A 101,659-nucleotide genomic window follows, 5' to 3' on the forward strand; every position below is an offset into this window, starting at 1 on the left:
GACTGGGTCATGGGGGGGCTTGCTCCAGCGGACGAATATTCTGAAGGGCAGGGAGCAGGCTAATAAGGAATTCCAGGCAAACTCTGGAAAGCAGAGTGGCTCTTGAAGAAATATGTGTGGACTGACTTTTTTGTGGACAGTAGATGAAACAGTTAAAGAGAACGCGAGTGCCCTTGTGAAGGTGAGAACCAGGATGGGTTCTAATTCAAGAGACATGAGGAGGCACTGAACGTGGGAGAAGAGACATGGAGCATTTGGGTGGAGGCTGGCCCAGTGTGGCTGTTCTAAAGTCAAGGCCACGGTCCTGCCTGCTGCAGAACACCACTAGATGGGTATGTCAGGTGCCAAAACACTGATTGGTGGGAGTCCTGACGGGCTTGACATTTTTAAGAAGGAATCTAAAAAAAGAAAGGCCATATATTATCACCACGCTTTATGAAGTTAACATTTTAACCTCGAGTTTTATTTTTACCATTATTTAGTCTCTGAATGCTGTGGAGCAATAAAATCCTTGTTCAGTGTTCTGTGACATTAAGCGACCGTGTCAAGGGTTTATAGGAGAAAAACCCACTGATAGCTCTGTCACTTGCTGACGGCATGCCTGTTAGTCTCAGTCTATGCTTTTCCATCTCTGATATTTAAGTGGAATTATAATCATACTTCAAGACTTCATTTTGAATATAGTGTATTTAAAATTGGTACAATTGGTAGATGATAAAGTATGGAATTTCTTTAAAATTCCTTTGCAGAGGGACGCCTGGCCGGCTCAGTAGGTAGACCATGTGACTCTGATCTCAGGGTTGTGAGTTCAAGCCTCACGCTGGGTGTAGAGCCTCCTTTAAACAAAAATCAAAAACAAAAACAACTTTGAGGAAAAAACCTCATAGTTGGATACTATATTCTGTCTAAAGAAATAATATCTGGATACTATGGTAGAAGTTTTAAGTATAACTAATTGTTCTGTACTGCGTATGTTCTTACTACAGATAACACAGGTTAAGAAGTGCGCACTAGGTCCACTGGGGGGTGGGGTGCAATGTGACATCGATTCCCGGAGAGGGGACAATCTGACACAGAAAAAGCAAATCCCCTCGGGTCTTTCAGAAATGTGTTACATTTCATTTAAATGTAACACTTTAGGGAAAAAGAAAGCAAAGGTATGACACAGGGGAATTAAATTCGTGAAAACTTAGATAATTTATTTCTGTACTTTCCTCATAATTTGCTAAAAATAGTTTCATTTGAGATGCAGAGTTCTAAGATATAGTAAATGTGTTTAATTCAGATGAATAAATAGAAACATTCTGATTTAAATATGAATACATGAGAAATAAAACCATCTCTGAAAAATATAGGCTGAGAAGAATTTTAAATAGATTAAGACCAAAAGAGGCATGAACGTTAGTTTTAGTTTGCTAGCATAAAGTACGTTTGCCACTGTCTTCCAGGGATTCTGCGAGAGGACGCGGGGTCATCCTCGGTGGCCCTCGGTGCCACGCCCGCGAACGCTGTGGCTCCACTCCAGGTAAGCCCGAAGCCCCTGGAGTGGCTCTGTGGCCTCCTAGAAGTTCCTGACATTCTCCAAATCGCACTGTGCTCCCACCCTGAAACCGCTGTGGCACCTGCCAAGTGAGAGGGCTTGCCACAAGGGCTTGCCACAAGCGCACAGGAAAGACCCGGGTGAGGTGGGAAACAAGGCTGTAAGTTCATGTAGGACGAAAAGTCATTTTCATCATTGGAGTAAAATAACCAACCGAACATTTTGCATGGTGAACTGTGCCACACGTACAGAGAAGGGCACCAGACAGCTGTGTGACCCGTGCCTAGGTGCATGTGGGGGCTTGGCTGACAGCCCAGGGACGCTGGCTGCCGGGTGGCAAGCCCTCCCTCCCCGCGGGGCTGTCCTGCTGTTCCGGGAACCGACTTCCTCACCTCCTGCGACAGCTTCGCAGCCCGCGTAGGGTTCTCCTCCAGAACGCAGGTACGGAGACCTTGCTGTGGGCCTCAGAGCTGGTTTGTGAATGTCACCCACATGGAGCACAGTGTGTCCAGCTGTCTTTCTGCTCAGTAGTCCATTATACAAATATGGTGGAGCTCGTGTCCCCGTTCCATTGTGCAGAAAACTCTGGGCATGTGTCTGGCTCCAGTCAGGAAATCAGGAGCTGTATCTGTTGTTTTGTTTTATTTTATTTTATTTTAAGGACTTATTAAAGAGAGAGAAAGAGAGCGAGCACATGTGCACAGGCGGTGGGGAGGGCAGAGGCAGAGGGAGACAGAGAACCTTAAGCAGACTCCATGCCCCATGTGGAGCCCCACAATGGGCTCAATGTCACGACCCTGGGATCATGACCTGAGCCAAAGTCAAGAGTTGGACATTTAACCAACTGAGCCAGCTGGGCACACCATGTACCGGTTATTTCAACAGACACTTTATTTTATTAATTTATCTTAAATAGCCTGATTTAAGTGTAATTGATTGATATACCATGGATGCACTTATTTAATGTATATGATCTGACACACACGGCTGGGAAGCCACGCCAATGAAACAGATGTACTCTTCACCTCCAGAAGCTTCCTGATGCCTCTTTTTTGTTGTGGTGGTAAAAACAGTAACATGAGAAGCCCTCTTCACAATTTTTAGGTGCACAATACAGTATCATTAACTACAGGCAAGGTGCTATGCGGCAAATCTCTAGAACTTACTCACTTTGCAAAACTGAAGCTTTACGCCATTGACTGACATCTCCCCATTCCTCTTCCCCTGCCGAGCTCTGGCGACCATATCCCACTGTGCACTTCTGCGAGTGTGACCGTCGCAGATTCCTCCTCTAAGTGGAATCATGCAGTATTTGTTCTTCTGTGATGGGCTTATTCTACTCCGCATGTCCTCTGGGTTCATCCCTGTGGTAAAGTCATTTTACAACAGAGACTTGATTAAACAGGCATCAGAAGACTAAGGCAAAAAGCAAAGAGCGAGGCAACACCGAGGTAGAAACTGCAAGGAGAAGTTACCACCTCTGGGGCTTGTGAGACAAATGGACGGGGATGAGGTTCAGAACCCAGAAGCCTGGAAGCCAGGCTGGTTCACAGTCACCAAGTGCAGAAGGGAGCTGCAGACTGGGCCAGTGGCCCTGGGAGGCAGAGCTCTGCGGGTGATTCTAGAATCGTTGTGCCCCCGGCAGAGCAAACACCTGAAGTTAGAGATGGTTGACGCTAATTCCTGGGGACCACTCTGGTCCCCCCACCATGGTAGTCAGCACAGAGCTGGGGCACACACCATGGGCAAATGACATTTTGGCCTGGGATTGTCTCTCAGTAGACCCAGTGATCCCTGCGTCTAACCTGTGGTGAGGTCCACTGTCACTGAGTGCATGATGGGAATAAACACACTCAAAAACTGTATGAGCCATGCATGACCCCCATGGCCTGGGGCAGCTCCTTGTAGGAAAGTCTCATAGGTGGGATTCCAAGAGATCCCGAAGATCCCTGCCACCTGCTGCACAAACGCTAGAAAATCCCCTCCCCTGAGTCTGGGCAGGATGAGTGGGAAAGAGAGGGACCATCAGCTCCCTTGGCTAAGTCATTAATCAGCTGACTCTGAGTGAATGAGAAGGGAGATTGCCCTCAGTGGACCTGACCTAATCAAGCAAACCCTTTCCAAGAAGTTCGTGTCTGAGAGACATTCCCCTTGACCTTGAAGATGCAGCCCCTATGAGTTTGACAGCTGCAAGGAAAGGAATTCTGCTATATATAACTAGAAGTTTTTATTTTTTTAACTTAAATTCAATTAGCCAACATCTAGCACATCATTAGTTTCTGATGTAGTTAGTGTTCAATGATTCATTAGTTGTGTATAACTGGGAGTTTGTATTTCTTGGTCCCCTTCACCCATTTCATCCATCCCACCACACATCTCCCTTCTGGCAACCACCAGTTTTTTCTCTGTATTTATTCAGAGATATTTATATTCACATGTTCTTTATCCCTTCATTTATTGGTGGACATTTGTGTTGTTTCCATGTCCTGGCTATCGTAAATAATGTTGCAATAAACAGAGGAGTGCAGATACCTTTTCAAATCAGTACTTTCATTTTCTTTGGGTAAATACCCAGCAGTGGAATAACTTGATCATATGGTACCTCTATTTTTAAATTTTGGAGAAAGCTCCATATTGCTTTACATAGTGGCTGCACCAGTCTGCATTCCCACCCACAGTGGATCCAGGTTCCCTTCTCTCCATATCCTTGTCCACACTTATTTTTTGCCTTTTTGATAATAACCATTCTGACAGGTGTGAGGTGGGAGCTCACTGTGATTTTGACTTGCATTTCCCTGATGATGAGAGATGTTGAGCATTTTTCATGTGTCTGTTGGCCATCTGTGTGTCTTCTTTGAAAAAAAAAAATGTCTATTCAGGTCCTCTGCCCATTTTAAAGTCAGATTATTTGGCTTTTTGGTGTTGAGTTGTATGAGTTCTTTATATATTTTGGATATTAACCTTTACTGGATATAATATTTGCAAGTGTCTTCTCCCATTTAGTAGGTTGTCTTTTCATTTTGTTGATAGTTACTTTTGTTGTGCAAGTTTTTAAAAATTTTGGTGTATTCCCAATAGTTTATGCTTGCTTTGTTTCTCTTCCCTGAGGAGACACGTCCATAAATATGTTGCAGAGGTGATGTCCAAGAGATTACTGCCTATATTTTCTTAGGGTTTTTATGGTTTCAGGTCTCACATTTAGGTCTTTAACCCATCTTGAGTTTATTTTTGTGTATTGTCTAAGAAAGTGGTCCAGTTTCATTCTTTTGCACGTAGCCGTCCAGTTTTCCCAATCCCATCTGTACCGTCCTTTTCTTACTGAGTGGTCTTGGCACCTTGTTGAAAATCAGTTGATCGTATAAGTGAGGGTTAATTTCTGGGCATTCCACTGGTATATATAACTGTCTGTATGTCAGTACCACATTTAGCTTTCTAAGTGTAAGACACCCCACCACCACCAAACTGTTCTTCTTTTCAATACTGTTTGGGCCATTTGGATCCCTTGAGAGTCCATATGCATTTTGGGATAAATTTTCCTATTTCTGCAAACGTGTCTCTGAGATTTTGATAAGAACTGCACTGAACCTATGGCTCGTTTTGGGTAATATGGACATCTTAACAATATTAATTCTTCTAATATATGAACAGGATGTTATTCCATTTATTGGTGCCCTCTGGGTTTCCTTCTCCAATGTTCTGTAGCTTACAGTGTACAGATTATTTGCCTCTATGGTTAAGTTTATTCCTAAGCATTTTTTTTTCCTTTTCCATGCTATTACAAATGGGGCTTTCTTCATGTATGATCATGTCATCTGTGAATAAATATCCACATGTCCTCTTCCCATATAAATTTTAGAATAATATTGTTTATATCTGTAACAAAGCCTTATAGTACTAGCATTTTGAGAGAAGCAGCATTAAACCTGCATTTAATCTAGAGAGAACTGGCATCGTTCCTACATTGAGTCTTCCCATTCATGGGCTCAGTATGCCTCTCCTCTCACTCAGATATTCTTGGACTTCTCTCAACAGCATTTTGTTGTTTTGAGCACATAAGTTTTGGACATGTTTTGTGAGATTTGTAGCTAAGTTTTGTTGTTGTTGTTGTTGTTGTTGTTTTAGCAATTGTAGATGGTACTATACTTTTAGCTTCAATTTACATGTATTTGTCTTTAGTATTGTCGAAGTACAGTTGATTTTTGTATGTTGATCTTGTAACTTGAGAACTTACAAAGCTCATTAATTTCTAGGACGTTTTTGTTTGTGTGTATAGATTTCTTGGAATTTTCTATGATCATTTCATCCGAAAATTGGTACAGTTTTATTTCTTCCTTCCCAATCTGTATGGCTTTTGTTTCCTTTTCTTGCCCTACTGCCCTGCCTAGAACTTCCACTGCTATCACAGAAGAATGGACATCGCTTGTGCTCACATTAAGGGAAAACAACTCAATCTTTTTAACCTGTAATTAAAACGCAGTTGACATATTGTATTAGTTTTAGGTGTACAATAGAGTGAGTCAGCCGTTACATACATTATGAAACACCCACCCTGAATGGTGTCATTGCCACGTGTCACCACACAAACTTATTACAATATTATTGACTATATTCTTCATGCTGTATTTTTCATCCCTGGCATTTATTTTATAACCGGAAGTCTGTACCTCTCAATCCCATTCACATATTTTGCCCTTCTCCCCTCCCCCATCACCTGGCAACCATTAGTTTGTTCTCATATCTGAGTCTGTTTCTCTTTTTTTATTGTCTTTTGTTTGCTCATTTGTTAGTTTTTTTTTTTAGATTCAACATTCAAATGAAATCGTATAGTATTTGTCTTTCTCCATCTGACTTATTTCACTGAGCATAATACCTTCTAGGTCCATCCATGTTCTATCAAATAGCAAGATTTCATCTCTTTTATGTCCGAGCAGTCTACTGTTGTGTGTATATATACCACATCTTTCTTGTCTACCCATCTGTTATGACTACTCAGGTTCCTTCCATGTCTTGACTGTTGTAAATAATGCTTGCAATAAACATAGGGTGCATGTATCCTTTTGAAGTCATGTTTTTATTGTTCTTGGATAAATACCCAGAAGTGGAATTACTGGATCATATGCCATTTCTATTCTTACTTTTTTGGGGAACTTCCTTACTGTTTCCGTAGTTGATGCACCAGTTTACATTCCCACCAACAGTGCATAAAGCTTCCCTTTTCACCACATTCTCCCTAACACTTGCTATTTCCTGTCTTTTTGATACTAGCCATTCTGAGTGGAGTGAGATGAGATCTCATCATGGTTTTTATCTGCCTTTCCCTGATGATGAGTCATGAGCATCTTTTCATGTGTCTGTTGACCATCTGGATGGTCTCTTGGGAAAACATCTGTCCAGATTCAGTGCTCATTTTTAAATTTTTATTTGTTTTTCTGATGTTGTGCTATATCCACTCTTTGTATATTTTGGTTATTAAGCACTTATCAGATATATAATTTGCAAATATCCTCTCTCATTCAAAAGGTTGCCTTTTTGTTTGTTGATGGGGCAAAACTTTCTGAGTTTGACGTAGTCCCAATAGTTTATTTTTGCTTTTGTTTCCCTTGTTGAGGAGGCATATCTAGAAAAATATTGCTAAGGCTGATGGGCAAGGGTTTAGTGCTTATGTTTGCTTCTAGGAGTTTTATGGTTTCAGGTCTCACATTTAGGTCTTTAATACATTTTGAGTTTATTTTTGTGTGTGGTGTAACAAAGTGGTCCAGTTCCTTCTTTTGCATGTGGCCGTCCAGTTTTCCCAACACTCATTGAAGAGACTGTCTTTTCACCACTGTATATTCTTGCCTCCTTTGCCATAGATTAATTAACTATATGGTCATGGGTCTATTTCTGCACTCTCACTTCTATGCCATGGATCTCTGTGTTTGTTTTCGTGCCAGTACCATGCTGTTTTGGTTACTGTAGCTTGGTGGTATAGTTTGAAATCTAGAATTATACCTCTAGCTTTGTTCTTCTTTCTCAAGATTGTTTTGACTATTCACAGTAATTTGACTTCAGAAATCTGGAGCATACATACATTTGCCTTGAACGTTGAAGGACACTTAACTCGCACATTTTAATTAGATAACATACTTGTTTGGGGGAAAAGATAGGTATTTACTTCTTGATGAATCATTAATGTCTAAGAACTTCACGTCTCCAATTTAGAGATTCTAAGAATACAGACTCCTAAATGCAATGGGTGATTACCAGGGTTTTAGACAACGGAGTATCCTCAGGACACAGGAGTAGCTCGGGTCCTCCAGAGTCACCTGCGGGGACTGACATGGCCTCTGAGGGGGTCCTCACATGGACAGACCCCTATGCACCATGGGCCAGTGCTTTCCTTTCTCTACCGGAACAGGATATTCTTTAGGCCTATGTCACTCTTGAGCTTGACGTTGGCAGCCCAGAGACTGGCTCCACTCCCCATTTTGTTTTGTTCTTGTTCTACACAATGAATTTTCTATCTGTATTTAAAAATGAAATTTTTAATAAAAATACAAATTACCAACTTCAATAATCTGACTATTGTGGATAATGCTGCTATAAACATCGGGGTGCATGTATTTCTTTCAATTAGTATTTTTGTCTTCTTTGGGTAAATGCCTAGTAGTGCAGTTTCTGGGACATGGGGTGGTTCTCTTTCTAACCTTCTGAGGAGCCCCCATACTGTTCTTCGGAGCGGCTGCATCAGTTTGCCTTCCCACCAGCGGTGCAAGAAGGTTCCTCTCTCTCCACATTCTCACCAACACCTCTTGTTTCTTGTGTTAATTTTAGCCATTCCGACAGGTGTGAGGTGATATCTCATTGTGGTTTTGATCTGCATTTCCCTGATGGTGAGGGATATTGGGCATCTTTCACGTGTCTCTTGGCCATCTGTGTGTGTTCTTTGGAAGGATATCTATTCGTGTCTTCTGCCCATTTCTAATTGGATTATTCACTTTTTGGGTACTCAGTTTTGTATGTTCTTTATATATTTTGGACACTAGTCCTTTCTGAGGTGTGTCACTTGCGAATACCTTCTCCTGTTCCACAGATCACCCTTTAGTCTGCTGATTGTTCCTTTCACTGTACATAAGCTTTTTATCTTGATGAGGCCCTGTGGTTTATTTTTGCTTTTGTTTCCCTTCCCTCAGGAGACACGTTCAGAAAGAAGTCGCTACAACCAATATCAAAGAGGTAACCGCCAGTGTTCTCTTCTAGGATTTTTACAGTTTCAGGTCTCACATTCAGGTCTTTCACCCATTCTGAATTTATTTTTGTGTGTGGTGTAAGGCAGCGGACCCGTTCCATCCTCTTGCAGGCAGCCATCCAGTTTTCCCAACACCGAGGGGAGGTGGGTGGAGGGATGCAGGAAGAGGTGATGGGGAGTAAGGAGTGCACCTGTTGTGATGAGCACTGGGTGTTGTGTGGAAGTGTTGAGTCACTAAATTGTATATTGGAAATGAGTATCACACTGCATGTTAACTGATAGGAATTTAGAAATGTAGATGATCAGTTTCCTTATTTTAAAAAATTAAGATCTACTCAACTTGGCAGCAGCAGGTTAAAAGTGGGAGCAGATGCCTCTGTAGGATGAGGTATGAGATTCTCCATTAGGCCACATCACTAGGGTCCCTCTCATGGTGTACCCAATGCAGAGGCTGGGCATCTGCCATCCTGTGTTCATCGTATGTACCGTCTACACTGTCTTACTAATGTTACTTGACTTCTCTGGGAGTAATATGAGTATCTGATGCAGAGGCTAACTTAACGGGAGCATGTGCCATGAAGAAGGGGCCAAGGGGTCAAAAGACTCAGGCTTGTGGGTCAGGAACTTCAGTAGTGAGCCCTGTGACCTCAGACGAGTTACTCCACTTCTCCAGCGTTGGTAATCCTTTGTAAAGTCAAGGGATTGGGCTGTTCGGCATTTTTCAAATCATACACTGCTGTTCACAAGAAACTAATAGGTAGCCCATAAAACAAAACAAAACAAAACAAAATTTTCTTCTAAAATGCATTTTTAAATACAGGCTTACAAAAACATAAGTATGCAAAATAAGCTTATTGTTCGGACTTTATCCTGCCAACTTTATCTTGCAGCTTCCCTAATTTATATCTGTAGGTTTTAACTATGTAAGAATTAACATTTCTAAATCCGCACCTTTGATCCCCCTAGTCCTGTCTCCACTCCTACTTCCAGATGTCAAACCATCAACCCAGCCACTCAAGAAGAAACCTCCGTAACATATTTGGCTCATTATTTCCCCAGATGTATCTATACCATCAGTTAATTCTGTCTCACTATCAGTTACCCAGCTGTGTAAAAAACGACCCCAAAACTTCGTAGCTTAAGAAAACAAACACTTCGTTAGCTCACAGTTCCACAGGTCAGCAGTTTGGGCCAGATGCAACTGCATGGCTCTTCTCTTGGTCTTAGGGAATGCACTCCAGTGGCAGCATTAGCTGGGGAGTTGGCTAGTGTCTGGTGGTGCCCAAGCTATGACAGCCTGTATCTGCTACATATGGCCCAATCATCTGGGAGGCCAGCTTTGGCTTCTTCCCATGGCAGTCTAAGGGCATCAAGAAGGGGCAAACACGACGGAGAAGGCACATTCCAAGTCCTTGTTTGCATCGCAATTGACAATGTCTTGTTGTTCACAACATGTCAGCTGGCCAAGTCCAGAGTCAGAGAGGGGCCACAGAAGAGTGTGGATAGATGAGAGGCCACTGGAGACCACTGCTGTGACCCTATTTCCCCAAACCCAAAGCAAATCCCAAATCTCTCTGCACTTTCCGTACCCACTGGCTCATCCGGAATCCAAGACCCTCTCATCTCTCACTTGGAAATTATAATAGATTCCTACTAAATTGTCTGTCCAGTTTTTCTCTCAGATCCCCGTAACACGTTTTCCAAGGACAACAGATAGATTATTTAAAATGTAAACAAGGTGGTCTCGTTCCCTGTCAAGAACCCCTCAAGGATTTATCATTTAATTGAGAATGTGATGCAGATGAATTCCTTGGGCAGAAACATCACAGCTTTGTTTCCATTTATCTGTGCTGTTCATCTTCCTTTCACTCAGCTGTTGTCAGGGATGCCGTTTTTCAGTTTCGCAGAGAAATCGAGCTCTTCCCAATGATGCATCTTTCAGTTATCATTCACGCACGCCACCCACAATGTTCTTCCCTCAGCCATTGCATGACTTGGCTCCCTCTTGGATCTCATTAAAGTGGGATCCTTCAATGACTGTCTTTCAAATCTGGTCTGTTTCTTATGAAGCTCTCTGTGGGTCACAGTTTTTTGTGTGTGGGTTCCTTTTCCGCTTACCCGTTAGCTGTTAGACAGTAGTCTCTGGGCACATGAGGACAGGGTTTTGACTTTGTATTCTCACTGTTTAGCTTGTCATGCTTATACATAGTAGAAACTCAAGAAATCTCTGTACAATGATCTCTCCAAACTCAAAGCAGCATTATCCACATGGCTAAAAAGTGGAAATGTCCCAGATGCCCATAAGCTGATGAATGTTGAATGGACACAATATGGTACACCCATAAGGGGAATCTTGTTCCATAATAAAAAGGAATGAAGTAGTGATACATGCCACAGTATGGACAGACCTGAAGCATGACACTAGTGAAAGATGCCAGACCACAGCAAAACCAGAAACAAGACCCTATATCTTGTAGGATTCCATTCACATGAAATTTCCAGAATAGGCAAATCTGTGGAAACAGAAAGTGGATTAGTGTTTGCCAGAGGCTGGGTAGTGCAAGTGCTGGGAGACAGGGAAAAGCTACTCATTTACATGGAACTTCTTTTTGGTGGAAAACACTCTAAAATCATATAACCGGTGGAAATGCACAACTCTGCTAATCTACTAAAAAATTAAATGTGCACTTTATGTGGATTTTATTATATGTGAATTATATCCCTTCAAAATTGATTTTTAAAAACCAATTCTTAAAGAATGAAATAAAATCAGATGCAATAATGTTCACATTGATTCTGATTGGGGGGGGCATGGGAGGGGAACAGCTATTTCAAAACTTCTTCAATCTCTGTGCATTCTCTTTTTCATTTAAGAGGTAAAACTGTAAAAGAGTTGTGAAACCAGAAACGGGAGGAGCCAGCTTCAAACTCCTTTGGTAAAGATGTTTTAGTTAAAGAAAAGTTACAAAATCATGGAATTTTAAAACTTGAATTCATCCTAAAGAATATTCCATCATAAAGTGCAATGTTCTGGAATATATTTTAATTAGCTATGCACGTTTGCGTACACACACACACACACACACACACACACACATTCTGACTTTATTTTGTCTGTGCAAGCACCAGGCAAGACCCAGCCAGCCATTTCCAAGTCCTGACATAGGTGTGGAAATTGGCTCTTTCTTTCATTGTGAAAATGTATCTTGGCTGTCAAAGAACTAAGCATTATTTATTTTAACCTGCCTGAAACTTAAAACCATTTGAATTTGCAAACTGAATGTGCTCTAATTCCCTTCTTAGTCAAATAAGGAAAGTCAGCCAGTATGTTTGACACTGACCTAAGATGAAACAGCTGAAAAACCAAACTCCGGTCTGCAGACTTAATTTTCCTTGCTCTTCCTCCTGAATTTTATTACCATTAACTTGTCATTTCCGACCTCTAACGTGTTGTAATAATACCCTCCTCTGGAGTGTGCTTCCACTGAAAACTTTTTGCAACTGTGAAAAAGGAATTATCATGATGGTTCGTCCATTAATGTCACATTTTTGTTGATACCTGATGCTGTTGAAGCTACTCTTTTTTTTTTTAAAGATTTTATTTATTTGACAGACAGAGATCACAAGTAGACAGAGAGGCAGGCAGAGAGAGAGAGAGGGAAGCAGGCTCCCCGCCGAGCAGAGAGCCGATGCGGGACTCGATCCCAGGACCCCGAGATCATGACCCGAGCCGAAGGCAGCGTCTTAACCCACTGAGCCACCCAGGCGCCCCTGTTGAAGCTACTCTTAAACAACATCCAGCGTCTTGCCATTCAAGAAAAATAGCCACCAATCCACACAATTCCTTTCAGAAAACTCTTTTCCTAAGAAGTGTGATAATTTTATTTCCCACTGCCCATATTCTTTTATGTGTTCTATCTTATGCTTAGGAATTTAGAAAACATGTACATAAACAAAACAAAACAAACCACACACACACACACACACACACACACACACACCCGCGTATATATATATATATCTATATATATATATAATATAAATATAAAAAATCCCTCTGAGATAAAACTCTGCTTTAGCTTTAGCTAGTAACCTTGGATTGGACAATTCTGCTAATAGTTTGTTACATGACTACGTGGCAATCAAAGGAGACAGTAAGATACCCGAGCTCTTCAAGCTGTGTTGGATCCCCACACTTCCCCAATTTAAGGATCCTCCATGCCCACAGGACAACCCATTCTGCTGGCATGAGCCTTGCCTCCCTCCTTGACTCATGGGTCCTAACAACAAGCGCTCCTTCAGCTAGCAATCTGACTTCCTCCATTGCCTTCAAACAGCCAACCTGAATGAGAGTCAGGCATGTAAGATACAATGTAACTTAACAATGAGATCACTTAAATATTGAATTTGGAATATGAATATAAAGATATTTGAATGCAAAACTAAACAGGGGTTTATCTAGATAAAGAACTGATTACCTGGCTTTGGTCCACAATTCTTCTTATTGGAAGGAAGACAAATGGTGATTTATGAAGTAATATTTGATATGCCAAGCAACTTACAAATCATGTTCTATTTAGTCTTCACATTAAATGTATGAGGGATGTGTTGCTCCATCTGTGAACCAGATGAAGACTTAGAGGATCGAGAAGTTGTAATAATTTATTGAGATCATATAATTTGTGAGATACAGAATTACATTTTAAGATATAGCTGATCATGTCATTTCTATAATAGCAAATTATTCTCCTAGAGTTCTTCAAACTTAGAGAAATACATAGAAATTCAGTTGAGATCATCCCACAGTAATTTATTGAGGACAGATGATAATACAGATCTTTTGAAAATTTAAAAGATCGTTAAGGCAAAGAAAATTGGTAAACTGCATTTTTTTTCCTAGAACAAAATGCTTTTCTTGTCCTCAGAGCTAGGCATAGAGTTCAAAAGCAAGTGTATTGTCTGTCTCTTTGCTTCTCAGAGAAGCATGAAAGCCTTCCAAAATTTAAGGCAAAATACCAGAAAACCTGATGTTACAAGATGTCTTGGCTCCAAAGTTTTGTTATTGCCATTTTGATGCAATTCATGTGTTGACCTTGCTGCTTCCATATTTAAGACAAGCATACAAAACTTCAATCAAAATTATCTCAAAATTGTCTCATTAAAATATTCACCTAATTAGTACTGTCTTCCTTGATGCTATAGATAAAAATCTTTCCAATTTCTAAACTTTTTTTTCACTAAATGTATCTTCAGTGGTTCCAATTCCTTAATACTTCAGAAAAAAACTTGATTTACTATTCAAAGTTTACTAAGTCTATCTTATGTCAATGTGTACTTTGTTTTGCACACAGTCGTTAACTAAATGCAACTGTCCAAGATCTTAAACATTACAACTTTGTCAAAAATATTTTTGTTATCTGTCCATATTTTACCAAATAAAACTTCTTACCATGTAAAGTTTTACCTGCTGTCAATATTTTTGTGCAGATTCTTTTTACCAAGTGTATTTTTTATTTTATTATTGCTGTTTTCAGTATTTCCAAGCTATATGATTCTTCAAAAATATTTTTACTTATAACTATCAGTTTGGGGTTTTGTTGATTACTTCAGTCATAATATTTACTAAGAAATGGATAAAAGTTTTGGATATAATTATCATAATGTTTTCATGATAGACATTTTGAACTTTCAAAAAAATTATCATTTGGCTTAATAAGAGAAAAAAAATTCCTGGATTCATTTGAGAAAAAAATTCTTAGAGCTTTAGTAATTACAAAATAAGAATGCTAATTTCAAGAAATTACAAACACCAGTATCATTTGGTCTATTGTGAAAGACTAATCATTCAATTAAATAAAATAATAGATATTAATTTCACTTGACCTTAGCAGAGATATAAGTCCTATATATTATTTCTAAATCATGTATTTTTTATTATGGCCAAATATACATAACACATACCATTTTACCATTTACCATAACAGCTGCCATTTTAAACTTTTTTTTTTAAGTAGATGCCACACCCAGCATAGAGCCCAACACAGGACTTGAACTCACAGCCCTGAGATCAAGACCTGAACTGAGTTCAAGAGTTGGACACTAAACTGACTGAGCCATCCAGGCATGCTTTTAACCATTTTTAATTGTACAATTTAGAAGCATTAACTTTTATAATGTTAATCACCATGATCCGTGTCCAGAACTTTCTCATCATTCAGGACACTCTACACCCATTAAGCAGCAACTTGCCATTTCCCCCTTCCCTCAGCCCCAGCTAACCTTTTTCCTACTTTTTGTCTCTATACACATAATTATTCTTGGTACATCACATAAGCAGATTCGTGTAATATTTGTTCTTTTGTGTTTGGCTCATTACACTTAGTGTAATGTCTTTGAGATTCACATACAGAGCATGTGTCAAGATTTTATTCTTTTTTAAGACTGAATAATATTCCATCATATGTAGACACCGTATTTGTTCATGCATTCCTCTGTTGATGGACACTTGTGTTGTTTTCAGCTCTTGGCTACTGTGAATAGTAATACTGCTGTGAATGTTGGTGTACAAGTATCTGTCTGAGTCATTACTTTCAGTTTGGGGAGGGGGATGGTGAAAACCTAGAAGTGGAATTACTAGATCATATCATCCAGCTTTCTGAAGAACTAACAATTTCACACAGCAGCTGTGCCATTTAAAAGTGCATATAGATTTTTGGTCCTCCATGTCCTTACCAATGCTTGTTGTTTTCAGCTTTTTTGATAATAGACACCCTACTGAGTGTGAAGCTTTGTCTTGCATTTCTCCAAAAATGAGTAATTTGAGCCTTTTTCATGTGCTTTTTGGCTATTTGTGTATCTTTACTGGTGAAGTGTCTGTTCAAGTCCTTGCCCATTTTTTTTTTTTACTTGTGGCCTTTGTTTTTTCTATTCTTGAGTATTAACCCCTTATCAAATATATCATTTGAAAATATTTTCTCCCATTCTATGTTATTTTTCCCATGCTTGCTAATGTCTTTGATGCACAATGTTTTTAAATTTGATGAAGTTGAATTAATTTCGAATTAATTTTCTCTTCTTGCCCATACCTTTGGTGTCCTCCTCCATGAAATACCAAATCCAGTGTCATGAAGACTTTTCCCTACATTTTCCTTTATGACTTTTATAATGTTAGCCTTTAAATATAGGTCTTTGAAACATTCCAAACTAATGTCTGTATATGGTATTAGGTCAGAACCCAAACTCATCCTTTACCATGTAGATATCCAGTTTTCCCAGGACCATTTGCTCAAAAGACTGTTTTCTCCCCCATTGAATGGTTTTGGCACCTTGCTAAAAATAATTTCACAATACATGTATGAGTTTATTTCTGGGATCTCTAGTCCATTCATTTGTATTTCCATCTTTATTCCAATACCATGTTGCTGTGATTACTGCGGGCGTAGACTATATTTCAAAATCAGGAAATGGGAGTCCTCCAGTTTTGTTCTTCTTTTTCAGGATGTTTTGGCATTTCAGGTTTCCTTGATTTTCAGCAAAGTGACTTTTGTATTTGCTCATGTATTTACCTTTACCAGAGATCTTTACATCTTCCTATGGGTTCTACTTGCTGTCTAAAGTTGTTTTATTTCCATCTGAAGGATATACTATTTTTTGTGGGAGAGGTCTGCGCTCAGGAATTTTATCAGATTTTGTTTATCCGGAAGTGCCTAATTTCTTTAATTTTTCCCTCAAAAATGAAGGACAGTTTTGCTGGTTATAAAATTCTCAGTGGACAGCATTCTTCTTTCAGCTCTCTGAACATGCCATCCCACAGCCTTCAGACCTCCAAAGTTTCTGGTGCAAAATTGCCTGGCAATCTTCCTGAGGATTGCTTGTATGTGATGACTCATTTCTCTCTTGCTGCTTTCAAGATCCTCTCTTTGCCTTTGTTTTTTGATAACTTCATTTGTGTGTTTCAGTGTGACTATCTTTGGGTTTGTTCAACATGGAGTTTGCTGAACTTCTTAGGCTTATATTATTTATGTCTTTAATCCAATTTGGAAAATTTTTTAGATCATTTCTTCAAATGCTCTTTCTATCCCTTTCTCTCTCTTGTCTTTTCCTAGGACTCCCATAATTCTTATGCTGGCTTGCTTTGGGACTGTCCCACACATCATTGATTCTCTGTTTATTTTTCTGTGTTATTTTTCACCCTACTGAAAGTTTAAGGTACTCTCAGATCTTTTCTGAGCATACATCTTTTCTGGGCATGGACATGGTTTTCTAATTTCTCCCCTTATATGTGGTTGCTTTTGAATATCCTAATCTCCAGAAGAGTCACATGCCAGCTTCTCTGGACCTTAGATGATCTATTCTATATCTCCACTTGTAATCTCTTGCTCCAGGCATCTGTGAGTATAGCTCTCCTAGCTTTTACAAACAGTTCCCATTACTTTTCCTGCTTGTGTTCCAAGTTATGCAAGATGGAAACGAATGCCTTATATCAGTCTTTTGGGAATTTTCAGATTACAGCAGATGTACACAATAACTTGGGGGAAAAAAGTCTTCCTCTAATTGGATGTGAAAACTGGGAAGCAGGTTGCTACCAGCTTAAGACCGAGACTAATACCAGGTCAGGCAGGGGATGGGGTTAAGATGACTATTGCTTGGTTTCTGTAAACTTTTACTGTTTTCAGAGCTCTTACGAATTGATTCATATAGCTTCTGGTGTGTGCATGTGTGTGTGTGCGTGTGTGTGTGTGTGATTTGTAGAAATCAGTCCTTGGGATTTTCTACTTTGCCAATTTGCTGATATCATTGCCATATTTTTTAAAACCTAAGAAAGGTTTACAGATAAAATATCTCTTTGCATACTTTTTTCTGCCCCATTTTAATTCCCTTCTATCTGGACTCTGATTGCACACATACTGGGAACTTTGGGTAGGTCCCACGTGTCTCTCCTGTTCTTTTTCTATTCTTGGTTTTCTCTATGTTATACTGTGGACATTTTCTATTGACCAGTTCAGTAATCTTATTCCATCCAATCTGTTCTTAAACCTATCCATTCTGTTCTTAATTTCACATACATATTTTTTAGTTATAAGCTATGGCTTTTGCTTTTATATAATGTCTAATTCTCTGGTAAAAATTCTCATTCATTTTTATGTCTATCTTTCTCTTTTTTTCTTCAACATATTAATCACAATTATTACAAGGTCTGCTAAGGTTATTTTCTGGATTCTCTGTCAGACTTGTTTTTTAGAGTTTTATAATCTTGTTTGTTTATTTCTTGTTGGTTTTAGCCATACTGTATTACCTCCTTGCATGTCTCCTTGCATTTTTAACTGCATGAAACATATTTCAGACAAAAGAACCTTTGAGGGTCCAGATGGTATGTTCCACCACTTGTCCATCTCCCCCATTAGGCAAAAACAGTAAGTGGTTGGTAACTTCTATCTAATCACTAAATTTCAGTTTAGGTAAGATTTAGTTTCCCTCTCCTTCATCTCTCCTTTTCAAGTGGGGCCCTCAGTAGCTTCTAACTGAAAGATTCATAGGTCTTCCAACAACATAGCCTTAAAGTGGATATTGTAGAATTAGAAAATACAATATCTAAAGTCAAAACACAGAATGTGAGTTTAAAAGACCCACTTTTGTCCTCTAAAGATTTTCAGCTCAGTCTTTAGTCTATCAGCCAACAGCTTCAACATTTGACAAGTGGAATTCCATCTGATTTTAAACTAGATATATAGAGAGCTAGAAAGAGCATCACTCTCATCCTTAAAATAAGAAAAAAGCTATAAAGCTGAAAGTTGACTAATTTCTATGAGACCATGAAAGAACCGAAGTCATAGCTACAGAGACAGGTGCCTGCAGGAAGAACAGCCCCAGAGCATTTGCTTCCCTGAGACAGAAGTAACCAAATGTCATACAAACAGGTGAAATATCAAACAAGAAAAATTTTTAACAAGTTGTTGAAGCATGGACTTTACTGAGAGTATGTAGCCCCTGGAGACCACTACTCTAAAGGAGGGATTTCACCCTCTTGCAGGTTTTTCCTTTAGGAACCCCACCTAACAACCGCAGGGAAGATGGGGAGAATACTAAGAAAGGTAATGGCTGAGGGAAAAGCAGCCTCTGCCAAAGCTCCACCCAGACCCACCCCCCTTATTTTCCCTAAAACACAAAGGCCTTAGCCTACAGAAGAAAGATCAATTAAATCATAGTCTGGGTCCTGGGAAAAGGAAATAGAGACCACCACTGAAAATCTACCTTCCCCCATACCTTCCCAAGTGGATAAGAGCCCCAACCTGCAGAAGGCACAGTGGCAAATCCACAGGCTGGGGGTGCATAATGGAAACCCATTCAACATGAAGGAGGGAAAAATGAAGCTCTATTTCTGGAACAAGGGTAGGAACAATAGTGACATCCATATTCTTAAGACTTTAATCTCCTAAAAAAGAAAAAAAAATCCTTAAAAAAATGTGATTGCCTGAAATTGAGGTTTAATTAGAAAATCAGAGAATTTCACCATCACCCAAATTTCATCCCCCTGCAGCATACTAACTAGCCTGGAATAAAAATATCAATGGATATACAGAAAGCACCATAGTATTGGTCTTTCGGGAAGTTCAAATTAAAAACACGATGAGATACCACAATCAGCATTGCTAAAATGAAAACAATAAATGTTTTGCGTGAACCTTTATAATTGCCATTCACAGCTGACAAAGAATGTAAACAGCCAAGATGTCCTGGAGCAGATGAAAGGATAAACACGCTATACACCTGTGTACTGGGCTGCTACTCAGAAAAAAGACACGGTGAGCTGCTGAGTCACAAAACTGCATGGCTGAATTCTACATGCATTTTGTTAAGTGTTAAAATCTCTCCCAATTTTTCTGTCCCCCAACAGATGCTCTCTGATAAAAGCACAGAATATGTTCGAACAAAACACAGCTGTACTCCTCAGTATCAAATCATCACTCTCTGCAGAACTTCCTCAGGTCTCCTTCATCTCCCGGTCCTCCTCACCTTCATCAGGCCGGGGGACTTGGGGGAATGCCTGCTTCCTAAGGATTGTGAGGTTAGTGGGCATTTAACTGCCTTTCAGGAGATTTTGGAATATGCCTTTTACTGTCTGGTGTAGAAATCAGCAAACGCTTTCTGGGGTCCCCTATACTCTCCAATTTTATGATTCCAGCTCATGCGACTACTAAAATTTTTGTTAGTTTTACTTTCTCTTTCTGCAGCCCAGCTTTTGCTGACAACAGGGGAAATAACAATTGCTTGTTATTAGGTCTTTCCCAAAGTTTGCCGTCCTTGAAATTTTAGCTCACTCGGTACTGCTGTTTCCACCTGTATCTCAGTGTACCTTAGTGAAGGTCTGCCATGAGTAAGTCTCTCACCTGGGAACATACATGTCTATCCTAATAATTTTCAAGAAAAGCTAAATTTTAAATCAAAGCACAATCTGTGTTTTGATTACAATATTAAGTTTCCACATTTCCCCAGTGATTCATAGCTATGATTTCTTTTTACAGATTTATATTATTAGAGAGAGAGAAAGTGTGTGCACAAGTGGGAGGAGGGGCAGAGGGAGAGGGAGAGACAGAATCATTAAGCAGACTCCATGCTGAGCACGGAGGGCCAGGCAGGGCTCCATCCCAGGACACTGAGACTATGACCTGAGCCAAAATCAAGAGTCAGATGCTCTACCAACTGAGCCACCCAGGTGTCCCTGTAGCTATCAATTTTTTTTTTAATAACTAAGGAAATTCTCCCTCATTCTCAAATATTTCTGAGGTTATGCTTAATTTTGACTGTTCCTTATTAAAATGGGTCTCTTATGCCTTATCTCCTTGGCCTCCCACGCTTCTCTCACATTGAAGAACTTCTGTCCTGGGCACAGGCAGGAGGAGAGTTTGAGAGTGTCATAGCCAACTCCTCCTGATTGTGATTTCAACGCCACTGCCCTACCAAACCCCTTGGGATATTTTCAGCCTGAACTTCTGGTTTTATAAGCAAATTATTATTACGTTCCTATGACTTGTGAACCACAAAAGCATAGCTGCTTTCATTTTCTTAGAAATACATAGAAATTTTAAAATGTGAAAAGAACTCCCAAATTTATTGAGTTTTCTGTTTGTATTATTTTACTAGAGTAAGTTCTATGCACCATGAGTAACAGCTTGGAAAAGTTACGTATTCCGGGTAGCAAGTTATATGCATGTTCATGGCTATACATGAAAATGCAGATTGCACAAAATGCATACTGAAATGTAAAGAAAATAATTTTTTAAAAATCGATAATAACATTTTTGAAAAATTGATTATTCAGCACCATAGTGCCTTAGAGTCATCAATTCATTCATTCATATAATTATTTATTGAATGCTTTATTCAGAACCTCACTTGATACCGTACTATTCAGAGGACCCAATTAATGGAGATTATAGTTGGTGGAAAAAGTGATTAGCAGCCATTTATTAATGAATTTTGAAAATAGCATTGAGAGTTCTCTGAACTAGTTAAAGAATCCAAAATTGGGGAGCAGCAGGGTGACTCAGTCGGTTAAGTGTCTGACCCTTGATCTCAGCTCAGGTCTTGACCTCAGGGTGGTGAGTTCAAACCCCATCTTGGGCTCTATCGGGTGTGGATTCTGCTTAAAAAAAAAAAAAAAAAAAGAATTAAAAATTGGACTGAGTCAGGAAAAAAAGAGGATGTTAAAGATGTAATATGAGGGGCTCACATCTCGAATTATTTATATTAAAGTCTAGCGAAAATAAGCCAAAAACAGTTTATCTATTTAATGTATCATACACATGGATTAACAAACAACTGCTTGGTGAAAAGCGACTATTCTAAATAACGAGAAGGGGATCAATAATGCCAATATCTTTTCTGTACTCACATTTGTCATGCTAGGAAGTACAGAAAAAATATGTCTTCGTATTTACTGCAAGAAAGACCATAAATCTTGAGCAAAGGGGCGCACGACGTCTCTTGTGCGCGTCACTTGAACCTGCGGCAGGCGCGAGGCTGCCTGTGCGCTGGGGAATGGCCCGGCTGGAATGAGCGAGCCGGCCTCAGGGCACGAGGGAGCCCAGCGGACTCTCCAACGCAGCAAGCGCGCGGGAGGCGGGCTGTGTCCCCATGGACTCGGTCCCTTACCCTCTGTGCTCTCGTGTGACACCAGCACCTCCGCCATCAGCTGGAGCAGACCGCCTGCGGGCCTGGCCCCTGCACGGGGCGGGTGACGGGGCGGTCCCACCCCTGGGCAGTCTCTCCCCACCAACAAGTAGGACGTACTCAGGTCAGGACACGAATATTGACTCAGGAAAACCTACCAGGTGGGATCTGGAATCCGAAGATGGGTCCAAGTTTCAGTCCTGCGGGTGGCCGATGCTGGTACTTTGGCCACAGTGGAGTCTGGGACCGGTAAACTGTTATATGGCAAACACTGAAACATGTGCCCCATTCAGTCCCAGGTGGGGACCTGGTCCCATCCGTCTGATTCGACTTTTTCCTAAAAGATCAAGAACTCTGAAGTAATATGGAATTTTCTCGTCTATAATTTTTTTTTCTTTTTTAAAAAAAGATTTTATTTATTTATTTGAGAGAGAGAGAGAGAGAATGGTAGGGGAGAAGCAGACTCCCTGTGGAGCTGGGAGCCCGACGCAGGACTGGATTCGAGGACTCCAGGATCATGGCCTAAGCTGAAGGTAGTGCTTAACCAACTGAGCCACCCGAGTGCCCAAACTTATTTTTTCTCTATAAGTTAATGACATAATTTATTTCCCAAACGTCTATAATTTTTAAAACTTTGTTTCTGATTCTAAAAGTTATTATTCATGGTTATAGGAAAATATTTGGGAAATACAAAATGATTTAAGCAGAAACATATGTCCTTCAAAACCCCAACTCCCATAAATGAGGAGTTAAAGTCTTAGTACTTTTACTTCCAAAGTACTTCAACTTCATTTCTTTACCATGTTAGCATAGCTTTCTATATTGGACATATTTGTAATTAACACCACCGAAATCTGAATGTGACTGCATTTAGAAAGTGGGAATGGGGATTCAATTTTGTTCAGGCAAGCCTCTGTGTTAGCTGAAGGAACTAAGGGGGTGCCCAGGGGACCATCTGCCCCCACCCTCACTTGGTTGAGCATCTGGGTCAGGGACAGTCTCTTGGAGCACAGTGAGGATGCCTAGCTGTGTCCACAGTGAGCAGGAAAGGGTGTGGCAACATCTCGTACCTGCACTCCGGGGTGCCACTCTGGGTTTCCCTGGGGAGGACGCTTTCTGCCACCCACCTGGAGTTGCTGATCCCCCTGCCTCAGCTGCCTATTGAAGGGAACCCCACCGGGTGGGCCGCAGCACATTTTTCTAATTAGATTTCCTGACTGCTCTACAAATGTTGAGTCAACAAGCGTAGTCTTAAAATTCCTCTACTTAGAAATTGAGATCGTGACCACTCATGGTTCTGACCTGTGCCTGGCAGAGTCCTTTCCTTTCCTATCTGCTTCCTCACCCCCACCACTGTTCCTGCCACTGAGGAGGCTTCCCTCCCCACGGATGCAGCTCCCTGTCCCAGGGATGGCTCCCTCCTCCTGGAGGACACCCTCTCCATCGTCAACTAACATCCAAGGACACTCAGTATGGTGTGTCTTAGATGTCTGAGAAGACACATTCAATTTAATATCTTTATCTTAGAGGAAAACATAAAAATATATCTTATGATTGGGTCAGGCAATGACTTCTTAGATATGACACACAAAAGAAGTGAAAAAAAAATAAGTAAATTGGCCTTCATCAAAATTAAAAACCTTTGTGCTGCTATCAAATAATTTGTACTATTAAATAAAGTAGAGACAAACCACAGAATGGGAGAAAATATTTACAAAGCATCTATCTGATAAGAGATTTCTCTCCAGAATAGGTAAGGATCTCATACAATCATATAAAAAAATGGGCAGAAGATATGAACAGACACTTCTCCAATGAAGACATACAAACGGCTATCAGACACATGAAAAAATGTTCATCATCACTAGCCATCATGGAGATTCAAATTAAAACCACATTGAGATACCACCTTACACCAGTTAGAATGGCCAAAATTAGCAAGACAGGAAACAACATGTGTTGGAGGGGATGTGGAGAAAGGGGAACCCTCTTGCACTGTTGGTGGGAATGCAAGTTGGTGCAGCCACTTTGGAAAACAGTGTGGAGATTCCTCAAGAAATTAAAAATAGAGCTTCCCTATGACCCTGCCATTGCACTACTGGGTATTTATCCCAAAGATATAGATGTAGTGAAAAGAAGGGCCATCTGTACTCCAATGTTTATAGCAGCAATGGCCACGGTCGCCAAACTGTGGAAAGAACCAAGATGCCCTTCAACGGACGAATGGATAAGGAAGATGTGGTCCCTATACACTATGGAGTATTATGCCTCCATCAGAAAGGATGAATACCCAACTTTTGTAGCAACACGGACGGGACTGGAAGAGATTATGCTGAGTGAAATCAGTCAAGCAGAGAGAGTCAATTATCATATGGTTTCACTTATTTGTGGAGCATAAGAAATAGCATGGAGGACAAGGGGAGATGGAGAGAAGGGAGTTGAGGGAAATTGGAAGGGGAGGTGAACCATGAGAGACTATGGACTCTGAAAAACAATCTGAGGGTCTTGAAGGGGCGGGGGCTGGGAGGTTGGGGGAACCAGGTGGTGGGTATTGGAGAGGGCACGGATTGCATGGAGCACTGGGTGTGGTGCAAAAACAATGAATACTGTTACGCTGAAAAGAAATAAAAAATTCAAAAAAAAAAAAAAGATCTCATACAAGTCAATAATAAGATAACTAAACCAATGGGAAGTGGGCAAAGAATGTGTATAGACTTCTCTCCAAGGAAAACATACAAATGGTAACTGGCACACACACACACAAAATGTGCAAAATCATTAGTCATTAGGGAAAGGCAAACCAAAACCATAATGAGATACCACTTGAGACACACTAGGACAGATGAAATAAAAAGACATGCAGGTGTTGGTGAAGATATGAAGGAATGAGATCCCTCATACGTTGCTGGCAGGAATATAAAATGATGCATCTTTTTTTCAAAACAGTTTGTTCCTCAGGATGTTAAACATAGATTTATCACAGGATCCAGCAGCCCCACTGGTAAACGTGTCCCCAAGAGGAGTGAGAACAGAGGTCCGCAGGAAAACCTGCACACGAATGTTCACATCAGCATTGTCTATAAGGGCCCCAAAGTGGAAACGATCCAATGTCCATCAACTGATGAAGGCATACAGAAAATATGGTATACTGTCCAATGAAATATTTGGTGTAAGAAGTACTGATGTATCCTACCACGTGGGCGGGTCCTGGAAAATACTATGCCGAAGGAGAGAATCCAGTGAAAAAAAGACCATATGTTCTACGATTCCACTTGCACTGAGTTTCCAGAAGAGGAAAATGTCTAGAGACAGAAAGTGTGTTAATAATATTACTAAGTAGTAATAGTGAGCACAGGACGGAGGGAAGCATAGAGGAGATGGTGTGCCTGCCAGTGAGTGTAAATTTCCTTGGGAAAGGAATGAGAATGTTCTCAAATTAGAGTGTCGTGGAGGTTTTGCACCCTGTAACTATACTTGAAGAACACTGTGCACTTTAAATGTGTGAATTTTATGGTATGCTAATTTGATCTATTACAGTTTTAATCTGGCTTTCCCCACCAGAAACTAATATTTAGAAGAGCTGCCCTTTCCATCTGTTACTTTAGCAAATCAAGTCTCAAGACGTCTGTGGTCCTCAGGAACAATTCATTAAAGAATTACCACACCCTGCCCCAGCACTCTCAGCAATAAGTTATCTTTTGGAGAGCCATGGACTTATGATTAAATCCATAAAAATTTAAGGAGATAAAATAAGAATAATAAAGGGAGATCAATAGTTCTACAATTATCAGCAGAGCTGCAGCATTATTATATTCAAGACATCTACACCTTTAATGAACTTCTGATAAGAAACTATGGATTAATAGTCCACAGTAACTTCAGCTGAGTTGCAGAAGAAAATCTGATTTATAATTGTGTCACTTTTGCCTGTTTTGCAGAATTCTATTCTAGACTGAAGTACCCTATAAAAAGATACACCTGTAATCAACCACCATTGAGAAGAAACATGAAAGAAGCAACCTCATTTACATAACAACATCAATAACAAAAAATCAAAAGATATGACAAGAATTTTTTGAAGTAATGTACAAAGCCTACGTGAGGAAAACTTCTGTTCGACACAGGGTAAGTCTTCTTCATTCTATTTATTCAATTTCTTTTTAGTAATGATACCTAATGCTTTGAAATTTCAAGTGATATTTAATAACCTTAAAGAAGGATGTACAATTTCCATCTGTAACAAACATGACCTAAGTTAAGATGCACAGCTCTCAAAGTACATTTCAATAAATATATTCCCTTCCTGGACTGTCCACTGTGAGGGACTCACTGAATTTTAGACCAAAGTGTATCAGAAGTGACAGTACAATTTAAAAGTCATGCGTTACTTAATAGATATTTTATGAAGACTATTTCTTTTCATCTCCGTAAGAGCTCTAAAAGAAGACAGTATTTCCACTATACGAGCAAGAAAGCTACTTCCAAGATTTGGAAGCTCTGCTCTTGGGTGATGAACTCAGATCTGCCTGTTCCAAAGTCTCTATTCTTCCCACTTTCCACTGTCGGTTGGTGCATTAATCTAATAAATAGTACAGAAAATATGAAAGGGGAGTGCTTTGCTTCTAGGCTCTTTCGACCCTGAAGAAGATTTTCTGTTTTCTTTAGATTCTTACTACTTAATCTCTCAGATCTGAATTATAAATGCAGACTTCTTATCTTCACTATGAAGTTATAGACAGTTTGTGAGCAAAATCAGTAATTCTACATTGTATCTTTTGAAGTACCTAGAACTAGGACGACAGAAGAATAGACCTGACAGATGCACAGAGAAGTCTTTCAAGGAATATGGGTAGAAGGGAAAAGGAATCAATAATAATTTGACTAGGAAAATCTGTCTTAAACAACAGATTTTGTGCAGATATACTCAGTGTAATTGAAATGTCAGTTATTCCTAAGTTAATCTATACATTTAAAGCGATCCCCGTTAAAACACCAGCAGGTTTTCATCTCCCGTTTTTGTTTCAGTGAGTGTTGAGATCCTTTAGTCAAGCCAATTCCGAAGTTCCCATGGGGAAATAGACCAAAAAAACTTTTCATAAGACTCTGAACAACAGAGTGACATTGCCTACCAGGTAGTAAACATTTGCCCCCCTGTCCCTCCTACAAAATGCCTTCATCCTATCCCAACGTCCCCCAAAGTCCTAACCCATTGCGGCATCACCTGTAAGTTCCAAATCTCATCCTCTAAATCATCCACATCAGGCATGAGTATGACTCTGAGTAGAGGTCATGCTCAGAAAGACTCCATCCGTGGACCTGTGAAAAGAGAAAATAGCTATCTTCTTCCAGAATAGCATGGTGAGGCAGGTACGGGATAGACATTCCCATTTCCATAGAGGGAAACTGAAAGGAATAGAGGGTCACCAAGTGAGTCCAAACTCAGAAGAACAAGTTCCATTAAGGCTTGGAAGATCTGCTGAGGCTTGGTGCCCTGTCCCCAGGGCTCTTGGGTTGGTCCTGCTGACCTGGCCCTGAGCCTCTATGACCTTGGTCTCCATGTCCACATGTGTTTCTTGGAGTCATTCATCCTTGTTCCTGAAGGACAGCCAGTGTTTTCCCGCAGGTAGCTCTGGAAGCCCACTTCCTGCTTCTAGAATCTCACAAGTTTTGGACAGCCTCCCTTCATTTCTTCCTGTCTCTGTTCCTTCAGGAGAAGCTGGTGGTGTTTCTGCTGATGCAACACTCCATAAAACTGTGCTGGTCTGTGGTGTACATCATGGGGACCCATGCTGTCAGGTCCCTCCTGCCAAACCCCATCTCTGTTCCTGGCTCTGCTGAAATGTTTGAGTGGATCCATTGGGGCCCCGTCTCATCTCTTCAGCAAGAAGGTTGCCCAGCCTCACCCTTGGCCCTCTCTCCTGAGCGTACTTCATCAGCCACGGATGGTCTTATTTTCCCAAGGGATTGGCTTGGGGCCTCCCAGTCAAGCGCTAGTCTGTCTTTGCTGAGCAAGCCCTCCTCAATTTATCTCCTTCCTCACACATTGCTACAAGCCGAGTGGAGCCTTGCTTGGAAATCTCTTCAGTTATCCTCAGGATCTCCTCAGCTAAATCTCAGCTAAATCTCTCCATATTTGCCACTCATAAATTCTGTGTTCCACCGAACAAAAGAACACAGTTCAGTTGAGTTTTCTGCCACTTTGTAACAAAGAAGACCTTTTCTCCAATTTCAAATAACATGTTCCTCCTTTCCTTTTAAGACCTCACCAGAAGCACCTTTAACATTTCTATTTCTGCCAAGATTCTGGTCATCAACAACTTGATGTTCACAATGAGAAACTTTCTCTGCCGTGCTTCTTCCCGAGTTGTCACCAGAATCCCCCTTAACATCCATTTTTCCTTCCCAGTTCCAAAGCCACTTTCCTTGGGCGCTGCCATAACAAACTGTCACAAACTTGGTGCCTGAACAGAAGTGTTAAGGTTGTGACAGGGTTAGGGCAGGCTGTTCCTTCTGGAGGCTCTGAGGCAATCATTTGTTCCACACTGTCTCCTGGTTTCTGGGGGCTGCCAGCAACCCTTGACCTTTCTTGAACTGTTGATATATCGCTTCCATCTCTGCCCCTGTCTCCACATGGCATTCTCCTTTGTGTTTCTGTGTGTCCTTTTCTGCCTCCTACAAGGGCAATCTCATCTGATTTAGTTCCTGTGCTAATCTAATGGGATCTCATCTTGATTTTTTACTGTACTAATATGCTGTCCAGACCCTACTGCCAATAAAGTTACATTCCGAGGTTCTGAGAGGATAGGAATTTTGAGGGACACTCTTCAACCCACTATAGTAAATTAGACTTCAAACAAACTGTTAGTAAACAAACAAAAAAAAAACCAACCAAACAAACAAACAAACAAACAAAAAACTTGTCCAGAGCTTGCCCATACAAGATAGCACTAGGGCTTGTTTCTCCTGCTGGAATTTTCTGAGTGAGCTCCTCTAGCCTGATTTGGCCAGATGAAAAGTCGTGTTATCCACAGAGTGATTTAGACTGATCCTTCCCTTCTGTCAGGTAAATTACGATTTTGTCTCCGGCTCCCAGCATTAAATTTTCCTTTTGCTTTGGCTGACTTCTGGAGTGATAACGCCGCAGTGCTGAACACATCGATGCTGCTGTGTACATCAGGCTGTATGGCCCCCTTGAGGGGTTGCTGGGACTTTCTTGGGAATCATAACAGCCAATCTCATTCACTTTTTCACACCATGTTTACTACTATTTTCTAGACTCCAGCTACTTCTACCAATTTGCTGCATTTCCATCCACATAGAAAGTCTATTTCTCCCTCTCTTAGTCTCTGTGGCATACAGGAAACCTGTATCCCACTCTTCCCTTTTGTAGCACTGATGTGACTGGACGTTCCCTGAAGCAGACTTCCAGCCCTCCTGCCTCTTCCTCCTTAGATCCGCCAGTTATGAAGACATCCGTCTTATGGCAGACCTTATTATGAGGTCCAGTGCAACACTTGCAGCTTCCATAAAGCTGGTTTAAAAATAACTGTATCTCTCTCTGTTTCATGAGATAAGCAGCTGATTGTCTTAAGGATTCCAATACCATAGGTTGCATCTTACTCCATTGTGCTGTTACTAATGTTAATGTTACTTACAGTGGTGTTTGTTTTCTGATACAAAATCAGTTTTAAGAAACTTCTTATAGTTAGGGGTATAGAAGCAATTTTGAGGGTCAACTTCCTTATATCTGTCTTTCCTCAAATGCCTGGACATGTAACATACATACCAAAATGCAGCCATGGGGCGCCTGGGTGGCTCAGTCGGTGAAGCGTCCAACTCTTGATTTCAGGTCAGGTTATGATCTCATGCTCATGAGACTGAGCCCTGTGCCCAGGCCTGAGCTGGGCATGGAGCCTGCTTAAGATTCTCTCTCCCTTTGCCCCTTTGCCCCTCTGCCCCTCCCCGCTTCCTCTTTCTCCCTTCCTCTCTTAAAAAAAAAAAAATGCAGCCACAAATGTCATATACTACACTGATCTACTTCCAGACTCAGAGCTCTGTTCTTTTTTCCCAACCAGATCTGTTTCCATCTTGTCCAGAGCCACATGACTATCAATGAAGCGTCTAGGCAGGACTCCCTGAAGACGGTGGGTGCTGCAACCTTACTTCCATGAGAGAAATGTCAGTGGTGTTTGATGCATCAACAAAGTATGTGTGCATTCCACTTTGATGCAGTTTGAGAGAAGACATGAGAATGGGTGACTCGGTGCAGCACCCAACGGAGTAAAACATAACAGTTTAAGGTAACCACTACTACTACTTGGTTACCGCTCTACAGTAGTTGTAGGTCAAGGACATATTTGAGAATTGTAGCAAAAATGAGTGGTTTTGGTTTTGAACTGCTAGAACGATTGTCGGAAAGACTCCTGTAATCATATCATGAGGCTCCAGCCCCACCGTGTCCACCTTCCTTTGTCCTTTTATCTGAAGGGGAAAATAAGTTTCTAATAAAAAAAAAAAAAAACATCAATTGTTTTGGAGCTACTATTTCTTGCAGTGGAATGCAGATCCTAATTAATTCACCGCCATTTTTCGCTTCTCTTCCAAGAATAGCTCTTAAGCTTGCATAGTAATTACTGAAAATGTCAATATAATTTCACTGTAATTCTTCCTGAGATGTATATAGATAAAACCAATCAACATTACATTGTATAAGTGTATGCAATTTCATTTAAAACAGTCATGCGAAGCCATATATTCTATATTCTCATATAAAACATCAATAAAACACGTTCCTTGTAAATAAAAGACAAAAAATATATTAAAACTAAATAAATATTTATCAGGGGTGGGAGGTGGATGAAATTGGTAAACTGTTCTCATTTTTCAATTTAAATAAATGGAATTTAAAGATAAATTTAAATAAATTTAAATTTAAATAAAGGAGATTTTTGCCTTAAAATTGTTTCTACCTGTAACTTTTAAATAGCTTTAGTTGGGCTAAATTTGAATAGTAGAAAACTTGGAAATGTCCTGATTAAGTGCTTTTTGGTTTGACTCTAATTAAGTATTCATTTGCTTGTGATTTTCACATATGGGCAGGTATGGATTTATTAATTGCAAAAACGCTGTTGAACTGGTGCATCTGAAAATGTTCAGGGAAGACCCATAGTTCGAAGGAAGAAGGACTTTTCCAAGCTGTGGGCTTCATTTTGTCCTTTCAAAGGACAATCACCCTGCTGTTTTGGGGTTTTCTCCCCCTATGTATGTGGTCATCTCACATCAAGTTAGAAAGATACTGCACAGTGATGGTGACAATATACTCATGTGTGTGTGAATAAAGGGACAGTGCCGGTGGAGCTAGGTCCCACAGCTGAAAGGCTAAGCTATTCTCCTCTCTTTCTCTCTGTGTTGTCGCTGCATGGAGAAGAAGGGCATTTCAGTGCATTTGGACACATGTTGCACAATGAAAACACAAACTAAATGCTTCTTAGAATAGTCAGATTATTTAAAATATGGACCATAAAAATATAAATGAAAGTAAAGTAAAATACATTTGAAATGGAATACAACAAAGTAAAATGTGGACCATAGACACATAACGACACATGACGACTTGCAGAGGGAACATGCATCTTCTTTAGCGATTACACCCACGAGTGTGAGTGAAGGAGCACAGAGCAGAATTGAGGAGATGAAACCCAGAATTATTTTTTTCAGCCTTTCTCTCTCCACAGCCCCCTCCCCGAAAGAATCCAAAGCAGACTTAATGCACAAAAACCCTCCTATGAATAAAGGTGGTTCCTACCTAATGACAAAATGTCCAATTCACCAGGAAGATCCAACTATGAACGTGTCCACACCTAACACAGTCTCGAAATGCATAAAGCAAAAGTTAACAGAGCTAGGAGCAGAAATGGACAAATGAGGAGACCAACCACCACCACCGCAAAACAGGCAAGGGATAAGCTTCGAATCCTGACAATTCTAACTGAGATATTGTGGAAAAGAAGTGTTCTCAGAAGAGGAAGGGTATTTGAAAGCCAAATGGGAAAACATATTAAAAGATGCAGAGAATCTGGCATGGCGGAGAGGTAAGGCCAAGGGCTGATCAGAGGGAAATTTAAAGAGTATTAGCAAGGGAACCTTGACTCAGAGGGGATGGACTTTGGCATGTGGCTAGGGAAAATATCCTTAAGGACTGCAGGAAACAGACCCAGGATAAAGTGAGGACATTCATTGTGCAGTGTGTCTGTCCTAAAAGTTTTTAGTAAAGATTGAGACCAAAATCCAGGGCAGGAGAGAAACAGTCCTTCCCAAGAGATTGCACTGACAGGAGGAAACCCAGCAACACATACATTCTGAAAGGTTCCAAACAAAAAGAGTGGGAATTCGTTGGCTGGGACTACATAGGACAAAAGTGGGAGAGGCAGAGTTAAGGGGAGTGGTTTATGGCCCTTAGAACAAAGCAAAGGAGAAGGAGAAGAATTCCATCCTGAGACTTAGGACTTTCTGAAACATGAAAGTTTCCAACTGTGTGAAGAAAAAGAAAATACAGAGCTGGAAAACACAATGTGCAGGAGAATGGGAGGGCCAATTGGGTGACGTGAGAACAAAGATCATTTGAGTATTCCATAAAGAAGAAATTGATGTTCAGTGTTTGGGAACATGTAGTTGACATCAGATTCTTAGGGGATTTTGAAAATGTTATGGGAGAGGCACCTGGGTGGCTGAGTGGGTTAAAGCCTTTTGCCTTCCGCTCAGGTCATGATCCCAGGGTCCTGGGATTGAGCCCCACATTGGGCTCTCTGCTCAGCAGGGAGCCTGCTTCCTCCTCTCTCTGCCTGCCTCTCTACCTACTTGTAATCTCTGTCTGTCAAATAAATAAATAAATAAATAAAAAGAAATGTTAGGGGGGAAAACCCTCTGGAACCAACTTATTTCATTCAACCTCATTTATGCAGACTCTACTCAAACGGCCGACTTGGTTTTGCAGTGCACACCAGTGGATAGTGGTACCTCCCTGTCTGAGACAGGAGTCAGACATGTAAATACTTCGGGACAATAAAATGTTACATGATCTGTGAAAAAATATACACACAGTCCTGCCAGTGAGGAGAGGTAAGTTTATGTGATGGCACAAAAATTCCAAAGGTCTTCGTCGTTAAAGAATGAAAGTTATGGGGTGCCTGGGTGGCTCAGTGGCTTAAAGCCTCTGCCTTTGGCTCAGGTCATGATCTCAGAGTCGTGGGATCGAGCCCCGCATGGGGCTCTCTGCTCAGCAGGGAGCCTGCTTCCCCCTCTCTGCCTGCCTCTCTGCCTCCTTGTGATCTCTCTCTCTGTCAAATGAATAAATAAAATCTTTAAAAAAAAAAAGAAGAATGAAAGTTATTTCTTATTCATTTGTCAAATGCAAGCCGGCAAGGACAAGCAGGCAAGATGTCATTCAACTGGTAAGAAAAGATTTAATGTCCAGTGATTTTGTTGTTGTTGTTGTCTGTCATTGAGAAGGGTGGCATTTGTCTAAAAAAATCACTCTGAGAGCTTTGCCCTGTACTGTATGGAGGTGTGTAACAGCAGCCCAACAGCAGTAAATCGTGTGCTTCAACATGAAATTGGCTTGAATATTTAGATGAAGAGAAGAGTTTGTTTTTAAACTTGAAGGGAACACATCCTACCAACAAAAAGAAGGGAGGGGGCGCAATGGACATTTGTTACAACCATAATCTCGGTATTAGAAATATGTCAAGTAATAATCTGTTCTAAAAAGATACCGAGATCCAACTGTGCTGTCCTGAAACAATAAAAAAGCGATTTTTCTCTTTTCTCTGCCTCCTTCTGCAAGTGTGCTTCATTACTACACGTCTGGGTGGCATGGCCCTTTTGTTCCTTCATGGAAGTGGCCATCTCAGGTTGCTATTTTGTGCAGGAGATGAATCACATGGGAGCCGGGAGGGGAAGCATTTTAGTCCCATTTTAACTTCCTCAGGAAGAACTCTTCCCCAGGTCATCCGACCTGGGGTCAGGTGTCACTTTATAGTGTGGCACCTGCTGTGAAGATCAGGGGGATGGAAGGGGTTGCCAAAAATTCACGGATGAAGGGGGTAAAAAGTTTCTCCCAGAAAGGGAACTGAGACAGCTAGAATAATAAATATCCAGGTGAGGGGCAGGGGGCACAGTGCCACCAGCCAGAAGAGAAGGTGAACTGCCATGGCATTACCAGGTCCTTGGAATGTTCCCAGCAGTAAGCCAGAGGGGGTGGGGAAGGGTAGAGGGTGGGGGTAACAGGTCACTGTTAGACCGAGGGGCTCCTCCTCCTCTCCTGGGGGAGCTTGAGACCCAATTTAATGAGTGCTCCTTGTGTCAGCAGGACAGGGACACCTTCTCTCCCAACGCCCGTATTTACTCTCCTCTTCCTCCTGCTCCTCAACAGACACATTGACCTGAACTTTGCCCAATGCTTCCCACTGTGTACTGTGGTTTCCTGCACCTTTAACTTTCTTAGTTTTCTATATTTAGAAGATATTTTCTTGCCTCCTGAAATCACAGATGATCCCTGGGTTTATATCTAAATAAGTCAGAAAGAAGATTTTCATCAACTCAGGAATGTTCTTCTTGGCACCCAACACTCTCGTGGCTTATTCTGAAATCTGAAGAAAGTGACGGTATCCAGCCTTTTTCTCACAGGAAGCTAAGGAATCTGCCACGGAAAGAAATTCTGCTATTTAGCGTGACTGTTCCTCTTTCAATTGTTTTCAGAACTTTGGTGTCACTGGTGTGTTCTCCCTGTGTGACCCCCATTCTAGCAGAGGATTAGTCATGAACAATGAAAAGAAGCAGGCAGGAAGCTTGGAGGAGATGCACAAGAATACATAAAGAAAGCAACATATTTGCATTATTGGTTTTTTCCCACTTTGTTTTTTTACATTCACTATTTAAAGTATACTTCTTACAGAGAGAAGGGCAGCAAAACACAACCACTTTTTACAGCTAATTTGCAAATGGAAAGTGTTAATTTGAGGCTCTCAAAGTTTCTAATTAACCTGTAAAATTCCTTCTGCTATTGGGGTCTGAATTTTTATTTCTTTTTTTGTTGTTGTTGTTGTATCTCTAATTATAGACTGTAAGCTAAAGGTTTTTTTTTTTTTTAATTTCAAGAGCATTATAAAAGAAAACCACCAAAGTTTTAAAAATATAAATGGCATCCTAAGATTCGGTTGATGCAAATACTATTAGATAATTTGGTTTCACTGTGAAATGAAAACTTCTAACGAAAATGACTGAGCCTTTACTTTATGGATTGGAATTTAGGGAAAATAATCTCAAATATTGATAAGATTTACCTAATCATGGGCATAATTCCAGCGGTTGGTAATGATATACAAATTTCTTATTTTTATCCAAGTAGCACAAGAAAATGGCAAAAAGTGCGGGTTAGCACTCTATTTTTATGAAAAGATTCATTTATTTATTTGAGAGAGAGAGAGAGAGAGAGAGGAGAGGAAGCATAGGGGGAGGGGCAGAGGGAAAGGGCAAGAGAATCCCGAGCGGACTCCCCACTAAGCACAGAGTATAATGCAGGGCTGGATCCTATGACCTGAGATCCTGACCTGAGCATAAATCAAGAGCTGGATGCTTGATGGACTGAGCCCCCCAGGCACTCCCTCCATCTTTTGAATATACATCCAGGACTGGCTTTTAGGATCACAGTCTTGCATAATAGGTAAGAAGCTGAAATAATGGCCGAGTCGGAAATTAAGGCAATAGCAATTCATTGACTAACTCTCATATATCAAGCACGTAGACACCCCTTGTCACAGCACTGCTGACCCTTACTACTTCATTATTTACCACATTCATACGTACCGAGCTAATACAGCATCCAGAGCCGGTAGATGTATCTACATCCTGAAGTCACCCAATTTTAGCGTACAAGTCAGTAATGCCTAGTCACTCTGGAGTGCCGTCACTATGACCACCATCCCGTTTGAGAGCATAAAGAGGCTCTCGATCCTGTGCTGTTGGCTTCATTCCCACTCCAAGCCTAAGTGAGGGCTAATGTTCTTCCTGTCTCTACAGGCTTGCCTTTTATGGACACTTTATATAAATGGAATTTCACAATCTGTACTTTTAAAAATGTACTTAGCCTGATATGTTTTGAGGTTCATCTCCATTGTAGGATGCATGGGCACTTAGATTATTTCTACTTTTTGGCTCTTCCGAATCATGCTGCCATGAACATTCATGCACGCATCTCTGTACAGACACATATTTTCATTTATCTTGGATGGATATTCAGGAAAGTAATTGCTGGGTGATCTAGTAAATTCACATCTTCATTTTCAAATAAGTGACAGATTGTTTTCCACGGTGGCTGCAACTTTTTGTGTTCCCATGAGCAATGAATGAGGGTTCCAATTTCTCCACAGCCTCTCCAACACTCATTCTTGACTTATATTTTTTCACTTAATTTTTAAAAATTTTACTTATTTATTTGATAGAGAGAAAGAAAGTACAAGCGGAGGAGCAGAAGGAAGAGGGAGAAGCAGACTCTTCTCTGAGCAGAGAGCCCAACGTGGGGCTCGATCCCAGGACCCAGGATCATGACCTGAGAAGGCAGATGCTTCACCCACTGAGCCACCCAGGCGCCCCTGTCTTTTTTGCTGCAGTCATCCTTGCGATTATGAAGTGGCATCACATTGTGGTTTTTATTTTCATTTCTCTGATGGGTAATAATATTGAGAATTCTGCCCTGGGCTCCTTGGCCATTCTATATATATGTGCACTGATGAAATGTCTATTCAAAATTTTAGCTTATATTTTATCGCCTTTTTGTCTTCTGATAATTGAGCTGTAAGCCTTTAGAATCTATTTGGGATGCAAGTAATTTGTCATACATATGTTTTCAACATCTTTTCTTCCCATCTGGGACTTGTTTTTCACTTAATAATGGTGTTCTTGAAGTTCAAAATGTTTTCACTTTTATGAATGCGAATTTGTCTTTAAACATGTGTGTTCCTGGGGTTGTAGTAAGACTGTCTAACCTAAGTCCCTACTCTGCTGAAAGTGGAAACTGAGGTTTCATGGGGCCCAGGAGATGCTCGAGGGCACGCATGTGTTCATGGGCAAGATGTTGTCCCTATGCCATCTCTCCTCTGTGCTCACTGCTGCCAGGGTGGAATTCATGGGAGCCCACAGGGGGACCTCTGGCCCTGGCCTTGTGATTTCCACGGCGGTGGACATATTTTGAGTGACTCAAGCCCAGGAAGAAGGAACAGACCTGTCTTCCCAGAAAACACCTCTAGCTTCTACTGTACAATGTGAAATAAATGTTCTATGAGCAAATACATCCTATAAGAAAGTTTCTGATGATGCCTTCATCACCCTAAAGTAAAACGAACAATGCTCTTCTCTGATTTTAAGATCTAAAAAGTATAAATGTAAGTAAAAAAATTGGCCTTTAAGCCTTTTTAAAAAATCTTCTATAAGAACAAATTCTAGGGGTGCCTGGCTCAGTCAGTTGAGCGTCGGGCTCTTGATTTTGACTCAGATCATGATCTCAGGGTCGTGAGATGGAGCTCCTCGTTGGGCTCTGTGTGGGGATGGAGTCTGCTTCTCTCTCTTGCTCTCTCTTTCCCCCACTCATGCATGTGGTCTCTCTCTCTAAAATAAATAAATAAATCTTTAAAACTATTCTATAGGAAAACCATGGGACTAACTGTTGAGTTTAAAGTAATCAAAAATTTCAACTGCATTCCCCAAATTAGAAAAACTATTATAATGTGCCAATAATTAAGGTCAGTCCCAGTGTATGTCGGTTTAATGTTAAAACTAACTAAGGAGACTTTATGAAGAATACGTGGAGGAGACTAGTTCATGTTGTGCATTTAGGGAGCATTTCAAAAATGTCCTTGTGGCAGGCGGCCTCGAAGGTGACCCCAATGACCCCTACATGCTTGTATCCCCACCCCCTGTAGTCCCCCCACCTCCTGGACATGGGCTAGGCTGACTGACCTGCTTCTAACAAATACAAAGCAGAAGCGCGCACACAGCACTGCCAAGGTAGGTGTCAACATGACATCGGCATCCCCGGCCCTCCCTCTCTTGAGCACTTGCTCTGGAAGAAGCCAGCGGCCATGTTGTGAGCTGCCCCACAGACATGCCCCGTAAGTAAGGCCCTGTTGTCTCTGGCCCACAGCCAGAAAGCACCTGGGGCCAGGGAGTGCCAGCCACCAGTCCTGGGAGTGATCAGGTCTCTCAAGGGATCCTCATCTCTGAACCCACAGGAAAAAGTCGTATCCTTTAAGTCAGTATGACTTTTGGATAAACCACATATTCAAATTAAGTGGAGTTCAGTGAAACCAGGAGCAGGTGAGAGGACTTTAAGCATCTCATCATGATCCAAGTACGCTACAGGTAAGTTCTAATGAGAAGTGCTGTCAGCAGCAGCTGTCACTCCACCAATCTCTGTGGGGGTGGGTGAGCTAGGATCCTGCCGTGACGACACTAGACTTGAGGCAACCCCTGGCATCTTACTTATTGGAGGGCTGCACAAGGATATCTCGTTCATTCAAACTGCACATTTGTAATTCTTGACAGACAGACAGTTAGAGGTAAGGGTTTCATTTATATTCTTATGACCAGCAGTCGTGTAGCATAGGGCACAACTTAAGATCGAGCAATTAGAGGGAGTGAGATTTCTTGTAACTTATCGCTCTTCAGTTATGTTATCAGGAATGAATCTAATGACTCCACATGATGAGCATCACAATAACGAGGACGGAAATAAACAGGGCATCTTATGAAGCAGCGTTTCTCAAGCGCCACATCTTTTTTTAGAAAACCAAAATCCCTCTCTCCACCCCCAAACTATTGGACCGTAGAGAAAAAAAAAAAATCCCCATTTTTTTCAAGAATGACATTTGGCTACCAGGACATCATCAGGATAGATCAGGGTGCTGACTGAGAGGCCAGTTTCAAAGGGAAGAATTCTGTCTTTGTAGTATAAACAGTGAGGTCATGCATCTAGCAAAACAAAAACACTCCAGTAAATCGGGTTTTTAAAATAGTTTCTTTTTACATCATTATGAAAGATTTTCTGAAAGAAGAGGTAGAAGGAGTTTGGATGGGACATTTATGACTCATGTATTTTTGTTTTGTTTCGTTTTGTTTTACAGTGGGTTCAATACCTCTCAGAGCACACATGTTCTCTACAATCAGGCAGGTCTGGGAACAGCCTCCCCTGGCTCCTCTTTTGAAATGTGGTATTGTCGGAGTCTCGCCAGTTCCCAGATCGTAGAGGAGCTGAGGTGAAGGGCGTGAGGATGAGGGCTGGCCCATCCATGACTTGGGTTCACGGACGAGAAGCGCAGAGCCTGTGTGAAGGGGTGAGGGCCCAGGGGCCATTCTGATGGATCAGGACTTGGAGGAGCCCGAGTGAGAAGTTCTCGGGAGAAGGGAAGGATTGAAACAAATTTTCCCTTCCTCCCCCAGTGAGGGTGTGTGTTTCTCTTCCTATTTCTTCACGTTTCTGAAAACATTTTGAGTTGTCTGTTTTTCATTTCTGCTGCAAGAGCAAATTTTCTATCAAATAAAAATGTGAACTGAGAAAATTAATAACCAAGAGAGAAGGGGTGAGGTGGGAAGAGGTCTACACAGAATGACCTGCCAGGCTCAGCCTGACCTTCCATCTTGGTGTCTCACAATTTGGTCGTGAGGGAGGCTCCGGGGCCTCTAGGGCATTTTGCTGTCCTCTCCAACTGCAGACATCTTTAATCATCTTTCCCTTCTTCTCTGTACTCCAGTCCTCCCCGTGTTACAGTCAGAGATGGCCCCATTTCCCCTGGATTTCTAGGGTGGAGTCATCTGGCTGTTTCCTTTTACTCATGCCCTTTATTCAGCTGTCCTGTTTGCCCTTAACTCCCCATACCCTGACCCCTACAGAAGCAGAGACCATGCAGGACGACATCAGGAGGAGCTTGGTGAGGACCAGGCCTGGGAAATAACTCTGGATCGAAGGAGGAGGTTTTGAGTAACACTTCAGAGAGGGACCCCTGGAAAGGGCCACGAGGAGGGAGGTGTCAATGCCCTGTAAAGTACTATCATTCTGGCTATTCAACGTGAATATCTACAATCCGCACAGCTGGGTTATGAAAAAGGAGCATATTGTACAAACACATCGAGAGAATTGCTTTACTGCATTTCTACTATAGGTATAAAAATTGTATTTAAAATTCTATGAACACAATTATATATTTTAATTTTCTTTTCAGTAATGTGTATTTTATCTCCTTAAAAGTACTTTTTCTGGGGGCACCTGGGTGGCTCAGTTGGTTAAGCATCTGGCTCTTGGTTTCAGCTCGGGTCATGCTCTCAGGGTCGTGGGATTGTGCCCCGAGTCGGGCTCTGTGCTCAGAGGGGAGTCTGCTTGAAGACTCTCTCTCCCTCTCCCTCTGACACTCCAGCTCATGCTCTGTCTCTCTTTCAAATAAAGAAATCTTAAAACAAAACTGAACAAAACAAAACCTTTTCTGGCTACTGTACGTATGCCCAAGGTTGTTAACCCAGAAACCACTGGCCTGAAGCCGCACACATTTGGTCTGATGCACCGCTGCTTTCAGCTCTTGTGGGCTCCGTTCACCCATCTATTGGTCAGGGTCACAGATTCTCAGAGGCTTTGCCACGACATCCCAGGGGCCCGGAGTAGCCACATCATGGCATGAGATCCATATGATTGGAGAAACCACAGTCCAACTCCAGAAAAAGAGTCACGGGGCATGTATCAAGGCAGAAATCGAATTTTATGTTTGCATTTTAGGTTTAGGAACAATCAGAAGTACTTGTATTTGCACTGGCTTGTTGTCACCAGGGTAGCAGGCAGGCAGCAGAGAAACACTATCTCAAAAGCTAAAAATCTCACTAAATCCTTAAGATGTTATGAAATAAATCTTTGATTCTGGTGCACAAAGCAGTCCCTGGAATGTTTCCTGTGCCCTGTGTAATACTCTCTAGCAGATAGGGCTTACTTTTTGGTGTTATTACTTACGTTCCTTTCCCCCAGTTTTTGGTTGACTTTATTATTTTGCTTTATTTTTAAAGCTTACAAAATGAGGGGTGTAAGTTATGCAGAAGACATAAGGGATAAAAATAAAGGAACACCCACGCGTAACCCCTCTGCCTAAGAAAGAAAACTCACCCATGTCTTTGCAGACCTTTATTGGTCTATCTCTACTCCCATCCTGTTGGTTATCCCCATTGCTCCTCCTCATTGTTTGATGGGAATATACAGCCGAATAAGCTATTGCTTTGATGTGTAGATCTTGAACTTCAAATAGAGGGAATCATTTACTGCGTGTATTCTTTGGCTTGCTTTCTGGCTCAGTATCATGTTGATAATATTAACTCTCATAAACTTTCATTGTGGTCTATGGTCATTGCTTTATTATATCTCATCATAAAATTATATTAAGCAAATGTATCCATTCTAGATGATTGGATTTGGTCTTTCCCCCATTTTTCATATTACAGTGAAAACAGCTATGCATCTTCTTAGGATCTTGGAGATGAGGCTGAAATTTCTTTAGAGTGTATACAGTAAGAATGGCTGTGTCCAAAATTTGACACATCTTCACAGCTACGAAGCTACGACAAACTGTTTTCTGAGGTGACTGCATCCTCATGAGCAGTTAAAAGGCTCTGGAGGTCCATGTTGCTAGGTAGAGTTGATGGTGTCACTCTTTTTAATTGTGTCCAAATTGGTGGTTGGGAAATGGGATCTCTCTATGTTTTAATCTTCATTCCCTTCATTACTAAGGCAGCAAACAAAGAAAAATAATTTTATTTAGGCAAACCAAGGAGGAAAAGATGGGAGGGGGCTACCTCGGATGAAGGATCGAAGCAGGGGTCTCCTGTGGAGGGTCATGTATGTAGACATGAGAGATGAGATGGGCTGTGTCAGGTAACCAGCTGTGGGCAGGGGGCTGCAGACAGAGGGAGTGGTTTCTAGCAGTTCCAAGAGGCAAAACCCTCTTTCCTTTTAAGTGCTGTAAGTAAGTATTCTTAGCTGGTAAATTAGAGACCTGGCCAGACAGTTCTTATCTAGATTAGGAGACTAGGGAGAAAAGGGAGAGAGTAGGGAGGCATACATGGTGCCTATTTATTCTCTTAACTGGGATGCACTGTAAGAAAAGGAAACTCACACATAAAAACAAATTTTTAAAATACCTGAGAAGAATTAATCTGACATGAATCATGCAACATCTTAAGCTTAAAAGAATCATTAAGAGCTTTCTAGATTTGGAGAAATATATACACATATATAGTCTGTCATACTTAAGATCTGCATGACTTGCCTGTGTTAAATCTAGATGAAGCATCTCTAGCCCTTTGGACATGCTCCTTATTGTTCCCAAGTTTCCGTTATATGTAGTTGCAATGGGTCGTTCACTATCTGAGGTGAAAACCAGTCCTTGCTTTCCTGCCTTGACTGTTGAGTTGAGCTGAGTGTCCCCGTTCACTTCCTGGAAAAGGACTTTAATGATCAGTGGAGTCCAGAAGAGCCCAATGGGGAACCTTTCTAGTTTTTCTTAGTCACTTTGCATTCTCTTGGCGACAGATGCCGGGATGGAATCAGTCATGTGGATGATTTGCCAGGGAGATGCCTGTGGAGAATGAGGAAGCAGGAGTAGGAGTGGAAAGCGTTCCGACTGCGATGCAGGTCTGACGATCGAAAAAGGAGAGAGGATGAGGCAGGATTGGGCAAGAGGAACCTCGGACTTGACTGCGGTTCAGAGACAGCTTCAGCCAGGCTGATGCGGAGTCCAGAGTAAAGGCCGCCCACCAGGGAGACCCCACGTTAGGCCAGGAGAGCCCTACTCCACCATCCAGTCATTGGCTGAGAGAAGTCTTGGGAGAATATGGCCCCAGGATGGAGGTGAGTAGGGGCCCGAAAGTTCCAGAGGTACCGCGGCTGGAGGCTATCACTTTCCCACGCCCCTCACAACTAGTTCTTTGGAAAGGAAGAGCTGAAAAATTTACCTCCATAGCTGCCTCACTAAGAAATATAAACCTATTAAACTTGCCATACGAAGAGGCTCACAGTCTTCAATGTCTGCATAACAATGAAATACCACAAATGCATCGGGCTCCTACACTACACACAGGCCTACCAGTTATGACATCCAAGGCCATCTCACTGGTGTTCCTAATGACATCGAAATGAAATGAGGTTTATTTGCCTGGCTCAAGTGATTGTTTTTTAAAACTTTGTGTTGTTTACAAACAAATTAAGGAACACATTTTTTAAATTTACAAATTAAACTGATGTAGAGACATCTGTTAGTACCCTATAGCTTCAGCCCTCTATTCGTCTCTAAGCACAGTGATCCCCTATCGTGTCCCTATCCTCAGGCACTCTTAGTTGGTTTGCCATAAGTAGATTTTCTTCTGCATGAACACGTACTCCTTATTTATTTGGATTTTGCATAAAATGATTGCTATCCCTGACCCAGTGGTCCCAAACCACTCACGTGTGTCTAGAGTATTCTGAGCTTAGGGATACTGTCATATGATTGTGAAAGCCAGCCCTCCTGCATTGTTCATTATGTGACATTCAGATCTCTCAGACTCGTCTCCTTCATTAGCTTATTCCTACTAACCACACAACCCATTAAAGTAGGACGACACAAAAATGGGATTCAGACAAAAGAGGCCAAGCTTAACCAAGACACTGGTTCTTTCCCCTCCCTTTGTTTGCAATGTTCAGTTTTTCTACTTTACAGTTGGAAAGGAGTGGAATGGCTCACTTACACAGAGCAGAAGTAGGTGGAGAAGAAACGTTAATTAGTGAGAGCAAGGGTAACCTCGCATATGTTGGCCATCTGTGTGGGAGAAGAGAATTACGAATCCCTACAGGAGGTTTGTCTAACAGAGGCCGTGCAGTCCGGAAGAGCAGAGAGCTCTGGAAGTGACATGCATCTGTGATGCCCACCACGTGACATGCCTTCACCCAAACCTCTTTCTGTCTTACTAGAACCTCTCACTACCCAGCATGGTTGCCTGCTTTAGTCCCATGGCTGCTGCAAACCTTCTGGAAAGGGAATAACTTTCCAGTCGGAACATCAGTATTGTTAGCTCTCCCGATGGCCCCCCTCCAGGTCCGTGACTCATGCCTAGCTACCTTTGCCCTTGAATGGCTCTCACTGATAACTTGACCTTCCTTTGCTCCTGTCAAGACCACTCAGCCCCCATTTAATAGAAACAAAGAGTGTTCAGTGACAGTTGCAAAAAGACCCACTAAAAATAGAGCCCAAGTCACTATTAGAAGGCTCCCTGTAAATAATTAGGTATTCTCAAAATCAAAGCTGACCTCCCAAAGCCAAGGAAACTCCCTGACTGAGAAATACGCTAAGACAGCCACTTTCCAAGGAGACTCTTCCTCCACCACCACACACTGTCCCCCCCTCAACCTTCTGAAGAGACAGAAACTTAATGGACCCAACGCACTGCAGCTGCTAACACCTGAGGCTGAGAAGCTCCTTGGAAGGATGAGGCAGGAGGCTTTGCCACTCAGATGGGTTTTGGAGACACCCAAATCGGCCACTGGGTCTCTCATTGGTCCTTCACCCAAAATTTAGTCCACAGCCTTCATAAGATTACACATTAGCCCAAAGGAAATCTCAAAGATCTTCTCCACAAATATCGGTGGTAATGATAACTAGCTCTTCTGCACAACCAGAAATAGGCACCGTGTGTTCTCATTTCTGGGCTTTTGTCTGATGCATGTGGAAGTTTTAGAATTAAAGCTCTTTATTTGTGTCTGTCTGGATGTTTTTGTGTCTACAAGTATGTAACACATTCCTACCTTTGGATGGCATTACAAAATTACACCATAAGTTCCTTAATAGGACTTCTATTTTAATCGCTGTAATGATAAATAAACACATACAAATTGAACAGTTCTAAAATTCCCAGAAATTTGGGAAATTTAACTCTTAACGCTTTCATATGCTTTAAAAAATATTCTTACACAAACTAACTCAAAGATTTTCAAAACTCAAGTTTCCATAATTTGGGTAGGTCTTTCACAACCAGGACTAATTTGATATTGTTGGTTTGAAACAGTGATGTTTCTAGCATCATACATGTGTATTCTATTTGGGTATATTCTTCCCAGACTTACAAAGGTTTCCTGATTCAATAAACCCGCCTGTGGCTACAGCTGTTTCAGACTATCAGAAGTGTGAATTTTTCCTTAACCAAATTGAACCTTCTTCCGACCAACCTTATTTCAACAGTACTTACGATTTGTAGTAGAAAAATAGTTTCCAAGCTCTTTAGGTAACTTAAAACCTTAAACTTATGCTAACCTGAGTTAGCATGAAATATTATGAGTTAATAGTTTTCTTTAGACACCCAGGTGTCTAATTCTATATGCTTATTGTCTCTAATTTTTACATGGTACAGACTGGGATAAGATTTCAGAATTGCATTCAGGCCAGGTTCTTTCTCCTGGAGAGCACGCTTCTGTTCTATAGAAAGCTCTGGACATATTTCCAAATAGTCCCTATGCCCCAACTACTTCCTCCTCTCATTCACCCCCCCTTCAAAACCACAAGGGCACCTTTCTCCATCCTCACCATGAGAACCTACGGGGGTCCTGATGGAGAAGCCCCCAAAACGGTGGCCTCCAGGATTTTCCCAATGAGTCACACCCAGCCTCCAGCCATTTGTGAATAGTATCATGTAAGTCTCCCCACGCATCTGTGGCTTCAATGTGCCTGCTACCGGCCTCAGGAGGCAGTCACAGGCTCAGCTCCTGTCTCTCTGGATATGCCTGCCTCTCTAAATTTCAGGGTGGCAACTAACCTTGAAGCTTTGGTTCTCCGATGAGTCCAAGAAAAGCTACTGATTTCCAGTTTGTCCTGATTTTTCTTACTGTAAGGCTAAAAGTGATGACTTCTGGAAGTTGCTTCCCTTGCTGTCAACATGTTATACAACAATGTTATGTCTGTAATACTGAGCAGTGAACATTGGTACCACTGTTAACTACAGATTTTATTCTGATTTCACCAGTGTCTTCCACTAATGTCCTTTGTGTCTCCCAGAATCCAAATAAAGATAACACATAGAATTTAATTATGTATCAGCTTAGTCATCCTCAATCTGTGATACTCCCACAGCCCTTTCTTCTTTTTCAAGACTTTTTCACATTTGAAGCTCTCTCATTTTGGATTTTTCTGATATTTTCTATTAGTTAGGTTGGGGTTACATGTTTTGGGGGAAGTATAGCCCAAAGGCGAGTTCCCTTTTTATGCATCATATCAGGACATACATGACAGACGCATGACTAATCACTGGGGATGCTAGCTTGATCACGGGGTTTAGATGGCACCTGCCAGATTTCTCTGTTGAAAAGTTGCTTTTCTCCCCCCTCAAATCTCTATCAGCTAGAAGCCAATCACTAAATTCAGTGCGCACTCAAGGGGAAGGAATTAAACTCTACCTCTTGGCGGCAGGAATACCTGTATCTACATCATGAATAATTTTTCTGTTACTTATGTTTTCATATGGACTCATGGACATTTATTTTATTCTTTGGAATTTGAGCCAACACGTGCTTGTTTGTGCCGTTGCTCAATTTGTTAAAATTTCCTAGTTTCATCTTTGTTTGAGCTTATGATTTCTTCAGTCTGTGTCTGCCCTGAGTAATGCTGCGTTCTTACTTCTCCCTGTGTGTGCCTGTCACTCTCTAGTTTTCCTGTTGCTTCTTTTTCCTGTGACATCAGTTTTCTGCTGGGTTCACAAAAAGTAACTAATTTCCAGCAATGCTCTTTCCAGCTCTCTATGTCTCTGAAGTCATTTATTAGACTGATATCTGTCAAAAACACTTTCCATTTATCCATAAAAATGTCTCAAAAAATCTCTGATAAATCATGATCCAAGAGCTCACATGAAAATAATGGATGTATTATTACAATATGAGCTCTGACTCACTGGTTCTGTGTGCTCTGAAATTTTCTGCTCCAGGCTGGTGCCATTAGAGAAGATAAAAATAGATTATTTCTTTGTGTCACTTCAGTTCCCTCCCTTCATGTCACTCCCATCTGTCCCTCACCTACAGAACCCATTATGCACACAAGGCCCATGACTTGGCTTGTTCTATATCCATACTATCAATCATGCTCTTTGGCCTTACAGCAGTAGACTCACTCCCGACTTTGTCCTCAGGGGAGAATACAGTAAATTATCAAAAAGAGAAAGATCACATTACTCTCATAGAGTGTAGTTAACAAGCAGCGAGGACGTTCATACAACACCCCCATCAATCAGTGCTGTGCTGAGACATAACAGTAAATATCAATGGTAGTAATAATAATAATAATAATAATAATTGAATAAATAAAGGCTTTTAAAATGGGTACACCTCCCGGGATCTTAGAAAGAAATGCAATATGCATTTAGGACTCAGAGAGTTTAAAGGTCAGGACAGGCCAGGAAGAGTAAAACTAATACCATTTCATAGATTTGAGCAATTACTTTAGGAAAAATCCATTACATAATACACCTGTTAGAGGCTGAGGAAGTAGTATGGAAAAGGACTATCTTGTCTGATAAAACCCTATCAAAATGTATTCTGGAAAGGGATTCAAGATGGCGGCACAGGAAGATCCTGAACTGATCTCCTATAAACACACCAAATCTACGGCTACATACAGATCATGCCCCTGTGAAAAAGATCTGAAATCTGCATGACAGTCAACGATAAAAGAATGTCATTGAGACAGGTAGGAGAGGCAGAGATGTGGTCTTCACAAAAAACTCAAGCCCCAGAGCCCAGCGCACAATAGGGAAGGGTCTCACCAGTCTGGTTCTTCCTCTGGAAAAGTGAGGAGTTGGTGCCTCATATCAGGCAGTCCAACCCTTGGGATCTGCACCAGAGAGATGAATTCCCCAGAGATGCCTGGTTTAGAAAACCAAGGGGGATGAGGGATCCAAAGTACTTTAGGAAACTGAGGTTCTCCTTCTAAAGAGCTCATGTTTGGTCTCACTAACCCTGGGATCCTGCTCAAAAGCACCACTTTTTAAAGTGCCTAGATTGTATGGCAAGAAAATTCATTTGTTCATCTGAGGGTATCTGTCCAAGGGGCAGGGGAGAGTCAGGGATCTCTCTGGAGACAAAGGCTCTGGCAGACACCGTTTGTGTGTTCTCCTCCTACCCTGCTAGCCCAGGTAGGCACACTGTGACACAGCACCTTCCTGTTGCCTCACAGAGAAGGGTGGGGGCACACAGTCACAGCATGGTCCCACTGCCTTGCTGAGGCTAAAGAGAGCAGGTGGTAGCAGCCACTCTTCACTCCCACAAGGCCAGACTAGTGTGAACAGTCATGGCATTTCCCTGCCCCCAACCTGGGGCCTGGGATAGGGTACGCTCTGGCAGCACAGCTGAAATCGATGAGTGCATGCAGTCAAGGCATTTTCCTGTTCTTGTTCTGAAGCCAGAGGGTGTGCCTTTCTCCCTGCATATGCCAGCTGCCCTGCTAAAGCCACTAGGCATGTGCAAACCACACAGCGGATACCCCTCATTTGTTTGGCTCTGGTGGCCAAGGGGGCTGGCATTCCTGAGCTCCAGGGAACTATAACAAATGCAAAGACACTTCTTGGCAGACCAGTACCCCCAGGGCACTGCATAGGCAGCAGGCCACAACACAAAGCCAGTCTTCCTGTGAAAAAAGCCTTTTTACTTACCCTGGAGCTTCAACCTGAGGGACAAGCTTCATGTCTCCCAGACATCTAGAGGCTACAGAGGTGCTCCCAGGGAATGTAAGCAGAGAGAAACCATCCTTGCTCACCCCCTTTGCCTCAATACAGCTCTACCAAACATCCCAGAAAGGAGCTTATACCCTTATCTGGAGCCCTGATTTTTGAAACTGTCACCCAGGGACACCTCCAGATCTCCCAATCTGGAGTGCAACTGGAATTACAATTGTCACCCCACAGGACTATATATATTTGCACACTTTAAAAGCTTCTGCCTGAGAGTCGGACTTCCAATCAGTCTAAAGTGAAGTGTTAGATTGGATTCCTCTCCTTGGAACACTGACAGGTCTTGGGGACAGATCAGAAATAAATCAGACTGTTCAGACAATCACAAAGGTTAGGAGACAACTGAGAACCAGGCAAGGGTGAGTGAGAAAGTTCATCTCCCACACATGGCAACTTTTCATCACTGGAAGAAGTAGTTGTTTTGCCAAATATATAGAAACGCAGGGAGTCAAACAAAATGAGGAAATAGAAATATGTTCCAAATAAGAGAATAGGACAAAACTTCAGAAAAATGTTAATGATATGGAGATAAGTAATCTACATGCAATGAATTCAATTTGATAGTCATAAAGATGCCCATGGAACTCGGGGGAAGAATGGAGGAACACAGGGAGAACTTCACCAGCAACAGGAAGTGTGAGAAAGAACCAACCAGAAGTGACAGGGGTGAAGAATAAAATAATTAAACTGAAAACTATGCTAAAGGGGTTCGGCATGAGACTGGATGAAACAGAAGATAGGGTCTCTGAGGTGGAACACAAAGCTGCCCAAACAGAGCAGCAAAAAGAAAAATGAATTTAAAATGTTAACGATAATTTAAGGAACTCAATGTGACATCAAGCAGGATAACGCTCAAATTAAAGAGGTCCTAAAGGGAGACTAAAAACAGAAAGGTGCAGGAAACTTATCTGAGGAAATCATGGGTGACAATGTTCCTAACCTGGGGAAGAAAACACCACACTGGGAGTTTCAAATCAGAAAAACAAACAAACAAACAAACAAAACACCTCAAAGACCCCAACACCAAGCCACATTATAATTTGAGTGTCAAGGATGTGAGGGCGATCTGGCTGCGACATCTGTCACCCCGTTGATCGCCAGGGTTGATTCGGCTGATCTGGCTGGCTAGGCGGGTGTCCCCTTCCTCCCTCACCGCTCCATGTGCGTCCCTCCCGAAGTTGCGTGCTCGGTCGAAGAGGACGACCTTCCCCGATAGAGGAGAGGACCCTTCTTCGGTCAAGGGTATACGAGTAGCTGCGCTCCCCTGCTAGAATCTCCAAACAAGCTCTCATAATTTGAGTGTCAAAAGTTAACGATAAAAAATATAAAAGGCAGCAAAAGAACAGCCATTTATTATGTGCCGGGAAGTGTACCCAGTAGGCTACCAGCGGATTATTCAGCACACAGGCCAGAAGAGAGCAGCGTGACATATTCAAAGTGCTGAGGGAGCCACCTCAGTAGCACAATTGTTAAGTGTCCAACTTTTGGTTTCTGCTCAGGTCATAATCTCAGGGTTGTGGGATCGAGCCCCACGTTGGGCTCCCTGCTCAGCCTGCTTGGGTTTGTCCCTCTTTCATCCCTCTCCCAAACAAATAAATTTTTTAAAACAAGAAAAAGAAATGCTGGCTGACTGCAACCTGCCTTTCTTTCCAAAGGGCAAAAAGAAAACATGCAACCAAGAATACTCTACCCAGCAAGGTTGTCATTTGGAGTTAATAGGGAGAATAAGAATTATCTAAATAAACAACTGAAGGATTTGGTTACCACTAAACTGGCCTTAGAAGAGATGAAGGGACTTATTTACACTAAAAGAAATGACATAATTAACAAGAAAATACATAAAAATAAAATCTTAATGGCAAATGCAACATACAGTATATGTACAGCCAAGGTAGTGGGTAAATCACTTATAAAGCTAGAATGAAGACAAAATAGTATGCTTAACTAAAACTACAATAATTAGTTAAAAGATTTATATTTAAAAAGGTCATGACATCAAAAACATTAAACATGTGGTTCCCCACAGTATAGAACTTCAACACCCTATTTACATCAATGGATAAGTCATCCACACAGAAAGTCAATAAGAAAACATCAGTCTTAAATGAACCATGTATACTGGTTGAATGGATAAAGATATTACACACATCAATACTATTCAGCCATAAAAATAATGAAGTGGTGACAGTCGTGGTAACATGGAGAACCTTGAGAATACTATGTTAAATAAAATAAGAGAAAGACAAATACCATATGGTTTCACTTGTATGTAGAATTGAAAAATAAAAAAACAAAAACAAAAGAAAACTCAGATTCATAGATATAGAGAAGAGACTGGTGTCTGCTGAAGGGAGGAACTTGGAGTCCCAGGAGGGCGGAGGGATAGAGCCACAGGGTGGGAGGGGCTGCTTCTCTTCTGTCCCCTCCCCCTCTTTCAGGAGTCCTTTGTGACCAGACAATAGCTCTGTGATGTGGGCGTGGGGCTTGTGTCTGCACCTCCACCCCCAGGGCTCAGTTGCCTGAGGGCAGCAGTGCGATCAGACACCAATGCTTTACAGAGGAAAGAGATGGAGAATTATCTCTTCCCTCAGAAATTCTTCACTGATTGTTGGCTGAGCTCCAGTCCCACTATCTGGGCAGTTAATGCCATCTTTGCATTTGTATGTGGACTGGGGGTCTTCGTCCGCTTACTTTCCTATTTCCAGCCTGATCCATCCTCACCACCATGCAAGAAATATAGGAAGAGCAGGAAGGTAAGGAACCCTTGGCCCAGACCCAGCAGAGTGTGATTCTATCTTCTTTTATTCCTTCCACTTTTCTGAGTCACTGGAGAGACTCCTGAGATGGGAAAGAATAGAACGTGTATTCTCAGGAGAGCGTAGACCACCATCCATCCAGGACAAGCCAGACCAGGCAGGGGTTAGAGGGACATGAGGATTTCTCCCTGAAGATCTCGGGCCGGAGTCCAGGTGTGGTGGAGGGGTCCAGGACAGCGTCCCACACACAGTGACCAGTGGCCGAGGACAGGTGGCTAAGAGCTGCCTCTCTAGTGGAGGTCAGGTCCCTGAGCAACGGGTCACCAGCCGCCATCCCAGGACAGGTGTTTCAGGTGAATGTTCCCCCTTCGGGGCTGATCGAGGGCAGTCCTGAGCCCAGGAGGTCCCAAGCAAGAGCTGGAGTGGAGCTCTGTCCTTGGAAAGTGGGGTCCTGTGTGAAGGAGTCCAGCTGCGCCCCCAGGTCTGGAATTGTGTGTGTTTCTTGAGCAGAGGAACAGTGGCAAACTTCTCACATAGAAAATTCTTCTGTACATTCTTCAAAGAGGGAAAACTGGAAACATTTGTATCCATTTTGAAAAGGAAATGAGTAAAATGAAAGAAAGCCACAGTCCACCCGCCCCTTAGTTAAATGTAGGAAGTCACACTGTTCATGAGCAGCAAGCACCTGCTGCTGGGGTGGGGGTCCCAGCCTCCCCGTGTTCTCTTATCTCAGTGCCAAGGGGAGCCATGGAGAAGGAGCAACAGAAGCCAGAAAAAACAGACTCTGAAAGGTGAGCGTCTGCCATTCACCCCTGCGTGCCCCAGTTGCACCGCCCCCCTGCTCTGAGGCCCAGCCCCACCATCTCCAGGACACCAGGGCCTGAGCCCATCCCTCAGGAAACAGAGCCCTGGGTGGGGGGTTGGGGGCTCCCAGGAGGGAGAGCGGAACCAGAGGCTTCCCAGATTCTGTGCCAGAGCGAAGCCCTCAGGGGCTGAAAACAGGTGTCGCCCAGCAGGGACCCCAGGGCCTGGACTAGGGGCGGGACCGCCTGCTCCCACTGTGGAAAAGCTGTTCAACTCTGCTCACCTTCCTCTGTGAGGCCACGTGGTCCTTCCTCACCCAGCAAGGTCATGAATGAGGAAGCACTTTGGAAAAGACAAAGCGATCCCCATCATGAACCCTGTAATCACTGTGCGGGCATGTGGCCTTGGACAGTGCTCTGTTTGGGGCTCCTAAGTCCAATCCCCCAAAGGTCTCCCCTATGGGACATTGTACCCAGCCTCCTGTAAGACCCCTGGGCCCTGCCTTCCGATGTGACCCAGTCTCCTGTTTCCAGCTTGCAGAAGTTGCCAGCAAGAGCTGGAAGAGGTCCACAGCTTAGTCTCCCTTCTGCAAAGGTAAAGAATCTGCCCCCTTCTCCCCTGGGTGGGCCTTCCCAAGTCTATGGTGTGACCCCCGGGCTGCAGGGAATGGCTTCTGGGGCTGTTCGGGTGGGCTGGGAGGAGCCGTGGGGACACACTGTGACCAAAGCCCGGGGGGGGGGGAGTGACAGCAAGAGCATTGTGACGTGGGTGTGGGACGTGGAGGGCTGTGGGGTTCCCTCCTGGCCCCAGCTTCTGCAGCAGCAGCTCACGCCTCCTGTCTCCTGCAGCCACCTGGCGAGGCTCTCTGACCAGGGGGGCTTTCACCAGCTCTTACGTCAAGCAGCCCCTGGGCAGTTGCACCGAGGGGTGTCAGCTGGAGCCCATCAGCCATGCAGGGAGCCTGTGGAAGATGCTGCTCCCGCCACGGGCCCATCACCTGCTCGTGCTCCGCTGACGGGGCTCCCTCAGCCTCTGGCCTCCATCCTGCCAGCGAGACCTCAAGAAGAGCAAACTAACTTTAAAAAAATCCTGCCGGACACAGTGAGAAAGAACTTTCTTCCAGGTAGTTCCTACTGGGCCTCTCTCATTCCAGTCATCTCAGGCCTTGGCCATGCCAGCTACCCCATTTTATCCTTTTCCTGGTGGTGGGAAAGTACCAAGTCCTTGTTCTTGCCTGGCACATTACAGCACAAGTGCCAGCAAGAACACGTGTCCTGCCACCCACCAGAGGCCTCGTTCTGGGGTGGCCTTACTAACAGGCAGATAGAGACTCATAACCCTTCATTTGTCAATCCAGATGTCCAGAATCTCCTTGAACTACTAATTAGCAAAAAGGTAGAACTGAAGAGTTGTAAGGAGAAAAAAAAAGGTGGGTCAGTTGTCAAACAGTGGTGCCCAGACGACCACGTGAGCTTCTGGGGGACTCTGTGGAAGCTGCTGGGTGCTGAGCAGAACACCACCACCCCGCCGTCCTTCTGGAATATGAAAAACAAACCAGAGCCACTGGCCCAAACTCAGCCATTCTCATCTCCCAAGGTTTTGGAAGACCACTTGCAATGGAAACACAGCCAGCTCTTCTGGGGTCTCCCCTCTCTGCATAGTGAGTCCCTGGTGGCCACTGCCTTGTTCTCTACTCACTCTTCTCGACTACAGGCTCCCTCTGTTTTATTCAATGGGACCTCTAATTGCTTGCCAGTTCTAATTCAGGATCAAATATCTTCACAGTTTTCCCACGCCCCACCCTTGCTCCACCATGGGATCCAACCCCAACCCTCAACGCTAACCTTGCCCCAGCCCCAGGCCCCCCTTGCAACCTCTGTCCCAATAGGACCACCTTTTCTCCCATCCCAGAGGAGGACCAGTAGGGTATCTTGTCCTACATCCCAGAAGAAGACACAATCCTTCATCCCAACTGAAATGCAACATCTGGAGTGGCCCTTGTTGCCAAAGCAACAAGAAAGGGGGAAGACTTTACCCACTATGGAGAAAAGATCTCCAAAATTCTTTAGTCAAGTCCCTCCAAAGCTTCCGGTGGACCACCAGGCCTTCCAGGCCCACAGGTCAGTTTCCACCTTTCAAGGGGACTTTGTCATCTTTAATATCCAGAAGCCACAGCTTCAAAGGAAGCCCAGCAGGGATAAACAGCAAAGCAGCTTGCCCCACAAGGTTCAGCTGTCTCTGGAACTGATGTGGCCTCGGGATGAATTCCTGGGGGTGAGTCAGGCACAGGGAGAGCGGGGGCTCTCAAGGCCCTTTGTGTTTAAAGGCAAAAGCAGCCAGGCTACATGGAGGACCAGGCCCAGATACCACAGGAAGTATCAAGCAAGATTCCAAGTAGAGAACTTTGGTAAGAGTCTACGGCAGTGTCTGAAGAGGACCCCAACAGGTCTCTCCGGGATCTCAGCTAGGTTCCCAGTGAAGGTTCTGGGAACCAACTCTGAGAAGGAGTTTGGAAGACCCTTGATAAGGGCCTTGGAGTGGGACCCAGGAAAATACTTAGCCAGGGGCCCGGATAAGAAACATCTAGAAAAAACATTAAAGGTTCATTTGCAGAGGAAATTGGGACAGATCAGTGAGGGTCTGATCCCTGTGACTGTGCGTCGATCCTGGTTTGTGGCCAGCCATGCTTTTCCCAAGTCCCAACCCCACATGGATATCAGAAATCTAGCACCCTTGAAGGATCGGAAGCCCTGCATAAACACCTCCCATGAGCTGTCCTTCCTTTGTCCTAACATTCAGCAGAAGCTGGAAACACACATCATAAGTTTTCGAGTGAGGCGTAAGTGGGACCTACCTCTCCAAACTGTTGAGCCCATAGATCTCCAACTACATGAAGCTCAACCCTTGCCCTTTCCCCAGTCCCCCTTTCCATGCTCAGCCACCTTTGTACCTAGGGCCCCTTCAAAAGCCACATTTTACAAGTTCTTGGGGAAACCACCTCAGCCTCATCCAGGAGAGAAGTATATAACTGAAAAGTCTGATCCCACTTCAGGGAGTCCCCTGCCTATTCCCTTACCCATATGTGAGCAAATCCAGCAGGCCCTGGGAGGGACTTCACCTGGTGATGGCCATCAGTCCTCAGAGACGTCTTTATCAGCACAGGAGGGCAGATCACCTTCTCAGGCCTCCATTCTCAGCCTCCTAAACAGAACCCTGCACAGCAAGACTATTATGGGGGCCAAGAAAGACAACCTGGAACCAAGTCCAAGTTTATCAATGGCCAGGAATGAGCTAAAGGAGGAGAGTGGGGGTCAGACCTCACCAGACAAGGTAGCAACACTGAAGATGAAGCTCAGGTCCCAAACTCCAAGGGCCAAAGGGGCCACGGAGGCGATGGAGGCCAAGAAGGCCCCTGCTTGGAAAGTCACCTTAAGACCCAGTGGGCTGGCCAACAAATCAGCCATTTATGTGGATCTGAGGAGATCAGGATCTCCAGGTGCTAGGAAAAGCCCCTCACCATCTACAGTGTTGGTTGCTCAAGATCCAGGGGAGGTAAGCCTTAAGACAAAGGTTAGTAAGTTTGAGCTCCAAGAGAAGATAGAGTCAGAGAACCAGCCTGAAGGCCATACCACTGGTGTGCTTCCTCAAGATTCTCCCAGGGACATCCTCCTTCCAGACTCTGCCACTTGTGTGCTTGTCGAAGACCGTGGCACCAATGTGCTCCTGCCAGACTCTCACACCAATGCCGTCCTTGCTGCAGACATCTTGACCACTCAAGAGTCACCCTCCTGTTCCCAAAGGGAACGTGCCAGTGGAGACACACCAGCTTCCCCGGTGTCACATAACCTTAGCTCAAGTGGATCAAGCAGTGAGGGGCAGCAAGAGCCCCGTGGACCAAAGGTTGAGGAACCAAGTGACAGCCAGAGCAACAGTGAGACCACTGATGAGGAAAAGGACCAGAAGAGTCCCAAACCAGAAGAGAATGAAGACAGGTGTGCAGAACCATTGGCAATCAGGGCTTCCCAAGCTAACGAGATAGGCCACCCTCCCCAGGTCAGAGGATCAGGAGAGAGCCTTGGGAGCAAATACCTCCGGCTCATGCCACCAGAAAAGGCACATGTTTTTCCGGAAAGCCACTTTAGACAAAGGATGAAGAATTTTCTGCAGTGCCTTAATCCCAATAAAAAAGCAAAGGATTGGAAGGCCCCCTTCAAAAAGGCAAGCCTGCGTCAGCTCCTGTCCAGAGCTGGGTGCCAGTCAGAAGCAGATCGGTTATGGACAACAGGGCTGCTGAAACTCAGAAGATCGTGACAGCTGTAGGACAAGTCCTGGTGGAAAAATTGGGACTCCACCAAGGAATTCGGGCCTCAGAGATGTATCAGCACAAGGAATTGCAGGCCCCAGTACATAGGCGTTCTTGCCCCCACAGGGCTTTCGTCTCCATAGACCAGAAAAGAGTGATGGGAGGGATAGCCTCCAATCAGCAAGGCACCCCCAAGGGTCACAGCTGCCCTGGCAAGAGCCAGCTGACCAGAGACAGGAATGACGAGTGGGAAAGCCTCCCCAGGGACCTGGGGCCCCCAGGCAGACCAGGCCAGCACCGGCCGATGGCGGCAGGTATCTCCTCCGGTCGAGTTCACCATTATCCTACATGCAGTCTTCGAAAATGTGTCTCAACCCATCAGGCAGAGAGCGCTTCACACATCTTTCCTGGTCAGAAAGATTTCCTTCAAGAAAAAATTGAGTATATACAAAGAAAGCCCATTTTTTTCTCACATTAGCACATCCTCTGTGTGCTAATGACATCCCCGTGCCACAATTTTTATCGCTTCCCCAAAATATATGTTTGTTTGTTTGTTTTTCTCATGAGTGGTCCTGGACTCTGTGTGTGCCCTGCTTGGTGGGGGAGGGAGGGAAGGATCAGGGTTCGCTCTCCCCGAAGGCCTGCTTTGGCTTCCAGAAGGGATGGGATCCTTGGAGGGCCAGTGACTTCGGGGTCCACCCCCGCCCCTTTCCTCACACACCTACCATTTCCATGACAAGGTGAACAAGACCCACACTGGGACTCGCTCTGCCTATCCTCTCCTGCTTTCCCTCCACTTGGAAATTGTGTGGCTGTAGGGAGGGTCTGCCAAGACAGAAATCCTGCTGATTCCTGCTCCAGGAAGATGGAGTCCTAGGTCAGAGTGGGGCCCGCAGCTGGGAGATGCAAGACTGGCCCTGAGGGCAGAGGTGAGAAAACCTGCCCCCACCCCCGTCTCCTGCGGGGAGTAGAGGACGGCTACCCCAGGAGCCTTCTCTTCCCAGAGAATCCCATCTTAGCTCCATGCAGCCCCTCTTCTCACACTCGGAGCAGCAAGGGACGAGCTCGCTCCTAGCGCTGAAGGGTGTGTGTGGGGTGTCACAGAGACCCCCCCCAACGACCAGCCTGCCCAGCCCCAGGGCACTGAAGGGGCCTGCTCACCAGCATCTCCTTCCCCTTCTGGGGGAAGGAGGGGGTATGGCTCTGGGCGGGGGGGAACCTGTGCTTAGGGTGGGAGGCCAGGAAGGAGGCCAAGTGACAGGGTGGGCCCATGCCTAGTGTGATGACTGAGGACCCTTGGTGTCCCACTGCCACCCAAGGGCCCAGAGGGGAGAAGTTAGAGGCCCTGGGGCTGTCCCCACAGGGTCTCCACCCCACTCCAGCTGCCAAGACCAGGAATGGGGGGTGAAGGGGGTGGGGGGTGTACAGAAGCCACGTGAGCTCCCACATGGATGGCCAGGTGTCCACAGGCAGCAAGGCCTTCAGGCAGAGAAGTTAACTTCTGCACAATTTGATAAGCTTGTAGGACTGTGGGCCCCGGGACGCACTTGTGGTCTGTGACTTTTACATACACGTGTGGCCTAAGGACGGCTCCCAGGGGACTGGTGGGGACTCAGAGGCCAAGGGACTGGCCTGGCTCCCGGTCTTGGTTACCCCAGAGTCCAGAGGGGCAGGAGACCCTCAGATGGGGCTTGTCCCACCCCCAGCTGGAAGGGATGTGTCCAGACGGAGGGTGCAGTCTAGGAGGGCCCCCCCACGTGTGCCCCACTCCCAGCCCAACATCGTCCCCTGGGGCCCCCCCCCACATCACTCACATGCTGGAGAGTCCCACTCCAGGAGGGAGCCCCCATCCAGATGGCAGCAGGCATGGCCCCGCCCTCATGCTGTCAGGAGCCCCCATGTGGGAATGCACCCGGGGTGGGGGGCAACGTGGGTGCAGTCCTGCTCTGCGGCAGCTTCTCCCTGGAGCCAGGTCCTGCCTCTAGGTCCCCACAGTGGGCCAGCAGTGACAGTGTAGCCAGGACCTGGGGGAGGTGGGACAAGGACAGACAGCACCCCAGGCCCTTGGAAGCTCAGGAGAGGGTGGCCCAGAGCAGAGTCCTGAACCTGGCTGCTGCTAGGTCCTCCCAGTGGATTCAGAAGATGAGTTCTGGGAGTTGAGGAGTCGGACGTGCACCCCATGCTCCTGTTGGTAGAAGTGCCATGGACAGGAGGCTGGTGGAACAGCCAGAAACAGGAAGGAGCAAGTCCCCTTGCCCCTCTCCTGCCAGATGGTACAAGAAGGCCAGAAAGGGAAAGCCCCATGCCAAGAGACCTAGTGTAGAGACCTCTGACAGAGACCCACACCAAGACCTCCCACAGAGACCCACACCAAGAACTCCCACAGAGATGCACACAAAGCCCACACAGACCCTACACAGAGACCTCTGACGGGCCAACATCAAAAGCCCTCACGAACACCACATCCAGGGATGATCCTCAAAGCCCTCCCACACATACCTTTTTTTTTTTTTTTTTTTTTAAGATTTTATTAACTTGACATCACAAGCAAGCAGAGAGGCAAGGCAGAGAGAGAGAGAGAAGGAAGCAGGCTCCCCGCTGAGCAGAGAGCCCGATGCGGGACTCGATCCCAGGATCCTGAGATCATGACCTGAGCTGAAGGCAGAGGCCTTAACCCACTGAGCCACCCAGGCGCCCCCTCCCACACATACCTTAGGCAGAAACTCTCACAGTGGCCAACACCAAGAGACTTCACAGAGACCTGTGACAGAGATCCACACAGACTTCTCTCAGACAAACCTCAGAAACCGATCTGAATACAGAGACCCACACACAGCTCCGCAGAGCCCACACAGAGGCCTCCCTGTGCCCTGCAGACATCAAAGACAGACCTTGAACAGGAGCCTCACCTCCATCCTTAGGAGCCCACGTAGCCACCCAGTGACAGGCCCCGCTTGGATCTGAAGCCACTTAGCAAACTGGCAATGCAGCTGTGCTCTGCAGAGAAAATGCTTGTGTGTTTTTTAATTACTTACGAAAAAGACTTAGATTCCCCACATAAACCTGAAAAATCCTTTCCTTCACAGATTTTCACTAGCTTCAGCTCCCATGCACAGTTTAAAGAATCAGAAACTGAAAACAAACAAAACTTTGCCGTCCTCTAATGAGGGAAGAACTCTTATTTGTCCAGTCTTAGTTACGGTTTAATGAAATGGCCTCAGGGTTCATGTTCTTTATTTTGTGAGGGACAAGTCCCTCCACCCAAAGTGACTTTTTCACGTTGGAAATGCTGTAGGGAGGCCTACGGCCATTGGGATGTGGGATGGAGTGAGCCAGCAGAGAGGCCACTGACTCAGGCTGTACAGACAGCACGTTCTTTGGCTCAGAGCAGCTTGTGGTAGGTTTGCGAGGCTTGCTTTATTTTTAAATAAAAATAAAAACCCACGGTTTCAAACACATGAAGCTGTTTTAGATATGAGACAGTTCGGCACTATTTCTGTTATAGCCTTTGGCTTGTTTATATTTACTGTTAACGTAAAATAATTATATCTTTTCCTTTTTGTTCCTTTTAAACTATGGTAGTATCCTTAGATGATATCACGTATACGTCCAGAATATGAAAAAACCCATGAGCTAATGCTCAGCTATGATAGCTTAAACTTCTGGAGTATTTGGAAAGTTTCGTATTTTATAGAATCTTCAGGCACGCTCAGTTTCTAAGACTCGGGAAGTCAGGCTCTGCTTCATATTATCAGCTAAAAAAGGACACAGTGCTTAAATAATTTTTAAATCTTAGAAAATATTCCATTTAGCTGCTGTTTGAAATATACATTACCTCAATTAAATTACTTGGAAATTGGCATTTTGACATCTGTTATATTTAAAAAGTATACATTTAATCAGCATTTCATTGTAATAATAAAGATCTCACCATCTACCTAATATTTTCCAAACTGGGCACTTAGTTGAGACTCCATATTTCTCACTGGTCATAAGAGTCCTGTTGCCCTGACTTGATAAGATCTAGATAACAGATCTCAAGTGTATGCCTAAATCTCTCAGGTCACCCTTTGAGGTGATAATGCCACAATCTTTTCTCTCAGAAGAGAGGAAGAGCTGGTGTCAGTTCTGTGGGTATATATACATGTTTTTTAATTAAGAAAAAACATGGGCAGTAAAATATTTTATGGACTCAAAGTTATTAATGTGATTAATATTTTGACATTTGCTCCCTTGATGATACTTTCTCATGTTACTGAATCACAGGAACTATGGAAAGTGGACCTGGATGGCCTATAATGTCCCATCAGTAGTATTTAATAACTAGGACAACTCATCATTTCCCTGTAGATGCCTGCATCCACGATATCCCACAATCATAAAAAAGATACTTTCTTTTTAAGTTTAAGCTACTTCTAAACAATGGATTTAGTCAGAATAAAATTAGATTCTTGTAAGAGGTATAAAATAATGCAACTTCTAATAAAATAGATGGGAATTTTTGAAGTGCTACTGTCTTTTGAAGGAAAACATCACTGCCTTGTCTCATCCTGATAACAAGAAAGGAGGTGACACAGCTCTTTGCTCTCAGCAATTTTATGTGTGTGTGTTAGTTGGTTCTGTGGATCAGATGCATTAGTATTCTTTTTTTTTAAAAAGATTTGTGGGACAGACTATTTTTATAGAAGTGATAAATAGGACATGTGTCTTGTTAGCGTTAGTAGCCATTCTTACCCTACTTGGAATAAGGGCAAGTGAGTAACCGACAGAAACATTTTCTGGGAAGTGACTCCATTACTTCAAACCTTTCTCGGTGGAAGAAAAGATGGGAGGTCTCAGGTAGGAAGCTGAGACACTTTTGCCCCACAAATAAGTACATAATTCATAGGCTATTAAAACTGTGAGGGCTACTGCAGGCTGTTGGCTGGAAGGATTTGCAGAGAGCAAATGAAGAAGGACAGGCAAGTTTAAGGTCTCTTGGCCATAGCCAGGCCACCATTTACAAAATGTGCTCATAATATAAGTAGGAAACAGAACTTGACCAAAGCAAGCTGTGTGTCCTACCTTCCCTCCATTTACACAGGGAAGACACCACCCTCCACCACCACCTCCCCCCAGAACCCTCCCTCATTTTCAGATGCTTACTGCAGATTTCAGATGAAGAAGTCGGTAAAGAAAGGAAGAAGAGGAGAAGAGGGGAGACAAAGAGCCATTACCAACACACACACACACACATACACACACACACACAGTGGTGGTGGTCTCTGCTTTATCCCAGCCACCTAGTTAACAAATGGGGACCCCATGGCACGGAGAGTCTCCCCAAGCCACATGCATACTCGGTTTCCACATCTGACTCTAATCCAAAGCTTCCTCTGCTACACGACTTGAGCAGTGTGAAAGGATCCCTTTCCTAAGTCAGACAGATGATATCCCTACAGGAAATTATTTTCACCACCACCAGATAATGGTACATATCACTATTTCAGAGAGAAAAAAGGGAAGGAAAAGTCATCGTGCCATTTAGATAATGAAACTTTCAGAGAATAGAAACCTCTCTTGATCAGTCTGGTTTTTCGTTTTTTTTTTTTTGTCAGAGAGAGAGAGAGGGAGAAAGCAAGCACAGGTAGACAGAGTGGTAGGCAGAGGCAGAGGGAGAAGCAGGCTTCCTGCCGAGCAAGGAGCCTGATGTGGGACTCGATCCCAGGACGCCGGGATCATGACCTGAGCCGAAGGCAGCCGCTTAACCAACTGAGCCACCCAGGCGTCCCTCGTTTGTTTGTTTTTTTAAATATTTTATTTGACAGTGAGGATCGAGCCAAAGCCGAAGGCAGATACTTAACGACTGACCCACCCAGGGGCCCCAATGACAGTTTGTGATTTTTTTTGTGTGTGTGTGTGTTATAAAATTTATTCGTTGTGATTTTTATTTAAAAAGAAAAGAATGACAAATGAGAATTTAATTCTATTAACTTTCACGAAAATCAGTACAATGGAGTGTTTCCACCTCTCCCTCTGGGTAGACTCCTTCGTGAGAAGTGAACCTTTGTCCGCATCTTGAATCCACCTGCCATTCCACGTAGTCCTCTCAGATTTTGAGGATTGGAGGCAAAAGTGCACAAAACCCAGTTCCTGGAGATACCATTCCTGCTTTGCTCACCCGAGAGATGTGGGAGTCCATTAGGAGTGAGATCCCTTGGTGGAGGGGCTCACCAGGGGACTGGACAGGACAGTACACAGGGGTGCAGAAGGAACACATTAGAACTTCCATTTGGAAACTTTTTCATCTCATTTTTTAAAAAATCCCTATATTTATATAAGCTTTGCCATGGATATAAATTATAGACTTACGGTGCCTGTAGTTAACTTACAAATACATAAACACACACACATAAGAGGCTGCATACTCCAAAAGATTTTTATGGGCTCAAAGAATGGTAGAAATGTAGAGACCACTGACATGAACAAGATGCCCAGTCTTCTTCTAAGAAGCTGATCCAGAATCCAAAACAACCATGGATTCTGGGCTCCATCAGGCAAACCATGTATATGGCCGGTCCAGAAAGAAAGAGGACCGTGGAGCTCCAGAAGAGCTGTTTCACCAAACTTGGCAACCTTGAGCGTCCCCTCATAGGTAGAGGGTGGGTGACGCAGAGGCGAGAGAACGTTCTGCCCCAACTCACCTGCAAACACAGCACAGCTGTGCACAAATAGGACCCCAAGCCTGTGGTGAGGGCTGTGTTGAGGGGAAATGAAAGGGAGCTGAGATTCAGAGTGCAGTGAAGGGACCTCATGCCCTTCCTGGACCATCCATCAGACCTACGGGAGGTGTGGGGAGGGTGCAGAAGCCATGGGGACCCTGGACAGCGTTTAGCGGAGATCGCACACACCATACTCAGGGGAATGGCTTATCATTAAGAATGCAATGGTTTGCATTTCCATTACATTTTTGCAAGTATCCTATTGTTTTCAAGGTAAAATTTTGAAGGTAGTAGTTTTATTTCCCTACGTAAAAAAACGGAAAATCCATTGGGAGATGTTATTTGCTTTGGATCATATGAATAGTTCTGGGGACAGAAAAGAATGGATTCCCGCAGTCAAGCATATGGACACAGTGATTTGACTAGGAAGCAAAGGGGCTAAATGCATTGGACCAAATTAAACAGATTGGGCTATTCCTCGGGCGCACAACCACTGATGGTGCTCACAAGCTGGCGTATTGAGACAGACCTCTAGCTACCAGGCCAAGCAGCTGCTATGAGTGCACTTAAGCACGGACAGCCCGGGAAACACCCCAAGGTAAGGGCTGCAAGCGAGGTCAGCCAATGACCCAGTTCTGGTGAAGGCAGCATCTGTGCTGGTCAGCTCTTGCCATAGAAGATGATGTGAGAAGCGCAAGTGGAGAAAGACAAGTATTCAACTTCGATGCCAGAATCAATCACCTGGATCTAGAATCATCACTAGATGTAGAAAAAGGACTGAACTGAGAGTCTAACCGGTTTGTCCACAAGGCGCTGTCTACATTACCTGCCTGTCTTCTGCAGGAGGGACGTCATTATTTCTCAGACTCTCTGATCCACACCACACAGGGAGAGTCTGATATACTTGTCAAGGTGAAGCCAGACATCAGGGGACAGACTCACAGGAAGTATGAACATCACGCAACTCGCCAAGAGACAGGCACCAGACGAAACATTTCACAGCATGACATGATAAGATGATATATGATGGATGTATCGACAAAGGGATGGTGAAAAATACTATAAATTATAAATGTGAAAAAAAAGGGACCTCTGCCATCTCAGGAGAAGTACTCTACTTTTAACTTCATTCTGCAGCTCTCAAGGGCTATCATGTCTGTGTTCTTTTTATTGGGGTGACATTTTTGCCTGTACTCAGCATATGGATAATTTATCACTGACTAAATTCTTATTAAAACCCTTTGTAAAAAAAAAAAAATCCCTTGTAACACCCATCCGTTCTTTAAAGTCCATTGTTCCTAATGTACCTTTGGTCCGCTTATGGTTCTCACCAATATGTATCACTGTAATCTGGCTATTCTATTGTAATTTGCAGCTTTTCACATAAAAGGGATTTAGTAAAAAAATAAAAAATAATAAAATAAATAAATAAATAAATAAAACCCCTTTGTACGGGCACCTGGGTGGCTCAGTGGGTTAAGCCTCTGCCTTCGGCTCAGGTCATGATCTCAGGGTCCTGGGATCGAGCCCCGCATCGGGCTCTCTGCTCAGCGAGGAGCCTGCTTCCTCCTCTCTCTCTGCCTGCCTTTCTGCCTACTTGTGATCTCTACCTCCCTGTTAAATAAATAAATAAAATATTTTTTAAAAACCCTTTGTGTTCAAATTACAAGCAGACTTTATATAATAAATGTCTTTTTATTATATAAATGTCATTTATTTTTATGATACTTTTTATACATTTGTATACATTTTATACATTCGTATAATAAATGTCATTATATAATAAATGTTTTGTGAACGTCCTCTTTGTTTTATATCATTCCACGCTGATACCAGCCCACCAGTTTTCTAGGGAATAACATTGGGATGGTGAAAAGTCAGAGTTTGAAATCTTAAGCAAAGGGAATCAGCAGGCCCAGGCTGAGACAGTGCTTAAGAGAGAGTGCAGGAACTGAAATCATCTTGGTGGTTTTAACATTGATGAATTTTTACTATATCGAAATAAATATAAAATTTGGGAGTGGAAGAGTTAAGCCAATCTTAGAGAGCACACCCAAGCCAGCGATGCGCTTACCCATTAATCTGTTTCTCCCCATACACTGAACAGGTTTGGCTAGAAGACCTGTACATTTCACTGATTTCTAGAATTCAAGAATTATGTCTCCCAGTAGAAGGTGAAAGCCTACCCGTGTTCCCTTTACTGATGGGACGGTGGTCTGAGATCATGATAAAGGGGGACAACATGAAGGTAATTCATAATTGTTTTCTAAGTATAGAAAGAAAGATTACGGTGCCACCCCCAGAAATACCGGGCACCCCATTCTCTTCGTTAATATGAGTGACATCTACCTTGTTGCCAATAATGGTTTCTTCCGACTATAATCTTCCCTCCTATAGATAAGATTTATTGATATCATAGAACTGCCTCTGCCTTCAGCATCCAATTAAATGTGATTAGATTCAGCATCCAATCTAAATCCAATCTAAAGTGACCCCACACTTTTTGTCCTTCCCTCAAATCACCCAACCAAAACTCAATCCAACAGTAGATTTTTTTCTAACACCTCCTACCCAGACACCTCCTGGTTCCCCATGGTGTACGTTTTCCCTCATTGCAATGAATAATAAGCCCAGCTTGTTCTGGATAAAATTTGTTCACAGGAGTGTTCCTGGTGGTCTCTGGCTAGAGGATGTGGACTTTGGAATGATCTCATGGCAACCAGCTGGCTCTCCCTCCCCAAGGAGAACACCCCCATTCTTCAGCCCTTCCTCCAAACACCACTCACTCCACAGCACTTCGCTCCTCCCCCAGCTGAGTCAGGCCCCAACGTGCCCTGTTCTCCAGACCCCTTTGCACTCCCTCCTGTGACAGCCACTGCCTATCATGGCAGGCTTCTCACAAGCGCATTGAAAGCTGTTGCAAGCCCAGTGAGGAATGTCTGACCACATTGCCTGTACTTAATCTGGCGGCTGATGAGATGGATCAGTAAAAGTTGGCTTATTAATGGATCCTTGATGGAGAGCTTTCTAATCTACCTAAAGACTGAATCACAACAGTGTAATCACATCTTTAAAAAGGTTTCCAAGTAGCCAATATGTTTTGAAAAGAATCTGTAAGATAAAATAGCATTAACGATTGAAATTATATATATATGTGTGTGTGTGTGTGTGTGTGTGTGTGTTCTTACTCTTTTTTATTTTTATTATTATTTTTTAATTTTCAGCATAACAGTATTCCTTGTTTTTGCACCACACCCAGTGCTCCATGCAATCCGTGCCGTCTCTAATACCCACCACCTGGTTCCCCCAACCTCCCACCCCCCACCCCTTCAGACCCTTCAGATTGTTTTTCAGAGTCCATAGTCTCTCATGGTTCACCTCCCCTTCCAATTTCCCCCAACTCCCTTCTCCTCTCTAACTCCCCTTGTCCTCCATGTTATTTGTTATGCTCCACAAATAAGTGAAACCATACGATAATTGACTCTCTCTGCTTGACTTATTTCACTCAGCATAATCTCTTCCAGTCCCGTCCGTGTTGCTACAAAAGTTAGGTATTCATCCTTTCTGATGGAGGCATAATACTCCATAGTGTATATGGACCACATCTTCCTTATCCATTCGTCCGTTGAAGGGCATCTTGGTTTTTGCCACAGTTTGGCGACCGTGGCCATTGCTGCTATAAACATTGGGGTACAGATGGCCCTTCTTTTCACTCCATCTGAATCTTTGGGGTAAATACCCAGTAGTGCAATGGCAGGGTCATAGGGAAGCTCTATTTTTAATTTCTTGAGGAATCTCCACACTGTTCTCCAAAGTGGCTGCACCAACTTGCATTCCCACCAACAGTGTAAGAGGGTTCCTCTTTCTCCACATCCCCTCCAACACATGTTGTTTCCTGTCTTGCTAATTTTGGCCATTCTAACTGGTGTAAGGTGGCATCTCAATGTGGTTTTGATTTGAATCTCCCTGATGGCTAGTGATGATGAACATTTTTTCATGTGTCTGATAGCCATTTGTATGTCTTCATTGGAGAAGTGTCTGTTCATATCTTCTGCCCATTTTTTGATATGATTGTGTGTTTTGTGTGTGTTGAGTTTGAGGAGTTCTTTATAGATCCTGGATATCAACCTTTTGTCTACTGTCATTTGCAAATATCTTCTCCCATTCCGTGGGTTGCCTCTTTGTTTTCTTGACTGTTTCCTTTGCTGTGCAGAAGCTTTTGATCTTGATGAAGTCCCAAAAGTTTTTTTTCGCTTTTGTTTCCTTTGCCTTTGGAGACAGATCTTGAAAGAAGTTGCTGTGGCTGATATCGAAGAGGTTACTGCCTATGTTCTCCTCTAGGATTATGATGGATTCCTGTCTCACGTTGAGGTCTTTTATCCATTTTGAGTTTATCTTTGTGTACGGTGTAGGAGAATGGTCAAGTTTCATTCTTCTGCATATAGCTCTCCAGTTTTCCCAGCACCATTTATTGAAGAGACTCTCTTTTTTCCACTGTATATTTTTTCCTGTTTTGCCGAAGATTATTTGACCATAGAGTTGAGGGTCCATATCTGGGCTCTCTACTCTGTTCCACAGGTCTATGTGTCTGTTTTTATGCCAGTACCATGCTGTCTTGGTGATCAGAGCTTTGTAGTAAAGCTTGAAATCAGGTAACGTGATGCCCCCAGTTTTATTTTTGTTTTTCAATATTTCCTTAGTGATTCGTGGTCTCTTCTGGTTCCATACAAATTTTTGGATTATTTGCTCCAGCTCTTTGAAAAATACTGGTAGAATTTTGAGCAGAATGGCATTAAAAGTATAGATTGTTCTAGGCAGTATAGACATTTTAACAATGTTTATTCTTCCGATCCAGGAGCATGGAATGGTCTTCCATCTTTTTGTGTCTTCTTCAATTTCTTTCATGAATGTTCTGTAATTCCTCGAGTACAGTTCCTTTACCTCTTTGGTTAGGTTTATTCCCAGGTATCTTATGGTTCTTGGTGCTATAGTAAATGGAATCGATTCTCTAATTTCCCTTTCTGTATTTTCATTGTTACTGTATAAGAAAGCCACTGATTTCTGTACATTGACTTTGTATCCTGCCACTTTGCTGAATTGCTCTATGAGTTCAGAAGTTTGGGGGTGGAGTCTTCTGGGTTTTCTATATAAAGAATCATGTCATCTGTGAAGAGAGAGAGTTTGACTTCTTCATTGCCAGTTTGGATACCTTTTATTTCTCTTGTTGTCTGATTGTTGTTGCTAGGACTTCTAATACTATGTTGAACAAGAATGGTGAGAGTGGGCATCCTTGTCGTGTTCCTGATCTCAGCGGGAAGGCTGCAATATTTTTCCCATTGAGGATGATATTTGTTGTGGGTCTTTCATAGATTTGATGAAGTTCAGGAATGTTCCCTCTATCCCTATACTTTGAAGCATTTTAATCAGGAACGGATGCTGGACTTTGTCAAATGCTTTCTCTGTGTCAATTGAGAGGACCATGTGGTTCTTCTCTCTTCTCTTATTGATTTGTTCTATCACATTGATTGATTTGCGAATGTTGAACCATCCTTGTAGCCCAGCGAGGAATCCCACCTGGTCATGGTGGATAATCTTTTTAATGTGCTGTTGGATCCTGTTTGCTAGGATCTTTTTGAGAATCTTAGCATCCATATTCATCAGTGATATTGGTCTGAAATTCTCCTTTTTCGTAGGGTCTTTGCCTGGTTTGGGGATCTGGGTAATGCTGGCTTCATAGAAAGAGTCTGGAAATTTTCCTTCTGCTTCAATTTTTTGAAACAGCTTCAGGAGAATAGGTGTTATCTCTTCTTTGAAAGTTTGGTAGAATTCCCCAGGGAATCCATCAGGTCCTGGGTTCTTGTTTTTTGGGAGGTTTTTGATCACTGCTTCAATCTCATTACTAGATATCGGTCTATTCAGGTTGTCAATTTCTTCCTCGTGCAATTTTGGGAGTTTATAGTTTTCCAGGAATGCATCCATTTCATCTAGGTTGCTTAGCTTATTGGCATATAACTGTTGATAATAACTTCTGATGATTGTTTCTACTTCCTTGGTGTTAGTTGTGATCTCTCCCTTTTCATTTATAATTTTATTAATTTGGGCTTTTTCTCTTTTCTTTTGGATTAGTGTGGCCAATGGTTTATCAATCTTACTGATTCTTTCAAAAAACCAGCTTCTAGTTTCATTGATATGTTCTACTGTATCTCTGGTTTCTACCTCATTGATCTCTGCTCTAATCTTGATGATTTCCCTTCTTATGTGTGGAGTTGGTTTGATTTGTTGTTGATTCTCCAGTTCTTTAAGGTGTAGAGACAGCTGGTGTGTTCTGGATTTTTCAATTTTTTTGAGGGAGGCTTGGATGGCTATGTATTTCCCCCTTAAGACCGCATTTGCTGTATCCCATAGGATTTGGACCGAAGTGTCTTCATTCTCATTGGTTTCCATGAATTGTTTCAGCTCTTCTTTGATCTCCTGGTTGATCCAAGCATTCTTAAGCAAGGTGGCCTTTAGGTTCCAGGTGTTTGAGTTCTTTCTGAACTTTTCCTTGTGATTGAGCTCCAGTTTCAAAGCATTGTGATCTGAGAATATGCAGGGAATAATCTCAGTCTTTTGGTATCGGTTGAGTCTTGATTTGTGACCCAGTATGTGGTCTATTCTGGAGAAGGTTCCATGTGCACTTGAGAAGAATGAGTATTCTGTTGTTTTAGGGTGGAATGTTCTGTACATATCTATGAGGTCCATCTGGTCCAATGTGTCGTTCAATGCTCTTGTTTCTTTATTGATTTTCTGCTTCGATGATCTGTCTATTTCTGAGAGAGGCATGTTAAGATCTCCTACTATTAATGTATTCACATCAATATGACTCTTTATCTTGATTAACAGTTTTCTTATGTAATTGGCTGCTCCCATATTGGGGGCATAGATATTTACAATTGTTAGATCATCTTGTTGGATATTATGTAGTGTTAAGAATTATGTAGTGTCCTTCTGTATCTCTGACTACAGTCTTTAGTTTAAAATCTAATTTATCTGATATGAGAATCACTACCTCGGCCTTCTTTTGAGGCCCATTGGCATGAAAGATGCTTCTCCATCCCTTCACTTTCAGTCTGGGTGTATCTTTAGGTTCAAAATGGGTCTCTTGTAGACAACATATGGATGGTTCCTGTCGTTTTATCCAATCTGCAACCCTGTGCCAGTTTATGGGCGCATTTAGGCCATTCACATTGAGAGTGATTATTGATAGATACGTTTTTATTGACATCGTGTTACCTTTGAAGTCTTTCTTTCTGTAGATTGTCTCTATATTTCTGTTCAATGCTATTCTTAGGATTTTTCCTCTTTTATAGAACCCCCCTTAATATTTCCTGCAGTGTTGGCTTGGTGGTTGCATAGTCTTTTAAGCCTTGCTGGTCTTGGAAACTCTTTATCTCTCCATCCATTTTGAATGTCAGTCTTGCTGGATAAAATATTCTTGGCTGCATGTTCTTCTCATTTAGTGCCCTGAGTATGTCTTGCCAGCCCTTTCTGGCTTGCCAGGTCTCTGTGGACAGGTCTGCCGTTATTCTGATGGGCTTTCCTCTGTAAGTAAGGAGCCTCTTTGTCCTAGTGGCTTTCAAGAGATTATATCTACAATTATGATTCCTCAATTTGACTATCAAGTGCCTTGATGTTTTTTTGGAATCTATAATCTTGGGTGGAGACCATTCGGCCTCTAGTACATGAACGCTGGTTCCATTTGCGAGATTGGGAAAATTTTCATGAAGAACTTGTTCCACTATATCTTCTAGACTTCTTTCTTTCTCCTCCCATTCAGGGATTCCAATAATTCTGACGGTGGAACATTTCATGGCATCATTTATTTCCCTGATTCTGTTTTCGTGGCTTCTAAGCTGTTTGTTCCAGACTTCCTCCTGATCCTTTCTCTCTATCTGTTTGTCCTCCAGATCACTAATTCTATCTTCTGTCTCAGTTACCCTAGCTTTTAGAGAATTTAGATTAGATTGGAACTCATTGAGAGTATTATGAACCTCATCCCTGGTAGTTTTCAGCTCTGCCCTAACATTGTGAACATCATCCCTGGTTGCTTTCAGTTCTGCCCTAATTAATTTCGTTTGGTCATCCGTGGCTTTCCTCAACCTAACTATTGTCTGGATAATCGTTAGCCTGTATTCTCTTTCCGACGTATTGTCTATGTTGATAGCTGTTAGCTCTGTTGCAGAAGGCCCATCCTCTGTATTTCTCTTCTGTTGGGCATTCCTCCTCCTAGTCGTTTTGGTGAGAGATGACTGAACGGATGTAGCTGGATGTATCGACTATGGTGCAGTCAAGGTGCACCCTGGAACGCTTCTGAGCAATCAGGGTTCCCCACCCAAACAAAAGGAAAAAGAAAAGAAAAAGAAAAAAAGAGAGAGAGAGACAGGAAAAAAAGGGAAGATAAAAGAGAAGGTTCAGCCCAACTGGGCCCTAAGGTAAGATTGATGAAGTAAACAAACAAAAACAGACAAACAAAAAGACTGATAAAAGTATATGACAAGAGAAAAAAAGTATATGCAAATAAAGGAAGAACCTCATCAAAAAGAACCCCATGTCTAAGATTTATACACTATCAGGACAAACACAAAAACACAGAAACACTGGCGGAAGAAAAAGATGGGAGAGTGGTTATAAATTCTCAGTGTGGGCGAGGAATGTTTTGATTCTTCCTGGATGTATCTTGATATCTTTGTTAAAGGACTCAACTTTCCTGAGATAAAGGGGGATTAAAAATTGGTTTACCTATAGGGGTAGCATTGATTGGGGAAAGGGGATTACCTTGAAGTTTAACTCTATATGAATATTAGAACATAAAAATAAAAAAGGAATAAACTAGACTAAACTAAACTAAAATTTAGGAAAAAAAATTAAAAAATAGGAATGCAAAAGAAAAACACAGGTGTATGTATCAAAAAGTTCAGGTTAGAAGGTTATTATGGAATTTGATGTACTGGACAGCTCACTATGATGGTAAATAGGTTTAAAATTATCTATATAAAAAAAATGAACCAGAATAGTGGGAAAGAGTTAAAAATAAAAGTTGTCCTATGAATTAGTGGTGGTTGTTCTCTTGTAATCTTTTTTTTCTTTCTCTTTTTCTTTCCTGGTTGGTTTTCTGGGGGAGGGCCCTGCCACGTGGGTTTTCAGTCAATGATGTTCCCTGAGTTAAGTCCTCCCGCCCCCCTCAAGGGGGTGGGCTCTGAGGAAACCGGTTTTTTCAGGCTTTTGTTCTCTGGAGGTTTTTATGTTTTTTCACTTTTTTTTTTTCTCTCGCCTTGACTGCTTTTGATGGTTTTTGTAGGTTTTGAGGAAAGCAAACTGCACCCTGACATCCCTCTCAGAAGCCTCAGCCTTGTCCCCTGCAGGTGCTGCAGAGCCCATATAAATTCCCCCTTGGCCGCTGGCAGAGCAGGTTCCAAGTCGCAGTCCCTGGGGACGCAGGATCTTCTGCTTGTACCCAAAACCACAGCAGTGGCATTTGTCTGGACAGCTCCAGACCACCAGAGAGGTTCCAAACAGTGATTGCACACTGAGATTTTCCTGCTGGCCCAGGCTGGGAGTGCCTGGTCTTTCTGTGTCTAAGACCGCCGGGCTTGCACGCACCTCTCTTAGGGGAGGCTGTGGGTCGCGCGCGCGTCTCAGACTCTGGTAGCAGAGCCCAGGTATGAGAGCACCTGGCTGGGCCTTCGAGAACCTCTCTCAGGGGAGGGTTTGGGGCGAGCGTGTCTCAGGCTCTGAAACAATGGCGCGGGTCTAAGAGCGCCGGGCTGGGCCTTCACGCACCTCTCTCAGGTGAGGGTGAGGGGTGCGCGCATCTCAGGCTCTGTAGCACGGCTCAGCATTCTGCCATCTGGCGAGGCTCCCAGTCCCTCACAGGAGCCAGATTCCACACGTTTTCCGCGCACTGGCGGCTCAGGGACCTAGACCTGGTTTCTCTGCCCCACTCTCTCTGGCTCAGCACCAGGGAAGGCTGCCCTGGGTCTGGGGACTTAAGGCCCTGTCCCTAGCCACCCTGATGCCCACAATTTCCCACCCCCACAATCCTTTGCTCTTTCTGAGTGCTTTCAACCACTCTCCAAGTTAATGCTGGTCATCAGAAGCAGGGCACTCTCGTATTAGGGGTATTACTTTCCAAACGGTCGCCTCTGGTGGCTCCCTCCCCCTTTTGTTTATCTTCCGATATTGGTCCAACGTTCCCACTCCTCTTTACCTGCCCACTGGTGCCTTCTGCTCCTGTAGAGATCCAGATGTGTATAATTCTGATCTCAGGCTGATTTCATGGGTGATTGGAATTCTTTGGTAGGTAATCAGCTCAATTTAGGGTACACATTGAAATGGCGCCTCTTCCTACTTCCCCGCCATCTTGTCTACCCAGCCAATATACACATCACCTTATGTCTCTGCCCTTTTTTTGTGGTGAGAACACTTGAGATCTACTCTCCTAGCAAATTTCAATATATAATACATAATTATTAACTATAATCCAATTTTGTGTAATAAATCTCTAATATTTATTCATCTAATAACTGAAAGTTGGTACCTCTGTATATTTGTAATTTAAATTGTTAGGCAAGCATGCAGGCATATATTCCTTTCTCTCACACACCTTTCAAATAATGTCTTTAAGCACTTTCAATAATTCAAAAATAATTTTCAAAGAGGGAAGATGCATGCAGTGTGATTGTTCACTACCCTTTTTTATATGAATTTATTAATAAACCAGTGGTTCTCTAGATTTTTCAGCACATCAAATGTTAAAGTAAACAAGAGATAATTGTTTCTTGTTTTTGGAATAGTAGATTTACAATATATGTAGCTGTTGCAAGTTGCATATTTAAATTATCTTAAATATATTCTTTGGAAATAGCTTTTTAAATGAATTTTTTGTTATCATAGAAGTAATACATAAGGTAAAATTGCTTTTTATTTTTTCCTTTTGATGAATAAGGTTTTATTATAATGGTAGTAATAAAAATACCTAATATTTATATAGTATTTGATTTATGCCAGAATACATTTTTAAAAAGAACACATCGGGGCGCCTGGGTGGCTCAGTGGATTAAAGCCTCTGCCTTCGGCTCAGGTCATGAACCCAGGGTCCTGGGATCGAGTCCCGCATCGGGCTCTCTGCTCAGCAGGGAGCCTGCTTCCTCCTCTCTCTCTGCGTGCCTCTCTGCCTCCTTGTGTTCTCTGTCTGTCAAATAAATAAATAAAAATCTTAAAAAAAAGAACACATCAAAAACCATAGTTTTCATACTAAAGTTGAGAGAACAGATATAAATGTGTAAAATAATTTGACAGTCATGTAGCTAGACATTAGTAGAGTCCAATTATTTATGGTAAAATTGCTTTTTAAACTGTATTCTACAAAGCTCTGATCACCAAGACAGCATGGTACTGGCATAAAAACAGACACATAGACCTGTGGAACAGAGTAGAGAGCCCAGATATGGACCCTCAACTCTATGGTCAAATAATCTTCGGCAAAACAGGAAAAAATATACAGTGGAAAAAAGAGAGTCTCTTCAATAAATGGTGCTGGGAAAACTGGAGAGCTATATGCAGAAGAATGAAACTTGACCATTCTCCTACACCGTACACAAAGATAAACTCAAAATGGATAAAAGACCTCAACGTGAGACAGGAATCCATCATAATCCTAGAGGAGAACATAGGCAGTAACCTCTTCGATATCAGCCACAGCAACTTCTTTCAAGATCTGTCTCCAAAGGCAAAGGAAACAAAAGCGAAAAAAAAACTTTTGGGACTTCATCAAGATCAAAAGCTTCTGCACAGCAAAGGAAACAGTCAAGAAAACAAAGAGGCAACCCACGGAATGGGAGAAGATATTTGCAAATGACAGTAGACAAAAGGTTGATATCCAGGATCTATAAAGAACTCCTCAAACTCAACACACACAAAACACACAATCATATCAAAAAATGGGCAGAAGATATGAACAGACACTTCTCCAATGAAGACATACAAATGGCTATCAGACACATGAAAAAATGTTCATCATCACTAGCCATCAGGGAGATTCAAATCAAAACCACATTGAGATGCCACCTTACACCAGTTAGAATGGCCAAAATTAGCAAGACAGGAAACAACATGTGTTGGAGGGGATGTGGAGAAAGAGGAACCCTCTTACACTGTTGGTGGGAATGCAAGTTGGTGCAGCCACTTTGGAGAACAGTGTGGAGATTCCTCAAGAAATTAAAAATAGAGCTTCCCTATGACCCTGCCATTGCACTACTGGGTATTTACCCCAAAGATTCAGATGGAGTGAAAAGAAGGGCCATCTGTACCCCAATGTTTATAGCAGCAATGGCCACGGTCGCCAAACTGTGGCAAAAACCAAGATGCCCTTCAACGGACGAATGGATAAGGAAGATGTGGTCCATATACACTATGGAGTATTATGCCTCCATCAGAAAGGATGAATACCTAACTTTTGTAGCAACACGGACGGGACTGGAAGAGATTATGCTGAGTGAAATAAGTCAAGCAGAGAGAGTCAATTATCGTATGGTTTCACTTATTTGTGGAGCATAACAAATAACATGGAGGACAAGGGGAGTTAGAGAGGAGAAGGGAGTTGGGGGAAATTGGAAGGGGAGGTGAACCATGAGAGACTATGGACTCTGAAAAACAATCTGAAGGGTCTGAAGGGGTGGGGGGTGGGAGGTTGGGGGAACCAGGTGGTGGGTATTAGAGACGGCACGGATTGCATGGAGCACTGGGTGTGGTGCAAAAACAAGGAATACTGTTATGCTGAAAATTAAAAAATAATAATAAAAATAAAAAAGAGTAAGAACACACACACACACACACACACACACATATATATATAATTTCAATCGTTAATGCTATTTTATCTTACAGATTCTTTTCAAAACATATTGGCTACTTGGAAACCTTTTTAAAGATGTGATTACACTGTTGTGATTCAGTCTTTAGGTAGATTAGAAAGCTCTCCATCAAGGATCCATTAATAAGCCAACTTTTACTGATCCATCTCATCAGCCGCCAGATTAAGTACAGGCAATGTGGTCAGACATTCCTCACTGGGCTTGCAACAGCTTTCAATGCGCTTGTGAGAAGCCTGCCATGATAGGCAGTGGCTGTCACAGGAGGGAGTGCAAAGGGGTCTGGAGAACAGGGCACGTTGGGGCCTGACTCAGCTGGGGGAGGAGCGAAGTGCTGTGGAGTGAGTGGTGTTTGGAGGAAGGGCTGAAGAATGGGGGTGTTCTCCTTGGGGAGGGAGAGCCAGCTGGTTGCCATGAGATCATTCCAAAGTCCACATCCTCTAGCCAGAGACCACCAGGAACACTCCTGTGAACAAATTTTATCCAGAACAAGCTGGGCTTATTATTCATTGCAATGAGGGAAAACGTACACCATGGGGAACCAGGAGGTGTCTGGGTAGGAGGTGTTAGAAAAAAATCTACTGTTGGATTGAGTTTTGGTTGGGTGATTTGAGGGAAGGACAAAAAGTGTGGGGTCACTTTAGATTGGATTTAGATTGGATGCTGAATCTAATCACATTTAATTGGATGCTGAAGGCAGAGGCAGTTCTATGATATCAATAAATCTTATCTATAGGAGGGAAGATTATAGTCGGAAGAAACCATTATTGGCAACAAGGTAGATGTCACTCATATTAACGAAGAGAATGGGGTGCCCGGTATTTCTGGGGGTGGCACCGTAATCTTTCTTTCTATACTTAGAAAACAATTATGAATTACCTTCATGTTGTCCCCCTTTATCATGATCTCAGACCACCGTCCCATCAGTAAAGGGAACACGGGTAGGCTTTCACCTTCTACTGGGAGACATAATTCTTGAATTCTAGAAATCAGTGAAATGTACAGGTCTTCTAGCCAAACCTGTTCAGTGTATGGGGAGAAACAGATTAATGGGTAAGCGCATCGCTGGCTTGGGTGTGCTCTCTAAGATTGGCTTAACTCTTCCACTCCCAAATTTTATATTTATTTCGATATAGTAAAAATTCATCAATGTTAAAACCACCAAGATGATTTCAGTTCCTGCACTCTCTCTTAAGCACTGTCTCAGCCTGGGCCTGCTGATTCCCTTTGCTTAAGATTTCAAACTCTGACTTTTCACCATCCCAATGTTATTCCCTAGAAAACTGGTGGGCTGGTATCAGCGTGGAATGATATAAAACAAAGAGGACGTTCACAAAACATTTATTATATAATGACATTTATTATACGAATGTATAAAATGTATACAAATGTATAAAAAGTATCATAAAAATAAATGACATTTATATAATAAAAAGACATTTATTATATAAAGTCTGCTTGTAATTTGAACACAAAGGGTTTTTAAAAAATATTTTATTTATTTATTTAACAGGGAGGTAGAGATCACAAGTAGGCAGAAAGGCAGGCAGAGAGAGAGGAGGAAGCAGGCTCCTCGCTGAGCAGAGAGCCCGATGCGGGGCTCGATCCCAGGACCCTGAGATCATGACCTGAGCCGAAGGCAGAGGCTTAACCCACTGAGCCACCCAGGTGCCCGTACAAAGGGGTTTTATTTATTTATTTATTTATTTTATTATTTTTTATTTTTTTACTAAATCCCTTTTATGTGAAAAGCTGCAAATTACAATAGAATAGCCAGATTACAGTGATACATATTGGTGAGAACCATAAGCGGACCAAAGGTACATTAGGAACAATGGACTTTAAAGAACGGATGGGTGTTACAAGGGATTTTTTTTTTTTTACAAAGGGTTTTAATAAGAATTTAGTCAGTGATAAATTATCCATATGCTGAGTACAGGCAAAAATGTCACCCCAATAAAAAGAACACAGACATGATAGCCCTTGAGAGCTGCAGAATGAAGTTAAAAGTAGAGTACTTCTCCTGAGATGGCAGAGGTCCCTTTTTTTTCACATTTATAATTTATAGTATTTTTCACCATCCCTTTGTCGATACATCCATCATATATCATCTTATCATGTCATGCTGTGAAATGTTTCGTCTGGTGCCTGTCTCTTGGCGAGTTGCGTGATGTTCATACTTCCTGTGAGTCTGTCCCCTGATGTCTGGCTTCACCTTGACAAGTATATCAGACTCTCCCTGTGTGGTGTGGATCAGAGAGTCTGAGAAATAATGACGTCCCTCCTGCAGAAGACAGGCAGGTAATGTAGACAGCGCCTTGTGGACAAACCGGTTAGACTCTCAGTTCAGTCCTTTTTCTACATCTAGTGATGATTCTAGATCCAGGTGATTGATTCTGGCATCGAAGTTGAATACTTGTCTTTCTCCACTTGCGCTTCTCACATCATCTTCTATGGCAAGAGCTGACCAGCACAGATGCTGCCTTCACCAGAACTGGGTCATTGGCTGACCTCGCTTGCAGCCCTTACCTTGGGGTGTTTCCCGGGCTGTCCGTGCTTAAGTGCACTCATAGCAGCTGCTTGGCCTGGTAGCTAGAGGTCTGTCTCAATACGCCAGCTTGTGAGCACCATCAGTGGTTGTGCGCCCGAGGAATAGCCCAATCTGTTTAATTTGGTCCAATGCATTTAGCCCCTTTGCTTCCTAGTCAAATCACTGTGTCCATATGCTTGACTGCGGGAATCCATTCTTTTCTGTCCCCAGAACTATTCATATGATCCAAAGCAAATAACATCTCCCAATGGATTTTCCGTTTTTTTACGTAGGGAAATAAAACTACTACCTTCAAAATTTTACCTTGAAAACAATAGGATACTTGCAAAAATGTAATGGAAATGCAAACCATTGCATTCTTAATGATAAGCCATTCCCCTGAGTATGGTGTGTGCGATCTCCGCTAAACGCTGTCCAGGGTCCCCATGGCTTCTGCACCCTCCCCACACCTCCCGTAGGTCTGATGGATGGTCCAGGAAGGGCATGAGGTCCCTTCACTGCACTCTGAATCTCAGCTCCCTTTCATTTCCCCTCAACACAGCCCTCACCACAGGCTTGGGGTCCTATTTGTGCACAGCTGTGCTGTGTTTGCAGGTGAGTTGGGGCAGAACGTTCTCTCGCCTCTGCGTCACCCACCCTCTACCTATGAGGGGACGCTCAAGGTTGCCAAGTTTGGTGAAACAGCTCTTCTGGAGCTCCACGGTCCTCTTTCTTTCTGGACCGGCCATATACATGGTTTGCCTGATGGAGCCCAGAATCCATGGTTGTTTTGGATTCTGGATCAGCTTCTTAGAAGAAGACTGGGCATCTTGTTCATGTCAGTGGTCTCTACATTTCTACCATTCTTTGAGCCCATAAAAATCTTTTGGAGTATGCAGCCTCTTATGTGTGTGTGTTTATGTATTTGTAAGTTAACTACAGGCACCGTAAGTCTATAATTTATATCCATGGCAAAGCTTATATAAATATAGGGATTTTTTAAAAAATGAGATGAAAAAGTTTCCAAATGGAAGTTCTAATGTGTTCCTTCTGCACCCCTGTGTACTGTCCTGTCCAGTCCCCTGGTGAGCCCCTCCACCAAGGGATCTCACTCCTAATGGACTCCCACATCTCTCGGGTGAGCAAAGCAGGAATGGTATCTCCAGGAACTGGGTTTTGTGCACTTTTGCCTCCAATCCTCAAAATCTGAGAGGACTACGTGGAATGGCAGGTGGATTCAAGATGCGGACAAAGGTTCACTTCTCACGAAGGAGTCTACCCAGAGGGAGAGGTGGAAACACTCCATTGTACTGATTTTCGTGAAAGTTAATAGAATTAAATTCTCATTTGTCATTCTTTTCTTTTTAAATAAAAATCACAACGAATAAATTTTATAACACACACACACACAAAAAAAATCACAAACTGTCATTGGGGCCCCTGGGTGGGTCAGTCGTTAAGTATCTGCCTTCGGCTTTGGCTCGATCCTCACTGTCAAATAAAATATTTAAAAAAACAAACAAACGAGGGACGCCTGGGTGGCTCAGTTGGTTAAGCGGCTGCCTTCGGCTCAGGTCATGATCCCGGCGTCCTGGGATCGAGTCCCACATCAGGCTCCTTGCTCGGCAGGAAGCCTGCTTCTCCCTCTGCCTCTGCCTACCACTCTGTCTACCTGTGCTTGCTTTCTCCCTCTCTCTCTCTCTGACAAAAAAAAAAAAACGAAAAACCAGACTGATCAAGAGAGGTTTCTATTCTCTGAAAGTTTCATTATCTAAATGGCACGATGACTTTTCCTTCCCTTTTTTCTCTCTGAAATAGTGATATGTACCATTATCTGGTGGTGGTGAAAATAATTTCCTGTAGGGATATCATCTGTCTGACTTAGGAAAGGGATCCTTTCACACTGCTCAAGTCGTGTAGCAGAGGAAGCTTTGGATTAGAGTCAGATGTGGAAACCGAGTATGCATGTGGCTTGGGGAGACTCTCCGTGCCATGGGGTCCCCATTTGTTAACTAGGTGGCTGGGATAAAGCAGAGACCACCACCACTGTGTGTGTGTGTGTATGTGTGTGTGTGTGTGTTGGTAATGGCTCTTTGTCTCCCCTCTTCTCCTCTTCTTCCTTTCTTTACCGACTTCTTCATCTGAAATCTGCAGTAAGCATCTGAAAATGAGGGAGGGTTCTGGGGGGAGGTGGTGGTGGAGGGTGGTGTCTTCCCTGTGTAAATGGAGGGAAGGTAGGACACACAGCTTGCTTTGGTCAAGTTCTGTTTCCTACTTATATTATGAGCACATTTTGTAAATGGTGGCCTGGCTATGGCCAAGAGACCTTAAACTTGCCTGTCCTTCTTCATTTGCTCTCTGCAAATCCTTCCAGCCAACAGCCTGCAGTAGCCCTCACAGTTTTAATAGCCTATGAATTATGTACTTATTTGTGGGGCAAAAGTGTCTCAGCTTCCTACCTGAGACCTCCCATCTTTTCTTCCACCGAGAAAGGTTTGAAGTAATGGAGTCACTTCCCAGAAAATGTTTCTGTCGGTTACTCACTTGCCCTTATTCCAAGTAGGGTAAGAATGGCTACTAACGCTAACAAGACACATGTCCTATTTATCACTTCTATAAAAATAGTCTGTCCCACAAATCTTTTTAAAAAAAAAGAATACTAATGCATCTGATCCACAGAACCAACTAACACACACACATAAAATTGCTGAGAGCAAAGAGCTGTGTCACCTCCTTTCTTGTTATCAGGATGAGACAAGGCAGTGATGTTTTCCTTCAAAAGACAGTAGCACTTCAAAAATTCCCATCTATTTTATTAGAAGTTGCATTATTTTATACCTCTTACAAGAATCTAATTTTATTCTGACTAAATCCATTGTTTAGAAGTAGCTTAAACTTAAAAAAGAAAGTATCTTTTTTATGATTGTGGGATATCGTGGATGCAGGCATCTACAGGGAAATGATGAGTTGTCCTAGTTATTAAATACTACTGATGGGACATTATAGGCCATCCAGGTCCACTTTCCATAGTTCCTGTGATTCAGTAACATGAGAAAGTATCATCAAGGGAGCAAATGTCAAAATATTAATCACATTAATAACTTTGAGTCCATAAAATATTTTACTGCCCATGTTTTTTCTTAATTAAAAAACATGTATATATACCCACAGAACTGACACCAGCTCTTCCTCTCTTCTGAGAGAAAAGATTGTGGCATTATCACCTCAAAGGGTGACCTGAGAGATTTAGGCATACACTTGAGATCTGTTATCTAGATCTTATCAAGTCAGGGCAACAGGACTCTTATGACCAGTGAGAAATATGGAGTCTCAACTAAGTGCCCAGTTTGGAAAATATTAGGTAGATGGTGAGATCTTTATTATTACAATGAAATGCTGATTAAATGTATACTTTTTAAATATAACAGATGTCAAAATGCCAATTTCCAAGTAATTTAATTGAGGTAATGTATATTTCAAACAGCAGCTAAATGGAATATTTTCTAAGATTTAAAAATTATTTAAGCACTGTGTCCTTTTTTAGCTGATAATATGAAGCAGAGCCTGACTTCCCGAGTCTTAGAAACTGAGCGTGCCTGAAGATTCTATAAAATACGAAACTTTCCAAATACTCCAGAAGTTTAAGCTATCATAGCTGAGCATTAGCTCATGGGTTTTTTCATATTCTGGACGTATACGTGATATCATCTAAGGATACTACCATAGTTTAAAAGGAACAAAAAGGAAAAGATATAATTATTTTACGTTAACAGTAAATATAAACAAGCCAAAGGCTATAACAGAAATAGTGCCGAACTGTCTCATATCTAAAACAGCTTCATGTGTTTGAAACCGTGGGTTTTTATTTTTATTTAAAAATAAAGCAAGCCTCGCAAACCTACCACAAGCTGCTCTGAGCCAAAGAACGTGCTGTCTGTACAGCCTGAGTCAGTGGCCTCTCTGCTGGCTCACTCCATCCCACATCCCAATGGCCGTAGGCCTCCCTACAGCATTTCCAACGTGAAAAAGTCACTTTGGGTGGAGGGACTTGTCCCTCACAAAATAAAGAACATGAACCCTGAGGCCATTTCATTAAACCGTAACTAAGACTGGACAAATAAGAGTTCTTCCCTCATTAGAGGACGGCAAAGTTTTGTTTGTTTTCAGTTTCTGATTCTTTAAACTGTGCATGGGAGCTGAAGCTAGTGAAAATCTGTGAAGGAAAGGATTTTTCAGGTTTATGTGGGGAATCTAAGTCTTTTTCGTAAGTAATTAAAAAACACACAAGCATTTTCTCTGCAGAGCACAGCTGCATTGCCAGTTTGCTAAGTGGCTTCAGATCCAAGCGGGGCCTGTCACTGGGTGGCTACGTGGGCTCCTAAGGATGGAGGTGAGGCTCCTGTTCAAGGTCTGTCTTTGATGTCTGCAGGGCACAGGGAGGCCTCTGTGTGGGCTCTGCGGAGCTGTGTGTGGGTCTCTGTATTCAGATCGGTTTCTGAGGTTTGTCTGAGAGAAGTCTGTGTGGATCTCTGTCACAGGTCTCTGTGAAGTCTCTTGGTGTTGGCCACTGTGAGAGTTTCTGCCTAAGGTATGTGTGGGAGGGGGCGCCTGGGTGGCTCAGTGGGTTAAGGCCTCTGCCTTCAGCTCAGGTCATGATCTCAGGATCCTGGGATCGAGTCCCGCATCGGGCTCTCTGCTCAGCGGGGAGCCTGCTTCCTTCTCTCTCTCTCTCTGCCTTGCCTCTCTGCTTGCTTGTGATGTCAAGTTAATAAAATCTTAAAAAAAAAAAAAAAAAAAAAGGTATGTGTGGGAGGGCTTTGAGGATCATCCCTGGATGTGGTGTTCGTGAGGGCTTTTGATGTTGGCCCGTCAGAGGTCTCTGTGTAGGGTCTGTGTGGGCTTTGTGTGCATCTCTGTGGGAGTTCTTGGTGTGGGTCTCTGTGGGAGGTCTTGGTGTGGGTCTCTGTCAGAGGTCTCTACACTAGGTCTCTTGGCATGGGGCTTTCCCTTTCTGGCCTTCTTGTACCATCTGGCAGGAGAGGGGCAAGGGGACTTGCTCCTTCCTGTTTCTGGCTGTTCCACCAGCCTCCTGTCCATGGCACTTCTACCAACAGGAGCATGGGGTGCACGTCCGACTCCTCAACTCCCAGAACTCATCTTCTGAATCCACTGGGAGGACCTAGCAGCAGCCAGGTTCAGGACTCTGCTCTGGGCCACCCTCTCCTGAGCTTCCAAGGGCCTGGGGTGCTGTCTGTCCTTGTCCCACCTCCCCCAGGTCCTGGCTACACTGTCACTGCTGGCCCACTGTGGGGACCTAGAGGCAGGACCTGGCTCCAGGGAGAAGCTGCCGCAGAGCAGGACTGCACCCACGTTGCCCCCCACCCCAGGTGCATTCCCACATGGGGGCTCCTGACAGCATGAGGGCGGGGCCATGCCTGCTGCCATCTGGATGGGGGCTCCCTCCTGGAGTGGGACTCTCCAGCATGTGAGTGATGTGGGGGGGGGGCCCAGGGGACGATGTTGGGCTGGGAGTGGGGCACACGTGGGGGGGCCCTCCTAGACTGCACCCTCCGTCTGGACACATCCCTTCCAGCTGGGGGTGGGACAAGCCCCATCTGAGGGTCTCCTGCCCCTCTGGACTCTGGGGTAACCAAGACCGGGAGCCAGGCCAGTCCCTTGGCCTCTGAGTCCCCACCAGTCCCCTGGGAGCCGTCCTTAGGCCACACGTGTATGTAAAAGTCACAGACCACAAGTGCGTCCCGGGGCCCACAGTCCTACAAGCTTATCAAATTGTGCAGAAGTTAACTTCTCTGCCTGAAGGCCTTGCTGCCTGTGGACACCTGGCCATCCATGTGGGAGCTCACGTGGCTTCTGTACACCCCCCACCCCCTTCACCCCCCATTCCTGGTCTTGGCAGCTGGAGTGGGGTGGAGACCCTGTGGGGACAGCCCCAGGGCCTCTAACTTCTCCCCTCTGGGCCCTTGGGTGGCAGTGGGACACCAAGGGTCCTCAGTCATCACACTAGGCATGGGCCCACCCTGTCACTTGGCCTCCTTCCTGGCCTCCCACCCTAAGCACAGGTTCCCCCCCGCCCAGAGCCATACCCCCTCCTTCCCCCAGAAGGGGAAGGAGATGCTGGTGAGCAGGCCCCTTCAGTGCCCTGGGGCTGGGCAGGCTGGTCGTTGGGGGGGGTCTCTGTGACACCCCACACACACCCTTCAGCGCTAGGAGCGAGCTCGTCCCTTGCTGCTCCGAGTGTGAGAAGAGGGGCTGCATGGAGCTAAGATGGGATTCTCTGGGAAGAGAAGGCTCCTGGGGTAGCCGTCCTCTACTCCCCGCAGGAGACGGGGGTGGGGGCAGGTTTTCTCACCTCTGCCCTCAGGGCCAGTCTTGCATCTCCCAGCTGCGGGCCCCACTCTGACCTAGGACTCCATCTTCCTGGAGCAGGAATCAGCAGGATTTCTGTCTTGGCAGACCCTCCCTACAGCCACACAATTTCCAAGTGGAGGGAAAGCAGGAGAGGATAGGCAGAGCGAGTCCCAGTGTGGGTCTTGTTCACCTTGTCATGGAAATGGTAGGTGTGTGAGGAAAGGGGCGGGGGTGGACCCCGAAGTCACTGGCCCTCCAAGGATCCCATCCCTTCTGGAAGCCAAAGCAGGCCTTCGGGGAGAGCGAACCCTGATCCTTCCCTCCCTCCCCCACCAAGCAGGGCACACACAGAGTCCAGGACCACTCATGAGAAAAACAAACAAACAAACATATATTTTGGGGAAGCGATAAAAATTGTGGCACGGGGATGTCATTAGCACACAGAGGATGTGCTAATGTGAGAAAAAAATGGGCTTTCTTTGTATATACTCAATTTTTTCTTGAAGGAAATCTTTCTGACCAGGAAAGATGTGTGAAGCGCTCTCTGCCTGATGGGTTGAGACACATTTTCGAAGACTGCATGTAGGATAATGGTGAACTCGACCGGAGGAGATACCTGCCGCCATCGGCCGGTGCTGGCCTGGTCTGCCTGGGGGCCCCAGGTCCCTGGGGAGGCTTTCCCACTCGTCATTCCTGTCTCTGGTCAGCTGGCTCTTGCCAGGGCAGCTGTGACCCTTGGGGGTGCCTTGCTGATTGGAGGCTATCCCTCCCATCACTCTTTTCTGGTCTATGGAGACGAAAGCCCTGTGGGGGCAAGAACGCCTATGTACTGGGGCCTGCAATTCCTTGTGCTGATACATCTCTGAGGCCCGAATTCCTTGGTGGAGTCCCAATTTTTCCACCAGGACTTGTCCTACAGCTGTCACGATCTTCTGAGTTTCAGCAGCCCTGTTGTCCATAACCGATCTGCTTCTGACTGGCACCCAGCTCTGGACAGGAGCTGACGCAGGCTTGCCTTTTTGAAGGGGGCCTTCCAATCCTTTGCTTTTTTTATTGGGATTAAGGCACTGCAGAAAATTCTTCATCCTTTGTCTAAAGTGGCTTTCCGGAAAAACATGTGCCTTTTCTGGTGGCATGAGCCGGAGGTATTTGCTCCCAAGGCTCTCTCCTGATCCTCTGACCTGGGGAGGGTGGCCTATCTCGTTAGCTTGGGAAGCCCTGATTGCCAATGGTTCTGCACACCTGTCTTCATTCTCTTCTGGTTTGGGACTCTTCTGGTCCTTTTCCTCATCAGTGGTCTCACTGTTGCTCTGGCTGTCACTTGGTTCCTCAACCTTTGGTCCACGGGGCTCTTGCTGCCCCTCACTGCTTGATCCACTTGAGCTAAGGTTATGTGACACCGGGGAAGCTGGTGTGTCTCCACTGGCACGTTCCCTTTGGGAACAGGAGGGTGACTCTTGAGTGGTCAAGATGTCTGCAGCAAGGACGGCATTGGTGTGAGAGTCTGGCAGGAGCACATTGGTGCCACGGTCTTCGACAAGCACACAAGTGGCAGAGTCTGGAAGGAGGATGTCCCTGGGAGAATCTTGAGGAAGCACACCAGTGGTATGGCCTTCAGGCTGGTTCTCTGACTCTATCTTCTCTTGGAGCTCAAACTTACTAACCTTTGTCTTAAGGCTTACCTCCCCTGGATCTTGAGCAACCAACACTGTAGATGGTGAGGGGCTTTTCCTAGCACCTGGAGATCCTGATCTCCTCAGATCCACATAAATGGCTGATTTGTTGGCCAGCCCACTGGGTCTTAAGGTGACTTTCCAAGCAGGGGCCTTCTTGGCCTCCATCGCCTCCGTGGCCCCTTTGGCCCTTGGAGTTTGGGACCTGAGCTTCATCTTCAGTGTTGCTACCTTGTCTGGTGAGGTCTGACCCCCACTCTCCTCCTTTAGCTCATTCCTGGCCATTGATAAACTTGGACTTGGTTCCAGGTTGTCTTTCTTGGCCCCCATAATAGTCTTGCTGTGCAGGGTTCTGTTTAGGAGGCTGAGAATGGAGGCCTGAGAAGGTGATCTGCCCTCCTGTGCTGATAAAGACGTCTCTGAGGACTGATGGCCATCACCAGGTGAAGTCCCTCCCAGGGCCTGCTGGATTTGCTCACATATGGGTAAGGGAATAGGCAGGGGACTCCCTGAAGTGGGATCAGACTTTTCAGTTATATACTTCTCTCCTGGATGAGGCTGAGGTGGTTTCCCCAAGAACTTGTAAAATGTGGCTTTTGAAGGGGCCCTAGGTACAAAGGTGGCTGAGCATGGAAAGGGGGACTGGGGAAAGGGCAAGGGTTGAGCTTCATGTAGTTGGAGATCTATGGGCTCAACAGTTTGGAGAGGTAGGTCCCACTTACGCCTCACTCGAAAACTTATGATGTGTGTTTCCAGCTTCTGCTGAATGTTAGGACAAAGGAAGGACAGCTCATGGGAGGTGTTTATGCAGGGCTTCCGATCCTTCAAGGGTGCTAGATTTCTGATATCCATGTGGGGTTGGGACTTGGGAAAAGCATGGCTGGCCACAAACCAGGATCGACGCACAGTCACAGGGATCAGACCCTCACTGATCTGTCCCAATTTCCTCTGCAAATGAACCTTTAATGTTTTTTCTAGATGTTTCTTATCCGGGCCCCTGGCTAAGTATTTTCCTGGGTCCCACTCCAAGGCCCTTATCAAGGGTCTTCCAAACTCCTTCTCAGAGTTGGTTCCCAGAACCTTCACTGGGAACCTAGCTGAGATCCCGGAGAGACCTGTTGGGGTCCTCTTCAGACACTGCCGTAGACTCTTACCAAAGTTCTCTACTTGGAATCTTGCTTGATACTTCCTGTGGTATCTGGGCCTGGTCCTCCATGTAGCCTGGCTGCTTTTGCCTTTAAACACAAAGGGCCTTGAGAGCCCCCGCTCTCCCTGTGCCTGACTCACCCCCAGGAATTCATCCCGAGGCCACATCAGTTCCAGAGACAGCTGAACCTTGTGGGGCAAGCTGCTTTGCTGTTTATCCCTGCTGGGCTTCCTTTGAAGCTGTGGCTTCTGGATATTAAAGATGACAAAGTCCCCTTGAAAGGTGGAAACTGACCTGTGGGCCTGGAAGGCCTGGTGGTCCACCGGAAGCTTTGGAGGGACTTGACTAAAGAATTTTGGAGATCTTTTCTCCATAGTGGGTAAAGTCTTCCCCCTTTCTTGTTGCTTTGGCAACAAGGGCCACTCCAGATGTTGCATTTCAGTTGGGATGAAGGATTGTGTCTTCTTCTGGGATGTAGGACAAGATACCCTACTGGTCCTCCTCTGGGATGGGAGAAAAGGTGGTCCTATTGGGACAGAGGTTGCAAGGGGGGCCTGGGGCTGGGGCAAGGTTAGCGTTGAGGGTTGGGGTTGGATCCCATGGTGGAGCAAGGGTGGGGCGTGGGAAAACTGTGAAGATATTTGATCCTGAATTAGAACTGGCAAGCAATTAGAGGTCCCATTGAATAAAACAGAGGGAGCCTGTAGTCGAGAAGAGTGAGTAGAGAACAAGGCAGTGGCCACCAGGGACTCACTATGCAGAGAGGGGAGACCCCAGAAGAGCTGGCTGTGTTTCCATTGCAAGTGGTCTTCCAAAACCTTGGGAGATGAGAATGGCTGAGTTTGGGCCAGTGGCTCTGGTTTGTTTTTCATATTCCAGAAGGACGGCGGGGTGGTGGTGTTCTGCTCAGCACCCAGCAGCTTCCACAGAGTCCCCCAGAAGCTCACGTGGTCGTCTGGGCACCACTGTTTGACAACTGACCCACCTTTTTTTTTCTCCTTACAACTCTTCAGTTCTACCTTTTTGCTAATTAGTAGTTCAAGGAGATTCTGGACATCTGGATTGACAAATGAAGGGTTATGAGTCTCTATCTGCCTGTTAGTAAGGCCACCCCAGAACGAGGCCTCTGGTGGGTGGCAGGACACGTGTTCTTGCTGGCACTTGTGCTGTAATGTGCCAGGCAAGAACAAGGACTTGGTACTTTCCCACCACCAGGAAAAGGATAAAATGGGGTAGCTGGCATGGCCAAGGCCTGAGATGACTGGAATGAGAGAGGCCCAGTAGGAACTACCTGGAAGAAAGTTCTTTCTCACTGTGTCCGGCAGGATTTTTTTAAAGTTAGTTTGCTCTTCTTGAGGTCTCGCTGGCAGGATGGAGGCCAGAGGCTGAGGGAGCCCCGTCAGCGGAGCACGAGCAGGTGATGGGCCCGTGGCGGGAGCAGCATCTTCCACAGGCTCCCTGCATGGCTGATGGGCTCCAGCTGACACCCCTCGGTGCAACTGCCCAGGGGCTGCTTGACGTAAGAGCTGGTGAAAGCCCCCCTGGTCAGAGAGCCTCGCCAGGTGGCTGCAGGAGACAGGAGGCGTGAGCTGCTGCTGCAGAAGCTGGGGCCAGGAGGGAACCCCACAGCCCTCCACGTCCCACACCCACGTCACAATGCTCTTGCTGTCACCCCCCCCCCCCCGGGCTTTGGTCACAGTGTGTCCCCACGGCTCCTCCCAGCCCACCCGAACAGCCCCAGAAGCCATTCCCTGCAGCCCGGGGGTCACACCATAGACTTGGGAAGGCCCACCCAGGGGAGAAGGGGGCAGATTCTTTACCTTTGCAGAAGGGAGACTAAGCTGTGGACCTCTTCCAGCTCTTGCTGGCAACTTCTGCAAGCTGGAAACAGGAGACTGGGTCACATCGGAAGGCAGGGCCCAGGGGTCTTACAGGAGGCTGGGTACAATGTCCCATAGGGGAGACCTTTGGGGGATTGGACTTAGGAGCCCCAAACAGAGCACTGTCCAAGGCCACATGCCCGCACAGTGATTACAGGGTTCATGATGGGGATCGCTTTGTCTTTTCCAAAGTGCTTCCTCATTCATGACCTTGCTGGGTGAGGAAGGACCACGTGGCCTCACAGAGGAAGGTGAGCAGAGTTGAACAGCTTTTCCACAGTGGGAGCAGGCGGTCCCGCCCCTAGTCCAGGCCCTGGGGTCCCTGCTGGGCGACACCTGTTTTCAGCCCCTGAGGGCTTCGCTCTGGCACAGAATCTGGGAAGCCTCTGGTTCCGCTCTCCCTCCTGGGAGCCCCCAACCCCCCACCCAGGGCTCTGTTTCCTGAGGGATGGGCTCAGGCCCTGGTGTCCTGGAGATGGTGGGGCTGGGCCTCAGAGCAGGGGGGCGGTGCAACTGGGGCACGCAGGGGTGAATGGCAGACGCTCACCTTTCAGAGTCTGTTTTTTCTGGCTTCTGTTGCTCCTTCTCCATGGCTCCCCTTGGCACTGAGATAAGAGAACACGGGGAGGCTGGGACCCCCACCCCAGCAGCAGGTGCTTGCTGCTCATGAACAGTGTGACTTCCTACATTTAACTAAGGGGCGGGTGGACTGTGGCTTTCTTTCATTTTACTCATTTCCTTTTCAAAATGGATACAAATGTTTCCAGTTTTCCCTCTTTGAAGAATGTACAGAAGAATTTTCTATGTGAGAAGTTTGCCACTGTTCCTCTGCTCAAGAAACACACACAATTCCAGACCTGGGGGCGCAGCTGGACTCCTTCACACAGGACCCCACTTTCCAAGGACAGAGCTCCACTCCAGCTCTTGCTTGGGACCTCCTGGGCTCAGGACTGCCCTCGATCAGCCCCGAAGGGGGAACATTCACCTGAAACACCTGTCCTGGGATGGCGGCTGGTGACCCGTTGCTCAGGGACCTGACCTCCACTAGAGAGGCAGCTCTTAGCCACCTGTCCTCGGCCACTGGTCACTGTGTGTGGGACGCTGTCCTGGACCCCTCCACCACACCTGGACTCCGGCCCGAGATCTTCAGGGAGAAATCCTCATGTCCCTCTAACCCCTGCCTGGTCTGGCTTGTCCTGGATGGATGGTGGTCTACGCTCTCCTGAGAATACACGTTCTATTCTTTCCCATCTCAGGAGTCTCTCCAGTGACTCAGAAAAGTGGAAGGAATAAAAGAAGATAGAATCACACTCTGCTGGGTCTGGGCCAAGGGTTCCTTACCTTCCTGCTCTTCCTATATTTCTTGCATGGTGGTGAGGATGGATCAGGCTGGAAATAGGAAAGTAAGCGGACGAAGACCCCCAGTCCACATACAAATGCAAAGATGGCATTAACTGCCCAGATAGTGGGACTGGAGCTCAGCCAACAATCAGTGAAGAATTTCTGAGGGAAGAGATAATTCTCCATCTCTTTCCTCTGTAAAGCATTGGTGTCTGATCGCACTGCTGCCCTCAGGCAACTGAGCCCTGGGGGTGGAGGTGCAGACACAAGCCCCACGCCCACATCACAGAGCTATTGTCTGGTCACAAAGGACTCCTGAAAGAGGGGGAGGTGACAGAAGAGAAGCAGCCCCTCCCACCCTGTGGCTCTATCCCTCCGCCCTCCTGGGACTCCAAGTTCCTCCCTTCAGCAGACACCAGTCTCTTCTCTATATCTATGAATCTGAGTTTTCTTTTGTTTTTGTTTTTTTATTTTTCAATTCTACATACAAGTGAAACCATATGGTATTTGTCTTTCTCTTATTTTATTTAACATAGTATTCTCAAGGTTCTCCATGTTACCACGACTGTCACCACTTCATTATTTTTTATGGCTGAATAGTATTGATGTGTGTAATATCTTTATCCATTCAACCAGTATACATGGTTCATTTAAGACTGATGTTTTCTTATTGACTTTCTGTGTGGATGACTTATCCATTGATGTAAATAGGGTGTTGAAGTTCTATACTGTGGGGAACCACATGTTTAATGTTTTTGATGTCATGACCTTTTTTAAATATAAATCTTTTAACTAATTATTGTAGTTTTAGTTAAGCATACTATTTTTGTCTTCATTCTAGCTTTATAAGTGATTTACCCACTACCTTGGCTGTACATATACTGTATGTTGCATTTGCCATTAAGATTTTATTTTTATGTATTTTCTTGTTAATTATGTCATTTCTTTTTAGTGTAAATAAGTCCCTTCATCTCTTCTAAGGCCAGTTTAGTGGTAACCAAATCCTTCAGTTGTTTATTTAGATAATTCTTATTCTCCCTATTAACTCCAAATGACAACCTTGCTGGGTAGAGTATTCTTGGTTGCATGTTTTCTTTTTGCCCTTTGGAAAGAAAGGCAGGTTGCAGTCAGCCAGCATTTCTTTTTCTTGTTTTAAAAAATTTATTTGTTTGGGAGAGGGATGAAAGAGGGACAAACCCAAGCAGGCTGAGCAGGGAGCCCAACGTGGGGCTCGATCCCACAACCCTGAGATTATGACCTGAGCAGAAACCAAAAGTTGGACACTTAACAATTGTGCTACTGAGGTGGCTCCCTCAGCACTTTGAATATGTCACGCTGCTCTCTTCTGGCCTGTGTGCTGAATAATCCGCTGGTAGCCTACTGGGTACACTTCCCGGCACATAATAAATGGCTGTTCTTTTGCTGCCTTTTATATTTTTTATCGTTAACTTTTGACACTCAAATTATGAGAGCTTGTTTGGAGATTCTAGCAGGGGAGCGCAGCTACTCGTATACCCTTGACCGAAGAAGGGTCCTCTCCTCTATCGGGGAAGGTCGTCCTCTTCGACCGAGCACGCAACTTCGGGAGGGACGCACATGGAGCGGTGAGGGAGGAAGGGGACACCCGCCTAGCCAGCCAGATCAGCCGAATCAACCCTGGCGATCAACGGGGTGACAGATGTCGCAGCCAGATCGCCCTCACATCCTTGACACTCAAATTATAATGTGGCTTGGTGTTGGGGTCTTTGAGGTGTTTTGTTTGTTTGTTTGTTTGTTTTTCTGATTTGAAACTCCCAGTGTGGTGTTTTCTTCCCCAGGTTAGGAACATTGTCACCCATGATTTCCTCAGATAAGTTTCCTGCACCTTTCTGTTTTTAGTCTCCCTTTAGGACCTCTTTAATTTGAGCGTTATCCTGCTTGATGTCACATTGAGTTCCTTAAATTATCGTTAACATTTTAAATTCATTTTTCTTTTTGCTGCTCTGTTTGGGCAGCTTTGTGTTCCACCTCAGAGACCCTATCTTCTGTTTCATCCAGTCTCATGCCGAACCCCTTTAGCATAGTTTTCAGTTTAATTATTTTATTCTTCACCCCTGTCACTTCTGGTTGGTTCTTTCTCACACTTCCTGTTGCTGGTGAAGTTCTCCCTGTGTTCCTCCATTCTTCCCCCGAGTTCCATGGGCATCTTTATGACTATCAAATTGAATTCATTGCATGTAGATTACTTATCTCCATATCATTAACATTTTTCTGAAGTTTTGTCCTATTCTCTTATTTGGAACATATTTCTATTTCCTCATTTTGTTTGACTCCCTGCGTTTCTATATATTTGGCAAAACAACTACTTCTTCCAGTGATGAAAAGTTGCCATGTGTGGGAGATGAACTTTCTCACTCACCCTTGCCTGGTTCTCAGTTGTCTCCTAACCTTTGTGATTGTCTGAACAGTCTGATTTATTTCTGATCTGTCCCCAAGACCTGTCAGTGTTCCAAGGAGAGGAATCCAATCTAACACTTCACTTTAGACTGATTGGAAGTCCGACTCTCAGGCAGAAGCTTTTAAAGTGTGCAAATATATATAGTCCTGTGGGGTGACAATTGTAATTCCAGTTGCACTCCAGATTGGGAGATCTGGAGGTGTCCCTGGGTGACAGTTTCAAAAATCAGGGCTCCAGATAAGGGTATAAGCTCCTTTCTGGGATGTTTGGTAGAGCTGTATTGAGGCCAAGGGGGTGAGCAAGGATGGTTTCTCTCTGCTTACATTCCCTGGGAGCACCTCTGTAGCCTCTAGATGTCTGGGAGACATGAAGCTTGTCCCTCAGGTTGAAGCTCCAGGGTAAGTAAAAAGGCTTTTTTCACAGGAAGACTGGCTTCGTGTTGTGGCCTGCTGCCTATGCAGTGCCCTGGGGGTACTGGTCTGCCAAGAAGTGTCTTTGCATTTGTTATAGTTCCCTGGAGCTCAGGAATGCCAGCCCCCTTGGCCACCAGAGCCAAACAAATGAGGGGTATCCGCTGTGTGGTTTGCACATGCCTACTGGCTTTAGCAGGGCAGCTGGCATGTGCAGGGAGAAAGGCACACCCTCTGGCTTCAGAACAAGAACAGGAAAATGCCTTGACTGCATGCACTCATCGATTTCAGCTGTGCTGCCAGAGCGTACCCTATCCCAGGCCCCAGGTTGGGGGCAGGGAAATGCCATGACTGTTCACACTAGTCTGGCCTTGTGGGAGTGAAGAGTGGCTGCTACCACCTGCTCTCTTTAGCCTCAGCAAGGCAGTGGGACCATGCTGTGACTGTGTGCCCCCACCCTTCTCTGTGAGGCAACAGGAAGGTGCTGTGTCACAGTGTGCCTACCTGGGCTAGCAGGGTAGGAGGAGAACACACAAACGGTGTCTGCCAGAGCCTTTGTCTCCAGAGAGATCCCTGACTCTCCCCTGCCCCTTGGACAGATACCCTCAGATGAACAAATGAATTTTCTTGCCATACAATCTAGGCACTTTAAAAAGTGGTGCTTTTGAGCAGGATCCCAGGGTTAGTGAGACCAAACATGAGCTCTTTAGAAGGAGAACCTCAGTTTCCTAAAGTACTTTGGATCCCTCATCCCCCTTGGTTTTCTAAACCAGGCATCTCTGGGGAATTCATCTCTCTGGTGCAGATCCCAAGGGTTGGACTGCCTGATATGAGGCACCAACTCCTCACTTTTCCAGAGGAAGAACCAGACTGGTGAGACCCTTCCCTATTGTGCGCTGGGCTCTGGGGCTTGAGTTTTTTGTGAAGACCACATCTCTGCCTCTCCTACCTGTCTCAATGACATTCTTTTATCGTTGACTGTCATGCAGATTTCAGATCTTTTTCACAGGGGCATGATCTGTATGTAGCCGTAGATTTGGTGTGTTTATAGGAGATCAGTTCAGGATCTTCCTGTGCCGCCATCTTGAATCCCTTTCCAGAATACATTTTGATAGGGTTTTATCAGACAAGATAGTCCTTTTCCATACTACTTCCTCAGCCTCTAACAGGTGTATTATGTAATGGATTTTTCCTAAAGTAATTGCTCAAATCTATGAAATGGTATTAGTTTTACTCTTCCTGGCCTGTCCTGACCTTTAAACTCTCTGAGTCCTAAATGCATATTGCATTTCTTTCTAAGATCCCGGGAGGTGTACCCATTTTAAAAGCCTTTATTTATTCAATTATTATTATTATTATTATTATTATTATTACTACCATTGATATTTACTGTTATGTCTCAGCACAGCACTGATTGATGGGGGTGTTGTATGAACGTCCTCGCTGCTTGTTAACTACACTCTATGAGAGTAATGTGATCTTTCTCTTTTTGATAATTTACTGTATTCTCCCCTGAGGACAAAGTCGGGAGTGAGTCTACTGCTGTAAGGCCAAAGAGCATGATTGATAGTATGGATATAGAACAAGCCAAGTCATGGGCCTTGTGTGCATAATGGGTTCTGTAGGTGAGGGACAGATGGGAGTGACATGAAGGGAGGGAACTGAAGTGACACAAAGAAATAATCTATTTTTATCTTCTCTAATGGCACCAGCCTGGAGCAGAAAATTTCAGAGCACACAGAACCAGTGAGTCAGAGCTCATATTGTAATAATACATCCATTATTTTCATGTGAGCTCTTGGATCATGATTTATCAGAGATTTTTTGAGACATTTTTATGGATAAATGGAAAGTGTTTTTGACAGATATCAGTCTAATAAATGACTTCAGAGACATAGAGAGCTGGAAAGAGCATTGCTGGAAATTAGTTACTTTTTGTGAACCCAGCAGAAAACTGATGTCACAGGAAAAAGAAGCAACAGGAAAACTAGAGAGTGACAGGCACACACAGGGAGAAGTAAGAACGCAGCATTACTCAGGGCAGACACAGACTGAAGAAATCATAAGCTCAAACAAAGATGAAACTAGGAAATTTTAACAAATTGAGCAACGGCACAAACAAGCACGTGTTGGCTCAAATTCCAAAGAATAAAATAAATGTCCATGAGTCCATATGAAAACATAAGTAACAGAAAAATTATTCATGATGTAGATACAGGTATTCCTGCCGCCAAGAGGTAGAGTTTAATTCCTTCCCCTTGAGTGCGCACTGAATTTAGTGATTGGCTTCTAGCTGATAGAGATTTGAGGGGGGAGAAAAGCAACTTTTCAACAGAGAAATCTGGCAGGTGCCATCTAAACCCCGTGATCAAGCTAGCATCCCCAGTGATTAGTCATGCGTCTGTCATGTATGTCCTGATATGATGCATAAAAAGGGAACTCGCCTTTGGGCTATACTTCCCCCAAAACATGTAACCCCAACCTAACTAATAGAAAATATCAGAAAAATCCAAAATGAGAGAGCTTCAAATGTGAAAAAGTCTTGAAAAAGAAGAAAGGGCTGTGGGAGTATCACAGATTGAGGATGACTAAGCTGATACATAATTAAATTCTATGTGTTATCTTTATTTGGATTCTGGGAGACACAAAGGACATTAGTGGAAGACACTGGTGAAATCAGAATAAAATCTGTAGTTAACAGTGGTACCAATGTTCACTGCTCAGTATTACAGACATAACATTGTTGTATAACATGTTGACAGCAAGGGAAGCAACTTCCAGAAGTCATCACTTTTAGCCTTACAGTAAGAAAAATCAGGACAAACTGGAAATCAGTAGCTTTTCTTGGACTCATCGGAGAACCAAAGCTTCAAGGTTAGTTGCCACCCTGAAATTTAGAGAGGCAGGCATATCCAGAGAGACAGGAGCTGAGCCTGTGACTGCCTCCTGAGGCCGGTAGCAGGCACATTGAAGCCACAGATGCGTGGGGAGACTTACATGATACTATTCACAAATGGCTGGAGGCTGGGTGTGACTCATTGGGAAAATCCTGGAGGCCACCGTTTTGGGGGCTTCTCCATCAGGACCCCCGTAGGTTCTCATGGTGAGGATGGAGAAAGGTGCCCTTGTGGTTTTGAAGGGGGGGTGAATGAGAGGAGGAAGTAGTTGGGGCATAGGGACTATTTGGAAATATGTCCAGAGCTTTCTATAGAACAGAAGCGTGCTCTCCAGGAGAAAGAACCTGGCCTGAATGCAATTCTGAAATCTTATCCCAGTCTGTACCATGTAAAAATTAGAGACAATAAGCATATAGAATTAGACACCTGGGTGTCTAAAGAAAACTATTAACTCATAATATTTCATGCTAACTCAGGTTAGCATAAGTTTAAGGTTTTAAGTTACCTAAAGAGCTTGGAAACTATTTTTCTACTACAAATCGTAAGTACTGTTGAAATAAGGTTGGTCGGAAGAAGGTTCAATTTGGTTAAGGAAAAATTCACACTTCTGATAGTCTGAAACAGCTGTAGCCACAGGCGGGTTTATTGAATCAGGAAACCTTTGTAAGTCTGGGAAGAATATACCCAAATAGAATACACATGTATGATGCTAGAAACATCACTGTTTCAAACCAACAATATCAAATTAGTCCTGGTTGTGAAAGACCTACCCAAATTATGGAAACTTGAGTTTTGAAAATCTTTGAGTTAGTTTGTGTAAGAATATTTTTTAAAGCATATGAAAGCGTTAAGAGTTAAATTTCCCAAATTTCTGGGAATTTTAGAACTGTTCAATTTGTATGTGTTTATTTATCATTACAGCGATTAAAATAGAAGTCCTATTAAGGAACTTATGGTGTAATTTTGTAATGCCATCCAAAGGTAGGAATGTGTTACATACTTGTAGACACAAAAACATCCAGACAGACACAAATAAAGAGCTTTAATTCTAAAACTTCCACATGCATCAGACAAAAGCCCAGAAATGAGAACACACGGTGCCTATTTCTGGTTGTGCAGAAGAGCTAGTTATCATTACCACCGATATTTGTGGAGAAGATCTTTGAGATTTCCTTTGGGCTAATGTGTAATCTTATGAAGGCTGTGGACTAAATTTTGGGTGAAGGACCAATGAGAGACCCAGTGGCCGATTTGGGTGTCTCCAAAACCCATCTGAGTGGCAAAGCCTCCTGCCTCATCCTTCCAAGGAGCTTCTCAGCCTCAGGTGTTAGCAGCTGCAGTGCGTTGGGTCCATTAAGTTTCTGTCTCTTCAGAAGGTTGAGGGGGGGACAGTGTGTGGTGGTGGAGGAAGAGTCTCCTTGGAAAGTGGCTGTCTTAGCGTATTTCTCAGTCAGGGAGTTTCCTTGGCTTTGGGAGGTCAGCTTTGATTTTGAGAATACCTAATTATTTACAGGGAGCCTTCTAATAGTGACTTGGGCTCTATTTTTAGTGGGTCTTTTTGCAACTGTCACTGAACACTCTTTGTTTCTATTAAATGGGGGCTGAGTGGTCTTGACAGGAGCAAAGGAAGGTCAAGTTATCAGTGAGAGCCATTCAAGGGCAAAGGTAGCTAGGCATGAGTCACGGACCTGGAGGGGGGCCATCGGGAGAGCTAACAATACTGATGTTCCGACTGGAAAGTTATTCCCTTTCCAGAAGGTTTGCAGCAGCCATGGGACTAAAGCAGGCAACCATGCTGGGTAGTGAGAGGTTCTAGTAAGACAGAAAGAGGTTTGGGTGAAGGCATGTCACGTGGTGGGCATCACAGATGCATGTCACTTCCAGAGCTCTCTGCTCTTCCGGACTGCACGGCCTCTGTTAGACAAACCTCCTGTAGGGATTCGTAATTCTCTTCTCCCACACAGATGGCCAACATATGCGAGGTTACCCTTGCTCTCACTAATTAACGTTTCTTCTCCACCTACTTCTGCTCTGTGTAAGTGAGCCATTCCACTCCTTTCCAACTGTAAAGTAGAAAAACTGAACATTGCAAACAAAGGGAGGGGAAAGAACCAGTGTCTTGGTTAAGCTTGGCCTCTTTTGTCTGAATCCCATTTTTGTGTCGTCCTACTTTAATGGGTTGTGTGGTTAGTAGGAATAAGCTAATGAAGGAGACGAGTCTGAGAGATCTGAATGTCACATAATGAACAATGCAGGAGGGCTGGCTTTCACAATCATATGACAGTATCCCTAAGCTCAGAATACTCTAGACACACGTGAGTGGTTTGGGACCACTGGGTCAGGGATAGCAATCATTTTATGCAAAATCCAAATAAATAAGGAGTACGTGTTCATGCAGAAGAAAATCTACTTATGGCAAACCAACTAAGAGTGCCTGAGGATAGGGACACGATAGGGGATCACTGTGCTTAGAGACGAATAGAGGGCTGAAGCTATAGGGTACTAACAGATGTCTCTACATCAGTTTAATTTGTAAATTTAAAAAATGTGTTCCTTAATTTGTTTGTAAACAACACAAAGTTTTAAAAAACAATCACTTGAGCCAGGCAAATAAACCTCATTTCATTTCGATGTCATTAGGAACACCAGTGAGATGGCCTTGGATGTCATAACTGGTAGGCCTGTGTGTAGTGTAGGAGCCCGATGCATTTGTGGTATTTCATTGTTATGCAGACATTGAAGACTGTGAGCCTCTTCGTATGGCAAGTTTAATAGGTTTATATTTCTTAGTGAGGCAGCTATGGAGGTAAATTTTTCAGCTCTCCCTTTCCAAAGAACTAGTTGTGAGGGGCGTGGGAAAGTGATAGCCTCCAGCCGCGGTACCTCTGGAACTTTCGGGCCCCTACTCACCTCCATCCTGGGGCCATATTCTCCCAAGACTTCTCTCAGCCAATGACTGGATGGTGGAGTAGGGCTCTCCTGGCCTAACGTGGGGTCTCCCTGGTGGGCGGCCTTTACTCTGGACTCCGCATCAGCCTGGCTGAAGCTGTCTCTGAACCGCAGTCAAGTCCGAGGTTCCTCTTGCCCAATCCTGCCTCATCCTCTCTCCTTTTTCGATCGTCAGACCTGCATCGCAGTCGGAACGCTTTCCACTCCTACTCCTGCTTCCTCATTCTCCATAGGCATCTCCCTGGCAAATCATCCATATGACTGATTCCATCCCGGCATCTGTCGCCAAGAGAATGCAAAGTGACTAAGAAAAACTAGAAAGGTTCCCCATTGGGCTCTTCTGGACTCCACTGATCATTAAAGTCCTTTTCCAGGAAGTGAACGGGGACACTCAGCTCAACTCAACAGTCAAGGCAGGAAAGCAAGGACTGGTTTTCACCTCAGATAGTGAACGACCCATTGCAACTACATATAACGGAAACTTGGGAACAATAAGGAGCATGTCCAAAGGGCTAGAGATGCTTCATCTAGATTTAACACAGGCAAGTCATGCAGATCTTAAGTATGACAGACTATATATGTGTATATATTTCTCCAAATCTAGAAAGCTCTTAATGATTCTTTTAAGCTTAAGATGTTGCATGATTCATGTCAGATTAATTCTTCTCAGGTATTTTAAAAATTTGTTTTTATGTGTGAGTTTCCTTTTCTTACAGTGCATCCCAGTTAAGAGAATAAATAGGCACCATGTATGCCTCCCTACTCTCTCCCTTTTCTCCCTAGTCTCCTAATCTAGATAAGAACTGTCTGGCCAGGTCTCTAATTTACCAGCTAAGAATACTTACTTACAGCACTTAAAAGGAAAGAGGGTTTTGCCTCTTGGAACTGCTAGAAACCACTCCCTCTGTCTGCAGCCCCCTGCCCACAGCTGGTTACCTGACACAGCCCATCTCATCTCTCATGTCTACATACATGACCCTCCACAGGAGACCCCTGCTTCGATCCTTCATCCGAGGTAGCCCCCTCCCATCTTTTCCTCCTTGGTTTGCCTAAATAAAATTATTTTTCTTTGTTTGCTGCCTTAGTAATGAAGGGAATGAAGATTAAAACATAGAGAGATCCCATTTCCCAACCACCAATTTGGACACAATTAAAAAGAGTGACACCATCAACTCTACCTAGCAACATGGACCTCCAGAGCCTTTTAACTGCTCATGAGGATGCAGTCACCTCAGAAAACAGTTTGTCGTAGCTTCGTAGCTGTGAAGATGTGTCAAATTTTGGACACAGCCATTCTTACTGTATACACTCTAAAGAAATTTCAGCCTCATCTCCAAGATCCTAAGAAGATGCATAGCTGTTTTCACTGTAATATGAAAAATGGGGGAAAGACCAAATCCAATCATCTAGAATGGATACATTTGCTTAATATAATTTTATGATGAGATATAATAAAGCAATGACCATAGACCACAATGAAAGTTTATGAGAGTTAATATTATCAACATGATACTGAGCCAGAAAGCAAGCCAAAGAATACACGCAGTAAATGATTCCCTCTATTTGAAGTTCAAGATCTACACATCAAAGCAATAGCTTATTCGGCTGTATATTCCCATCAAACAATGAGGAGGAGCAATGGGGATAACCAACAGGATGGGAGTAGAGATAGACCAATAAAGGTCTGCAAAGACATGGGTGAGTTTTCTTTCTTAGGCAGAGGGGTTACGCGTGGGTGTTCCTTTATTTTTATCCCTTATGTCTTCTGCATAACTTACACCCCTCATTTTGTAAGC

The 101,659-nt window shown here is 43.8% G+C and overlaps 2 protein-coding genes across 2 annotated transcripts; one reads left to right on the forward strand and one right to left on the reverse strand.

Annotated features, from left to right (window-relative positions):
* The first annotated feature begins 3,038 nt into the window (after positions 1-3,038).
* Positions 3,039-57,118, forward strand: LOC125106860 (spermatogenesis-associated protein 31E1-like). Its single transcript, XM_047741474.1, is given in 14 exon segments — positions 3,039-3,252; positions 18,812-18,859; positions 19,472-19,570; positions 21,946-22,157; positions 24,885-25,081; positions 39,113-39,244; positions 42,726-42,867; positions 51,221-51,511; positions 52,248-52,305; positions 52,852-52,912; positions 53,167-53,441; positions 53,676-56,504; positions 56,507-57,084; positions 57,086-57,118. Coding segments are annotated over 14 exon segments (5,169 nt in total).
* A 28,427-nt stretch (positions 57,119-85,545) lies between these two features.
* On the reverse strand, positions 85,546-91,455 carry LOC125106211 (spermatogenesis-associated protein 31E1-like). Its single transcript, XM_047739940.1, has 5 exons — positions 91,171-91,455; positions 90,377-90,434; positions 89,770-89,830; positions 89,241-89,515; positions 85,546-89,006 (listed from the first exon to the last, which is right to left on the reverse strand). Exons 1-5 carry the CDS (start codon positions 91,354-91,356, stop codon positions 85,582-85,584), a joined length of 4,005 nt encoding a protein of 1,334 aa, XP_047595896.1. The 5' UTR covers positions 91,357-91,455; the 3' UTR covers positions 85,546-85,581.
* Positions 91,456-101,659: the final 10,204 nt, after the last annotated feature.

The sequence above is a fragment of the Lutra lutra genome, chromosome 8, assembly GCF_902655055.1.
Source record: "Lutra lutra chromosome 8, mLutLut1.2, whole genome shotgun sequence".
Taxonomy (NCBI): Eukaryota; Metazoa; Chordata; class Mammalia; order Carnivora; family Mustelidae; genus Lutra; species Lutra lutra.

Bases quoted from the DNA above. Each gene is read 5' to 3' on its own strand.
- LOC125106211 (XM_047739940.1), bottom strand. From the start codon at position 91,356: ATGGAGAATTATCTCTTCCCTCAGAAATTCTTCACTGATTGTTGGCTG. The intron at 90,435-91,170 runs GTAAGGAACCCT...CTCTTATCTCAG, and splicing joins AATATAGGAAGAGCAGGAAG to TGCCAAGGGGAGCCATGGAG. The intron at 89,007-89,240 runs GTAGTTCCTACT...TTGTCAATCCAG, and splicing joins GAGAAAGAACTTTCTTCCAG to ATGTCCAGAATCTCCTTGAA.